This window comes from Mangifera indica, chromosome 7 (assembly GCF_011075055.1).
Source record: "Mangifera indica cultivar Alphonso chromosome 7, CATAS_Mindica_2.1, whole genome shotgun sequence".
In the NCBI taxonomy this organism is placed as follows: Eukaryota; Viridiplantae; Streptophyta; class Magnoliopsida; order Sapindales; family Anacardiaceae; genus Mangifera; species Mangifera indica.
In genome coordinates, this window is record NC_058143.1 from 15,756,606 (window position 1) to 15,869,320 (window position 112,715).

Below are 112,715 nucleotides of genomic sequence, written 5' to 3' on the forward strand. Positions count from 1 at the left end.
ATGCTAAAGAGTAACAGGTTAAAGGTCGAATCTAGAATAGGTAATAGTGTCTGTTCATATTTGGTCAACTTATTTGAACGGTTTAGAAACCGCCAGCAAATAATTTGTAAAAAGCGTATCACAACCAGAATGTTATATCATCTACGAAATGATGATTTCTAGAAAATAAAAGGTAAAATTCATATAAAACTAACAACTTTCAAAAAGTGTAGCCAGAAAAAGCGCTTTTCCTGCATTGGTAATAGATACAAAGATAAGAAGCAACTTGGCATCGAGGGGCATCTGAAATGAAGTATGAACTTAATATTTGAGTTAGCCACCTTGTATGACACCGTTCCAATTTTCTTTCTACATTTTTTTTATGCAAGGACCTTTTATAAACTCTGCATGTTGCTCATTTCGGCGATTAAGTATACCAAAAAGTGAGAATTTTGGGGCCCAGATTAGTATGATAAGTGATTAGCATGTCACGGAATGTAAATATCTAGATTAAGGCCAGGTATGGAGGCAGAAAGGTGTCAACGGACCAATAATAAGTTGAAGTTCTTCAATTATTAACAGGTAAGATGTATAGGTTTCAGATGAGGGTAAATATGTAACAGATGTGAAGTCTTGCTTCAAGTTTTCAGTGAAAGGTAATTCATCTTAACCACTACAGCGACCGAAAAAAAGTATGCTTTATGGTGAACAACATACGACTAGATCACATAAGACCACGTTTTGAGCAAACAAGCATGCTAGCAATCAGGCAATCTCTCCCAAACTTGCTTAATTCAAATATTGTAATAAAAAACAACTCATAACTTAGCTAAATGACAACAAATAGAAAGCCTAAAAGTGATTTCACTGTTTCAACAACAATTATTACAGGCACCACTAAAATAATAGCAAGAGCAAATAACAAACTTACGGTAATTGCGAGGTTGGTGCCTGCCCAGACAGGTATACTACGCCACCTGCATATTGGACAGAAAGATTAAAAAAAATGCCTTTTGTTAAGGATGTTTCATGTCTATGCAGGTGCTCATATCCAATAAAATGCTTTAAACTACCATCAAACAAGCAGATCACAAACAGCAGTTGTCCCGTACATAGTAAAAATAAATTTCAGTAGCAAGTGTCAAATAACAATTACCCTGTGACGCTGCAGGGATAAAAGGAGTCACCGGATCTTGAGGAAACAACAATTGAGTTGCACCACCAAGGAAGGTGGATGGCAGTTGTGAATTCGGAAGTGCAGCTTGCAAGGAGCTCATGTCAAAGAACTGAAAGATGATGCATTGCAAGACAAAATTAGTGGTTCATCATCTGAGTATTCAACAGTGATTGTCAATAGGGAAAATGAGATTGTTGTGGAGGAGGAGATGTCACCTCTTGTTGATAGGATGGGGTTGGGGGAGCCAACAAGGAGGGATGGCTTGGAGGATGGCATGGAAGTGAGTAGAGGTCTCAAACTTGGTCTTGGAGACTTTGTTTTTTACAGTGTTCTTGTGGGGAGGGCTGCTATGTATGATTTGATGACAGTATATGCTTGATACCTGGAAATATTATCTGGACTTGGGTGTACTCTGATTTTGCTGTCTGTGTGCCGTCAAGCTCTTCCTGCCCTTCCTATATCTATTACATTGGGTATACTATTTTACTTCTTGACTCGGTTGTTGATGGAACCTTTTGTTGTTGGTACAGCAACAAACTTGATGATGTTTTGATTCTTAATTTTTTGAAAATGATTGCAGTGTATAAAGAAATGAAATTTTTATTGACATGAGTTTTCCATATGTAGTGGAAATTGTTCACTCATGATCAATCTTTCTTTAGTGCTTATGTAAGCTTTCCCTAATTTGTGTTGTGACCAGATAGTACAGCATACTGAAGACAATCTGGTAAGTAGCTTTTTTGGCCATATATAAAATTTAGAACTGATGATTAAGCTTTGACTTGACTGCAGATGTTGAAATTTAGTATACCTATCTTTTGTTTGTATTTACATAGGAGACACATTTGAAGATACATATTTTATGATGTACACTCAATACAGGAGTGAATTTACCTTCATTTACTGATTTCTATACTTCTATTAATGGCTCGGACTATATGCTCATGCTTACCCGTCTTGTTTACTATTCTTGAAGCTGCTCATTTGTTTATGTGCGCTATTTAACAATATAGATCTTGCATATGGCATAAATTGTTCACAGCTTTTATTCTAAAAGATATAAATCTTATATGTGAATTCATTTTTTCTTTGAGTTGCTTGGTTCTGAAACGTGGGAGTTTTAGACTGGAGAAGCATAGATAAACCTATGGAGTAAAGTGTGAAAGTTCTAGATTAGCCTAGTCCAGCTGACCAGATGGTTTGCTTCACATGAGGCAGCACTTCTAGGACAACACTCTAGCAATTTCCTTTTATAATTCTGTAGATATTGAATGAGAATGAAGAGTTAAGTTCCCCTAATGTCATCACTGTGTTTAGTCTAATTATATCTAGTCTAGCCATATGATGAAGAAAGGGGTGGAAATCTTCAGTGGTGACTTTCCTTGTTGTTGCAGTAATGATATTCTGGGTTGTTGTGATTTTGTATGCACAACTATGGGGTTATATATCAAACCAGGTTGAAAATGTAAACTATTAATGTCAACTAGAGGTTGTGAATTAGCAATTTCTTATTTACTGTGCACTGTGTTCTATTCTTGGCGTGGGTTTGGTGAGTTTACTATGTGAGTTTGGTGATTTTGCTATTTTTTGCCTTTTAAGGATTGGCATTTCCATCCACTGAGAACTTTAAAGGTGGGTTTAATACTGCTTTTGTGGAGAAAAACTTTTATTAGCATATCTAAAATGATTTTCTGAGAAAAATGAGGCTCAAGCTTGCTCATGGAGTTGATACTTCAGCTAAATTGATAATGGGGTTTAGTTGCCATAGTGAGTGGCATTCTTGTTGACATGCAACATGGCAGGAGCCAGGGGTGGGACCAAAAAATAACTTTTTTGAGAGTTATGTCTTATGCATATAAAATTTTTAAAAAAAAAAATCACTGATTTTATAAACTTGAAAACATTCAATAATACACAACCGCTTTAATGAGTTTTATCGTTTTAAATAATTTTTATTTTCAAAATTGAGATGAATTAAAAAAATTCATATTATAAATTGCATTGTTTTCATATAATTATAGAAAATGGCATTAAAAAAAAGTTGTGAAAACAAAAGAAAAGAAGGTAAAAATAGATTTTAAAAAATTAGAGAAACATTTATTACTTAAGATCAAATTTTATATATACAGTTATCAAAAATTGAAATTAAGCCCCTAACATTAAGTCCTTAATAATTGTAATATTTGTTAAGGATACAGTTTTATACTTTCAAGATGTGTCCTCAACACGTCAACAAACTAAGAGTTAAAACTATGTGTATAAATAATATAGGAAGTTTTATGGATAAACATTGATATGTGAAGATTAGACATACATTCAATTATGGACAAATTAGAATCACTCATACTGAATAAGATAAACTCTGAATCTAGTAATTGACTTAAATAAGTCAAAAGCCAGAAGATGATTGAATTTATATTCTTTTATACTTGGAGTCTCTTCTTTTACATTTGAAATAGCTTAAAATATAAAAAGAATAAATAACAGATATATAACAGCATGAATTCTAACTCTCATAATAAAATGGAAATATGACATAAATTAACAATGTCCTACACATTCTTGCAAAGAGATAAAACTTTTACATTACCTACCTCCACTGCATGAATATATCTAGTCTTGTAAATTAATAATCAAAATCGATCCTTCCATACCCAAAAAAAAAAAAAAAAAAATCCTGATAATAGAATTATTTCCACATTATCCATTTTTTTAGCAATTAAGTTGTCTTAATCTTGTCTTCTCTTCATTGCTAACATATTAACCAATCTATCAAATGGGCATGCATTAGCTGATCATAATAATTTTAATTTACTTTTCATTAACTACACCTTAAAGAAGTAGAAAGTTGTATTTAATTCTACATGCCCACCAAAATTTGAAGGCATTGATTAAGAACTTGAAGCTAGTAATCAAATATAAAAATTAGAACTTCCTTTACAACCACCCATGGCAGGTTGGCCTTTGTTTCATTTTCCCTGGTACAAAAGCTATATAAATTTATTTCCCTTCCACCCACATCTCACAGCTCTCTTTCATCAAAATTTAGGACACAAAAGAGAGTAGCTATTTGTGGGTTTTAATTCATTTAAACGTCATTTCAATGCCTACTTCAACATCAAATTTTATTATTTCTTGTTTGATTTTGTTGTCTTTGACTATTGTTCCTTTAGCTGAGGCCGGAGCTTTCTTTATCTTTGGAGATTCGCTTGTCGATAGTGGCAACAACAACTTCTTAGTCACCACTGCTCGCGCTGATGCTCCTCCTTATGGTATTGATTATCCTACTCGGCGTCCCACCGGCCGTTTTTCCAATGGACTCAACATTCCTGATATCATAAGTCAGTTTTTAAATTTATCCTTATTAATATCGTTACATTTAATGATAAAATTACATGCAATCTCATAATGACATGTCATTTGTAATATTTAATGTATATATTTTTAGGTCAGCAAATTGGGCAACCAGAAGCTCCATTGCCATACTTAAGCCCGGAGCTTCAAGGCAATAAGCTTCTTATCGGAGCCAACTTTGCATCTGCTGGTATCGGAATTCTCAATGATACGGGCTCTCAATTTGTAAGTCTGAGAATCAACAATCATGCTTTTTAAACACAATTTTTTTTAAATAAAATCTCAGATAATGCTACATTTGCATGCAGATTAACATTATCAGAATGTTTAGACAACTGGATTATTTTGAAGAATACCAGCGTCGACTGGCTGCTCTCGTCGGAGACGCAGCAGCCCGCACCCTTGTAAACCAAGCGCTCGTACTTATCACCGTTGGTGGAAATGATTTTGTGAATAACTACTACTTGGTTCCCTTCTCTGCAAGATCTCGCCAATTCGCTTTGCCGGATTATGTTACGTATCTCATTTCGGAGTACAAAAAATTGCTCCAGGTATTGCACAAGACTTATTTTACATGAACAATCATAAAATCGCGCAATACTAATTCCACGACATCTACGGATGGCATACTGAATTAAATTTTAAGGTTTATAAAAATACCGAAACACCATATAATCTGGACTAGTTTTTTGCTCCTGAAATCTACATTACTTTTGAAGAGAAGACTTAATCAATATATAATAGGTTAATATATTTTATTAAAGGTAAGGTACAGTAAACTTTAACCCACACTAATGTTGTTTATTCAGATGAAGTATATTAAACTTATTTTTATTGATCACTCAAACTTATATAAAAAATTTTATTGGTTTATTCAATTAGTTGATTCTATTAAACCTAAATCATAATTAATGTTACCCCGTTTACGTAAATTTTCTAACATTCCATGCATCAGCTCACCTCTTCTCTATTAATGCTTATGAAAAATCTCTGAATATTATGAAATAATCATTGTGAATGCAGAGGCTGTACTGTCTGGGAGCACGTAGGGTTGTGGTGACAGGGACGGGGCCGATGGGGTGTGTTCCGGCGGAACTGGCGATGAGGGGTAACAATGGAGGATGCTCGCAAGAACTGCAAAGAGCTGCAGCATTGTACACCCCACTACTGGATCAAATGCTTCAGCAACTTAACAGTGAAAGTGGTGGAACCGTTTTTATTGCTGCAAACACTCAACAAATGAACGTTGATTTCATCACCAATCCTCAAGCTTTTGGTATTCATGCATGCTTCCCGATTCTTTGGAACTGTTTCAAACATTTTCTAGCTGTTATACACATGTATCCACTTGGTTGTATTTATTGGTATTCATGTAGGAAGCACACAAAAGCACGTGCATTTCTAAAACATTTATGTTTTCAAAATGTTCTGAAACTGGTATAAAACGTTAGTTTCAAAATATAAAAAAATTTGAAATGCAATTCTTTTCCTTATTTTTTAATTGATTAAAAATCGATTTCATGGTTCTCTCTCTTTTATAATTTTAAAAACTCTGATTTTGTCTCCTCTCCTTTTCAGCATCTAAAATTTTTCTTTTCTCTGACATATTAAAACTTATCTCTTCACTATCTTTGATATCTCCAATTGTTAATAAATGTTTGAAAAATCAGTATTATTTATTTATTTAGTTATCAGTTGATAGACAAATTAATTAAATACATAAATTATTGTTACCAAAAAGTTATTATTAAACTTTTAAAGAAATACAAGTTTTTTTATTTTTTATAAAAGTGGTATTTAAAAAAAAACTCGTATTTTTTATATTTGTAAGTTTCCCACGTTTCTGTTTTTCTGTTTTTTATTTTTTTTATATGACTCATTTTAATATTTCCATTTCCAAGTTTTGATTTCCGTGCCGCATAGGTATTTATACATGGATGTTAATTATGTGTTTAATTAATTAATACGCAGGCTTCGCAACATCAAAAATAGCATGCTGTGGACAAGGACCACACAATGGGATAGGTTTATGCACAGTATGGTCAAGTTTGTGTCCTGATCGTAGCCTCTATGCATTCTGGGATCCATTTCATCCCACCGAAAAGGCTAACAGAATCATCGTTCAACAGATGATGACTGGTACCAACAAGTACATGAACCCTATGAACCTCAGCACCATTTTGGCTTTGGATTCCAGGGCTTAGACATCAGTCAAACCCAGGAGACCATCCGCCATTTACTTTTAATTAATTTCTTCATTTGGGTAGTTTTGTTGTGTTTGTGGTGACTGTTAACGGAGTTTCCAAGTGTGGTTGTTTAATTTAATAATTTATTTGTCATCAATGTTTAATCAGTATTCATCCTAAACAATATTATAAGTATATATTTTTACAATAAAATTGTGTATACTTATTTTAAGTATACAAATAAATACACATTTATATATGTCATTATGTAAGTGGGTAAATTAATAATAATATAACATTTAATCACATAATAACAAATATAAATATACACCTATTTATGTATTCAAAATAAATATATATAATATTACTCATATTTTTACGTATATAATTAATAAGACAATTTTTTATCTTTAATTAAAAATTATTTGAATAATAAAATATTATAATTTATTTATTTCAATAGATCCTCTTCACTATGGCTATTCTTAATCATATTGTCAGCGATAACCGAAGGTAATTGATCATGGATTAATTACCCATTACATGCTGATCAGCTATTATAAATTGATAGTGTGAATTTTATTATTTTGAAAAGGGAAATTTTATAAAATGGCCAAAATACCCTCCAATTAAGAAAAAATGCCCAAAATCACTATTTTCAAGCAAAAATGCCCAAATTCACTATTCTTAAGCAAAAAATACCAAAATTACCTTTCTCCTCATTTATTTAACTCTCACTCATTATGGGGGTTAAATAAAATTTTAGATAAATATGGGGGGTTTTGGATATTTGATATTGTAACAAGTATGCTATTATATGACAAATTTCTGAAAAACCCGCTATGTTCTAAGAAATCTCCGTTGGCTCTTCAATATTTTAAAAAATATATTTTACCCCCCTAACCCACGGTCAATGTCTGCTGACCGTGGGAGAAATCGTTTGACCGTGGAAAACACTGTTCCCACGGTCGAACTGTCGATTATTTGCAGCCATTTTCTGCCAAAATTTGGTTGTTTCGGCCTCCGATTTTCACATAAATCAAATCTACACGTTGTATAACACAAAACCCCTCAATCAATTTAACAAAAACAACTAAGAATTAAAACATTTTAAGCATTGTTCAAATCGAAACCCTAAAATTTCAAACCTAAAAATCTCAATCAAATCTCAATAATATGAGCAATAACTTGATTTAAATAAGATTACGGGAGATATACTAATCTTATTTGTCATTTGGAGTTACCGAAAAAACAAGAAAATCGACAGAAATCTGATTGGGAAGTTTCGAACCGTGGGATGAGCGTGGGAGAATGGAAAACCCACGGTCATGCAGTAAATTTCAGAAAAACCTGTCATGGGCTAAGGACTTTCCCCGACACCCCAATATTTTAAAAAAGCTATTTTACCCCCTAACCCACGGTCAATGTCTACTGACCGTGGGAGAAATCGTTTGACCGTGGGAAACACTGTTCCCACGGTCGGACTACCGATCCTTTGACAGCCATTTTCGGCCAAAATTTGGTTGTTTCGGTCTCCGATTTCCATATAAATCAAATTTACACGTTGTATAACAAAAAACCCCTCAATCAATTCAACGAAAACAACCAAGAATCAAAACATTTTAAGCATTGTTCAAATCGAAACCCTAAAATTTCAAAACTCAAAATCTCAATCAAATCTTAATAATATGAGCAATAACTTGAATCAAACAAGATTACGGGAGATATACTAACCTTCTTTGTCATTTGCCGTTGTCGAAAAACAAAAAAATCGGCGAAAATTTGGTCGACCGTGGGATGACCGTGGGAAAGTGGGAAATTTTGAATTTTCTTTGAATTTGCATAGTAAAATGGCCGTGGGAAGTAAGGAAATTTGCTGTGTTTATATATGGGGGCAGTTTTGTCATTTCACAAAACCTGGGCATTTTTGCTTAAACCTGAATATTTTGGGCAATTTTCTTAGACCCCCTAAATTTTGGCTAATTTTTAAAATTTCCGTTTTGAAAAATAACAATCAAATCACCTTAGGATACAAAATTATTTAAAAAAATAGTATAATATTGACATTACCATCCGTTACGTAATTATAACTCTGATGCTAAATTATATAAATTTTAAGAGAATCACACTTTAAAAAATAGTTACCGAGATTACAAATCCTGAAATTATATAAATCTTCATGAAAATTTAATAAAATTCAAGTTTTATAGCTTACCTTTGGGATTCCAAGAGTCCTTGGATAATTTTGATACGCGTATGGATGGGTTATTAAATAATTGTTTTTTCTTTCTGCTGGGTGGTGAAAGAAATATTGGAGAACTACAAGTCATGAAAAGTAATGAAAATGCAGCTAGCCATCTATTTCATTCATTTAAAGTGTCACCAATTTTCACTCTTCCAGCGCACTTCTTAAAGTTGCCACACTTCCACCAATTTTTTTGTTCAATCATCACGAGATTTCAATTTACTCCTACAAAACATTCAATTAAGCCAAACCCCCACTTTAGCTTACATCCAAAATACATAAATCCAATAATCCGGTTTTAATTTTACACCCCCAATAAAGAATTTGAGTGATAAAAGAGAAAGTTTTATATATAAAAAAGTATAAATTCAAGTATTTTTTAACGACATATCAAAATCAAATTTTTGACTTATTTTTATAAGATCGATCATTAGACCTAAAATTTATCCTAATCAGTGTGATTGATTCGATTCCAAAAATGATAATTCAATTCAGATAAGATTTCTCGTTATCGAACAAAATAAAAAAAAAAGTTGAAAATTTACCCACTATAAATAGTCGAATATCTTGTTGGGTTAAAGGGTCTTTTTCCCCTTAGGCTTTCCATCAACAAAATATTAAGAATATATGTATCTTCTCTGAGCAGTTGACGAAACATTTGAGTGACTCAAAACTCTCCACTCTTCTCTTTTAGTTTCATCCTTGATGGAAGAATGCATATTAAGAATTCATGCTAGGTCCTCGAGTGAACAAATTTTTTGGACACACACCTTTTTTTTTATAGTGATTCAGATTTTTTAGGTGCCCCTGCATTCAAAGGACAGAAAACTGCTATTCTGCTACAAATTCAACACTAATCTACGGTGGGAGGCTAGTTTTTATTTTCCACAATTTTTTTTTTTTTTTCATTTAGATTCTATTATGTACATTTCAATCGTACATAGTAGAGCATTTCATTGTGTCTAAAACTACGCACTTCTTAGTTGGGGCATTGGGTTAAAGAAACGGAGAAAGAGAGAAGTAAGAAGTAGGAAATGAGGATTAGACAATGAGGATGTTATAAATTAACTTTTTTATTATCTTCCCTATAATTGCTTGCCCAAAAATTAAGCTTCAAAAACTATAAAATGTGTAAATGATTATTATCCTTCATGTAATCAGTGAAGTCAACTTGCACTTGACATGATATTCAACTCATATGAGTAACACTTGAATAAAGATAACCTCAACTTAAGATTAACTAGTCAAAAAATAATCAATAAACGATCTTTTTTTTTCTTTCTTGATGATGTTTCTTCCTCTTCATATCAAATAACACTTCATCTTCTTCTCTTTCTTGATGATGATTCTTCTCCCTCATGGAAACTTGCAGGGTGAAATGAACGCCGAAAATTTATGCAGCTAAAAATTTTACATGCTTAGTTGCGACAAGTTTCCATTAAAGCAAATCACAACATACAAAGATTGAAAATAAAATAGTTGACATTAAATTTGCAATGGAGGATCGTAATAATAAAAAACAGAGATGGGTTCACATCTTTGGTCCAATGTAAAGAACCCTACAAATCCAATTCTTGGAGCTACACTAAAAAAAACAGGAGACCTGAAAAAGATGCAATAAACTTAGCTGGCAAGTTATTCACACCAAGGTTTTATCTTCACAACAAATACACTTATGAATGATAATAAATAATTTTAGACTATTGCATAATGGATAACATGCTACAATTAGTCACTGGAAAATTCACTACCAACTCAGAATAGTTTTGCTGGAGGAAATCTACGCACGTGGATTTCCTCCTACAGAAGCAACATGTCCTTGAGCTGGGACATTCCTGAAATGAAAGAGAGACCAAGTTAGTTATATAAAATGCTAAAGAGTAACAGGTTAAAGGTCGAATCTAGAATAGGTAATAGTGTCTGTTCATATTTGGTCAACTTATTTGAACGGTTTAGAAACCGCCAGCAAATAATTTGTAAAAAGCGTATCACAACCAGAATGTTATATCATCTACGAAATGATGATTTCTAGAAAATAAAAGGTAAAATTCATATAAAACTAACAACTTTCAAAAAGTGTAGCCAGAAAAAGCGCTTTTCCTGCATTGGTAATAGATACAAAGATAAGAAGCAACTTGGCATCGAGGGGCATCTGAAATGAAGTATGAACTTAATATTTGAGTTAGCCACCTTGTATGACACCGTTCCAATTTTCTTTCTACATTTTTTTTATGCAAGGACCTTTTATAAACTCTGCATGTTGCTCATTTCGGTGATTAAGTATACCAAAAAGTGAGAATTTTGGGGCCCAGATTAGTATGATAAGTGATTAGCATGTCACGGAATGTAAATATCTAGATTAAGGCCAGGTATGGAGGCAGAAAGGTGTCAACGGACCAATAATAAGTTGAAGTTCTTCAATTATTAACAGGTAAGATGTATAGGTTTCAGATGAGGGTAAATATGTAACAGATGTGAAGTCTTGCTTCAAGTTTTCAGTGAAAGGTAATTCATCTTAACCACTACAGCGACCGAAAAAAAGTATGCTTTATGGTGAACAACATACGACTAGATCACATAAGACCACGTTTTGAGCAAACAAGCATGCTAGCAATCAGGCAATCTCTCCCAAACTTGCTTAATTCAAATATTGTAATAAAAAACAACTCATAACTTAGCTAAATGACAACAAATAGAAAGCCTAAAAGTGATTTCACTGTTTCAACAACAATTATTACAGGCACCACTAAAATAATAGCAAGAGCAAATAACAAACTTACGGTAATTGCGAGGTTGGTGCCTGCCCAGACAGGTATACTACGCCACCTGCATATTGGACAGAAAGATTAAAAAAAATTCCTTTTGTTAAGGATGTTTCATGTCTATGCAGGTGCTCATATCCAATAAAATGCTTTAAACTACCATCAAACAAGCAGATCACAAACAGCAGTTGTCCCGTACATAGTAAAAATAAATTTCAGTAGCAAGTGTCAAATAACAATTACCCTGTGACGCTGCAGGGATAAAAGGAGTCACCGGATCTTGAGGAAACAACAATTGAGTTGCACCACCAAGGAAGGTGGATGGCAGTTGTGAATTCGGAAGTGCAGCTTGCAAGGAGCTCATGTCAAAGAACTGAAAGATGATGCATTGCAAGACAAAATTAGTGGTTCATCATCTGAGTATTCAACAGTGATTGTCAATAGGGAAAATGAGATTGTTGTGGAGGAGGAGATGTCACCTCTTGTTGATAGGATGGGGTTGGGGGAGCCAACAAGGAGGGATGGCTTGGAGGATGGCATGGAAGTGAGTAGAGGTCTCAAACTTGGTCTTGGAGACTTTGTTTTTTACAGTGTTCTTGTGGGGAGGGCTGCTATGTATGATTTGATGACAGTATATGCTTGATACCTGGAAATATTATCTGGACTTGGGTGTACTCTGATTTTGCTGTCTGTGTGCCGTCAAGCTCTTCCTGCCCTTCCTATATCTATTACATTGGGTATACTATTTTACTTCTTGACTCGGTTGTTGATGGAACCTTTTGTTGTTGGTACAGCAACAAACTTGATGATGTTTTGATTCTTAATTTTTTGAAAATGATTGCAGTGTATAAAGAAATGAAATTTTTATTGACATGAGTTTTCCATATGTAGTGGAAATTGTTCACTCATGATCAATCTTTCTTTAGTGCTTATGTAAGCTTTCCTAATTTGTGTTGTGACCAGATAGTACAGCATACTGAAGACAATCTGGTAAGTAGCTTTTTTGGCCATATATAAAATTTAGAACTGATGATTAAGCTTTGACTTGACTGCAGATGTTGAAATTTAGTATACCTATCTTTTGTTTGTATTTACATAGGAGACACATTTGAAGATACATATTTTATGATGTACACTCAATACAGGTTAATTTACCTTCATTTACTGATTTCTATACTTCTATTAATGGCTCGGACTATATGCTCATGCTTACCCGTCTTGTTTACTATTCTTGAAGCTGCTCATTTGTTTATGTGCGCTATTTAACAATATAGATCTTGCATATGGCATAAATTGTTCACAGCTTTTATTCTAAAAGATATAAATCTTATATGTGAATTCATTTTTTCTTTGAGTTGCTTGGTTCTGAAACGTGGGAGTTTTAGACTGGAGAAGCATAGATAAACCTATGGAGTAAAGTGTGAAAGTTCTAGATTAGCCTAGTCCAGCTGACCAGATGGTTTGCTTCACATGAGGCAGCACTTCTAGGACAACACTCTAGCAATTTCCTTTTATAATTCTGTAGATATTGAATGAGAATGAAGAGTTAAGTTCCCCTAATGTCATCACTGTGTTTAGTCTAATTATATCTAGTCTAGCCATATGATGAAGAAAGGGGTGGAAATCTTCAGTGGTGACTTTCCTTGTTGTTGCAGTAATGATATTCTGGTTGTTGTGATTTTGTATGCACAACTATGGGGTTATATATCAAACCAGGTTGAAAATGTAAACTATTAATGTCAACTAGAGGTTGTGAATTAGCAATTTCTTATTTACTGTGCACTGTGTTCTATTCTACGCGTGGGTTTTGGTGAGTTTACTATGTGAGTTTGGTGATTTTGCTATTTTTTGCCTTTTAAGGATTGGCATTTCCATCCACTGAGAACTTTAAATTGTGTCTAAAACTGCTTTTGTGGGGATTGGGTTTAAAGAGAAGAAAAGAAAAGAGAAGTAAGAGAGGAAATGAGGATTCAAGATTTATAAATTAACTTTTTTATACTTCCCTAAATTGAAAATAAGCTTCAAAAACTATAGTGAATGATTATTCTTCATTAACATGCAACTTGCACTTGACAGATATTCAACCAATGAGTAACTTGAATAAAGATAATCAACTTAAGATTAACTAGTCAAAAAAAAATAAACACTTTTTTTTTCTTTCTTGATGATGTTTCTTGATGATCTTCTTCCAAATAAATCATCTTCTTCTCTTTCTTGATGATGATTCTTCTCCCTCATGGAAACTTGCAGGGTGAAATTAACGCCGAAAATTTATGCAGCTAAAAATTTTACATGCTTAGTTGCGACAAGTTTCCATTAAAGCAAATCACAACATACAAAGATTGAAAATAAAATAGTTGACATTAAATTTGCAATGGAGGATCGTAATAATAAAAAACAGAGATGGGTTCACATCTTTGGTCCAATGTAAAGAACCCTACAAATCCAATTCTTGGAGCTACACTAAAAAAAACAGGAGACCTGAAAAAGATGCAATAAATTTAGCTGGCAAGTTATTCACACCAAGGTTTTATCTTCACAACAAATACACTTATGAATGATAATAAATAATTTTAGACTATTGCATAATGGATAACATGCTACAATTAGTCACTGGAAAATTCACTACCAACTCAGAATAGTTTTGCTGGAGGAAATCTACGCACGTGGATTTCCTCCTACAGAAGCAACATGTCCTTGAGCTGGGACATTCCTGAAATGAAAGAGAGACCAAGTTAGTTATATAAAATGCTAAAGAGTAACAGGTTAAAGGTCGAATCTAGAATAGGTAATAGTGTCTGTTCATATTTGGTCAACTTATTTGAACGGTTTAGAAACCGCCAGCAAATAATTTGTAAAAAGCGTATCACAACCAGAATGTTATATCATCTACGAAATGATGATTTCTAGAAAATAAAAGGTAAAATTCATATAAAACTAACAACTTTCAAAAAGTGTAGCCAGAAAAAGCGCTTTTCCTGCATTGGTAATAGATACAAAGATAAGAAGCAACTTGGCATCGAGGGGCATCTGAAATGAAGTATGAACTTAATATTTGAGTTAGCCACCTTGTATGACACCGTTCCAATTTTCTTTCTACATTTTTTTTATGCAAGGACCTTTTATAAACTCTGCATGTTGCTCATTTCGGTGATTAAGTATACCAAAAAGTGAGAATTTTGGGGCCCAGATTAGTATGATAAGTGATTAGCATGTCACGGAATGTAAATATCTAGATTAAGGCCAGGTATGGAGGCAGAAAGGTGTCAACGGACCAATAATAAGTTGAAGTTCTTCAATTATTAACAGGTAAGATGTATAGGTTTCAGATGAGGGTAAATATGTAACAGATGTGAAGTCTTGCTTCAAGTTTTCAGTGAAAGGTAATTCATCTTAACCACTACAGCGACCGAAAAAAAGTATGCTTTATGGTGAACAACATACGACTAGATCACATAAGACCACGTTTTGAGCAAACAAGCATGCTAGCAATCAGGCAATCTCTCCCAAACTTGCTTAATTCAAATATTGTAATAAAAAACAACTCATAACTTAGCTAAATGACAACAAATAGAAAGCCTAAAAGTGATTTCACTGTTTCAACAACAATTATTACAGGCACCACTAAAATAATAGCAAGAGCAAATAACAAACTTACGGTAATTGCGAGGTTGGTGCCTGCCCAGACAGGTATACTACGCCACCTGCATATTGGACAGAAAGATTAAAAAAAATTCCTTTTGTTAAGGATGTTTCATGTCTATGCAGGTGCTCATATCCAATAAAATGCTTTAAACTACCATCAAACAAGCAGATCACAAACAGCAGTTGTCCCGTACATAGTAAAAATAAATTTCAGTAGCAAGTGTCAAATAACAATTACCCTGTGACGCTGCAGGGATAAAAGGAGTCACCGGATCTTGAGGAAACAACAATTGAGTTGCACCACCAAGGAAGGTGGATGGCAGTTGTGAATTCGGAAGTGCAGCTTGCAAGGAGCTCATGTCAAAGAACTGAAAGATGATGCATTGCAAGACAAAATTAGTGGTTCATCATCTGAGTATTCAACAGTGATTGTCAATAGGGAAAATGAGATTGTTGTGGAGGAGGAGATGTCACCTCTTGTTGATAGGATGGGGTTGGGGGAGCCAACAAGGAGGGATGGCTTGGAGGATGGCATGGAAGTGAGTAGAGGTCTCAAACTTGGTCTTGGAGACTTTGTTTTTTACAGTGTTCTTGTGGGGAGGGCTGCTATGTATGATTTGATGACAGTATATGCTTGATACCTGGAAATATTATCTGGACTTGGGTGTACTCTGATTTTGCTGTCTGTGTGCCGTCAAGCTCTTCCTGCCCTTCCTATATCTATTACATTGGGTATACTATTTTACTTCTTGACTCGGTTGTTGATGGAACCTTTTGTTGTTGGTACAGCAACAAACTTGATGATGTTTTGATTCTTAATTTTTTGAAAATGATTGCAGTGTATAAAGAAATGAAATTTTTATTGACATGAGTTTTCCATATGTAGTGGAAATTGTTCACTCATGATCAATCTTTCTTTAGTGCTTATGTAAGCTTTCCCTAATTTGTGTTGTGACCAGATAGTACAGCATACTGAAGACAATCTGGTAAGTAGCTTTTTTGGCCATATATAAAATTTAGAACTGATGATTAAGCTTTGACTTGACTGCAGATGTTGAAATTTAGTATACCTATCTTTTGTTTGTATTTACATAGGAGACACATTTGAAGATACATATTTTATGATGTACACTCAATACAGGAGTGAATTTACCTTCATTTACTGATTTCTATACTTCTATTAATGGCTCGGACTATATGCTCATGCTTACCCGTCTTGTTTACTATTCTTGAAGCTGCTCATTTGTTTATGTGCGCTATTTAACAATATAGATCTTGCATATGGCATAAATTGTTCACAGCTTTTATTCTAAAAGATATAAATCTTATATGTGAATTCATTTTTTCTTTGAGTTGCTTGGTTCTGAAACGTGGGAGTTTTAGACTGGAGAAGCATAGATAAACCTATGGAGTAAAGTGTGAAAGTTCTAGATTAGCCTAGTCCAGCTGACCAGATGGTTTGCTTCACATGAGGCAGCACTTCTAGGACAACACTCTAGCAATTTCCTTTTATAATTCTGTAGATATTGAATGAGAATGAAGAGTTAAGTTCCCCTAATGTCATCACTGTGTTTAGTCTAATTATATCTAGTCTAGCCATATGATGAAGAAGGGGTGGAAATCTTCAGTGGTGACTTTCCTTGTTGTTGCAGTAATGATATTCTGGGTTGTTGTGATTTTGTATGCACAACTATGGGGTTATATATCAAACCAGGTTGAAAATGTAAACTATTAATGTCAACTAGAGGTTGTGAATTAGCAATTTCTTATTTACTGTGCACTGTGTTCTATTCTTGGCGTGGGTTTGGTGAGTTTACTATGTGAGTTTGGTGATTTTGCTATTTTTTGCCTTTTAAGGATTGGCATTTCCATCCACTGAGAACTTTAAAGGTGGGTTTAATACTGCTTTTGTGGAGAAAAACTTTTATTAGCATATCTAAAATGATTTTCTGAGAAAAATGAGGCTCAAGCTTGCTCATGGAGTTGATACTTCAGCTAAATTGATAATGGGGTTTAGTTGCCATAGTGAGTGGCATTCTTGTTGACATGCAACATGGCAGGAGCCAGGGGTGGGACCAAAAAATAACTTTTTTGAGAGTTATGTCTTATGCATATAAAATTTTTAAAAAAAAAAATCACTGATTTTATAAACTTGAAAACATTCAATAATACACAACCGCTTTAATGAGTTTTATCGTTTTAAATAATTTTTATTTTCAAAATTGAGATGAATTAAAAAAATTCATATTATAAATTGCATTGTTTTCATATAATTATAGAAAATGGCATTAAAAAAAAGTTGTGAAAACAAAAGAAAAGAAGGTAAAAAAAGATTTTAAAAAATTAGAGAAACATTTATTACTTAAGATCAAATTTTATATATACAGTTATCAAAAATTGAAATTAAGCCCCTAACATTAAGTCCTTAATAATTGTAATATTTGTTAAGGATACAGTTTTATACTTTCAAGATGTGTCCTCAACACGTCAACAAACTAAGAGTTAAAACTATGTGTATAAATAATATAGGAAGTTTTATGGATAAACATTGATATGTGAAGATTAGACATACATTCAATTATGGACAAATTAGAATCACTCATACTGAATAAGATAAACTCTGAATCTAGTAATTGACTTAAATAAGTCAAAAGCCAGAAGATGATTGAATTTATATTCTTTTATACTTGGAGTCTCTTCTTTTACATTTGAAATAGCTTAAAATATAAAAAGAATAAATAACAGATATATAACAGCATGAATTCTAACTCTCATAATAAAATGGAAATATGACATAAATTAACAATGTCCTACACATTCTTGCAAAGAGATAAAACTTTTACATTACCTACCTCCACTGCATGAATATATCTAGTCTTGTAAATTAATAATCAAAATCGATCCTTCCATACCCAAAAAAAAAAAAAAAATCCTGATAATAGAATTATTTCCACATTATCCATTTTTTTAGCAATTAAGTTGTCTTAATCTTGTCTTCTCTTCATTGCTAACATATTAACCAATCTATCAAATGGGCATGCATTAGCTGATCATAATAATTTTAATTTACTTTTCATTAACTACACCTTAAAGAAGTAGAAAGTTGTATTTAATTCTACATGCCCACCAAAATTTGAAGGCATTGATTAAGAACTTGAAGCTAGTAATCAAATATAAAAATTAGAACTTCCTTTACAACCACCCATGGCAGGTTGGCCTTTGTTTCATTTTCCCTGGTACAAAAGCTATATAAATTTATTTCCCTTCCACCCACATCTCACAGCTCTCTTTCATCAAAATTTAGGACACAAAAGAGAGTAGCTATTTGTGGGTTTTAATTCATTTAAACGTCATTTCAATGCCTACTTCAACATCAAATTTTATTATTTCTTGTTTGATTTTGTTGTCTTTGACTATTGTTCCTTTAGCTGAGGCCGGAGCTTTCTTTATCTTTGGAGATTCGCTTGTCGATAGTGGCAACAACAACTTCTTAGTCACCACTGCTCGCGCTGATGCTCCTCCTTATGGTATTGATTATCCTACTCGGCGTCCCACCGGCCGTTTTTCCAATGGACTCAACATTCCTGATATCATAAGTCAGTTTTTAAATTTATCCTTATTAATATCGTTACATTTAATGATAAAATTACATGCAATCTCATAATGACATGTCATTTGTAATATTTAATGTATATATTTTTAGGTCAGCAAATTGGGCAACCAGAAGCTCCATTGCCATACTTAAGCCCGGAGCTTCAAGGCAATAAGCTTCTTATCGGAGCCAACTTTGCATCTGCTGGTATCGGAATTCTCAATGATACGGGCTCTCAATTTGTAAGTCTGAGAATCAACAATCATGCTTTTTAAACACAATTTTTTTTAAATAAAATCTCAGATGATGCTACATTTGCATGCAGATTAACATTATCAGAATGTTTAGACAACTGGATTATTTTGAAGAATACCAGCGTCGACTGGCTGCTCTCGTCGGAGACGCAGCAGCCCGCACCCTTGTAAACCAAGCGCTCGTACTTATCACCGTTGGTGGAAATGATTTTGTGAATAACTACTACTTGGTTCCCTTCTCTGCAAGATCTCGCCAATTCGCTTTGCCGGATTATGTTACGTATCTCATTTCGGAGTACAAAAAATTGCTCCAGGTATTGCACAAGACTTATTTTACATGAACAATCATAAAATCGCGCAATACTAATTCCACGACATCTACGGATGGCATACTGAATTAAATTTTAAGGTTTATAAAAATACCGAAACACCATATAATCTGGACTAGTTTTTTGCTCCTGAAATCTACATTACTTTTGAAGAGAAGACTTAATCAATATATAATAGGTTAATATATTTTATTAAAGGTAAGGTACAGTAAACTTTAACCCACACTAATGTTGTTTATTCAGATGAAGTATATTAAACTTATTTTTATTGATCACTCAAACTTATATAAAAAATTTTATTGGTTTATTCAATTAGTTGATTCTATTAAACCTAAATCATAATTAATGTTACCCCGTTTACGTAAATTTTCTAACATTCCATGCATCAGCTCACCTCTTCTCTATTAATGCTTATGAAAAATCTCTGAATATTATGAAATAATCATTGTGAATGCAGAGGCTGTACTGTCTGGGAGCACGTAGGGTTGTGGTGACAGGGACGGGGCCGATGGGGTGTGTTCCGGCGGAACTGGCGATGAGGGGTAACAATGGAGGATGCTCGCAAGAACTGCAAAGAGCTGCAGCATTGTACACCCCACTACTGGATCAAATGCTTCAGCAACTTAACAGTGAAAGTGGTGGAACCGTTTTTATTGCTGCAAACACTCAACAAATGAACGTTGATTTCATCACCAATCCTCAAGCTTTTGGTATTCATGCATGCTTCCCGATTCTTTGGAACTGTTTCAAACATTTTCTAGCTGTTATACACATGTATCCACTTGGTTGTATTTATTGGTATTCATGTAGGAAGCACACAAAAGCACGTGCATTTCTAAAACATTTATGTTTTCAAAATGTTCTGAAACTGGTATAAAACGTTAGTTTCAAAATATAAAAAAATTTGAAATGCAATTCTTTTCCTTATTTTTTAATTGATTAAAAATCGATTTCATGGTTCTCTCTCTTTTATAATTTTAAAAACTCTGATTTTGTCTCCTCTCCTTTTCAGCATCTAAAATTTTTCTTTTCTCTGACATATTAAAACTTATCTCTTCACTATCTTTGATATCTCCAATTGTTAATAAATGTTTGAAAAATCAGTATTATTTATTTATTTAGTTATCAGTTGATAGACAAATTAATTAAATACATAAATTATTGTTACCAAAAAGTTATTATTAAACTTTTAAAGAAATACAAGTTTTTTTATTTTTTATAAAAGTGGTATTTAAAAAAAAACTCGTATTTTTTATATTTGTAAGTTTCCCACGTTTCTGTTTTTCTGTTTTTTATTTTTTTTATATGACTCATTTTAATATTTCCATTTCCAAGTTTTGATTTCCGTGCCGCATAGGTATTTATACATGGATGTTAATTATGTGTTTAATTAATTAATACGCAGGCTTCGCAACATCAAAAATAGCATGCTGTGGACAAGGACCACACAATGGGATAGGTTTATGCACAGTATGGTCAAGTTTGTGTCCTGATCGTAGCCTCTATGCATTCTGGGATCCATTTCATCCCACCGAAAAGGCTAACAGAATCATCGTTCAACAGATGATGACTGGTACCAACAAGTACATGAACCCTATGAACCTCAGCACCATTTTGGCTTTGGATTCCAGGGCTTAGACATCAGTCAAACCCAGGAGACCATCCGCCATTTACTTTTAATTAATTTCTTCATTTGGGTAGTTTTGTTGTGTTTGTGGTGACTGTTAACGGAGTTTCCAAGTGTGGTTGTTTAATTTAATAATTTATTTGTCATCAATGTTTAATCGGTATTCATCGTAAACAATATTATAAGTATATATTTTTACAATAAAATTGTGTATACTTATTTTAAGTATATAAATAAATACATATTTATATATGTCATTATGTAAATAGGTAAATTAATAATAATATAACATTTAATCACATAATGACAAATATAAATATATATCTATTTATGTATTCAAAATAAATATATATAATATTACTTATATTTTTACGTATATAATTAATAAGACAATTTTTTATCTTTAATTAAAAATTATTTGAATAATAAAATATTATAATTTATTTATTTCAATAGATCCTCCTCATTATGGCTATTCTTAATCATATTGTCAGCGATAGCCGTAGGTAATTGATCATGGATTAATTACCCATTATATGCTGATCAGCTATTATAAATTGATAGTATGAATTTTATTATTTTGAAAAATAACAATCAAATCACCTTAGGATACAAAATTATTTAAAAAACTAGTATAATATTGACATTACCATCCGTTACGTAATTATAACTCTGATGCTAAATTATATAAATTTTAAGAGAATCACACTTTAAAAAATAGTTACCGAGATTACAAATCCTGAAATTATATAAATCTTACATTAAAATTTAATAAAATTCAAGTTTTATAGCTTAACTTTGGGATTCCAAGAGTCCTTGGATAATTTTGATACGCGTATGGATAGGTTATTAAATAATTGTTTTTCTTTCTGCTGGGTGGTGAAAGAAATATTGGAGAACTACAAGTCATGAAGAGTAATGAAAATGCAGCTAGCCATCTATTTCATTCATTTAAAGTGTCACCAATTTTCACTCTTCCAGCGCACTTCTTAAAGTTGCCACACTTCCACCAATTTTTTTGTTCAATCATCACGAGATTTCAATTTACTCCTACAAAACATTCAATTAAGCCAAACCCCCACTTTAGCTTACATCCAAAATACATAAATCCAATAATCCGGTTTTAATTTTACACCCCCAATAAAGAATTTGAGTGATAAAAGAGAAAATTTTATATATAAAAAAGTATGAATTCAAGTATTTTTTAACGACATATCAAAATCAAATTTTTGACTTATTTTTATAAGATCGATCATTAGACCTAAAATTCATCCTAATCAGTGTGATTGATTCGATTCCAAAAATGATAATCCAATTCAGATAAGATTTCTCGTTATCGAACAAAATAAAAAAAAAAGTTGAAAATTTACCCACTATAAATAGTCGAATATCTTGTTGGGTTAAAGGGTCTTTTTCCCCTTAGGCTTTCCATCAACAAAATATTAAAAATATATGTATCTTCTCTGAGCAGTTGACGAAACATTTGAGTGACTCAAAACTCTCCACTCTTCTCTTTTAGTTTCATCCTTGATGGAAGAATGCATATTAAGAATTCATGCTAGGTCCTCGAGTGAACAAATTTTTTGGACACACACCTTTTTTTTTTATAGTGATTCAGATTTTTTAGGTGCCCCTGCATTCAAAGGACAGAAAACTGCTATTCTGCTACAAATTCAACACTAATCTACGGTGGGAGGCTAGTTTTTATTTTCCACAATTTTTTTTTTTTTTCATTTAGATTCTATTATGTACATTTCAATCGTACATAGTAGAGCATTTCATTGTGTCTAAAACTACGCACTTCTTAGTTGGGGCATTGGGTTAAAGAAACGGAGAAAGAGGGAAGTAAGAAGTAGGAAATGAGGATTAGACAATGAGGATGTTATAAATTAACTTTTTTATTATCTTCCCTATAATTGCTTGCCCAAAAATTAAGCTTCAAAAACTATAAAATGTGTAAATGATTATTATCCTTCATGTAATCAGTGAAGTCAACTTGCACTTGACATGATATTCAACTCATATGAGTAACACTTGAATAAAGATAACCTCAACTTAAGATTAACTAGTCAAAAAATAATCAATAAACGATCTTTTTTTTCTTTCTTGATGATGTTTCTTCCTCTTCATATCAAATAACACTTCATCTTCTTCTCTTTCTTAATGATGATTCTTCTCCCTCATGGAAACTTGCAGGGTGAAATGAACACCGAAAATTTATGCAGCTAAAAATTTTACATGCTTAGTTGCGACAAGTTTCCATTAAAGCAAATCACAACATACAAAGATTGAAAATAAAATAGTTGACATTAAATTTGCAATGGAGGATCGTAATAATAAAAAACAGAGATGGGTTCACATCTTTGGTCCAATGTAAAGAACCCTACAAATCCAATTCTTGGAGCTACACTGAAAAAAACAGGAGACCTGAAAAAGATGCAATAAATTTAGCTGGCAAGTTATTCACACCAAGGTTTTATCTTCACAACAAATACACTTATGAATGATAATAAATAATTTTAGACTATCGCATAATGGATAACATGCTACAATTAGTCACTGGAAAATTCACTACCAACTCAGAATAGTTTTGCCGGAGGAAATCTACGCAAATGGATTTCCTCCTACAGAAGCAACATGTCCTTGAGCTGGGACATTCCTGAAATGAAAGAGAGACCAAGTTAGTTATATAAAATGCTAAAGAGTAACAGGTTAAAGGTCGAATCTAGAATAGGTAATAGTGTCTGTTCATATTTGGTCAACTTATTTGAACGGTTTAGAAACCGCCAGCAAATAATTTGTAAAAAGCGTATCACAACCAGAATGTTATATCATCTACGAAATGATGATTTCTAGAAAATAAAAGGTAAAATTCATATAAAACTAACAACTTTCAAAAAGTGTAGCCAGAAAAAGCGCTTTTCCTGCATTGGTAATAGATACAAAGATAAGAAGCAACTTGGCATCGAGGGGCATCTGAAATGAAGTATGAACTTAATAATTGAGTTAGCCACCTTGTATGACACCGTTCCAATTTTCTTTCTACATTTTTTTTATGCAAGGACCTTTTATAAACTCTGCATGTTGCTCATTTCGGTGATTAAGTATACCAAAAAGTGAGAATTTTGGGGCCCAGATTAGTATGATAAGTGATTAGCATGTCACGGAATGTAAATATCTAGATTAAGGCCAGGTATGGAGGCAGAAAGGTGTCAACGGACCAATAATAAGTTGAAGTTCTTCAATTATTAACAGGTAAGATGTTTAGGTTTCAGATGAGGGTAAATATGTAACAGATGTGAAGTCTTGCTTCAAGTTTTCAGTGAAAGGTAATTCATCTTAACCACTACAGCGACCGAAAAAAAGTATGCTTTATGGTGAACAACATACGACTAGATCACATAAGACCACGTTTTGAGCAAACAAGCATGCTAGCAATCAGGCAATCTCTCCCAAACTTGCTTAATTCAAATATTGTAAAAAAAAACAACTCATAACTTAGCTAAATGACAACAAATAGAAAGCCTAAAAGTGATTTCACTGTTTCAACAACAATTATTACAGGCACCACTAAAATAATGGCAAGAGCAAATAACAAACTTACGGTAATTGCGAGGTTGGTGCCTGCCCAGACAGGTATACTACGCCACCTGCATATTGGACAGAAAGATTAAAAAAAATGCCTTTTGTTAAGGATGTTTCATGTCTATGCAGGTGCTCATATCCAATAAAATGCTTTAAACTACCATCAAACAAGCAGATCACAAACAGCAGTTGTCCCGTACATAGTAAAAATAAATTTCAGTAGCAAGTGCCAAATAACAATTACCCTGTGACGCTGCAGGGATAAAAGGAGTCACCGGATCTTGAGGAAACAACAATTGAGTTGCACCACCAAGGAAGGTGGATGGCAGTTGTGAATTCGGAAGTGCAGCTTGCAAGGAGCTCATGTCAAAGAACTGAAAGATGATGCATTGCAAGACAAAATTAGTGGTTCATCATCTGAGTATTCAACAGTGATTTTCAATAGGGAAAATGAGATTGTTGTGGAGGAGGAGATGTCACCTCTTGTTGACAGGATGGGGTTGGGGGAGCCAACAAGGAGGGATGGCTTGGAGGATGGCATGGAAGTGAGTAGAGGTATCAAACTTGGTCTTGGAGACTTTGTTTTTTACAGTGTTCTTGTGGGGTGGGCTGCTATGTATGATTTGATGACAGTACATGCTTGATACCTGGCAATTATATCTGGACTTGGGTGTACTCTGATTTTGCTGTCTGTGTGCCGTCAAGCTCTTCCTGCCCTTCCTATATCTATTACATTGGGTATACTATTTTACTTCTTGACTCGGTTGTTGATGGAACCTTTTGTTGTTGGTACAGCAACAAACTTGATGATGTTTTGATTCTTAATTTTTTGAAAATGATTGCAGTGTATAAAGAAATGAAATTTTTATTGACATGAGTTTTCCATATGTAGTGGAAATTGTTCACCCATGATCAATCTTTCTTTAGTGCTTATGTAAGCTTCCCCTAATTTGTGTTGTGACCAGATAGTACAGCATACTGAAGACAATCTGGTAAGTAGCTTTTTTGGCCATATATAAAAGTTAGAACTGATGATTAAGCTTTGACTTGACCGCAGATGTTGAAATTTAGTATACCTATCTTTTGTTTGTATTTACATAGGAGGCACATTTGAAGATACATATTTTATGATGTACACTCAATACAGGAGTGAATTTACCTTCATTTACTGATTTCTATACTTCTATTAATGGCTCGGACTATATGCTCATGCTTACCCGTCTTGTTTACTATTCTTGAAGCTGCTCATTTGTTTATGTGCGCTATTTAATAATATAGATCTTGCATATGGCATAAATTGTTCACAGCTTTTATTCTAAAAGATATAAATCTTATATGTGAATTCATTTTTTCTTTGAGTTGCTTGGTTCTGAAATGTGGGAGTTTTAGACTGGAGAAGCATAGATAAACCTATGGAGTAAAGTGTGAATGTTCTAGATTAGCCTAGTCCAGCTGACCAGATGGTTTGCTTCACATGAGGCAGCACTTCTAGGACAACACTCTAGCAATTTCCTTTTATAATTCTGTAGATATTGAATGAGAATGAAGAGTTAAGTTCCCCTAATGTCATCACTGTGTTTAGTCTAATAATATCTAGTCTAGCCATATGATGAAGAAAGGGGTGGAAATCTTCAGTGGTGACTTTCCTCGTTGTTGCGGTAATGATATTCTGGGTTCTTGTGATTTTTATGCACAACTACGGGGTTATTATCAAACCACGTTGAAAATGTAAACTATTAATGTCAACTAGAGGTTGTGAATTAGCAATTTCTTATTTACTGTGCACTGTGTTCTATTCTTGGCGTGGGTTTGGTGAGTTTACTATGTGAGTTTGGTGATTTTGCTATTTTTTGCCTTTTAAGGATTGGCATTTCCATCCACTGAGAACTTTAAAGGTGGGTTTAATACTGCTTTTGTGGAGAAAAACTTTTATTAACATATCTAAAATGATTTTCTGAGAAAAATGAGGCTCAAGCTTGCTCATGGAGTTGATACTTCAGCTAAATTGATAATGGGGTTTAGTTGCCATAGTGAGTGGCATTCTTGTTGACATGCAACATGGGAGGAGCCAGGGGTGGGACCAAATAATAACTTTTTTGAGAGTTATGTCTTATGCATATAAAATTTAAAAAAAAAAATCACTGATTTTATAAACTTGAAAACATTCAATAATACACAGCCACTTTAATGAGTTTTATCGTTTTAAATAATTTTTATTTTCAAAATTGAGATGAATTAAAAAAATTCATATTATAAATTGCATTGTTTTCATATAATTATAGAAAATGGAATTAAAAAAAAAGTTGTGAAAACAAAAGAAAAGAAGGTAAAAATGGATTTTAAAAAATTAGAGAAACATTTATTACTTAAGATCAAATTTTATATATACAGTTATCAAAAATTGAAATTAAGCCCCTAACATTAAGTCCTTAATAATTGTAATATTTGTTAAGAATACAGTTTTATACTTTCAAGATGTGTCCTCAACATGTCAACAAACTAAGAGTTAAAACTATGTGTATAAATAATATACGAAGCTTTATGGATAAACATTGATATGTGAAGATTATACATACATTCAATTATGGACAAATTGGAATCACTTATACTGAACAAGATAAACTCTAAATCTAGTAATTGACTTAGATAAGTCAAAAGCCAGAAGAGGTTTGAATTCATATTCTTTTATACTTGGAGTCTCTTCTTTTACATTTGAAATAACTTAAAATATAAAAGGAATAAATAATAGATATATAACAGCATGGGTTCTAACTCTCATAACAAAATGGAAATATAACATAAATTAACAATGCCCTACACATTCTTGCAAAGAGATAAAACTTTTACAATACCTACCTCCACTGCATGAATATATCTAGTCTTGTAAATTAATAATCAAAGTCGATCCTTGCATACCCAAAAAAAAAAAAAAAAAATTCCTGATAATAGAATTATTTCCACATTATCCATTTTTTTAGCAATTAAGTTGTCTTAATCTTGTCTTCTCTTCATTGCTAACATATTAACCAATCTATCAAATGGACATGCATTAGCTGATCATAATAATTTTAATTTTGCTTTTCATTAACAACACCTTAAAGAAGTAGAAAGTTGTATTTAATTCTACATGCCCACCAAAATTTGAAGGCATTGATTAAGAACTTGAAGCTAGTAATCAAATATAAAAATATCGAACTTCCTTTACAACCACCCATGGCCGGTTGGCCTTTGTTTCATTTTCCCTGGTACAAAAGCTATATAAATTTATTTCCCTTCCACCCACATCTCACAGCTCTCTTTCATCAAAATTTAGGACACAAAAGAGAGTAGCTATTTGTGGGTTTTAATTCATTTAAACGTCATTTCAATGCCTACTTCAACATCAAATTTTATTATTTCTTGTTTGATTTTATTGTCTTTGACTATTGTTCCTCTAGTTGAGGCCGGAGCTTTCTTTATCTTTGGAGATTCGCTTGTCGATAGTGGCAACAACAACTTCTTAGTCACCACTGCTCGCGCTGATCTTCCTCCTTATGGTATTGATTATCCTTCTCGGCGTCCCACTGGCCGTTTTTCCAATGGACTCAACATTCCCGATATCATAAGTCAGTTCTTAAATTTATCATTATTGATATCGTTACATTTAAAGATAAAATTACATACAATCTCATAATGATATGTCATTTGTAATATTTAATGTATATATTTTTAGGTCAGCAAATTGGGCAACCAGAAGCTCCATTGCCATACTTAAGCCCGGAGCTTCAAGGCAATAAGCTTCTTATCGGAGCCAACTTTGCATCTGCTGGTATCGGAATTCTCAATGATACGGGCTCTCAATTTGTAAGTCTGAGAATCAACAATCATGCTTTTTAAACACAATTTTTTTTAAATAAAATCTCAGATAATGCTACATTTGCATGCAGATTAACATTATCAGAATGTTTAGACAACTGGATTATTTTGAAGAATACCAGCGTCGACTGGCTGCTCTCGTCGGAGACGCAGCAGCCCGCACCCTTGTAAACCAAGCGCTCGTACTTATCACCGTTGGTGGAAATGATTTTGTGAATAACTACTACTTGGTTCCCTTCTCTGCAAGATCTCGCCAATTCGCTTTGCCGGATTATGTTACGTATCTCATTTCGGAGTACAAAAAATTGCTCCAGGTATTGCACAAGACTTATTTTACATGAACAATCATAAAATCGCGTAATACTAATTCCACGACATCTACGGATGGCATACTGAATTAAATTTTAAAGCTTATAAAAATATCGAAACACCATATAATCTGGACTAGTTTTTTGCTCCTGAAAGCTATATTAGTTTTGAAGAGAAGACTTAATATGTAATAGGTTAATATATTTTATTAATAGTAAGGTACAGTAAACTTTAACCCCACACTAATGTTGTTTATTCTGATCAAGTATATTAAACTTATATTTATTGATCACCCAAGCTTATATAAAAATTTCTATTGGTTTATTCAATTAGTTGGTTCTATTAAACCTAAATTTTCTAACATTCCATGTATCACCTCACCTCTTCTCTATTAATGCTTATGAAAAATCTCTGAATATTATGAAATAATCATTGTGAATGCAGAGGCTGTACAGTCTGGGAGCACGTAGGGTTGTGGTGACAGGGACGGGGCCGATGGGGTGTGTTCCGGCGGAACTGGCAATGAGGGGTAACAATGGAGGATGCTCGCAAGAACTGCAAAGAGCTGCAGCATTGTACACCCCACTACTGGATCAAATGCTTCAGCAACTTAACAGTGAAAGTGGTGGAACCGTTTTTATTGCTGCAAACACTCAACAAATGAACACTGATTTCATCACCAATCCTCAAGCTTTTGGTATTCATGCATGCTTCCCGATTCTTTGGAACTGTTTCAAACATTTTCTAGCTGTTATACACATGTATCCACTTGGTTGTATTTATTGGTATTCATGTAGGAAGCACACAAAAGCACTTGCATTTCTAAAACATTTATGTTTTCAAAATGTCTTGAAATTGGTATGAAACGTTTTAGAATAGTTTCAAAATATAAAAAAATGTGAAATGCAATTCTTTTCCTTATTTTTTGATTGATTAAAAATCAATTTCATGTTTCTCTCTTTTTTATAATTATGAAAACTCCGATTTTATCTCCTCTCCTTTTTCAACATCTAAAGTTTTTCTTTTTCTTGACATATTAAAATTAATCTCTTTCTCTATCTTTGGGATCTCCAATTGTTAGCAAATATTTGAAAAATCAGTTTTATTTATTTATTTAGTTATCAGTTAATAATCAAGTTATTATTGTTAATTAAATGCATAAATTATTGTTACCAAAAAGTTATTATATATATTTTTAAAGAAATACAAGTTTTTTTATTTTTTATAAAATTGGTATTTATAAAAAAACTCATATTTTTTATATTTGTAAGTTTCTCACGCTTCCTTTTCTCTTTTTTTTTTTTTTTGAGATGACTCATTTTAATATTTCCATTTCCAAGTTGTCATTTCCGTGCCGCATAGGTATTTATACATGGATGTTAATTATGTGTTTAATTAATTAACACGCAGGCTTCGCAACATCAAAAATAGCATGCTGTGGACAAGGACCATACAATGGGATAGGTGTATGCACAGTATGGTCAAGTTTGTGTCCTGATCGTAGCCTCTATGCATTCTGGGATCCATTTCATCCTACCGAAAAGGCTAACAGAATCATCGTTCAACAGATGATGACTGGTACCAAAAAGTACATGAACCCTATGAATCTCAGCACCATTTTGGCTTTGGACTCCAGGGCTTAGACATCAGTCAAACCCAGGAGACCATCCGCCATTTACTTTTAATTAAATTCTTCATTTGGGAAGTTTTGTTGTGTTTGTGGTGACTGTTAATGGAGTTTCCAAGTGTGGTTGTTTAATTTAATAATTTATTTGTCATCAATGTATAATCAATATTCATCCTAAACAATATTATAAGTATGTATTTTTATAATAAAATTATGCATATTTATTTTAACTATACAAATAAAAATATATTTATATGTGTTATTATATAAGTGGGTAAATTAAGAATAATATAATATTCAATCACGTAATGACAAATATAAGTATACACCTATTTATGTATTAAATATATATATATATATATATATATATATATATATATATATATATATATATATATATATATTCAAAATAGATATACATAATATTACTCATATTTTCACGTACATAATTAATAAAATAATTTTTTATTTTTAATTAAAAATTATTTAAATAATAAAATATTATAATTTATTTATTTCAATAGATCCTCTTCATTATGGCTATTATTAATTATATTGTCAGCGATAACTGTAGGTAATTGATCATGGATTAATTACCCATTATATGCTGATCAGCTATTATAAATTGATAGTGTGAATTTTATTATTTTGAAAAATAACAATCAATCACCTTAGGATACAAAGTTATTTAAAAAAAAGGATAATACTGATATTATCATTCGTTACGTAATTATAATTCTGATACTAAATTATATAAATTTCAAGAGAATTACACTTTAAAAAATAATTAATGGGATTACAGGTCTTAAGAGTTACATAAATCTTATACTAAAATTTAATAAAATTTAAGTTTCATACCTTATATTTGAGAATCAAAAAGTCCTTGGATGACTTTGATCACATATGGATAGGTTATTAAATAATTGTTTTTCTTTCTGCTGGGTGGTGAAAATGCAGCTAGCCATCTATTTCATTCATTTAAAGTGTCACCAATTTTCACTCTTCCAGCGCACTTCTTAAAGTTGCCACACTTCCACCAATTTTTTTGTTCAATCATCACGAGATTTCAATTTACTCGTCCAAAACATTCAATTATGCCAAACCCCCACTTTAGCTTACATCCAAAATACATAAATCCAATAATCTAGTTTTAATTTTACACTCCCAATAAAGAATTTGAGTGACAAAAGAAAAAGTTTTATATATAAAAGAATATGAATTTAAGTATTTTCTAACAACATATCAAAATTAAACTTTTGACTTACTTTTATAAGGTCGATCATTAGACCTGAAATTTATCTTAATCAGTATGATTTATTCGATTCCAAAAATGATAATCTAATTCAGATAAAATTTCTCATTATCGAAAAAAAAAAAAGATTGAAGATTTACCCACTATAAATAGTTGAATATCTTGTCGGGTTAAAGGGTTTTTTTCCCATAAGGCTTTTCATCAACAAAATATTAAGAATATATGAATCTTCTCTGAGCAGTTGACGAAACATTTGAGTGACTCAGAACTCCCCACTCTTCTCTTTTAGTTTCATCCTTGATGGAAGAATGCATATTAAGAATTCAAAGGACAGAAAACTGCTATTCTGCTACAAATTCAACACTAATCTATGGTGGGAGGCTAATTTTTATATTCCACAATTTTATTTTTTTTCATTTAGATTCTATTACGTACATTTCAATCGTACATAGTAGAGTATTTCATTGTGTCTAAAACTACGCACTTCTTAGTTGGGGCATTGGGTTAAAGAAACGGAGAAAGAGGGAAGTAAGAAAGAAGTAGGGAATGAGGATTAGACAATCAGGATGTTATAAATTAACTTTTTTATTATCTTCCCTATAATTGCTTGCCCAAAAATTAAGCTTCAAAATCGATAAAATGTGTAAATGATTACTATTCTATCATGTAATCAGGTAAGTCAACTTGTACTTGACGTGATATTCAACTCAAACGAGTAAAACTTGAACAAGGATAACCCCAACTTAAGATTAACTAGTTAAAAAATTATCAATGAACGACCTTTTTTTTTTTTTGATGATGATTCTTCTTCTTCGTATCAAATAACACTTCATCTTCTTCTCTTTCTTGATGATGATTCTTCTCCTTCATGGAAACTTGCAGGGTGAAATCAAGGCCGAAAATTTATGCAGCTAAAAATTTTACATGTTTAGTTGCGACAAGTTTCCATTAAAGCAAATCACAAGATACAAAGATTGAAAATACAAATAGTTGACATTAAATTTACAATGGAGGATCATAATAATAAAAAACAGAGATGGGTTCACATCTTTGGTCCAATGTAAAGAACCCTACAAATCCAATTCTTGGAGCTACACTAGAAAAAAACAGGAGACCTGAAAAAGATGCAATAAATTTAGCTGGCAAGTTATTCACACTAAGGTTTTATCTTCACAACAAATACACTTATGAATGATAATAAATAATTTTAGACTATTGCATAATGGATAACATGCTACAATTAGTCACTGGAAAATTCACTACCAACTCAGAATAGTTTGGCTGGAGGAAATCTACGCAAATGGATTTCCTCCTACAGAAGCAACATGTCCTTGAGCTGGGACATTCCTGAAATGAAAGAGGGACCAAGTTAGTTATATAAAATGCTAAAGGGTAACAGCTTAAAGGTCAAATCTAGAATAGGTAATAGTGTCTGTTCATATTTGGTCAACTTATTTGAACGGTTTAGAAACCGCCAGCAAATAATTTGTGAAAAGGGTATCACAACCAGAATGTTATATCATCTACGAAATGACGATTTCTAGAAAATAAAAGGTAAAATTCATATAAAACTAACAACTTTCAAAAAGTGTAGCCAGAAAAAGCGCTTTTCCTGCATTGGTAAAAGATACAAAAATAAGAAGCAACTTGGCATTGAGGGGCATCTGAAATGAAGTATGAACTTAATAATTGAGTTAGCCACCTTGTATGACACCGTCCCAATTTTCTTTCGACATTTTTGTTATGCAAGGACTTTTTATAAACTTTGCATGTTGCTCATTTCGGTGATTTAAGTATACCAAAAAGTGAGAATTTTGGGGCTCAGATTAGTATGATAAGTGATTAGCATGTCACGGAATGTAAATATCTAGATTAAGTCCAGGTATGGAGGCAGAGAGGCGTCAACAGACCAATAATAAGTTGAAGTTCTTCAATTATTAACTGGTAAGATGTTTAGGTTTCAGATGAGGGTAAATATGTAACAGATGTGAAGTTTTGCTTCAAGTTTTCAGTAAAAGGTAATTCATCTTAACCACTACAGCAACCGAAAAAAAGTATGCTTTATGGTGAACAACATGCGACTAGATCACATAAGACCACGTTTTGAGCAAACAAGCATGCTAGCAATCAGGCAATCTCTCCCAAACTTGCTTAATTCAAATATTGTAATAAAAAACAACTCATAACTTAGCTAAATGACAACAAAAAGAAAGCCTAAAAGTGATTTCACTATTTCAACAACAATTATTACAGGCACCACTAAAATAATAGCAAGAGCAAATAACAAACTTACGGTAATTGCGAGGTTGGTGCCTGCCCAGACAGGTATACTACGCCACCTGCATATTGGACAGAAAGATTTAAAAAAATGCCTTTTGTCAAGGATGTTTCATGTCTATGCAGGTGCTCATATCCAATAAAATGCTTTAAACTACCATCAAACAAGCAGATCACAAACAGCAGTTGTCCCGTACATAGTAAAAATAAATTTCAGTAGCAAGTGTCAAATAACAATTACCCTGTGACACTGCAGGGATAAAAGGAGTCACCGGATCTTGAGGAAACAACAATTGAGTTGCACCACCAAGGAAGGTGGATGGCAGTTGTGAATTCGGAAGTGCAGCTTGCAAGGAGCTCATGTCAAAGAACTGAAAGATGATATATTGCAAGACAAAATTATGTATAACAAATAAACATTGAAAATTCTCCCGCGAGAAACTTAGACAAACTACAACAGCCTGGCATCTATTAGCTTCTCCTTATCAGGACTTTTAATGAAAATGAATCTGCTAAAATAACATTAAAAAGTCCACTAAAAAGACATAAACAGTATCCTATAAGTATCAAAAGCTACAATAAAGAAAGCAAAATCATAAAGGTCGTTAATTTAAGGCAAGCTGGAAAATTTATCATCATCCATGGCAAATAGAAAAGAAATCGGAAAAAAGAATTGAAACAACATCATTATCATCAAGACCTGAATATATACCAAAATGATGGTCAGACTTCCTAAACATGAATGCTTTGTATGGCCCTAAAAAGTGAATAACTATCATACCAACCTACCTTAATATACACCGGAATGTCATACAAATATGACAATATACTGCTCTGTTTCTACAAAAAAATTTGACAGATTTAACTTAAATAACAATTATTTGTATATTTAATTTAATATTGAGGTATAATTGTCTTTTCTATTTTATATCATTCATGTAAAACAGAAAACAGATTAAGTTATTTTCTTCAATTTCACAACTATCAGTTATGAAGCCAAAGTATGTCAATTTTGTGTTATGGAAATGGCACACAGATATGATAACAAAGTCTTCAGTTTCTACAAGAAATAAAACAAAAAAATGTGGAAAAAGTGGGTTTGAGTTCATAATTCAATTTCAGTTCTCCATATTCATTTTTAGTTCATTCTTTGAAAACAAGAACACAGAAAATGTTAGCAAATGCTCGTTTAAAAACTCTACCAGATCTGCAGAACTTTCAGCAAAGTTTATTGAATCAGTGCGTATAGCAAAGTTTTTGAGACAAGCTTGCTATGGAGGATCATAAGAGTAGAACTCACTCATAAAAGCAAGACTTTATAATAAATAAAAGAGATCAGGACTGATTCCTGATGTCAAAGGAATATAGTTTAAATGCTTGCAATAGGCCTATCAAGATAAACATGAGTAAGAGGCTAAAACTACACATGGCAGCAAACCATTGATGGAAGCTGTAACCATTTGTGGAGTGAAGCATGAAAAAGGTAATGAGGTGTGTGGGCAACAGGGAGTTAAAGGAAAGGAAAACAAGAGAGAGAGAGGATAAAACGAGAGAAGGCTGGATATAACTTATGGCTTAAGTATACTGGTCAATTGGCATGCGGGGATAAAGCTAGGTCCTGAAGATTGTCAGGTTATTCAATTTTCATGGGAATCCTATTTGATTGTGTAATTGGTAGTTCAGTGGTGATAAGAGGTGTAATTGTTGTCAGCATATAAACATAAAACTTCATTCCATTTCTCTGATAAATTTTGCATTCTTCTGTACTGTTTGGTTGTGTTTCTGTTAAACTGTTGCAGGTGGATTGCATCAGAGATTGTCTGTGGTGTGTTGCAGTGTTCTCCCTAAGTCGTAGCAGGAGATTTGTATTATCTTGATTGAAGCATTTGGACTAAACTTGGACCAGATCTGGAAGACTTCAAAGGTTAAGCATGACCTGCTTCAACAGATTTTGACACCAAGAACATAAAAAGGCCAACAATCTTCCTTGGCTTCCTCTTATCTCCGATAATGAAGATTCAATCGTTTGCACCTTACTCTATCAATCTAGTGGTCTTCACATCAAATTTAGAAACTGGCACAGCACTGGTCAGTAAGGCAAATTACCTAGGAAACATTGTATGTTATTAAACCGACCTTCAGAAATATACATAACTACAACTGAACCGGCAACAAGTAGAGAATTCAATAAGCATCAAGATTAATTTCCCTAATACTGATAGACTTCTTGTTGTCCATTAATAAGACCTGGGGATTAAGCCACCGGCTTCTAATATATATATATTTCTTCTCTGACCATGCTACCTGCCTTTGACACCAAATTCTTACTTGTACCTTGACTGTCTCTCAAGCTCTTAACTAACAAGGGTAAATAAAGAGAGTAATTGGATTTAAACATAAAGGGAAAAGTACAAAAGAAAATCTATGGCATACCATATTATTCTGCTCCAAATCAGAGTCATAAGGAAAATCAAATGGGTTTATTGATTTAAGATCAGTGGCATGTGCTTGTGTCTCTCCCTACATAAACAAATATAAGTTCATAAACATACAGATAAATCAGCAAAATATAATGGCTAAAATCACACAGAAAAACAGTAATACAAACCACTAGAGGAAGCACCGATGGTGTATATACTGGCCCCATGTCAGCATGTGACAGTACAGTCATCAGCTGCAGTCCCTGTTGAGAGATAGCTCTCTGATTTCCACCATCATTAGAGTCCTGCAAATAAAAATCTGTAAGACGAAGCTGAAAAGCAGGGCTTTTACAAAATTCTGAGGTAGAGACAGCAACTTCTGAAGTTATTACACTGAAATTCTGATCCGTAGTTGATGAAGACTGATTAGCTGCTAATTGCAGTTCAAAATTTTGCTGAACTCCCTCCAAAGAAAGATTGCCGGCGCAATCATCAAAAGCATTCCATGACTGCTAAAAAATAATAGATAAAATTGATAACAACCATCTCAGCGGTCTTCATACCAACTCATAAATTTCAAAAGATGATGGCACTAAGTGGCAAAATTGGAGCTAGCGGATGTCAAAGACTTAACACACAAAGAGTCTTCCTAAAGCATTTTAAGAAGGCATTTTGGAAAATTAAAGGTTGCTTACCTGAGTGCTAGCAGCCATAGTGGGAGCTTGAACATTGTTTAAACCGTCAAGCCACAGATCAGATGATGGAGTGGGTGAATGAGCACCAGAATTTAGGTTTGCTGGCCGCTGAGAAGTTGTATTGAAAGATGAAAGTAGGTCAAATATGACTGAAGGAACACCCTTAACAGGAACTGTAGGAGGGGAAAGACTTTCTTTTCCTCGAATAGACGCTGTAGGTGGTGTATCAAATGTTGCCCATCCTTCGTTTTTAGGATCAGACAACTCCTGAGATTTTATATCTAAGGTTGAAGTGGAAGACTGATCAGAAATATCAAAGAAATCTAAAGATTTTGGAGCAGTTTGGGGAGGCTGATGAAATTTCACAGATGGAGCAGATGATGTTTGCAATACGTGGAAGACATTCGCAGGACTTGATGTTACTGGCAGCTGAAACAAATCAATTGGAGCAGCAGAGGATGCTGATTCTTCTACAACTGGTGCCTGAAAAAGGTCCAAGCCACCATAATATGCTGGACCAGAGGGTTGTGCAACAGTAGATAATTTATCGTGGCAGGCTGCTCCAGCAGCTTGTTCAGGTTCTGAGACAACATCTAAAAAGCTACCTGAATTATATGACTTCAAAGACACAGAGTTGCTGTCAAATGATCCAACGCTTCCCAAGGATGTTGTTCTCTGAATAGAACAATAAACAAATGCCAGCTTTTTAGATACGGAAGAACAGGAAAAGGAAAGAGGATGAAACAATTGCAGAAAGAAAAAAGCTGCATAACTATATGCACCTAAAATCAACTTAATAAAAGTCTCAACCATACGCCAACATTACAGCGTAATCATATTTCAGCCACTTGACAACTCAATAAAAGTTCCTCGGTTTAAGTGTTATCATGGTGTTAGTTCTTCATTTTTTACAATTTAATTATATTCTAGGGTCAATATTACCCTAATATTAACATTAAAAATTCACTAATGCAATCACTAAGCAAGGGTTGTGAGGATTAGGAAACGTGATACGTGATACGTGTATCAAATATGGCATTGATGCTTCACTTTCACATTTAGAACATGTGGACAGAATTCTATCTCCATCTTTCAAGCAAAGAGCACACATATTTAATAAACAGAAGAAGATAGTGCAAGTATGTGCAAATCAAACAGAATTAATATTACAGTAAACTTTAATTCAAAGATTCACACAATTAATATGTTCAGCAGCCGACAATCACTTTAGACAGAACATTCACCAGAAAACAAACTACAGTAAGTATTAAAAGTAATACATGCACATGTCAGTGCATTGTTTAATATAGGATACTTCTATATGGGAAAAAGTGAAAACCCTTGGAAAACTGCATCTCACTATTAATAGAGGCAACTGTACCTGTGGACGTGGAATGCCATCTACATCTCTCCTGAAATTTGCCATGGAGGATGAAATATCCCTCGAAGGCTGAAGAGGTGGGCTGTTAAATCCCATATTCTTCTCAAAGTTAGGAGACTCTGTACCAGACCTGAAAATATCACCTCCACTGGACACAGAGAAGTCAGAAACCCTAGAACCAGAGCCCTCATTAGCAAACCTGTCCTCAAACACTTGATCACTCATCCGTCCAGGGCTGTAGACAAAATTAGAGATCTTCCCAACATAGTGGCCTCTATCTGAACCAGGTTTCCTGGTAAGTGCAGCATTTTGCTTTCCATAACGTCGATCTTCATATTGATAATCATAAGGTGGACTTTGGGAATAGGAATGATAAGAACTGGCACGCCTGGTCTCATCTTCATGACTTCCTAGGCCCTGTAAAATTAATCTATGAATGCTAAATGCAACAGTAACACCCTAGGCTACAGTAAGATCATTTGAAATAGAAAAAAAGGACAATAGCATAGATGATTTAGTGCACTTTGTTTCCATTCTGAAAGTACCCTTTCTTTTAGGAACTCTCAAAGCATCTTTTAAACTAATAATAAAGATAAACCAAAAAAAAAAAAAAAAACACTCAGCATATTTCTTCCCTTGATGAAAAAATGGACTTCAGAAGGCCTTCCATAAAGGAAAAAATATAAAACAAGTTCAAAGGATCTTTTCTATTTTTCACTTCATGATAAGAAAAATCAATTCAGAAAGCAAGATATATGCTCTAAAGTTTCAACAAAACTTTTTTCTATAAAAAGGAAAATATTTAATCAATATAGATGTGTGTTTAAGATCATATTGCCTGTGTATCATTTGGAGGTTTCTCAGTCTTTCCTCCAGCATATCTTCTATCAACATACACAATCTTTATAAAATCTCGGACCTTCTCAACTTTGCTGCAAGAAGAAAAAAAGATTAGAACATTTACATGTTTTCCATTTACATGCCTCCTTCAGCAATAAATTATTCATCCTGCACCTGCTATCAGGTAATCTTTGCCCTTGTGGATCCCAGTTCTTCAGATATATTTCCCTTGCACGCTGAAAAGAGCAAACATCTTATCAAATTAACAAGGATCACATTTTCACTAAGAAAGAATATTTTTTTGTTGCTTGTACCTGATTACCCCCATTTTGAAGAGCTTCAACTTCTTGGGAGCTAAACTTAGACATTGATACAGACTTCACGCGATGAGTGAACTCACGACTGTATCTCACCGAAAAAAAAAAAAGATAAGAAAAGAAAAATTAAGAGAGAGACCATTAAAATTCAAAAGGATTGATAAAACTCTTGGTGACAATTTCCTACACCAAAAGAAACAACGAGCAAGCCACCCATCAACATGCTAGAACTAAATCAAAACAAAAAACAAAGTTTCATTCTGGAGACCTTTTTTTTTTTTTTTTTCAGAGAAGGCCAAATACCCCACCTTTTCCATGTGTAGAACCTGTTCATATTAGTCAATGCCCCTCCTCTAAACCTAGCCAACTTTCATTTCTAGGTAGGCTAAAAGAAAATTTATAACAAATGGACCCAACTTTGTCACTTATCTAAAAATTTCAAATATAATTGTTTATTATTCATTAGAATAAGAATAATGAATAAGATTAGTTAATTTAACTGGAAGTACCAGACTACTCACATTTCAACACATGAGAATACATATCTTAAAACACCAGTACCTGTGCAATGAAACAACAAAAAACTTGAATAACAAACAACAAATTAAGAAACAATCTCAAAAGCACTTACTGTATCCCACTGCACGTCGTGCAAACAAAAGTCCAAAAGTTGGTACAAACATATTGCGGACCCTGCACAGATGATATTACACAGTAAATCAACAAATGTCCATTATAATTCAATTGTTTCCAAAATTACAAATGTCCATTTATTAACTATTTCCAGATCTTCCATGGACACCTCATAAAGCAACCAAACAGACAAATCAAATTGACTAAGCCTCAATCCTGTATTTGATAGGTTGGTATCAGAATTAGATTCTGTATAGAAAGCTTAAAATTCAAATTTTCTCTAATGTGATTGTTTGTCTATTACTTCACTTTTAAGTCCCTACAACTTCAATCAAGTCACTATAACACAAGCACATCCATTATATTACTCATGACAAAACCAACTCAATCAACTCTTTCCACAACTTATGCCAAGTACCATCTCTTCCTTCTAACAAAATTTTTAAAAAAAGCATTAATTCTTGCCTCATTTTTTTTACGTTAGTACATATCAGTTCTAACAACCGCATTTCAGCAATACTCATATTTATTCCCAACATTCTTTAGTCTTCAAGTTAACATAATACTTGTTCTTTTTCCAATTTGGCAGATATTCACACAATCATATAGCATCCATCCAGCTCTAATTTTGTGGGTAGCATCCTCAATCTCAGAGATACCAGAATCAGTTACTTTTGCCTGCTTTCTGCAAATTAATTTTTTCATAGGTTTCTCCCCTACAACCATAGTGTCACAGAATGTGTACGCAATATGCTATGTTCAAGTACTCCATAAACTTAAGCCACTGGGCTCCAAAAGTTTTCCTTAACAATTAAGTTCTGATAAATCCCTCACATAGTTTCATCATTCATACTAAATTACACCAAAAGTAAAATTCAACCAAGTTATTTCATCCTAAACATGCCTAACAGCTGGAAAAACCAGAAAAAAAAAAAAAAAAAACTTACAAAAAAGATTATTTTTCCGAATATTTGATATCACAAGTCAGAGGAAAACTCACAAGCTCTTTCTCTCACTTCAAAACAACCAAAAATCAAAAACTTATTTTATTAAACCCTTTTTAAGAAAATTTAACATCAGGTAATCACGACCTCTCTCTTCATAATACCCCAAATCCCTACCTCTTTGCACCTTTTCTCAGCATTTCAACAGACCTTCAGCGACAGCACTTCAGCTTTCGCTTCAAATTTTTGAAGAAGTACAAAAGTAAAGACAAAAAAGAAAAAGCAATAAATAAAAAAAAAAAAAGACGAATACCAAGCTGTTGCAGTTAATACAACGTCGATTAGGAGGCAGCTTCATGAGACCTCTTATAATCTTCTCGTTCCTTTCTTCTTCTTTTCCACTTCCCATGTCTGAAACAACCTAGACCTCTCAATCAAGCTCAAATTTTTATGTATTCGTCGGGGATTTCGACCCAAAAGAACAGAACCCAGTTGAGAAATTTCACAGATTTTGATTAAAGAGAAGGGTTTTTTGGGTTTTTGAATTTCGTTGAGGAACAGACTGGGGCTCTGAGAAGTTCAACAGCTGAATTGGGGTCAAAAACACGGTGTACCTTTCGTTTTTTTGAATGTAAAGTTGTTTTTCTTTTTCTTTTTGAATTTCCTTTAACGGGATTAATGTCATTTCAAATTCTTGGTTGACATAGAATTTCACCCCAGTTTTCAGTTCAAATTTTGCTACAATTGACTTACTGTAATCTGTCTCCCACTCCATTCTCATAAATTAATTAGTTATTTTTTAATAGGCCAAAGGACAGTTTCCCACCCAGGGTTTAATGAAAACTTTCGAAAACTCGAATATCCACCTATTTACTATTATAAATAAGGGTAAAATTGTTATTTTATAAAAATAAAAAATAATGTATTTTTCCCTAAGTTTATAAATCTGTTTCCTCCTATGAAGGTTTGAAAAATCATCTTTTTCCCCTAGAGTTTTGAAACTATCACTAGAGACAGTAGAGTTTGTCGTCTCTGATTGCACTCTCTCATCCTTCCAATTTATCTCTTTCTCTTAATCTAAAACCCTAAATCTCGGTAAGAGATCATTGACGTTAGATGTTGCTTCTAGACAATCCATTGCGTGACAGATCTTCGACGACGTCGCTTCCAATTGTCATCTTCATAGCCTTTTCATGACCGCGTCTTCATCATGGAGGTTAGAGGGAGCGCTGATAAACAGAAGGTTAGTAAGAGAATATCATCGGAGAAAGAATGAAACCCTAGGGGGGAATGATAATTTTTCAAATCTTGAGTGAGAGAAAAATGTGATAGTATTTTATTTTTTAAATATTTTTAGTTAAATGAAAATTTTATCCCTATTTATAACAGTAAATAGGTAGGTATTTAGGTTTTTAAAAGTTAATAGATGAAAATTGTCCTTTCATTAAACCTTGGGTGGGAAATTGTCCTTTGGCCCTTTTTAATATCATGGTTAATTTTTTTTTTTTTTAAAGATCTATTTATACATAACTATAAGGGCATTATCACTCAAAATCCCCATAAAATCATATTGAATCGTTTACAAAGAGATTTAAATTTGTACTTTTTTATATATAAAATCTCTTCTTTTGTCATTTAAATTATTTTTTTGAAATTGATAATGTTTAGTTTGTTTATAACATTAGTTTGGTTTATAAGAAGAATAAGAGTAATTATTGTTAAAACGAATGAATGTATTATATATGATTTAGGTTTAATGTCAAATACTTTAATATAATATAATAAACTATTATAATTAAGGCCAAAAAACTTATTCTCACCCAAGGTCTAGTAAAAACTAAAAATCTTATGTCAATTTTTAAAAATTCAAACTTATACTTATCACCAAATTTTTATTAGAATTTTTTGTCAGGGTAAAATTTTTATTTTACCAAAAAGGTTAAAAAATTATAATTTTATTCATTTCCCCTTCTAAGTTTTGAAAAATCATAATTTTACTCCAACTTAAAACTTTTCCAGTTTTAAAAAATGATTTTTTCTTCCTAAATCTTTAGGGTTTCAATCTTCCATCTCTAGCCACCATATCCAACGACGAGAATAGTCAAACATGAGAGGAAGAGACAACAACCATCTCTCAACAAAGGAGATTTGTCTTCTCTTTCTCTTATGTTTGATTGTTTCTATCATTGGATGTGGTGGCGAGAGATGAAAGATCATAACTCTAGGGATTCAGGGGGGAAAAAGACATTTTTTAAATTATAAAAATTTTCGGTTAAAATGAAATTATTACTTTTTAAAAGTTAAGAAAGGGGAAAAATAAGAAAAAGTTACAAGTTTTTAACCTGTTTGGTGAAATAATATTTTTACTATCGTTTCTAATAAAAAATTCTAATAGAAATTAATATAATAAGTAGAAGTTTAAATTTTTAAAAGTTAACAAATAAGAGTTGCAGTTTCCTTAAATCTTGGGTGGGAAGAGTGAAGAATGAGTGGCTATACTCCATAGAAAAAGGGGGTGTATATAAAAGTTTGATAGACAAAGATGAAATTGAACAAGAAAATTGCATCGTTGCTAATTAAAATACAATTTTAGAATGTGATCATATATTTGCATAGGAATTATGGTATAAATAAAATTATATTTATAAATGAATAAATTTATTTATACAAAATAAAATGATAATTTGTAATTAAATATTTTTTTATTTTAAAATATTATAATCATATATTATTATCTTAATTTTTATATATACATATATATTTATATAATTTATATATACGTGTAATATTCCTCTGTAAATCATAGAGTAAATGTATGTCTTTTCTAATTCATGCACAACAGTAAACTGATTTCCATGGACATTGCATTACTGGCGTACACAGGTTAATTGTACAGGCTACAGTCATCTAATCAATACGGGTAAGATTGTTAAAAAAAAAAAAAAAGGTGGGTGGGTTTCATATCCATCAAAGTTTCAATTTTTGTGTTTAGATGAAATTAAATTAAATTAAATTTGGATTAACAGGCCTGTATTAATCTAAATTTAAAATAAATTAAAGAGTTCCGAATAAATTTAAATATAGAGATGTTTGCTTTTTTTTTTTTTATGTTTTTTCTTTGGAAAATGAAATAAAATTTTACAAACAACATGTACTAAATATTTTCTACTACTTTCTTTTTACCGTCAGATTTAAGTACCAAACCTCATCCAACGGCCAAAATCAAACAATACCAACTCTTGAACTGCTTTTCCCCTTGCTAGAACTCGCCGCTTCACCAAATTTGCCACCCTTATCTCTCTATTTCTGCTGCACTAAATCAATGGCAACCATCATTAAAACGCCGCCGTTTCACGCTCCTCCGACACTTTTACCTTCCCCTTCCGCAAAATCCACAAAAGCGTTTTGCCTTTCCTTCAGACAACAACATAGAAGCACCACTGCTACCACTAGAGTCTTTTCTCGGACTGCTCATCTCTGTTTCTCTGCTATTCCCTCTCTCCGATTAGTAAAGTTCGCCCCCTTAGCTTCAAGTGGTGAAACCGAAACCACCCAGACCGAGGAGGAGATTGAAGAGCCTGAAGTCGTGGTATTTTTTTTTTTTAGTACTGATTTTTATTTTTCGTTTAGTATTTAAAATTAAAAGCTTTATCTATAGAGCATTTCTAATTATTTTTCATTTTTGTTTAGGGAATATTGAAATATTTAACTGAGAAACTACATTAAAAAAATTACAACATTAAAGCAACAAAAATACTAGAAGTTGACAAATAATCTAAACTAAAAGAAGGGGAGCGGAGGATATAGAATTTTGCATCGTTGGACTGTCATCCATTATTATGTGAATTGATATATTTTTTTGAACATATGAAAAATGAACCCCACCTTACTAAAAAAAATTTAAATGTTTTATTTATTATATTGTTTATTGAATTAGCTTTTTTTTTTTTTTTTTTTTTTTAAGGTTTTGCTTATGCAGTTGAATAAATTATGGAAATATTGTTTAGCCTGTCCTAGAATGATTACTAGCTATGCCCCTGGTTGTAATTTATGAGAATGGCAAGATAGACTTAAGGGGTGTATGTCTGTAGCTTTGTGTACAAACTCTAACTGCATAAAGAGGTGGGAGGAAAAGTAAATGTAAAAATTAATATGTAGCTTTTGATGCTTTTGAGGAGTTACTCTGGATGTAATTTGGGGAGTAGTTGATTTGAAGACGGTTTTGGTTTGGGAAGAATTTCTCATCAGATAATATGAAGTAAGAGATTAATGAGTAAGAATGGATTGAGAATCTACAGGTTTAGTCAAGTTAGAATTAAACTTGTATTAAGGCTCCTTAAGTAAAGCTATACGTTCTAATTGCAAAAGTTGGTATCTCAAAGGAGAGTGGCCATGAGTTTAAACAAGAGAGGTAATCCTGTTGTCTGAAATGGAAATATTTGGCAAAACATTTGATGAGAGGCATTTGGAAGTATAAATTGATTGGGATGGGGTTAGGCTTGGTCACATCCATCCTTGGTGAAAAATCTTTAGGTAGGCATTCTGGTGAAGATATGGTGACCAGCTTTTGCAACTCTAGAGTTTGGGATATTGAAACTCTTAAGGTTGGATGAAGTTACCATTGTTCTTTGCCATCAATGTTTTAGATGCTGTAAAATTACTTTGTTATCCTTGTGGTGGTGCTTGTTATGAATATAATGTAAGTTAGTAGTTGAGTGGATGACTAATTAGGCCTCTATGAAACTCAAAATGAAGCTGAAATTCTACAAATGTAGTACTTGTGCTAGATTTAGTTAATTTTAGCAAAGAAAAGACAGGAAATGTCATTAATAGCACAGGGATTATACTTAGGAGTATGGGGCAAAAGCATCAGTCATTATCAATTTCAGTAGCATTCTTCCATCTAGAGCTTGATATGGAAACTGTATGAAATTTCGGTAGTTTTTGGAAATTTAATTTACTTGAATTGAACCCATACACAATCCATAGCATACTCCCAGCCCATACAATATAATGTATCAAGCCTTGCCTAATTTTAGTATCAGGTTGTAATTGATGCACCTGACTTGGGCATGTTACAAATCATAAGCATATAAAGCCCATCCCAGAAGAAAACTTTAAATTATTAGCTTAATACTAGTTTTAAGTTTCATATAAGTCCTGTCTAGAGTAATATTATTGGGTTGAGGTGTTTAAACATGGCCATACATTGGCTAGGTTTGGCGAATTTATAGAATATCTGTCATTATGATATTGAATTGGTCATCCCATTTGTTAGAAAGTGCAAATCATCCTATCCACACAAATATTCTGGACCATGGTTAAATGATTAATTTTCAAACTGGGGAGGTTTATCAAATTATACTTAATATCATATTGGGAGTGGAATTTTCATATAATGGATTCCTGTCATAATTATGTTATTTGGTTGGTTCTCCCACTTATACAATGTGCTAATATTTCTATCCAGGCAAAAACGAGAAAAAAGGTGCTCAATATAGCTAGCTCATTATATACTCACTTTAATTTCTAGTGATACACACTGCATAAGCATAACCATGATGTACTAGATTTCATAAGTTCTACATGTATCAAGTGTATGTATTCTATACCATGATTACATGATTGATTGTCAAACTAGAGATTTCTCAATTTTTACATTATAACACAGATGGAGACTTGAATTTTCTATTATTTTAAATTACATTGCTTTATATAGATTTTACTGCATATGTGAATTTCCTGTTATTTCTTAAATACTTTTTACTTTATGTAGGTTTTTTCTGCATAATTTAAGAATATTAAAATTTAAATTGAATCATAAACTGTAAAGGAAATTTTCAAGATCCCATTGGTGGCCTAAATATACTGGTTAACTGTTGAATTCTGCTTGAGGTTTTTTGAATTTTGCATCTTGTGTAGTATTCAAGTATTTTGTTTTACACACCATATTTTCTGGGAAATGCATATTTGCATTTTTCTATTAAACATAACAAGGAGAAATTTTCTACTCTTGAGCACTGGTTTAATCTGAGGGATTGGTAAGCTTTGAGAAAATTTCCACTTTCAGTAGAAGTTGCGCATGTGCACACACACACATATATATTTTCTGTGGAAGAAAGGATTTACTGAAATGGTCAAGAAAAAAATTATTTTTATATTTCACTACCCTCTTGTGATGTGGAGAGAAATCTAACAATGAAGAAAGATGAGCAACTATTTATTTTCACCGAAGCAGGAGCTATTGAGCTGAAAAAATGTGGATAACCATAGAATGGGATAAGAGAATGCTCTTATGTCTGTTCATTTCAAATCTTAAGCGCATTCCTTGTAAATTAAATGTAGTCACTTGGGTTAAAAGGAGTTTACTGTTTGAAATCATGTTTTGCTATCAGCTGGCTAACTAAGTGACTGTGAATCATGAATTTAAGATCCAGATAAATTTTGCTGGGTATTACTTATTTCACAATAAGAGTTTAGCATCGTGGATTTTTTTTTCCCCCTAAATAGAGCAAATAATAATCATAATAGAGTGGATGCATAACATGTTCTAAAAGGGTAAAGATTGCTTTATTTATCAATTGTTGGGTTGAGGGGTGAAGAGGGGCTTTTGGAGACAGTATATGTTGGGATGTTTTGAAGTTGATCTCGATTGTGCATTGTTTTGATACTGATGGATGCCTGCTAAATATGTGGCTTAAATATGACACTTGAAAGCATTGGCAGATCATCCTGCACCTGTAAATATTCTGTTTTGTAATGCCTGGCTTGGCTAATCCATTTTAACACTTGATCTGTTTCTAGTTACAAATAATTATTTATGCCTTTACCCAAAATATTTCTCTGTTAATTTTTTGAACTTTAATTTGATACATTTTATATAGATTTATTTGTAAAATTTCTCTATTCCAAGATTCTAATAGATTTATGTAACAGGATTCTTCAGATGGTTCTGTTGGTGTTGAAGATGCTACTGGTGTTGATGACACTACTGTTGCAGAGGAAACACATACATCAGTCATTAATGAGTTGCTCCAATCATATAAAGAAGCACTGACCAATAATGATGATTCTAGAGTTGCTGAGATAGAAGATTACTTAAAATCCATTGATGGTGAGAAAGTCAATCTTGAGAGCAAAGTGGCTCAGTTGTCTGAAGAATTGTCTGTAGAGAAGGATCGTATTCTTAGGATAAGTGCAGACTTTGACAATTTTCGGAAGAGGACAGAGAGGGAACGCTCATCCCTCGTATCAAATGCTCAAGGGGAAGTTGTTGAGAGATTGTTACTAGTTTTGGATAATTTTGAGAGGGCTAAAACCCAAATTAAAGTGGAAACGGAGGGAGAGGAAAAGATAAACAACAGCTATCAGAGCATATACAAGCAGCTGGTTGAAATTCTTGGCTCATTTGGTGTTGCTCCTGTGGAGACAATTGGAAAGCCCTTTGATCCATTGGTGAGTCACCTTTCTCTATTATATTATTCAAGCATAATAGGCTTACTTTCTTGCTCAAACAGGAATTAAAATTGCTTTGTGTTATCTCATTTAGAATTTTCTTTGGTGTGTTTCGAAGAGAAAAAAGAATATAAAATAGATTTAGACTAAGAATGCTACTCTTTTCTTTGCTCCCCTTTGATGTGTAAGTCATTTCTGTACATTCTATTCACTAGCATTAGTTATAGAAGAAGCAGATAGGCAAGTTTTTTTTTGGTTTTACCGAGGGTATAGCACATGCTCTAATCTCCCCACAATTGACCATAAATTATTGGAAACTACAGATCTAGAATCTGTCTGAGTCTTATGGTATATACTGATGCACTTAGTGTGACTTGTTGATCAATGAGCCTGATGAAATAGGCCCATCATTACAACAAATTACTAGAAGGATTGCTTTACAACTTAAACAACAAGTTGGCTCGAAATTCAGTCGAGTACTTGAAGTTTTTCATACGCTTTTAAGCCAAGCCTAGTCTTGATTGATATGAGCCAACTCGGTGAGTTTACTGTAAGTAATGATGTAAATTATCCAAACTTCATTCTGTGATTGTGAAGTGAATTTTTTAAAAATGAAATATTTAAAGTGGTGGTCCGGGTATGACCTAGCAAATCTTAATGAAAGATTCATTCTTTGTCATATGTTGCCTTGAGTATGTGATTATTAAAGTGCCTACTAAGTCATCTCTAAATTCTTGGATATTCAAAAGATGTAAATGATTTTCTAATAATTTTCATTGTTAAAGCTGCATGAAGCAATCATGCGTGAAGATTCCTCAGAATTTGAAGAAGGTATAATTATTGGAGAATTCCGCAAGGGTTTCAAACTTGGTGACAGGCTTTTACGTCCATCAATGGTGAAAGTATCTGCTGGTCCAGGCCCTGCAAAGCTAGATGTAGAACCACCCGGAGGGGAGGATTCGAGTGAAATCACGGAAAACAACACAGCAGAAGTTGAAGCAGAGTCATCTTAAAGGAGAAATACACAAACCAATGTTCAGTTTTGTAAAAGCAGCTGTGGTTCAGTGTTTTCAGTTCAGTTTGTAGCATAAATTTCTTGGGGGATTTTAAGACATTCTTGCTTCTATGGTTTCTTTCTTCCATAGAGGAATCCCAAAAATGGCTTTAGAATATTAATGTAGGCATTTATTGGAAGATATTTTTATTTATCATAAAGTGTTTTTTTTAATAATTTCGTAAGGGTGGATTTTTTTAAGGATAAAAATATTATTTTAATAATTTATTATTTATATTATTTTATTATTATTATTGATGATATAACATATAATATAAAAGTAATTTATTATAAATATATTTTTATTTAATAATTTTTAAGATGAAAATAATATTATTTTTAATTAATGTAATAGATGATATATAAAATATTTTAAAATGATTTTAAATATGGATATTTAAAAAAATATATTTTAATATTTTTTTAAGTTTTAATTAAGTATAATAGTTATTAAATTTTATTATATATAATAATAATTTGTATTTATTAATTTTTTAAATAATTTATTTATTAGTTGACTTTGACCCTCCACATACATATATATATATATATATTTCTCTTTTGTATTTGTGATATAAACTCTATTGAAATATCTTCTTCAGAGATCAATAACATTAACGTGGATATAAGGATTTCGATCAACCAGTCAAACTATGTTATTTTCCCGTTTTCATTCCACATACATTCTCAAGCATTCTCATTATAATGGAAGCCAAAGTTATATAATTAATTCTCCTATCAAAACAGATGTTTCATTAAGACAACCATTATCAATTAAAAGATGATCATTTATTCTTTTAATTAATTTGTAAATTATGGAATTGACATTACTCTCTTACAAACGATCATTTCACCCTCTAATTCAATATTTATCGTGCATATATATGACAAATTACCAAAATATCCTTGAATGTATATATGGGTGATGCACTTTTGTTAACATGAATCACATGATTAGTACACAATACGAGCATATGTCACATTAAATACAACAAATAAATATTATTATTACAATATCTCACTACCTATGAGTCTTTACATGTCACCTATGTAAAAAGGTAAAGAGTTTTCAAAATCCTTCACGCACTTACAAAATTGGAGATAATTATTATACGAAAAAACTCTTAATTGAACTCACAAGGCTTACCCTTAGAATGTGATAATTCAATGACAAGTTACGTAAGCAACAACTAGACATATAACCTATCCTCTAATGATATAAGAACACAAATAGAAATCTTATCATTAAGAGACAATGGTAAAAACTCTACATAGAATAATATCACCATAACATCTATGCAATTGTTTTCTTATTCCGTGTCATGTCTATAAGAGAAAATAATTGTTTCCTATCAAATTAAGTTTATATTATATATCAATGTAATTATCATATTATTAGCACGATTAGAATATGAATAAATCTCTAAAACCATATTTTAATTAGAAATGTTTGCACACAATATATGCTTGTAACTCTATCTGCTCGTCTTGTAAACATGAGAGGTCTATCTAAAAGTAGAAGATCTGGCTTGAAAATAAAATATCAACAAATTAAGTTGTTTAAATTCAGTCGAACCCTTTATTAGAGATACATACAATATTCCTCTTTTGTATTTGCAATACAAACTCTACTTTAATACCTACCTCAAAGATCAATAATATAATTGTAGACATAATTTTTAATTAACAGGTTAAACCACGTTAAAAAATTTCCTGTTTTTAATCTCCATACATTCGTTCAACTATTTTTATTATAGTTAATAACAAAGTTACATAGTTAATTATAACTGTAATTGTCATAAGCTCTCTTGCATGTTCAAGACTTAAAATTGTGTATATCAATTAGTAAAAAAAATCACATCAACAAATACTAGAATGCACTAAAATTAGAAAATGCGTTTATTTCTCATCCATTTTTATTTTTTAGGCATTGTCTAGTTGGAATCTAGGGATTAAAGTGCTACTTTTAGATCTTTGATGTACTAAAGGGATTTTTTGTGGTTCTTATGCAAAACTTAAAGGGTTAATCTGTAGTTTTGTGAAACAGCAGTTGAAACTCTTTGGTTGGTCCTGGTTCAGGATTCATGTCGAGTTACTTTACATGGACAAAATATTCCATGGGCAGATATCTTTAAAATTAAGGGCCAATGGAACATTTTTCACCTAACTTTTAACTTAATCTCAAAATCTACCTATACTAGTTTAAAAATCTAGATTCTTACTCATGAGCTGTTAATATGGATAATATCTATTAAGATAAGATTAAAATAACGAATTTATCCTTACTAAATAAAATGACAAAAATTCCCTTTAACATATATAATTAAAATGAAATGACAAAAATTGCATCCAAGATTTGATATGCCCCATTTTCTCTAGGGTTTTAATTTTTTTGGCAACCTCTCCCTCTCTGACAACCGACAATCTCCAGTTGTCTCTCTCCCTTATTTCAGTCTCATCCTTATTGGAAAAAACAAAATTTCATCTAGACAAATTTGTGAATATGAAAAGTCTATATAAAAGTAAAAGATATAGTTTAAAAACAAAACATCAACGAATTAGGTTGTTTAATTAAATCAAACCCTCCATTAGAGATAACTATAATATTCCTCTTTTGTAGTTGCAATATACCTTCCTTAAAGATAAATAACATAATCATTAATATAGGTTTGAACTATATTAAAAATTTTCTGTTTTAATCACATGCATACTTTCAACTATTTTTATTATAGTTAATAAAAGTTATTTAGCTAATTCTAATAGTTATTGTCATAAACTTTCTTATTCAAGACTTAAAATTGCGTACATTAATTAGTGACAAAAATCACATTTACAGATACTATAACGCACTAGGATTAGAAAATGTGCTTATTTCTCATTCATTTTTATTTTGTAGGCATGGTCTAGTTGGAATCTAGGGATTAAAGTGCTACTTTTACATTTTGATGTACTAAAGGGACTTTTTCTGGCTCCTATACAAAACTTAAAGGATTAATATGTAATTTTGTGAAACAGGCTGTTTCAAACAGCAATTGAAGGCACTTCGGTTGGTTCAGCTCCAGGATTCATGTCAAGTTACTTTACATCGACACAATATTCCATGCAGCAGATATATTTAAAATTAATTAATCGTTAGTGCACTGATTAAAAAAAATAAAAGTAACGCATGAGCAACGATGTGAGGGCACCATTTCTCCATCTTTTTATATAGATGGAGGACGTTTTACTTCTGCACTACGAATTAGAAAGTTTGTTCTCTGCTGCCAAGGAGTTCTTGTGAGTGTTCTTCCACCCTCTCTTTTTTCTTATGAATAGCTATACATTAAATTACTTTCTTTTCTTTGGTCATATCTATTCATGAGTTGCCTGTATATATTTCTTTATTATTATTGTTTTTAAGAGATGGGCTTGAATTTCTCTTTTTAAGGTTCTTTTTTCTCGGCAAGAGGATTTATTAAATTGGGCATGAACTTATAACTTGGTATACTCCACATTGCTGATTTTCAGTACTCTAATTTTCTTAACTATAATATTTTGGTTTCATGTGGGAGTTCTAAATATCTCCTAAAGTCTATTTCCATTTAGGTTCTCTCAAGAATGAGTTTTGAAAACAGTAAATAAATAATATTTGTAATGTAAATTGTCTTCTTGAAAGAATCGCATCATTTTCTAAACTATATATTTTTGGAAGAACTTGCTTGCATAAGCTTTATTTTATTGAGAGCAATATAGACTTTGTGGCACAAGGGTCTTATTGAGCCATCCATTGAAAGGACTGCATATGTACCAATAATATGAACTTTGTAAGATTACCAACATCATTCTTTCTTCTATTATATATTGATTTCTCTCATATAAAATATTAATTTCATTGGTCTATCTTGTTCATCTGGAATATTGGTTGTTGTTGATTTTGGAAGTTGACAGGTGTTTGTGCTTGTATATGTTATTTTAAGCTTTCATGGAGATCTTGTTGAGATATATGCTTTTCAGGATTGTGGGAATCATAAACTTTACTTTAACTTTTATTCAACACCACACCACGTCTAATCATAAAATCTTTCCTTTTGCACATACATTCTGCCAATGCAACAATTATAATAGAAAGATCCCATGAAAATGACCTTTCTGAAGCAAAGTAATTGGCAATTGGATGTTGTCTTACTATCTACTCCTATGTAGTACGGAAATGGAAACAGAGAAACATGGAAACGCATTTTTAAAAAATATAGGAAACGAAGATGTGGGGAAACTTATAAATATGAAAAATATAAGAGTTTTTTTATAAATACCAAATTTTTTATAACAAAAATACATAAAGTTGTATAATATAAAAATAAATAATAAAAAAAACATGAAGAGAAAGAATACTATAAAATAAAATTATAGAATCTATTGTAAATTGTTCTTGAACATGCACATATAGATATTTAAGAAAAAAAGTAACAATACACACCTATATATATCAGGGAGGAAATGAATAGTACATCAAAGAGTTGAGAGGAGATGAATTCAATATGAAATTTAAAAACATTTCAAGTTTGTTTCAAAATTTTTCAAAAATTTCAAAATAATCCGAAATGTTTTGTACAAGTTTCAGGGAGTTTCGGAAACAGAAATGTTTCCAAAACGTGGAAACACACCCCCATTGTGAGTTTCTGTGCTACTTTGATCAACTCTGCTTAGTTTTGCATTTTTTGTTGACAAGGTGTAGTTTATAATTTTTTTTTTTTTTTTAATTTGTTCTTATGTTTGTAGTGATTGCTGAAGAAGGTCTCAATTCTGGCTGTGGAGATGGATGGACAGATCCAGGAGAGGCTTCTGAGACATGTAGATGGTACTGATGTTGATGAGGAAGTAAATCTCAAGGACAAGGTGTGGATTGAGACCAAAAAGATTTGGGTTGTAGCTGGTCCTGCCATTTTCACAAGATTTTCTACTTATGGAATAAACTTAATCAGCCAAGGGTTTGTTGGGCATATTGGACCAACAGAGCTTGCTGCTTATTCACTTGTGTTTCCTGTGCTGTTGAGGTTTGCAAATGGCATACTGGTATGTCCTTGCCATTAGTTTCATTCTTGTGTTGCCATTAGTGTAGGTTTGGGGTTGATTTAGAACTGTTTGGTTTTGGTAATTTTGTTTGTACTTTAAAAGAATATCACAATGGGAGATGTATCATAACTCGTGTTTATGGACAATAATGAAGATTAAATACATAATACCAAAAGATTAGCTTTATGGGACTGCAATAGAAAAATTTATAATCCCACTTTGCAGAACAGAGTAATGGTCAACCAGCCAAACCAACCAATTTAATATGATTTTGAGTAAAGGTAATCCTTACCCCAGATACATGGCCAGTTGATTTTGAATTCTCCTAAGCAATCTTTGCATGCTTGATTGGGAATCATGCATAATTCAATGAATTTTGATGATTTCTAACTTACTAGCCTTCGAAGAAGAAGAACATTCAATTAAAAGAATGGAGTCATTAGTGAGTGGATTTTTCAGTTAATTATCTTACATGGTGTGATCTAGTTGCTTTTAACTTCCATATTCTATAATGCTCATGTTTTTAGGGTTCAATGTGCAGTTGGGCATGGCAAGTGCATTGGAAACTTTGTGTGGGCAATCATATGGTGCAAAAGAATATCCCATGATGGGAGTACATCTTCAAAGATCATGGATAGTTATGTTCATTTCCTCAATCTTTCTTCTACCCTTGTTCATCTTCACTACTCCACTTTTGAAGGCTTTGGGCCAGGAAGAGCATATTGCAGAAGTGGCAGGAATAATTTCTCTTTGGATAATTCCTGTGATGTTTGCCTTTATTGTAGCATATAGCTGCCAAATGTTCCTACAAGCACAAAGCAAGAACATGATTATCTCGTACTTGGCAGCAACTTCAGTTTCAATCCATCTTCTTCTTTCTTGGCTTTTGACTGTGAAATATAAATTTGGGCTCACAGGAGCAATGGTATCAGCCATAATGGCATACTGGATTCCAGATCTGGGTCAACTATTGTTCGTTATATGTGGTGGTTGCAATGAAACATGGAAAGGTTTCTCAATTTTGGCTCTCAAAGATCTTTGGCCTGTATTTAAGCTTTCTCTGTCATCTGGTGTCATGATTTGGTAAGCTTTTCCGTCTTACTGTCACTTGTATGAAGTTTTTAACAGTGAAAAAGTCTGGCCTTCAACAACTAGAATTATCTAAATCTCATACCAGCAAAACACAAGAAAGATAGTAAACATATATGTGTATCCCACATCATCTGAAAATGCTAAGATGTGATTGGTGGAGAGATGTTGGACATGTATGTGCATTCCACATCATTTGAAAATACTAAGATGTGACTAGTGAGATAAATCTCAATAAGGACGTTGAATCTGGTAAAGGAGGTGATTGTGATACCCTTAGCACAAGAGAGTTGGGAATGCTAAGATGTGAGTTAAGTTTTTAGGATGAGTTTTGAGTTGTAAAATTATCAAAACTATGATGGATTGTGCCTAAGTAGATAATATTTTAACAATGGATCGGTGATTGGACCAGATGTTAAACTTTAAGCTAAAACCATTTTATTTTTCAAAGATAAGTTTATTTATTGTCGTTGTTGATTATTATATTGAGTTTTGGTTTTCCTTAATTTGTATATCTGACAAGTTGAATTAGCATTATCTTGTCCTTGACAGTGTTGAGTTATGGTACAACACAATCTTGATTCTTCTAACAGGAAACATGAAAAATGCTGAGGTTTCCATTGATGCTTTCGCTATCTGGTAATTGATTTATCACCTCTCCCTTCTGGATTTTACTTTGCACTTTCGTTTTCAATATGAAATGTCCATTGTGGCACATTCTTGTTAACAGCATTAATATCAGTGGTCTGGAAATGATGATATCCCTCGGTTTCTTGGCTGCAGCGAGGTATCATCTTCGTTATTCTATTACTTCAATTAATTTCACTTTTTTATCTTTTGAAAGCACATGTAAACTAGTTCCTTCTGGATGTAAAATCTTCAGTGTTAGGGTCTCGAACGAACTTGGGAGAGGAAGCTCGAAAGCTGCAAAGTTCTCCATCACTGTCATAGTACTCATGTCATTAATCATTGGACTAGTGCTATTTGTGTTTTTCCTACTCCTTAGGGGACGCATTGCATACATTTTTACCAACAGCCATGAGGTTGCTAGCGTTGTTGCCGATCTGTCACCGCTGTTGGCTTTCTCCATACTTATGAACAGTGTTCAACCTGTGCTCTCTGGTACTTTTTACCTTCTTAGTTATGGCTATATTCTAGTGTTGATTTTCTGGAGGAGGGATTACAAATTAATGAGACCATCAGACACTTTTGTTCTGCCATCAATATCTAAAAATACATATATATAACAGAATGTATTATTCTGAGCAGGAGTTGCTGTTGGTGCTGGATGGCAAGGCATTGTAGCATATGTCAATGTATCATGCTACTACCTGGTGGGGATTCCTGTTGGGGTTTTGCTTGGTTATGTTGCTCATCTCGGAGTCAAAGTGAGTTTTATTGTTTCAATAAAACTATGTATACTCATTTTGAATACAAAAATAGGAATACATTTAATGTGTATCATGGTGTGATTGAGTAATTTTAAATTAAAGATAAAATAACACCCAATCATGTGATGAGATACATAATTGTATATCCATTTATATACTTAAAATAGATATGCATAGTATTGCTCTTATCATTTTTTATCATTTAGATTTGGATTTTGTTATCCTTAAAAATGGCTTCAGCTGGTTAAGTTAATGAAGAAAGGAAAATTAACACTGTTTGATTCATTAGAGTGTGCTACTCCAGTAGACCGAGAGGAATGAACATTGTATAAGTAAACGTTTTACTGCTTGGTTCAGCTCATGAATTTGTTTTGCAGGGAGTCTGGATGGGAATGTTGTTAGGGACATTTGTTCAAATGATAGTACTTATTATTATCACCTGCAGAACAGACTGGGATAAACAGGTATTATTATTTTTCCATTTATCTTTCTGTAGTTGATCTACATATTGGTGCTAAAATTACAAGCATAAATTGTTTTCTTCAGCATAATTTAATTTATAAACAATTAATATGCATTTCTCAGGTGACTATAGCTCATAATCGTGTTAATAAGTGGTCCATGGGAGAAGCAAAAGAATCAATGCCAAAGAGTGAAGAAGCATAAGATTTAGCTTCTTTACTAGCCACTGTTTTAGAACTGAGGATCTAGGGAGTTCAGTCCCTGGAATTTGCTTCTGTTTTCAACTTTACAAGTAGTAAAAGATTCTATGGTTTCATCAAATTGTAATAATCTTTTGAAGGATACTCTTCCAGGCTGAAACTTTGAGTGATGAAGGACAAAACTCTGTTATGATGCCATTATCCTTTCGAAACCCCGAAATTTAAATGGGTTTTTATTTATTTAGAATTAAAGGGTATATTTTGTATTGGTGCAAGACAAAACTCTAAATATAGTATGAAATTGAAATACTTAACACTCCACAATATGTGTTAAAATTAATTGTTGATTTTGACATATGGGTGAAAAATTAATTTTTTTAAACTTAATTGGTAGGAATCTGTCATTTCTTCAAACCTTGGTTGGGCCATAGTCATTTGAACCTTTTTGTTTCCTATGCTGAATAGGTCCTTAATTTGATTCTTGATCAGGGGCTTTTAAGAGCCACCTATTGAGACGTTCAGATGCCCTGGTCACCTGTAAATTGAGGGAAAGAAATTCTAGTTGCAATAAATAAAATTTGTTCAACCTGAATCAAAATCTTCAAGAACAAGAGAATAAGAAATAAACGGTGCTACGTTCTGTGAATTACCTGCTTCTCCCAATCTGTTCTCCATGTCATTAAAAGAAGAGTAAGTGCTTGTGTTGCCACTCCACATATCATCCCAATCCATATACCCTGTAATATTAAACAACAAAATATTAAAAGTTCATAAACACACTGCATTATTTGTTAGATTTGAATCTCAATTAATTGTAATATTATAAACACACTGCACATAGTTTACCTTGACTTCCAGATGCGCAACATATCCGAGCAAAGCTCCAATGGGCACCCCAACCACATAATAGCAACCGATATTTACATATGCAACCACACTTTGCAAACCGGCACCTATGGCAACTCCTGTTAATGTACAATAATTTCCCAAGTAAATGCATTAATCTTTACTATCAGATTTACCATAAATTTATCATTGATTGATGAATTTGACTTGCCTGAGAGGATGGGCTGGATACTATTTAGCAAGACTGAGAAGGCAAGAGGAATAGAGAGGCTTGACACAGATTTTGCCACTTCTTCACTGCTAGTAAACACGTAGGCTATTTGATAACTACACAATAAACATACCACTGAAAATACCACTCCAAGGCACGTTCCAGTGCATAAAATGACTTTGATAGAAAATTTTGCAGCCTTGGTGTTTCCTCTGCCCAGTTCATTGGAAATCCTCACGCTGAACCATCAATGGCCGAACATCAGTTTCACTAAAACATGCTATTATTATTATTAAGGATTACACTATTAAAAATTGAGTGTCACCTTGCTGTGACTAGGAAGCCGAGGCCAATCATCAATTCCCACGTTGTAATGTTCAGGCTGAGTCATTATGATGAGCATGTTAGGATACTAAGTGTAAAACATGAAACTTATAATTTATATTAGAAAACATATACTTCTAATGTGAAATTTATATGAATCTGAATTCTCCAATTTTAATATATGTGAATTTTCTAAGGTTCATATTATTTGATACTAACTTTGTAGAGTGTAATCCTACGTTACAAAGTATAAGCTTTTAAAGTGAGATTTATATGATTTGGGTTCCCCAATTTTGTTAATTAATTTGATGGAAATGAAAGAGTAATTACCAGATTGAGAAGGTAGCTATGGCTATCACTGCACTCTTCATATATCCGGCTAATAAGACCAGAACTGAGTTGTACCATAATTCCAAGCTATTAATTACATACATACAGGAAAAAATCGTGTATTTAGTGTAACTAGATAAAACAAATATAGATTCTATATATAATTTATAAACCGTGGAAATCTAGACATACCAAATCATGACACCAGAAGAAATTGAGAGCTTGATGACAGGAAAAATATCAGAGAATGCAGCTTTGGTGAATCCTCTCCATGTATCAGGGCACCAACCTCCAAATATATACACGAACTCCCCAATTACCAACAACAAAAAGGAAATGTTCATTGCGATCATGGCACCCGGAATGCCATAGTTCAATAAGTAAACTAAGATCCAAGACAGAAGCACATGAATGGCGAATGAAGCAACAGTGAGCCATATAATAACAAAGTTCTTGAGTTGAGCCTGTAAATACATTTGCATTGTGGAGCTAAAGAGAGTGGTGTAGAGAACGGGAATGAACCACAGTGATATTGTTCCTGCTTCTTCTGCTATCTCGTCTACTTGGCCGAGCAGTTTGAAGATTTGAGCAGCGAAGATGAATGCAGGGAGCAGAATTGTTGTAACAGAAGAACTAACAATCCATGAGCGTTGCAGATAGATGCCCATCATGTGGTATTGCCCCGCTCCAAATGCCTGCCCACATAATGTTTCTGTAGCACTTGACATTCCGAGCTGTTAAAGGCAATTTTCAATTCACATAAAATAGAAGTTAATTTCATGGATATGTTTTAATGATAAGAAGACTACTCAATTCACAAGATTAATGTAAGAATAATATATTTTACCGCAAACCAAAGCAAGACCATAGTTATTATTATCTTATAATATATGATACATATCATATGATATGACATAATATATACTGAAAATAATACATATTATAAGATGTATAAATTTAATACAATATAATTGACGTATCTTACGTTACAATACGTATCATATGATATGATATATATTATCAATATAGATTAATACACTTTATTTTGTTTGTTTTTGAACTTAATCGTTGGTTTGGTTAAAATGTTATTTAACATTATATATGAGCATTAATAATTAGAAGGGTAATTAGAAATCATACATAATATTGAGGGTGTGCATAGAAATGACAAATTCTTTAAAAAACAGACAAAACTAATGGTATACGCAAATTAAATAAAGTTATTTATACCTATTGAGATAATAGTTTGGGATTAAATAATATAATTATTTATTATTTTTATTATATTAAAATTATTTAATTAAATATTATCCCTTAATTATTTTAATTTATATATGGAAGTTTGCATAGATATAATGTGTATTTAGTTTAGATAATATTTGATAAAATTTAATAAAATTTGACGAATATAAATAATTACTATACTTAATTAAAGTTAATAAAAAAATATTGATAATTTTATTTACATATTTTTAGGTATATTTATTTTAAAATATTTTTATCTTATTTATTATGTTAATTAAAAATAAAATTATTTTATCTTAAAAATTAATAAATAATAATATAATTAATATTAATTTAATAATATTTTAATACATAAAATAAAAATATTTTTTATTATATTACACATAATATTATCATCATTAAAAAACGGATAATAATAATTTTTTATTATTTATAAATTAAATAAAATAATATAAATAATAAAAAATATATTCTCGTGATAATTCTTTATCTTCCCCCAGTCAAACATCCGGGTAGAATTATCAGAAGATAAGGCACCCATGGCTCAAGTTGACTACGCTACTGGCTGCTAAATAGGACAAACAAGGCCTGGAGATTTGTAAATAGGTCAAACGACTATATCCCACCAAGTTTTAATATAAATATATAAGTACATTAAAATGTTTAAAAAATTTATACGTGTACCCATATTTGGATTAAATATTAAATTATTATTTTATTAATAATATTAAAAATATATATAATTTTATTTTATTTTTTTAATTTTAAAAATTTTATTTTATCTTCAAACCTTATTTTAATTTTAAAAATTAATATTTTTTTAAAAATCTATGATATTAATTATTATTATCTTTACGTTTAGCCTGATTATTTCCATTTTCTCTTAAAGATATTAAAAAAATAAAAAAATTTATTTTTATCAATGAAAGACAAAATAAAGTTTTATTCTACCACTTCATCGATAGAGACTAGGGCTAGATTCGAGTCGAGTCAGTTTGAGTTCGAGCTCGGCTCGGCTCGGTTCGAACCCGAAACGAGCCGGACTCTGTTCGGTTCGATCGAGCTCGAATCGAATCCGAACTGGCTTGGATTGGCTCGGTATATTTTTTTAAAATTTTTTTATACAAAACGATATCATTTTGATCCCCATATATACAAAAAACGATACCGTTTTGATATGAAAAACGAGCCAAGCCGAGCCGTTATCGAGCAGAACCGAAAACGAGCCGAACTCGAATCGAACCGAATATGGCTCGAGTCGAGCTCGAGCCGAACTCGAGCCAGCCATTAAAAAACCGAGCCGAGCCCGAGCTGGCTGCAAGCCGAGCTCGGCTCGGCTCGGCTCGAATCCAGCCCTAATAGAGACAGAAAACAACGTTAATAACAGCTAAACACAACAGTCAAGGCCTAGAGTTGTGGAAATTGAAGCCTTCAGAATTAAAATTTAAATAGTAACTTAAAATTGACATGCACCACCACGACGTTTTTGTCGACGCCGTGAACAGTCACTGATCTTGATTTTCAACTAAATGACAAATCAAAGTTTTAAAAAGAAAGATCATATTTTGTTGGCATTTGACTGTAAGGTACACATCAGGCCTCAATCAAACAAGTAAATTAAAAATAAATAAATAAAGAAATATACATTCTTATAATACAACAATGATTAAGCAACTTAAAATATTATGATTCGTCTTATATTATTTATTGAATGTCCACTTTATTACTAAGATTATTATATTTTTATTTTTTAAATGAAAAATTGTATTTAAATTAGATTATTTTTTTAGAATTAAATAAATTAATATTTTTAAAATCAAATCAGACTAGTTGGTTTAATCGATTGAATCGGAAAATTGGCCTCAAGTTTGGTCTGATTAACATAATTTGATCAAACCTAATCAAATAAGATGAATCGATCAAAATCGACATAACTAAGTTTGAATAAAATTTAAGATATTTTTTAAAAATTTAATTATTTTTTATTAGATTAAATGAATTTCTAAAGGTTTGTAAGGAAAAATAATTTCAAAAATAAAATAAAAAAAAGTATTTCATATTTATAGAAATGTTTTCTATAGACAATAACTTACAATATTATATGTATTTTTTTTTGGTACCATAAGATTAAGACTTTTTTATTTTAATTATTTTATTGAATCAAATGAATAATTGTTACTCCTTAATAATGATATATTCTAATCTCCATAGATATGAGTATTTGATTGATTTTATTTTTTATAAATTTTTAAGTAAAATCTATTTATTATAATCTAATAATAAATTAAACTGATTAATTCTTAATCAAATCGATTGAATCATGAACCAGTGAGATAATTAATCCAATTTTAAAAACATTAGAATAAATCATATTAAATAAGTTAAACTTTGTTTAGTTTGATGATTGAACCTACAATCTTTTGCTAGTGGAGGAGACATACTTAAACTCTCTTTCTTGGAAGTCCACCCATTTACCACCCAAGTCATCATTTGGGGGTAAGATTACTATGTTTGATTATTAAATAGAAGTAATATAGGAACACGAGAGCTTACAGTGATGCCACAGGCAAATCTAACGAGAATTGTTTGAACAACTGCAAATGCTGAAAGCTCCAAGGCTCCAATGTGTCCAACAAATGCTTGAGTTACCATCACTACTCCAAACAAAGCCACTCTTGCTAATATTGCTGGAAATGCAATTCTCCATATCTTCTTTGATTCCATCCAAACTCTCCCTGACAAACTTCCATCTTCTGTTTCTAATTTTGTAATGAGCCTCTCTTCAATGATACTCATTTAGACTGATCTGGGTAATGATTAATTTACAAAAAATCAGCAAACTAATAAACATAAATCTAGAAAGCACAGAAAACGAAAATAAATAAATAAGTAAACAAAAATAAAAACGAAAGAGAAGAAGAAGAGAAAGAAGGATATGATTTAGCTAGCCTTTAGCATGAAAAACAAATAAGACATGCTTTAGCCTTGATTACACTCAAGCTCATCTTGTAAAAAACATGCTGTAGCCTGTAAAAATTCAACTTACATAGCCTGGCTGAAGGGAAGCACTCTTGGGTTCTTTATAAAATTGGGAGATGTATTTCAGAGGGCTAAGAGAAGTGGAAAGAGAGGAATTCAGGGAAAGTCATAAGACTACTCCTACTGGTTTCATACAATGTCGTTCCTATCAATGCAATATTATATATATACTTAATAATAAAATTATGTATATATATTTTTGGTACATAATTTATATACATAGATTATATATCATCATATAATTAAATAATTTTAAATTAAATATTAAATAATACCAAATCATAAAATAATATATTCTTTATTTAGTTAAATTATATAATAAAAATATATACATGCTTTATAATTAAAGGCAATGCTGTGCTATTCTGCCTAAGTTATCTCCTATTTATATAATTAAGTACAATTGAATGATAATTTCATAAATTTAATTTCTTAATTAATTTCATTTGGGTTTGGAATTCAACACGTGCACCAAGTGGGTATGTTTACTTGTCACTTGTATATAATCGTCAGAACTAGAAGCAATAGCCAATAAATTTTATATGATAAAATAAGGAACTGTCACTTTGAAGGACTTAATAAGTAAGAAAATAGCCATATGTATTGTCTTGGCCGGGCTTTAGGTATAACTTCCGTGAAAGAAAAGTACTCCATTGGCCACATCGGTCATGTTGATTTGTTCTGGTTTTCAAAGGGCTGGTGTGACGAAAGACGTATCTTCAGATACAGACAATAGTTTTTACTATTTGAATTTAAATATGATGACTAAGGGACAAAAGATTTCGTGTATTCTTAAATAATTTAATGTTTACTATTTCATTTTACCAATATCAATTAGAATTTTTTTTTATGTTGAACAATAATTTAAAATAGGAAAAACAATGGAGAAATTCGGTTAACATTTAAAAAAAATGAAATAAATAATCAAAATATTACATCTTAATTTATTAAATAACTTATTAGTAAAATATATTAATATAAAAAATCAAATTGGTTAAGTTTAAACTTGAACACAATCCGTGATAAAAGAGTTATTAATATGCTGACCCCTTAATGTCTCATTCTAATTGAACCTAACGTAGACCTACTTTTAATAAATGCAAGGCCAGCAAAATTGGACATCACCCAATAACTTCAAAAAATATTACTGGAGTGTAAATGATATGAAATTGACTTTGAGAGCTTTGAAGATTCAACACAAACAAATAAAATAAAAATAATAATAATCTACAGCAGAAAAATAAAGGAAGCTTGGCATTTTAACATGGATAACACAACCTACATCCATAGAACCTTGTTCAAATAACTCAATCATAATAAAGTTTGTTAAGAAATGGAGAAACGAAAAGCTCACACAGAGCTTGTTCAAATCATTTCCTCACGTACACTCGGACTAATGTTTACTGTAAGATATGAAACGCTCAAACCAAGTTCGCCTTGGTTTCTGAGCTTCCCACTTAGATACGTTTAAGCTGCCCTTGAATTGTTTGCTGACAGGAATCCTTCTTGTCTATGGCCTCGAAATCCCTTAAAGGACTAGTAATCTGCAATGATTTGAAAGAAATTATTCTAAGATTAAAGTCGCAAAACCAACATCTGAGGATAAGAAATATTAAAAACAAAATCTCCAAGTTGAACCCATTGAGGAAGAAGGTGTGAGTTAAATATCCGGTACATATGAAAAGAGAGATGGTAGGTGTCCAATAAAAAATGGTGCTTGCAAAAAGTTGTTACACCTACAAAAATATAGAAGATATTGTCAAGTGTAAATCAAAGGAACTCATTTGAATAATATGAACACAAGATGCACCAAATATTCACACAATATTCATAGTTTGCGGATTCGTAGATCCTACAATCTCCCCCTATGGAAAATGACTTTTATCGGCATAAAAGATTGATTTCACAGCAATCTACAATGTCCAAGGGTCAACAATTATGTCATAACACTTCACAATTCGTTTCATAGACAAATTAATCAGCAAACTCAAGGTTTCAAAGTTCTAAGTTCAAAGCTTTAATTTTTTTCTAATAAACAAATGTTCATCTTAGGACATAAACACATAATCAATTAGTTCACGTAGTTCATCAGTAGTTCCCATTCCAGAGCATAGACAAGTTCACTGGAATTAACAAAAACAAACAAATTTACCACCTAAGCATTAATTAAAACAAATAGTCCACTCTAGAATCAACATTGTTTTCTGTGGAGTCCCGGTATAAAAGGATTCGTGGTATCTATTTTTAGACTTTCAGTCTCCATTTCATATCCTCAATGTGAGGATTCTCTTTTGAAGGACCTTATCATCAACCACTCCTTGGAAAAAAAAGCTATTCTAATCCTTTCTTAACCGTAATTGTTTCAATCCTCTTCACTCTTGCTTCCATAGTTGAAACAACATAAAATAAATCTTCTAGGCCCTTAAATACCAAGGTCATGATCAATCGAAGGTTTTGTTTGTGAAGGAGGGGATTTGAACATTTAATCACATACTTGAAATCTCACTCCTTTGTTACTCAACCCTTGAGACTTTTTTTATAAAATTTGTTAGGGTGAGTTTTTCATCAACTTGAGCTTGGAATTTGTTTCCATGTTACCACATAAAGTTTAAACTCTCTAGTTAGAAGGCCAAAGGACTATTTCCCACCTAAGTTTTAATGATCAAAGGCAAATATACACCCGCGAGGTTTTAAAAATCCAAATATCCACCCATGAGTCAATTTTTGTTAAAATTTTCTATTATAATTAAGGATAAAATTATTATTTTAGCAATAATATTAAAAAATATATAATTTTATCTCATTTTCCCCTAAGATTTTAGAAACTAATAATTTCACTCATGTCTAAATATTTTCAGTTTTGAAAAGTGTCTATTTCCCCCCACCCCTGGTTTTTTTCTCCCCTCTTCGACCACCACCTATCTTCGGCTACTCCTCCTTTTTCCTTCATTCAGTCGACGGTCTCTCTTCGATGAAATGGTTGGCCAACAACAAAAAGACATGGGCAAAGACCGCCAAATCTCTTCATTCGATAAAGAGATGAAGAGATTGTCCCTTAGTCATGCGAAGAATCTCCACCCATCCCTCGGACATCATGTCGTGTTGTTGTCAAAGGTAGCTCGACTGTCGGAGAGAAGCAAAGGTCGACGTTAGCTCGGTTAATGGAGGGAGAGGTCACTAAAGTAATCTAAAATTGAAAAGGGGTTAAACTGAAGTTTTCAAAAGTTTGGGGGTTGTTGAAATGGGCTAGGTTGGGGGTAGGGAGAATGTGACTTCTTAAAATTAGAAAACCTTTGATAGAGGTAAAATTGTTAGTTTTTAAAATTTAGAAAGGAAAATATAATGAATTATATAATTTTTTAATAATATTATTAAAATAACAGTTTTATCCTTTACTCTAACTAAAAATTTTAATGAAAATTGACTTATAGGTGAGTTTTTAGGTTTTTAAAACTCCGTAAAGATGTATTTATCTTTATATTAAAACTTAGATGGGAAATAATTCTTTACCCAATTAGAAAAGTATTAATGGGTTGTCCGGTGTGACCTAGAAGTCAATAGAAAACTTTATAGGTATTTGTTTTAATTAATATATTTATATACATGTTCGGTATTAATTAATAAATAAAGTAATCTCAATAGATTTGAGATTTTAGTGTGAAGTCTATAATAATATTATGGTGGTATACAAGTCAATATAAATATGTACATAATTCGATTTAAATTATAAAATCAAATAAAATTGTTTAAAAATTACGATTTATTTTGATTTGATTTGTAAAATGATTTGATTTGGATTAAAAAATTTTCAAATCATTTTTTTCAGTTTAGATTATAATTTGGATTATTTTCAAACCAAACGAAACCGTACACCATTTTTTTTGAAATATATATATATAAAAAACTATATTTGACAAAAATTTTCAATAAACAATTAGGTGTACAACTTGTTTTTTAAATTTTATTTTATTATTTTCTTTATATGTATATTATATATATTTCATATTTATTTTACATGTTTATATTATATTTTAGAAAACAATAATTCAAAAAAAATTATTAAATAATACAAATTTAGAAGTAAGTCATTTTAATAGGTTCAAACCATAATTCAAACAGAATCAAATAGTATTTTTTCAATTTGATTTAGTTTCAAAATTTTTCAAATTATTTTTTTAATTTTGATTTAAAAAAATTTTAAACCACACTAAATGAAACCATGCACACTCTTGAGTCAATGTGAAAATCATGTAAGCATTATATTTAATAGCTATCAATAATATATAATGTAAGACAAATAAAAGAAACAGTTTTTGAGATGGTAGAAATTTAATGGTCGATGATAAAGACGACGCCAAACGGACACAGTATTCCAATTTTTTTCTTAAATTTAGGTTTGACATGCAAGTGTTGAGTGGCAGATGTGGGCATGTTGACCATTAGTTAAAAAGAGAAATATAAGCAAACAAGAAGAAAATGGTGGGAGAGTAAGACAAAATATATGGATGACAAACCCTAAAATCACCATCGAACTGACTGCGGGGCATCCATAATTCAGTTGAAATTGCTCATGAAAATAACATTAGTATTGTCGTCTTGGCCTGGTTTTGGGTATATCTTTTGCATGTGGGAGGGAGTCCATTGGTAAGAGAATCGAGCGATATGCATGGTAGGTTTGATTATGTGTTCTGTTAATTTAGTAGCTGAGGTTTCCAAGAGATTGAACGAGTGAGTGATGCAACACAAATAAACTTTAATACAAGCAAATACATTATCTTCAAATTATCTTTCATTAACAGTTTTTTTTTTTTTTCTTTTTTTGGCTCAGTTACAAATTCAAGTGAGTTAACTTTTTTTCTTAAATAATTAAACTATTTTATTTATTGTGAGTCATATAATTTTGGATACAGCAATTCATAGACATTACTCTCCATAATGAGACATGTTAAGAATCTCAACATGATTTACAATTTAAAGAAGTCAGAGTAATTTATTTTATTTGAGAAATAAAATAACTGTTTTCTACCTCTCTATTTGAAATTTTGTAATACACGTTAGAATATTGAATAAAATTTAATTAAATAAAAGGTTAAAGAGTTGAAAGGTGAAATGTTTAGATTTACGGTATAATTATTATAAAACTTATATCTTATTTTGGAATAGTATTAAAAAGGAGGGTTCCTCGTCTCATTTTTACACATAAAAATTTTAAATTCTCAAATTCCCTCGAATCTCTAATAGTTTATCTCTTAATTCCTAAAAGTTTTTTTTTTTTTTTTTTTTTTATAGAGTTTAAGTTTGATTCAATTTGTCAGAATAGAACTGTAGTCTTAGAAAATTAATGTTGTTTTCCTTTAGTTATTGTATTTTAGAAAATTAATGTTGTTCAAATTTTGGTGAGTCTGAGTGAAGGAAACGAATCTATTTTAAAGAACTGTATTATACAAGTCACGATTTCCAACCTAATCTATTATAAATTTTCATTATTGGTTTTTCACTTATTGTATTTGAAGGAAACTTTTGGTTGATCTCATGTTTGTTCATTTAGAAAAAGAAACTCTGTTAATTTGAATATGGGAAGCTAAGGTTTTGTTAACTGAGAAAGAGGGGGTAAGTGGGATGGAGACGTTGAAAGTAAAAGAAGACTTAACAGTGGTGGAGATGATGACTTGGAAAAGATACTAACTAGTGGTGGAGTGTTGACTGGAAAAATGAGACCGAGGCCACGGTGGAGAGAAATGGAGATGGCGGTGTGACTGCTGAGAAAGATGGAAGCTTGTTGAGAAAGAAATCCTGACCACCAATCTATGGGATATTCCAATTGTTGAGGAAGAAAAAGATACATTTGGATAATATTTTATTATCAAAATAGGAATATTATCTTGAAAATATATTACTTTGAAGATTGTTGGATATAAATGATTATTATGTTTGATAAAATTTGGTAGATATAAATAATTATTGTGTTTGGTTAAAAGTAATAAAAGAGTACTAGTAAATTATTTTACTTAAATATTATTAAATATAATCATTTTTAAATATTTTTAAATAATTTATTATATTAATTAAAAATAAATTTATTTTTGTCATAAAAATTTAATAAATAATAATATAATTATAGTAAAATCAATATTACCTTAGTAATCTTTTAATACCTAAAGTGAAGGTGGTTTAGTTTTCAAATTTTGATACCATAATCGATGCTTCTTCGATAGCATTTCATTTTTCTTCCTCTAATGGTTGCTCTCTCAATATATTTTTCCTTCGACTAACAATCATAAACCCAACAAGAGACAATGTTTTGTCAAGGAAGACAAAACATCGTCTCCCCAACGAAAACAAGAGATCTCTTCATCGTCATCTTTCCTGATGAAGACAAGATCTCTCATTTTCGTCAGATCTCGTCTTCATGTTTCAAATAAAGTTGAGAGTTAATTTTGACATTCATCGATGTCGTCCAAGCTTCCAAACAAGAAAAGTTTGGTCACCAGAGGGAGAGGAGACATTGGGAGATATTTGTCACCAGCGATGACGTTAGAGATTTGGAAACTAAACTCTAAGAGGAAAATATTATTTTTTAAAATTTGGGTTAAGAGGAAATTTTTAATTTTTAAGATTTAAGAGAAAAAATGAGATTAAATTTTAATTTATTTTTAATATTATTGATAAAATAATGATTTTATCTATAAAACAATTAATTTTAACCACCTATAGTAATATTTGAGATTTTTAAAATTAAGAAATAAAAACTTAAGATAAGATGATACTTTTAGAGAAAATAAGTCCTTTGGCTAAATTGTTCATGAAAACTTTACTAATACAGAGGTTAATTAAATCCCGTTAAAATGAAAACTTACAATAGCAATAGTAACAACACAAAGTAAAAATAAAAGTTCAACATTCGGTCAAGGTATTCAATCAAATGAGTTTGAAGCCGATGTAAAATTAATGATACCAATCAACAAGATTTGTAACATCCATCCACCATAAAAACTAGCCCCACCTTCCCTTGATAAAAACGTAGGTCTACCACTCCTAATGGTGACAAAATTATTGACCTAACATTCATAAGAACTAATAAATGGTCTTCTGTTTTGTTCTAGAACTTGTAGTCCTATTATTATTTGTTTTTGAAACATGCCAACAAATTAAGGATGTGTATGTTCTAGTTTTAAAAAATCTTTAAACCAAACAGAAAAAAAAAAGGTTTGACAAAATTTTGAACTAAATTAAATTATTTTGTGTTTAAAATTAGGTCAAATTAACCTTAAAAATGCATTTTAGTCTAATTTGATTTACAGTTTGAGCCCATAAATATAAATAATAGTGTTTTATATATATATATATATAAATAATGGGCCCCCTGACATAGCCCGGTACACTGATATAGTAATGTGTGTTGAAAGTTCTAATAGGCTTGTGAATGTTTCACACTATCAACTAGATGGTCTCTCCCTCCACCTACAAATTCACCTTCCAATCACATGCACCTTCCCACCGCACGCACCTTCCCACCGCATGCATCACTGATATTTATTCTTTCTCCCTACAAATTTCATAACCAACCAGAGAAGCCACGTACTTCAACGGATAACTTCGGCTCATTCTAAGGCAAAAGTGAGTTCACCTTCTTCTTTCTCTTCATTTGGTTCTTCTTTCTCTTTCATTTGGTCTGTTTACACACAAAGTAGGTTGAATACCATAATATTACTGAAAGTTTTCTTCGAAATTTATTTGACTCAGTCCATTTAGAACTGCATGCGTAACTGATATCTGTCTAAGTGAAGTACGTACAGCATTCCATTGAACATATAAGTAGAAAGAACACAGAAGTTTTGCTGGGCACAAAAAATGCGCAGGTCTCAACAAGTTTAAGCATGCACTCTCTGGATGTTGTTGTTTACTGTATTTACTTGAAACTGAATAAATTCTTGAAGACTACTAGAGTCCACGGAATTTTTATCACTACCTACCAGTCAAAAGTAAAGTGGTCATAGAAAGTTAGTTTGCATCCTCATTTCATCTGTCTGTTTCCTTTCAAAGTAGTTGAATTCCTACCACAACCTAGGATTAATTAATTTGTTGAGGTCCCAATGAGTTTAAATCTGTCGGCAATGAAGTTAATTTTTTTTTTTTAAACCAAACTGATCTGGATTAGTTAACCAGATAAATTTTAAGACATAATAATTAAATTTATAATCATAAAATTAAATAAACCCAAACTTTCTCCCACAAATTAACAAATTAAGTGTTTTATCAGTTTTACTAAAAACAGCAGCAAAAAGTTCCATTCCAATTAAAAAAGAAATTATTATTTATAGCCTTTGTGAGAACCTTTTGAATTATTACACTACTTTCAAAAAGGTTCTTGACAGCTTCCTTAAGTTTCGTTTCTATGTTTCCGTTTCTATATTCGCGATATCCTATGCTTTGTATTCATCTGCTTAACAAAGTAGTTCATTTATCAATGCTGGAGATTGACTTTTCTTCTATGCATCTAATTGTTCTTCATCACTTCATCAAGTTCAATAATTTCAAAACTGACTGTTGGGTAGGCGCAGAGAAAGCCGAACAGGGCCATGGCACATCTCTGTTTCTGAAATTAACACTTTGGCTTCATTTAATGTAGCCTTGTTGGTATTTATCTAACTCCTGATTCATCCAACGTTATCCATGCAAGTAATTTCAATACCCATTTTCAATACACAAATAATATTACCATAGAAGTTCAAATTTTGAAAATTAAGATTAAATATTAAAAGTAAAATTAAGCGAGAAAAAAACACATTTAAACGTGGGGTAATACATAATCTAATTCTGTGTGCCACTCATTATTTATCTTTGTGCCAGTGAGGTATTTATTTTGTTCTTTCTTTTAAGCAGATATGCATCGATCTAATAGTAAAAGATCTTAAACATAAGTGTAACAGAGTTTGCATAAAGGCTAAACATACGTTGTTGTTTTTTATAATTCAACTGATTGTTGTAATTTTGATGTTTTAGAATCATGGGTAATAATGGAGTGGAAGAGAGGCTTCTGGCATTGGAAGAAAATAATAGTAGTGGTCTAAAAAGCAGGATTTGGAGGGAATCGAAGCTGGTATGGCGGACTGCATTTCCCACGATACTTGCAAGAGTCACAGGATATGGACTTATTGTGGTGACGCAAAGTTTTCTTGGACATGTTAATGACGTAGATCTCGCTGCATATGCACTTGTTCAAAGCATTTTTCTGCGTTTTGTCAACGGAATTCTGGTAATCACTTATTTTATATATAAGAAATTTCTCTGATGTGAATGACTTTGTTTTTCAATTTTCAATCAAAAAATTGACTGTCAAAGACAAGTCAATTGGGCTGGGCTTGGAAGCCCGTAATTTAAGCTCGGTTTAATATATAACATCATGGGCTTAGCCTATGGGCCCTCTAGGCCGGACGGTAGGTTTTAATGTTAAATCTATGAGTTAAACCAATTCGATACTGTTTACAAACTAAAAAAAAAAAAGGCAAAAGCAAGATTTAATTTTTTTATTTTTTATTTTTTTTTATAAACCAATCTAAATCTTTTTTATTTCTAATTTTATTTACAAATCTCTAAATCACAATTCTTTTATTATATTCTCAATTTCATTTTCTCTTATCAACTCTCTTTTAGAAACTGTTTGAATTTGTAAATAATAATTCTTTATATTTATAATTTCATTTTTATTTCAATTTTATCATTACAAAATATTATAAATAAATTTAATGTCAAATGAATTTAAAATTTTGGATGTTGAGGATAAGTAGATAAATGGTATAATATATATATATATATATATATATATTATTTATGTTTATAATTTATAGTATATAAATTAATTTATTTATACTATATTATAAATTTATAATATTTTTTATCATATAATCTTGGTATTTCTCTGTCACAAGTGAGAAATTATAAATAAAACGTTTGGGGTACTGTCTTTGGTTTTAATAACTAAAAAATAATTTGTATTTAAAAGTTTTAATTAAAATTTTAAAAAAATTATTTAAATAGGCTAGCCCAATTAAGACCCAACCCTATATATAGCGTCGGGTCTTGGGCCTTAAAAAATCTATGGGCCAACCAGGCTCGAAGGCCTATTATTGTGTGGACTCAGGGCTTGACCCAGCTTATGAGCCTAATGCACCAAGCCAGAACCAACCCATTGACATGTTTATTTAATTGCTAGCTTTTAATCACAAAGTTGTTGAAGTAAGCATTTGGGTTTGTGAAATAAGCATCCAGAAGCATACTTTTGACTTGTAAATTAAAATTTCAACATGGTTGTATTGAAATGCATTAAATAAAAAAATGGCATTAGCAAAAGTCAAATAACAAGTAGATAAATATATGGGTATTGTAAGTATTATAATGACTAATTATTTAAACTTTCATTAAACTTAAAAATTCATGACTTTAATAAGTGGAAAATGGTGGTTAAAATTTATTTATTATCGTTAAAATGTTTTAACGATAAAAAAAATCTCATTATGCTTGTCATTATAATTTTCACTATTAAAAATATTAATAATAGTAATATTTCGAATGAGGAAACAACAACGATATATGACGACGAAATTTTTCTCATTATTAAACTTTTTAAAGGTGAAAAATAATTTTTTAATAATTATTTTCCTTTTTTTTAAATCATAAAAATAATATTTATAACCATGGATAAATTATTTTCCTCTCACCAGTATTTTTTTTTTTTAAGTGATGACTATATATATAAATACATTTGACGATAAATTGACATGTTTTTCTCTTAATTTTGGAAGCTGGGAATGTCAAGCGCAACAGAAACATTATGTGGGCAAGCATTTGGAGCTGGGCATAACCACATGATGGGAATTTACTTGCAAAGATCATGGATAGTCGATGGTGTAACAGCTACAATATTGGTGCCCATCTTTGTTTTCGCAACACCAATATTAAAACTAATCGGGCAGGATGAAGAAATAGCAGAAGCCAGTGAACTTATATCTCTATGGTGGATTCCCTATGTCTATAGCTTTGTCTTTGGTTTGACCATCCAAATGTTTCTACAATCACAGCTCAAAAATATGATAATTGGGTGGCTATCTGCTATTTCTCTTGTTCTTCATCTGTTTTTATCGTGGCTGTTTGTGATCAAACTTGGGTTAGGGGTTGATGGTGCAATGGGCTCACTCAATATATCAGCTTGGTTCATGGTAATAGGAGAGTTTGTGTATATTTTCGGTGGTTGGTGTCAAGATTCCTGGAAAGGGTTCAGTAAAGCTGCCTTTGCTGATATTCTTCCAGTTGTAAAGCTCTCTTTATCCTCTGGTGTAATGCTTTGGTAAGATGAAGTACTTCTTATCATGTTAATTATATGATGTCAAATTATCAAGAGCCAACTAAATGTGATAATTTATTGGTACAGCTTGGAGCTTTGGTACAATTCAATCCTAGTGTTATTAGCAGGTTACTTGAAAGATGCTACTGTAGCCATATCTGCTTTCTCTATTTGGTAAGAACGATTTTATTTACATTTTTACGTTGTTCTCATCGTAGACATAAATAACTTGTCTAAAGCATTTCTATAATGTAAGTCATTTTTCAGAAGTAGGTTGATTTATTGCAAAAACATTTGATGGATTGTCAATCAGTAAAACGGTCACCAAAAAAAAAACGCAATATTTTGAAATAGGATATATATTGCTCTATCTGTTTTGGAAGGGGCCTTAACCCTTTTTATAATGAGTTTATTGGGTCTTCTTATTCAAAGTTTAATAAAATAGAACAGTTCATATTTGAAATGTAATGGATTTTTAATTTTTAATTACTAATGTAAAGATGCTTTGTTATTTCGTTTGGCAGCCTCAATGTCAGCGCACTTCAATTTATGGTCTGCCTCGGCTTCCTAGCAGCTTCATGGTATGTGCAGTTGGTTCAATAGAAGCCATTTCCAAGTGTTATATCCATTCCATTCTATTGTCTTTACAAGCACCTTCTGTGCTATTTTTCTCTGCAGTGTGAGGGTCTCAAATGAACTGGGCAGGGGAAATGCCGAAGCAGTAAAATTTTCGATTAAAGTTATAACGGCAACTTCAACAATTTTAGGAGTGATCTTTTTTGTTCTTTGCCTGGCCTTTGGTCGTCAACTTTCATATTTGTTTACTAGTAGTGAGGAAGTTGCAGAATCGGTATCAAATCTATCTGTCTTTCTTGCTTTCTCCCTTTTACTTAACAGTATTCAGACAGTGCTCACAGGTAATTAATTATTTATTATTTTCGATCTTATTTAGTAAATTTCATGTTTGAAAATACATTTCAGACTTTGAGTTTTTCTTGTGTTCAGGTGTGACCATCGGAGCTGGATTTCAAGGTGTGGTTGCTTATATTAACTTGGGAAGCTATTATGTGATCGGAATTCCAGTGGGATGCTTGCTTGGATATGTCGCCGATCTTGGAATTAAGGTAAGAATTAAATTACTAAATCAAATTCTTCAACTGCTGTTCGTGGTGACCAGCAATGTTTTAAATTACGAAATGCCAAAGCAATTATTCCCAATAAAGCCAAAAAGAATTTATTATATATATGTATATATGAAACAGTGTAATTACATATCCGTCACAGCACCAATTTTATTATTCAGCTTTTCAGTGTTTGAATAATCATTAATATATTGATTGAACTTGAACCAACTGCTCTGTATAAACTTGAACTGATTATTTCAATGACAGGGTTTGTGGATTGGATTATTGTCGGGCGTAGTAATACAGACACTTATTCTTGCCTACTTTGTTTGGAGAACAGATTGGGATGAGCAGGTAATTTTATATTACATGCTTGCTAATCAGAAGAATACCATTTTACCATTTATTTGATTTTACTCTATATATATTCTGATTCATGATACCAAAACTTGTAGCTTTTTTTTCCTTTTCATATGTCCCTTGATACTTACTTTCATCCAAAATGCCCTGGTGGTTATACAAAAAAAAAAAAAAAAAATCAATTTACTGCCTTTTTAAGGGCTTTTTTTTGAAATTTTAGAGAGTTTTATGATGCTTTGAAATTTTTTTTTTTGGTTGGTAATTTTAGGGGAGGATTTAATTATTTAAGCCATCTCTCATGAGGGTTTCTATTTAGAATTGCTTTTGAAAAACTAGATTTTTTTTTTTTTCAAAAGTGTGAAAATATTGCTGGGAATAACAAGCATACTTCTGAGAGCTAGGAAGGAACAATTTTGTAGAAGTAGCAAAAATGTAAAATGTGTTTTGCACTAGATTTCTTAATTTTTGAGATGAATTTTGTGTTTATAGTTTTTGTTTGTCCCTTGCAGGTAGACAAGGCATCCAAACGAATGAAACAATGGCTTCTAAAACCAGCAGAAGATTCTGAAAATGGAGATTAACCAATAAAACTGCCTCTTTCTTGATTAGGTGTGAACTAGAATTGAAATAATTTTGATCCCATGCTTGTAATTTTGAGAGGAGACTGAAATCATCCTTGTTATCAATGATAAGAGGATGAATTTTGCTTTATGTATCGTGTTTTTCTTGGTTTCAGTTTTAGGAATAAAAATTATCAGACTCAGAAAACCGAGAATTTGTTCAAATTTTTTTAACTGGTAGACACTTTACTAAATATCTCTCTAAAGTTTGACACACAAAAATTGAAAGTCGTGGTTGTAGAATTAAAACCCTAAACTCTAAACCACATATCTGTCATGTGTGTGGCTTGAATATTTTAATTAGGCAACTTGGGTAAGTCTAAGGAATAAACTATGTGATGCTTACTTGAACACACACAGCCACTAACGGTGAAGCAATTGGGGCTGGCACGGTCCCGATTATTGACAATTTCGGCACATTGTAATAGACAGATCATACAAAAAGTCCTTATAAATTTGTGGAAAAAAATGATGGGGCCATAATTGTGGTTAATGATGACGTGACAATAATCTCCACGTTAAACACAATCAAATATTATAATTATTTTATGTATTAATTTAATTAAATATAATATTAATTTAAATTTATTGATCTTTAAAGTAATATATTCTTTTAATAAAAAATTATTTAAACTAATCAAAGTGATAACGATGGCATCCCATCCCCGGATAATTATTAATTAACTTTATTTTAGATTTGGCATTTTGTGGGTGAAAGTTAGTGAACTTATAAATCTTATTTTTAAGGGCTAGTTGGATTTGTTAGAATAAAGAGTTATTTTAATTTTTAATTTTTTATTATTAATGTTATTTAATTTAATTTATTAATAATATTTTTTATTATTAATAATGATGTAATAAATAATATAAAAAGTAATATGATTATTATATTTATATTATTAAAATAATTTTGATTTTTTTATAATTATATATATTATTTATAATTTTTTAATGATAAAAATATTTTTATTTTAATTAATATAATAAATAATCAAAAAATATTTTAAAATAATTATATTTAATGATATTTAAATAAAATAATATTTTATCATTATTTTACTATTTTTAATTAAATATAATAATTATTTATATATATTAAATTTTATTTCATATAATAATAATAATTTATATTTAATATTTTTTAAATAAATCATTCCAAAACATAATAAGGTTTGTCGGACAAAGACAAGATTAGGTAGTCCGGCTGAGATTGTCTAGTCAATAATAATCGGCACAGACTTCAAGCTGTTTATTCAATTTTATATATTATATATAATAAAATAATTTTAATTTATATTTAAAATAACATATAATTATATAATATTATATTATTATTTACACATATTATTTAGATATTAATATTTTTATATATATTATTTATATATATAATTTTATTAAAAAATTAATAATAAATAATGTTATGTATATATACAAATAAATATATATTTATATATCATTATATGATTAAATATTTTTTTATTTTTTATTTAAAATCATTCAATTATTAATCACGATTTCATGTTATTCTTTCCAATGTTTTTGCATTCACAAAATTAATGTTTGTGGGACAAAAACTTTTATCAACCTAAGATATTTAAGATAAATTTAAAAAATAAATAAATAATTTTTATTATTGAAAGCATTAATCTGACTTTATCGTTAATATTTTTAGATATTATGAAATTATAAAATAAATACATAGATTATATGTGGAGGAGTAACGGACACGACTCATTCTGAAATTACTGAAGCTTAATTGAAATTGCTTGTGGATTCCTTTTGTTTTATCTTTTCTAAAGGGTGGAAATTGGAATAAATAAAGGGTGTTTGACTCTTTATAGTCCATTCTTAATTGCTCACTAAATCATATCCCAAATATAATTGACAATTGGAAATATTCAATATCATGGCTAGATGTTTCCACAATTTTGTGTTATTTACTTTCCTGTGCCCGATTTCATTTAGTCGATCTTTTTCATTTTCATTTAATTATGTTAAAACATACGTGATTATTATAAAAAAAATTAATATGAAGTTTAGAGATTTATTATTGTTTTTTGTTTTATACGATATCAGGGTCTGAGACCTAAAAAACTAATACGGAAATAAATATATTAATCTAAGTTTGAAGTTTTAATGTTTTATCTTAAAAGAATCTCTTACAACTTTATTAATGAATCTTAATAGAATATCAACTTATTAAATGAATATAAAACAAATTCAAACATCCAATTAGTAGGCTTATTTGTTTCTCGAAATATATATACAAACCTTACTTGCCAATTAAGATGATGCATGTTATTGATGTCGTTAAAGAGTTTAGCGAGAGAACTTCTACTCTGATGTGTAGAATATACCAATTGGATTGTCACTTTAGAGTTAGCTTCAATTTAAATATTTAAAATTTCATACTCTTTGGCTACGTCAAGCCTTAATTTAGTAGCCCATAATTCAAATTTTATTTCTTGGTAAATTTTCTAAGATAACTAAAGCCTACAGTTTTGATAATTCCTCCAATTCCTACAGTATCCATCACTCCCGACACAACAGCATCAACATTTAACTTCTAAATCTTATTTGTTAGAGACAACCAATCAACATTCGGATAGAATATAAAATATTTATGTTCTAAGGTAATAATACTGAGCAATGGCGGAGCTAAAAATGATATTTTAGGGGATCAATATTACAGTAACATAAATATATTTTAAATTAAAATAAACACAATTATTTATATTAATATATATAGTGTGACTTACAAATATTAAGATAAATATTTATTTTGGAAGAGGTTGATAATGTTATGGAGAAAGGGGTAAGCAAGTAAGAAACAAAAATGACTCTCTCTCACATGCTCTGTCTCCATTACTTATTTATAGTGTTAGATTCGAGTCAAATTAAATTTGAGTTCAACTTAATTTGAAGGAAACTTATCAAATTCTCATTAAAGTTGTTTAAATTCAGCTTACTTAAAAGGAAAAAAGCTCAAGTTAAACCAAATCAAGTTTTAAGTTCAATTCGATATTGTAATGAAGCAAAAAAGGACTAAAATTATGTTGTCTTGACTCATACTGGTTAAAACGATTTTCTTTTTAATTTATTTATATAAATTCTTTCTAGCTTGTGAGCTTAGTCAGTTGAACATTCCTTAAGCTTGAGTTCGAGTTTAAACTAAAAAAATTTTAATTTTCAAACTTAAACCTGAGTTCGAGCTTGAATTTATTTAAATCGAGATTGTTTTAGATTTGTTTGAATCAAATTCATTTTCAAATTTAAACAAATGCATATAATATAAAATATTAAAATAATACATATATATATATATAAAATTGATTTTTCTAATAAGCCAAACGGTGATGTTTGACCCGTACCCGATACAGAGAATTTGTATTGATAGCAAACATCACCGCATCCTGTACGTAAGCACTGAGATTTAACCTATTATTATAATTATTATTTTTCATATATAAATTATTCTGACATGCTATACTCGTCATCTTCCCCGTTATTAATACCGTCTCATTAATCACACCAAACCCCCTTCCCCCACAACATTTTGCATCGACAGTGCTCTCCTCCTTCTTCCCCCACAACATTATTCATCGACAGTGCCCATTTGATTCTCTCTGTCTCTCTTTTTTTTTTTTTTTCCTCCATATATAGAGATATGAGTATTATGGCAAAATATTCTCAACTCTGAACCATCAACACAGTCCTAGAAGCGATTCTGTTAAAATCAACTTCAAATCCAAGGCCAAGTAAGTTCCCAACTCATAATCTTTCTTTATATATAGTTGCTCTTTCTGCATGAACTCTCCCGATCTTCTTCATCTTCTTCGCCACTTATTTCTTTTTACTTTTTATTTTAACTTGTGTTCTCATGTATATATTGTGGTATTTGGTCAACGATTTTCAAGCAGAGTAAGCTGTCCAACCATCAGTCCAATGCATGTGGTTTATTCCCAACACACGTCTTTCGTAAGAGAGATATTTGTATAGCTCGATAGAAGGAAATAATTAATTCATTAAGAAATGTCTGCCCTTTAATTAATTAATCTTTATTTTATTTTCTACTTTTCAGCAGATCGCTCAGTAATTGAGTTAAATATTTCATCCTCGCTTTTCCCACCTACGTTCGAATAAATTAAGATAAACTTACTAGACTGTTAGATAAAAAAATGTTTGTTAAATTTATTATAATTTAAGATACATCGAAAACCAATGCTTTCGAAACTCGGTAAGATATGGATAAGATACCGATTGTATGGTTTAATTCATTCGATAACATTTAAAATAATTTTATATAATCAATTATTCAATATATAATATAAAAATAAATTTTGTTTTATATATTTAATTATAGTTTTTTTTTTATAAGAATTGATTTTTTTGGCTGATCGTATTAAACCCTAAACTATAAAAGGTAGCAATGCAATTAATAAAGTTAAAGTAAAATTATTTGTAATTACAATATATATATTAATTTATGTACTTTATTTTTAATTTTAATTTATTAAATTACATGTACCACATCTCTTTTTTTTTTTTTTTTTGCCTTCTAAAGTTATTAAATTTTGTTAAAAAAATTAGTAGGTTGAGATGGAAGAGAGGCTTCTGGGATCCGAAGCAAAATATGAGAGCAATTTAAAGGGGAGGATCTGGACAGAATCTAAAAAACTATGGAGGATTGCTCTTCCTGCAATGTTGGCAAGAGTAAGTCAATATGGCATGTTTGTGGTTACTCAAGGATTTATTGGACATATTGGGGATGTTCAGCTTGCTGCTTATGCTCTCATCCAGATCATTGCTGTGAGATTTGCAAATGGGATTTTGGTAACCTTCTTTCTATTCTTCATCGCTTTTTTAAGATAAAAGAGCATTTATTCTGCATAGCTTTTGCCCTATCTTTACGTTGCTTCATCCTGCTACAGAGGCTTTCTGATACTCCACACACTTTTTCGAAGTCGAATTAATCACATCGGACACATAAAATCTCAAATTTAATGATTAAACTGTAATTATTATATCAAATAAATTAAAAATTTTATCGTAAAATATTTTGTGACAAAAATTTTAAACTTATATTTTTTTATATATAAAATCTCGTTATTCCAATCTCTCTTAGTGGCAAACATAAATGGCCCATCCGTCGTCTCCAACAAGACCAGACCACTCTTCCTCACACTGGAATTTTAGCCATTCCTTTCTGTATTCCACTATCTTTTTAAACCTGAAAAAACATAAGGACGATTAAAATCATAATTTTCACAGTCTCTCTTACAATTATTATATGGTCAACCAACATAATCCAGTCATACTATGATTTGGATAAACAAATGTATTTAAATTCTTTGGCTGCAAATTTAGCAATGGCACTACAAGTAAATGTGGTTTAGATTATTAAAACAACTGGTCTTTTTCAATCAGAAGTTATCTAATTTGTCTGTTTTTTTTTTTTTTCTAAGTTGATAATATATTATCCTTGTGCATATTATTGAAATTAACAGTTAAGTGTGTTAACAGTAAGGATTAAAGTAAGACTTAAAAAGTTTTGTTGATGTTTTAACTTAGCATATATAAAATCCTTTTTATTATATTTTAAAGAATAAAAAGGTTAAACAAATTGATAAAGAAGGATTAGGTTAATGTTTCAACCAATCTCATGGTGGCAAAGATAGTTTCATTATCAAAAAGCTTCAAAAATCTAAATATACAATAATATGCAGTATTCCTAGATAGTTTAGTATCCATCCAATACTTTTATTTTTTGGATAACGAGAAAACTTTATATAACTTAAACTGTTATATTATAAGTAAAAAATTTATACTTTAAATATTTTTGACAGAGATTTAAACTTTTTACTCTTTTATTTACCATTTAAACTATCCTTCAAAGGCATTTATCCATCCCACGCATTTGCGCCCAAACTAAGAATTGTAGCTATCCAGTCAGCAAGAACCCAGCCAATTATATTAGCTTTTTTCCAAAGGAATCATTACAGATTGATGAAACTTTTTTCAGAGTTATAAAAGGAATCCACCACAACCATCTCACCCACATCTTTATTTTCCAAATTGGTGGGCAAAAATGACATTACTTCGATAAATACTCATCAATATCTTGACTATCTAGTAGAGGCCGACCTATCATGACCCTAAAGTCAGAATTTACTTTAGAGGTATAATTGAAGTTTTGCATGTTTTTATTGAAGTTTGTGTTAATGGAGTTGTGACCCCATGTATAATAATTAGCTTACCTCAGAGTTTTCATTGGTAGCTTGGGTTTCCTTAATGACTCAAAGGCAAAGATTTTTTTCTTGTTAAACTGATTGGGTTCCAAACTGAGTGGAAAAGGTTTAAGCTGGGATATTCAAATTTTTACACTTATTTTAATCTGTATATATATATATACACTATTTATTTTAAACTCTAAATAAATATATTACAACAGTATTTTTTTTTTAAATACACCCTTAATGCTACCCATGCAAAAAAATTATCTCTTTTTCTTTATAATTTTGGAAAACATCCTATATTAATGGAAAATAATTGAAACATTAAGAAACTTTGAAAAATAATTGAAGCACTTGAGATTGATGCAATCCATGACATTTTAAAAAAATTAAATTAAGAGAAAGAGGGTTGGCATTGGCTTTTAAAAATTACGCCAACCCTTGCTTTTAAAAATTTATTTCGAGAAAGAGGGTTGGTGTTGACATCAACCCTTGCATCGGGTTTTGGTGGGTTGTTTTTTAATTTTATATCTTTACTTTTAAGAATTTTTAATCTGAAATTCATTTCACTTTTCAGTTTTTTTCCTCTTTCTTTTGTTTTTGAAGCACTGGTTCCATTCTGTAGCACTATTTTTATTTTTTATAGTACAGTTATAAAGTTGCAGAAAAAATATTTAAAAAAAAAGAGAGAGAATCTCTCTACGTGGGTCTCATTAAATGAATTACTGTTATGATATATTTGTTTAAAATTTGAGATAAATAATATATATGTATACATTGATTAAAATAAGGATAAAATTTTGAATATCCCTTTAAACTTCCATTATTGCTTCTATGAAATGAGCATTGTATAGCTTGGATGGACTGTTCGGATGCTGATGCCACATGGGCTTCCCTATATGTGAGGACTAACTCTTTTGGTTTCTTTCTAGCAAGGTTTTTTTTTTAAAAAGAAAAATAATAATTAAGAAATTTTACTCAAATAAACTTCATGAGTTATCAAAATTGATAGATTATTAAAACTTTTAAGATGAAGACTTAGATTCAAATCTTTGTTATACTTATAAAACTTTAACTTATCTAATACAATAATTGTAGGTTTGATCACCATATCTCAAGTATGATTATTGATTACTCTCTGACAAGGATGTCATCTTCATTGATGACAAAGATGTCGGAGAAGGGTAGGACAATCAACGAAAGGACATAAGATTACTAATGGGAGAAAGGGTCGGAGAAAAATCGTTGAAAAACATAAAACTTAAAATGTGATATTTTAAAATTTAATTTTGGAAGAAAAATTATTAGTTTTCTAAACTTAGGAAAAAAATGGATAATGTTTTATTATTTGTAATATATTACTAGTTAAATAACAATTTTAGCCCTTAAGTTAACTATTTTTATTACTTTTAACCTTTTATGGATGAGAGTTTAGATTTTCGATAATTAACGAGTGAGAGATTAGATTTGTATCAAACCTTGCGTGGGAATATATCTTTTGTCCTTAAAAATAAAATAGTATCAATTACATAATGATACATTAATTGTATACGTAATTTTATATTCAAATGAGTAATATTATATGCACAAATAATAACATATAAAATGTACACCTAGTTTTATTGGAATAAAAGACAACCAGCAACTTTAGGATTATATCTATATAGACATAAAATTTAGGTTTAGAAAAGGACAATATTGGAATTTAATTTTGTTAATTAGCTACGTAAGTATATCCCATTGGATTGTTGTTTTTTTTTTTTCTCTATCCTTACAAAAGTGACTAACTAATATCTCTCTAAGACCTTTGTTTTATAATTCAAAGATCAGCGTAGTAGTGTTTGCCTTCACTTAATAGCTTAATTTTTCTGATAAAAAATGAATAAGTATTATGTAAATAATAAAAGAATTTCATTATAACATTATTTTAAAAAATATCACAAACATTTTGAAAATTTAAAATTTTTCATATATACCTATATTATATTATACTTTTTTTTTAAAAAAAATATCAATCTATATCAGTATCATGTATTAATCATATAATAGGTTAATTATATCGTATTAATTTAATACAGTTTATGATATATATTGTATTATATTTGTATATTGTAGGATACCATACTATGATTGGGTATATGATCTCTTTAGCTTACACAATGGAGCAATTAACAAACACGGTTTTGACTATAATCAAATTTGCAGCTGGGCATGTCAAGTGCAACTGAGACTCTATGTGGGCAAGCATTTGGAGCAAAACAATACCACATGATGGGCATATATTTGCAGCGATCATTGCTAATAAACATCGCCACCGGAACTGTACTGCTTCCCGTATTCATATTCGCCGGCGACATTTTCAAACTGCTTGGCGAAGACTCCGACATTGCAGCTAAAGCCGGCTACATCTCCCTATGGTTCATCCCCATTCTCTACTTCTTCGTCTTCTGTTTGACCATCCAAAAGTACCTTCAAGCCCAATTGAAAAACATTATCGTTGGCTGGCTTTCTGCTGTCGCATTTGTCATGCATGTCATCTTGTCATGGATCTTTGTTAACTTATTAAACTTGGGCATCCCTGGTGCCATGGGTGCTATGATAATAGCTAGCTGGTTTATAGTGATCGGAGAGTTTGTTTATCTCTTCGGCGGTTGGTGCCCCAACACTTGGAATGGCTTCTGTTTGGCTGCTTTTGTTGATTTGCTTCCTGTTTTGAAGCTCTCAGTTTCCTCAGGTGTAATGCTTTGGTAAGTGCATTAATTTCTCTAGATTTTCTTTCTTGCAATTCCATTATCATTTAAAATAACCTTTGATTTTTTTTCTGTTTTATCATCCACTATATGCAGCTTAGAGCTATGGTACAACGCCATTCTGGTTCTACTGTCAGGATATATGAAAAATGCCACAACTGAGATTTCAGCCTTTTCTATTTGGTAAGTTCAAAGTTATTCCTGAATCTAAAACCCTGGCACATTGTCAATGTATTATGCTACCAATTTACACGGTAGGCCCAAGATATATTGAATGACAAGGATGTGAAATACTGGAGAGAGGGCTGGGGTTTGAGACTCTTGGCGTCATACTAAGATTAGTTTTTGACTTTAATTGGTGCACTAATTATAGAACTAATTACTGGACACGTAATTTATTTTTTCAATGTGATTGATTTGTCTTCAAAGGGGCAATCTAGCTCAGATGAGTTTAAAAAAAAAAACTCATGGTAGGGTTTAGATTTGTCTCTTACCCAATTCAAATAGTTAAGGCAGAAAAACCGAAGCTCCACCATAAAAGTGGGGAGGATGATATTTTTGTCAATGGGTTACACTTATTCTAGTTTTTTCTTGTTAGTTTATGATTCCAAAACATATGATAACTAATTAATTAGTTGAATTCACAATGTAGCTTGAACATCATATCTTGGGAATTTATGCTGTGCTTTGGCTTTCTGGCTGCCTCTAGGTATGACTTTGATAAATATTCAAATTATCTTAGGCCATTCTGAATGAGGGTGATATATAGTTGCTCTTACATGAATGTAAAAATTTTTTACAGCGTGCGAATTTCAAATGAATTGGGGAAAGGAGATGCCAAAACCGCAAGTTTTTCTGTGAAAGTTGCAATTATCACAGCAACCATTATTGGAACTTTCTTCTTCATAATCTGTCTGCTGTTCAGCCATGGCATTACAAAGATTTTCACGAGCAGTGAGGAAGTAATTTCTTCTGTTTCAAGCCTGTCTGTTCTACTAGCTCTCTCAGTTTTTCTCAACGGCCTCCAGGCGGTACTCTCAGGGGTGGCTGTCGGTGCAGGCCGGCAGACGTTGGTTGCATATGTTAACTTATGTTGCTATTACATAATTGGCATCCCTGTTGGTGTTCTTCTCGCATATGTGGCTGATATGAAAGTTAAGGTGAATTTTTCACTTAATAATAGTATATATATAAATAAATTTTACAAACTTATTTATTTTTATTTAATAATATTAAATTAAAAGAGAAAGTAACCAATTACGTTATTCAAATGCCACCCGTGTTTGAATGATGTGACAGGGCATATGGATTGGGATGATGGTTGGAGTGGCAACACAAGTACTCACACTGGGCTTTATAACCTATAAGACCGATTGGGATCAACAGGTAAATTATAAATATAACATTTTAGATAGAAGAATACTATGCATACTTATTTTTAAGTAAATAAATGAGTGTATATAGAATATATTATCATATGATTAAATATTTTTTTTTTAAATTCAAAATCTCCTAATCACTTGATGACATATATCAAATATATATTTATTTATGTATTTAAAATAAATATATATAATTATATTAAGTTAGAAATAAAAAAATTTCAATATTATAATAATCACTTGCATTTATGATGATACTCCTAAATGACTCTTTTAGGTGGATGAAGCAACAGCACGGCTAGATAGGTGGCTCTTGAAGCCTTCAGATGAATCTACTGGTAATTAATTCTGCAGTTTTATAAGTGTGATGTCATTCATATGCCAGAGGCCTTAAGTATGGTATTATATATTATTTTATTTTTAATTTTAAAATCATTTAATTATTTAAAAACATGCATCATACATGTATTTATATGTGCATTTAAATTGGATTAGCGTGATTTTATTTATTGTTGTTCAAAAATCTTATTATTTTGCCATGAGATGGTCATACACTCGTTTTCATGATAGTCAAATCGCGTATTATATTATATACCAAAATTTTAATTTTTTGTATTATATATTGAATATCGTATTTTATTGTATAATGTGACTTTCAAAAAATAAAATTAATAAATAAAAAATCTAATTGACATATTCTCATTTTAAAAAATATTACTCTTAAAAATTTAAAATTTTTTATATATATCTTTATTATATTATTATTATTTTTTAAAAATATATTGATTTGTATCATATCGTATAATACATCAATTATATCGTATTAATATAATATATATATATATATATATATATCATAACATATGAATTATGTATAACTATGCTCGTCCCCACACAAAAATTAGGGCTACTAAAAAAACCCGAAAACTGGCAAATCAAATTCAAAAAATTGTACCAAAAAAAGGGGAAATGTAATTTGCTAGTCTTTTCAACTAGAGACAATTCAGTAAAAACTATCCCCACCATCGTTGAGTATTAATGCAATTTCTCACATCATAAAGATTTACAAATTTTTTGATATATTTAGTACATCCAATAAGATTGACAAGGTTTGCATAACTATCATCCTTAGATTTACATTTACGCTAACAGTTTCATCAGACAAACTACCTAGCTTAGCAGTCACTACCAAAGCCAGAAATGTCACCCCTCAAGTAATTTTTTTTTTTGTTTATAACCAAAGATCCCGTCCGTATTTATTGAATGAATAACCTTTAAGTATAAACTTAAAGCATAATAACTGGATTCATAATTATTGTATCAGATAAGTCAAAGTTTTACAAGTATGATAGAGACTCGAGTTTAGTCTTTCAACTTAAAAGTTATAATATTCCACTAGTTTTGTCATCCATCGTGATTTTAATGACAAGTATATACCTTATTTACATGAAATTATACATGTTTTGCTCACCTGTTCAACAGAGTGTATGCTGGTAAATCTTTCACACAAGACACATCATCCAGTGCCAGCTCCCGTTCTAACTGTGTTCTTGTAGACTTCAAAATTTCCTGAAAAAGGTTACAATAACAAGATAAATCATGCAAATAATGTAGGGTACGTTATTCCTAATTAATAGATAAGTTGTAAAGTGAATTAATAATAAATTTGGGGATGAGGGATGTTTGAACAATTTACGTTAAATTCCATATACGAAGCCCGCTTGGCAAGCCATTGAGCATCCATCATTTGGAAGGCGACACAGTAAAGGTTGTCAAATGCCATTTCATCTTCCTTCAGAAGTTTTAAGAAACGGATTCCAGCCAAAGAAGATGGCTTCCCTGCATGCAAAACATAGTCAGAAAAATTCTCCGTCAATTTAATTACTAAAAAATCACGACAAATGGCAGAAGAGCTAAACAAAGTGTGTTGACAAAATTTAGCTTTAGAATCATTTGTTTGGACGTTTTTCAGCCTGCATCAGATTAACAAGTAAACCATAATAGTTACAGCATTAAATCGCCCTTGCCTGATTGAAGATCCAACATTTGTATCAACATAAATGAAATGTTGATGCCAGCTACCGCAAAAGGGTACTCCCACTCAGCTCTAGCTCCATCTTTTTTATGCAACAATCTCTGAAATGAGTCCTGTTGAATGAAGACCAAATCACTAAATATTAGTTATAATCAGCTTTACCTTGAATATTTGGGCAATAAAAACCCCATCAAAACCAAAAGGAAAGAGAACAAAACAATTACAACCTACAATAAGATCCTACACATATTGAACACAAGCAGAACTTAGCAATAATTACAAAAGAAACAATATAAACATCTCCGACAATCAAGTAAAATCTGAGCAAATAAAAGTATTTCATGATGAACTATAGCATTTATAAACCTGTGAATAGGTTCCTTACCCAAGTAACAACCAGAATATGTTATCCATTTATTTACAGCCACCAAGAGTCAAAACTAGATTTCAATATGTTACTACATATAAACTACAAAGATAAATGTAAATCCAAAACCATAAAATGTCAGCAGGCAAACATCTCCATACTTAAAAACAAGCAAGCAAAACAAATATTCCTCAAAAAAAGAAAAAAAAGGCCCGATATGCAATAAACATACATCCAAAAAAACTATGACTCCCTTCTCAGTTCAGAGCATGATAGTAGATTTTTGTGTTAACTTTATCATACAAAATCAGTTGCCAACTCGTCACTTTTACTTTCATCTCTAAACCAAAATGTCTTGCCAAAACAAAAATGCTTGAAGCAATAACCAACTTTTTAAAGGGCAAAGCTAATAAGGTAAACTAGTTTCAATTGAGGAAACACCAGAAGAGCTATTCACTTAACAAACTCCCAAGTGCTTATTAAGCAACCACTAGTTTCCAAAACCATAGCTTCTCTACTACAAAATGTATCCATGAAAAAGAGAGAAGGCCTTTTTATATTTTTTATTTTTCCTCCTCTAACATGTTTTCTTTCTATTCAATATTCTTCTGTGAAATTAGAGATGACATATAACCTTTCTCTGCTGCATGTCAGTAAGCAAGTCTTTATTCAGAAATCCAGATATATATACTTTTTCTACAACTCTCAGCATTATCTTATTATAAAAAAAATGCATTCTTGTTAAGCACAAATTGCCACAGCAACTTGAAAGATAACTACTATTCCAGGCCTCCATTTTGACAAGGTATTTTAATTTTTCTGCTGCCTGAACAAAGTTTTGTGGTTTCCCCAAAGACAGGCCACGAAAGGCATAAAAAATTCCCAATTGTTTCAGATGAAGATAAAAATTAATAAAATCTCAACAATTTTGAAAAAAGAAAGCAATAATTAAAATTAAAAATTTGTAAAAAGAAAAATAAATTTATATCATTTTAAACCAAGGAACCAACCGGATAATTCTTGGCAAAGAAAATGAGATTTTCCAATGATATAAATCCTCCACCCCTTCACATAACATTGAAAAAAATTGCATCAGAATCTTTTTGAGGTAACAATAATGTAACTCATCAGAAATTTAATGTAATTTCCATTTCATACCGAAAATCTGTTGAAGGGTCTGTGCCTTGCCAACCCATTTCTTTCCAAAGCTCTGATTTCAAAGCAGGCAAATCCCTACCAGGATAAGCTAACCTCCATAATTGTTTAAGTTCATCCTGCAAGGCAAAAGTTCAATTTTATAAAAGTTATAAATTATGCTCTAAAACATAAGCAAACAAGTCTGTCTTCCCTTTCCTTTATCAGAAGGGAAATCAAAATTAGAGACCTTCCCCGCTACAAGTTTAAAGTTTGTAGAAGAAATAATAATAGGCTAATTTATAAACCTCAACCATTAATTTGGAGTAATTATGATGGGTTGATTAAGCCACGTAATAATAATCCTCACCCAGGTTGACACATACTTAGATACAATAAGTAAATCATGAGCACTTAATTTGAGCATTTAACATGTAGCTTCATCCATAAATTTTATTGCATTTTTCATATATGTAAATAGAAATCCTTTAAGGCATCTAAACTTTGAATTAGCAAGAGGGATAACTCTTCAGTATAAATAGATTTTCAAGCTTTCATTGATAACAAAAATGAAAAGGAATTAACCCAGATCCCTTATTATCACCAGCTCAAAAACAATGGGGCCAAACATTAGTAGTGCAATAAAATTAAATGGAGAAAAACCTACCTGATGTTCCACACATGATCCATCAAAAGGGACTTCAAGCCTTTGTTGTAGATGTCTAAGCCTTTCTTCCTGAATTGACACCATAATAGCATTACATTCATATACCTTTTTTTTTTTGGGGGGGGGGGGGGGGGTGTGTGTGCAGCAAGGTGTGGGGGTTGAAAGGGAAGAGCGGAAATGCACATCAATGCAATATAATACCTGTAGTGGACTAATTGAAGACGGAAAAAGCTTCCAAGTTGGTCCATTTTGAGTGGCAGAAGAAAGAGGCAATAGTAGTGCAATAACTGGTCCAGATGCAAAAACGATATTTGCTACAAATTTCAAATGACCAGAACTTAGTAAAAAGGACACCTGAGACATTTTCACTATCAACAATGTTGTTAAAGATAAGCAAGCACTTAAACACCTAACAAGTACACCATCCTAATTAATAAACTAGGCAGGCTTCCAAATTCGTAGAGCCAAAACCCCTCATGCAAATTTCAAGAAAATCATGATGATACAAAAACAAAATTGCATTCCTATTAATTAAGCAAGTTACCGTAGCAGGAGATGTCAACAGTCAACTAGCAGTTTGAAGTACAAAATATATCCAATCAGCCAACAAAATCATCACAGATCATAAGCCATGCCTAAACAAACTCATCTAGCAACAAACTCATCTAGCCTCTCTTTGCCAGCAAATTACACCACAAGCAAGATACTGCAAATTATCATGACTAAAAGGATCACCAATAACAATTTAGCACATCACGCTCAAAAACTGGGCTCATTCTGCAACTTAACCAAGTCAACAGAAACGACCACAAGTTTCCTATCTAACATGATTACAAGGTTTACTACTTCAGCACTAGTCCAACACATGCCAACTGGTTTTTCAATAACCAAAAAGAAATCTACCATACAGAACTATAAAATGTCAAATTCTTGTAGACAATAACAATAAAATAACCATTGTACCAATTGTACCAATTCCCCGACAATAACAATAAAGTAATCAAGTAACCATTCCCCGACAATAACAATAAAGTAACAATAAATTTATTGTAGACAATAACAATAAATTCTTGTAGACAATAACAATAAAGTAACCATTCCCCGACAACAACAATAAAGTAACCGTCAACAAAATGAGTCCACTAAGAAGATAATCAACAACAAAATGACACACCTAACCATTGTACCAATTGCACAATTAACTGAGCGAAGAAAGAAATCCAATGCAAGCGTTCCATTCTCCTCTGATCATCCTGAATACCATCTACTCCACGGACCTAATATACTCTAACAATATTAAATTTTTTAAATTAAAAAAAAGAGGAGACTTCCTTCTTATTCATAATAAACCAACCATTAATGCTAATACATTGAAAGAAAGATACCTGAGAGACAGAATTATGATCATCATAGTGAGCTAACAAAGGTTCAGTTAAGCTATCGAAACCAGAAGTGCCCAAATGCTCATGATTTCTCCCATCAACATCTCTGTGATGGAGTCGCCGCCTCAAAGTTATCGAAGTCATCAATTCAATTCAACCTGCAATTTAACAAAATACCCAAATCGATATAAACCCTAAACTGAAATCACGAATCGATTCTCCCAAGTAAGGATTAATCAGTTTAATGTGATAAACAAAAAGAAGAAAAGAATTCAAAAAAAAAAAAGGGAACGGACTCACCCAAATAAAATTCGATGAAGAAAATGAAGTTCTGCGTATGAAGATCTCGTAAACTTTGTTTCTAAGCAAAGTATGACATTTTAGGAACTGTACAGGAAAGGAAAAAGTCTGTTTTTCTTGTTAATTTTTATATTTATTGTAGGCAAAAATAATTTTTTAAAATTAGTAAAGGTTACCAGATGATCGATAAAGATAGTGCCTCGAATAACCATTTACAGACAGCTAACAAAAAGGTAGGAGACATATAATCTTCCATCTTGCTAACTCAATCCCTCTCTACCATCAAACCGTCAAAAATTCATCTTCCAAAGCTTCATGTTCCTCATCATCACCATTGTCTTCAATCATTTTATTTAACTTGTTCTGGTTTTTTTTTTTTTTTTTGATTTGGTTGGGTATTAACTTGTTCTTATTGATAATAACTTACAGGTGCATTGACCTCACGGTCAGCTTTATCGGTGAAATGAGAAGACTCTTCCTGAAGGTCAAGATTTAAGTAGCATGATCTCTCATTCCAACTTCTCCAAGTTAATGATGTGGTGGAATATCAGTTTACGTTAATCTTCTTCTTTCTCTGATTTTCCACCAAAGCTTTAAACTTTGTGAAACAAGAAAAGGATTTGGATTTCCTGTTGTGCATAAACACCCTATAAAAATCATCAATAAATGGGATATAATACTTTACACCTCCGGAGATGCAACAAGAGCCTCCCATCAAGATGTGTATAATTCAAAACACCCTTTCTTCTAGTAGTGGATGAAAGTAAACTAGGCGAGACAATATTCATAAAAATATAAATTAACATATTTTAAGTCAAGTATCTAAAAATACTTAAATATCAATGTTAGATTAACGAGAAACTCATATATTATCAACAATAGTATTTATTAAAATTTTTAAGAAAAAAAATTTGAGTTTAAATTTCTATCATATTTATAAAACTTTGATTTATTTAACAGTTACCCACTTAATTAAAAAAGAAAAACACCCACTAACTATTAGAGATGACAATTTGAACCCGATTTTAGGGGTTTCGACCCTCCCCGACCCTAATGGGGAGGGGATTCCCCGATAAAAACGGAGAAAGGGGTGGGGATGGGGATGAAAAAAATCCCCGTAGTCGGGGACGGGGATACATATTTCCCCGCCCCGCCCCGTCCCTCCCCTCCCCGCCTCGGCCCATCCCTCCCCTCCCCTCCCCTCCCCGCCCCGGCCCATCCCCTCCCCACCCCACCCCACCCCACCCCACCCCACCCCACCCTTTAAATCTAATATATTAATATAATACTTTCTAAACTATTAAGTTCTATAAATTTTTATATTATGATTTATTAAAACTATAACTTTAATTTTACTAATTTTTGAATTATCAATTATCAGCTTTTACTAATTTCTGAACTATTAATCTAATATATTAAAAAGACTTCAGAATCTCATTATCATAAAATGCAAATGCACCAAATTAATTTTATTTCAACTTCAAAACTTAGTTAGTCAATCCACCAGGTTTTATACAAAAAAAAACAAATTATAAACTTGATAAAATCAATTGAAGTGAATGAAAAGTGTTAAATTTAATGTTATTATAAAATTACCCTAAATCACATACATGAAGAGCTACTAATGAAGAGATTGATTATTGCATATTGTTAGATTTTATGAAAACTTTGTATTTGAACTAAAATAATAATGAATATTTTGTAGCTCTTGTAGCAAGTGATATTTTGAGAGAATATGATTTATTTTATTTATTGAAATACATAAAGGAATTAAAATTTATATTTACGGGTATTGGGAGGGGATTTTTCCCCGCAGGGACGGGGCGGGGATGGGGAGGGGATTTTTCCCCACAGGGACGGGGCGGGGATGGGAAGGGAATTTTTCCCCGTAGGGACGAGGAGGGGATGGGGAGAGAATTTTCCTTCGCGGGGAGGGGACGGGGATTATTTTTTATCCCCGTAACGGGGACGGGGCGGGGACGGGGATTGATATCCCCTCCCCGCCCCTCCCCATTGCCATCCCTACTAACTATCCCTTTGTAATTAGTAGTGCTCCTTTGACAATCTTCAATTTGAAACTAATCTCTAGATGGTGTTATATGAAACAAAGCAATCAAATCTAAAACCCATTGATATTTCATACCATCTTGTGAATTTAATATTACTAGAACAAAAAATTTTGAATATTATATTTTTAGTTTATGTCAGGGTCTTATTTAAAAGAAAAAAGAAAAAATAATAATTTTAGGCCAAATCTGCAACTTTCAGTGGAAAAATAATGACAAAAAGTTGCACCAAAATTGCATTCACATATATTCAAAAGTCACAAGTCTACATCCAAAATTTACAACATTTAAGGACCCAAAACATCCCTGTACAAAAGATAAACCATGCTCACTCTCAGTTTCTATAAGCAAGGCAAGTGAAAACTATAAGAAAACTTCACACTCCAAGAAATCAATACCAAAAACTCATTCTTGAAGATATCAACCAAAGAAAAAAACAAAGTCAAACCAAATGCATCTCCTACCAAACACTCTGATAGATAACATAACTCAACCAAGCCCATCACTGAGGAACAAACCATCAATGTATTTCTTCCTCAAATTGTTTTTGGATTCTCATTGTCACTCTGAATCACCAGAGCTTGCGCTACAACAGATGCCAGAATTTCATTTCCACTTACATGATTTTCCTTCTCACTGTTGGATATACTCACATTTAAATGTTCAGATTTTTCCTCAGTCACCTGCCGTCACACTGTTTTCCAGCTTAACAGATTCAACAAAACTTGATTCAATTTGCTTTGCAGAAACCACATCAATTTCTTCTAGCTCTGCTGATCATTTCTCTGACTCCAAAGGTTTCGATAACTCAACCTGATTACTTTGTGAAACTTGCTTCAAACCAGTGTGAATATCCTCCAGAGATCTTGCTTCGAGAACAGGTAAGTCTAAGTTGGTGCCTGCTGAATCTACTTTTTCACCAACAACTGCCTGATCCTCAAGCATGCTGTGTAGGATGACTTCCTCCACATCTACACCTTCTTCAATTTGCTGAAATGCCAAGACAATATCTTTAATTGATTTTGCTTCAAGAGTTGGTAGCTCTGCATTGGTTGCTGCTGGTATGGAATCATTGGGCAATGACTCTGTATTTGAGATATTGGTCTCCTTCGATGTTGGTTCAATATGACCTGACTCACCAACTTCTTTGACACTAAAGTCACCAACACTATCCAGTTCAGACAGAAACCCTTCATCAATTTCCCTTAATTCATCTGGATTTCCATTGAAGTTTTCCTCATCAATGCAAGGACCATATGATTCTACTGGATTATTTAAGTGTTCCTCAACCTGATCACGGTCCCCATATACAACTCTATCAAGGACTCCATCTTTCACAAATAAGGTTGAACCAGAGTTAGATGTTAAGGATGAAGAAGTTTTCAAAGTTTTGTCCTCATGATCATGAACTTCGGGGACATTTGCAATGGTGAGAATGCTTACTTTCTCCCCATCTGGAAATCTACTTCCAGGACTCTTGAATGTGGTTGAAGAGGCATTGTAAGTCATTGATGATGAATTTTTCAAAATTTTCACCTCATGATCATGATCATGATCAGGAACTTCAGATACATTTGCATTGTTGACAGTGTTTACTTCTTCTGTAGACCCTGTCTGAAGGATAGTAGCTTCCTGCATGATGTCAAAGCAATCAGTATTAGTCCTATTAGAGCTATTATGCATCACTGCTCTCTAGAACTCACAGGGCTACCCATAAAATCATAAAGTCACTTGATCAGAAAAGCATAACAATTTGTTTGACAAATATAAATAAAAAAGACATCAAGAAAAGACTATGTAATGTAGATTTCTTAGCAATGACAATGCACCATAAGGTAATAAGCACAACTAGCAAACAAATTATTATCAACGTAACGTGACATCAAAAAATTTTGGAAGGACAATGTACTTGATAAATAAAGCAAAAACAGTAACATTACGCACCTGGGTTTCATCATCATCATCATAAGATGGTGATTTATCCGAACAAGATAGTTGCTTCCCCAATTCAGATGTAGATATTTCTTCAGAACTAACATCTTCATAACTATACTTGGTGGAAATCACCTTTGCGTCCATATCCTGGTGGAGACCAGAATCAATCTTTGACTCAGAAGATGATTGGGATTGATCCTTTTCAAGCTGATGAGTTTCTCCCTTATCTAATAAATGCTCCTGTACACAATCAGTCTCTGGAGAATGATGAACTGTTGGAACTTGCTCGGTCAACAGGGTAGACTGCCATTCCACTGGTGTAGACAATGTTAAGTTATTGAAATCTGTATGCTGGGAACTCAAAGGCACAATATCCAAATCCTCAGAAAGATCTTGGTGGCCATCAATATGGCCAACTTCATCAACACTTAATGGGTACACTTGACTTGGTTCCTGCAGAAAATGTCTATCCTTTTCTGTCATGCCTTCCTCTACCAACTTCATGTCTAATGAACTTGACAAATGGACTTCATCCAGTTTAGGTTGCATAGTTTCTTCCTTATCATTTGTTTTTCCCTCTACAGGCTCAGACTCACTAGTATGCATAATAACATGTTCAAACACCATGGAAGGTTGTTGCCCCTCTGGAGTAGACAAACTTGAATAGGGATCAGAAACCTGATCACCAGGAGCTGCAGAAGCTGACTTCTGAACCACCTCTTGATGATTCTCAGAATCATGTCTTGATGAGACAACTTGATCCTTTTCATGGAGAAATTGCTCTCCCCTATACACTGTATACTCCTCTACAGGACTAATGTCTGAAGAGAACAATCTCACAGTGGCTCCCTTTTGATTATCGGTGTTTGGACTAATACCTGAATAACCAACCGTGTTCAGATCATGCTCACTTGTCTGTGTGAATGCAACTTCCCTTAATGTTGATTCATCTTCATCTGCTGCATGACCTTCTGAGGAGGCTGTATCCACCTCTTCAAAATCATCAGTAGTATCCTTCTTGCCGTCCTCAATGTGTAGTTCAGATTTATTTGCATACCCAAGCATTCTAGTCATTTCCAGTTGTGTATCAGATGAAATGAAAGCAAATGAGTGGAATTTCTCCATTTTTTGGGGGACTGGATCAAATACAGGGTCCCTCTGTTCCAGAACCCCTTTCATTAATTGAAATTCCGGCTCCTCGAGAGAAGTACCAGTTGAAACACCCGATTCTTCAACATGGTTGGCTCTGGGCTCCAACCTCATCAATTCTCCCTCTCTCATTTCAGAAATTTTATCATATACTTCTGACAATGATGAGAAGCTTGACCCACCGCTGTAATCCTCTTCACCTGGTTCTGTTTTCAGATGAATCTCATTTGCACCAAGTTCCTTAGGAGTAGACATTTCTTCTGTTCCAGACAAACTCTCATTTGTATTAGATTCCTCAGGAGTAATCATCCCTTCAGCTCCAGAAACACTGCATTCCTTTACATGGTGATTCTCCATACCCCCTAAAGTAATTTCAACTTTATTGCGGTAAACATCCCTATTTGTAGCTTGTTCAATATCTACAGCATCAACATCTTCAGAGGATTGGCTTCCAAATTCAACATGATCAGTGGCACGGTCCATGTTAGAAAAAGATTTTGTCTCCCAAGAAACATTTTGTTTGTTCATCTTTGTGTCCCCATCCACCACCGAACTTACTGACTCAGTATCAGGAACTGAACTTACTTTTGAATCACTAAATATGGTATAGCTCATTCCTTCTGAAGTAAACTGTTCTGGTACTTGTTCATGGAACTGCCTGTCTTCTTCATCAATAGCTGAACTCAATGATTCAGTAGCCAGAACAGAACTAATCTTTGACTCACTAACTTCCCTTAATTGACTCTGGAATGTAAAATAGCTTGTTCCTTCCTCTGAAGACAACCGTTCCGGTACAAAATATGGTCTCCATCTGAAGGCTTGCCTCTCCTGCTTGGATCCCCCCAAAACAGATGCTCCTATGCTGAAGGTTTCATTCCTTCTGTAAACTCGTTCCTTTGGTTGAACAGCTGTGAACTCTTGTCGAAAAATGTCTCCTCTGAGGTCAGGTTTTTCTTCATTTGGGTCATAAGGCAGATTAAACGGAATTTGTCTTGGCAATAAAATGGAAGGTGCAGAACCAGGAATGTTCATATTGTCATAGAGATCGCAAGGGAGTTCAAATGGATTTCGCCTTGTTGTTGCAATAGCTGGAACATTAAAAGGAAGATTATTACTTTCCAAGTTCATCAGATTCTTCTCAGCCATCAATCTCGAGTTTTTATGAGCTCTTCTCCTTGCAATAAGATTCTCTAGACGTTGGTTCCTTTCAAGCTCTGAAGTCCCCAAGTCCACGAGATTCTTCTGCTCAAACTCTGTCCACTTAATTGCAGATTTGCTTTCATCCTCAATTTCCTCCTTTGCTGCTTCTCCTTCTTCATCCTCCTCGTTCTCCTCATCATCATCCTCCTCACATTCTCTTCTGTCATTATCACTTTCCTTAGACTCAACACTTTCAATATCACTCTTATGGGACATCAGTGAACCAGTATCTGATTCATTGTTAGAGATATGGACAGGTTGAGGAGCTTCTGAATATAGAAGTGGGTGGAGCTCATCAAGCATTGGGAGAATGTCAGCCATTGAAGCATCTGATGAGGAACTTTCTGTACCATTAGACCCTGAATCCAGAGACTCTTCACCATCATCATCATTGCCGTCACTGTATTCTTCTCCCAACTGTTTCCAGTAAATGCCTGCAGCAGAACCCGGCTGATCTTCCTTGAATGAATCAATCAACTCTGCAGATTTATCATCTTTGACCTCAAAATTATTACCTAAATCCCCATAATACATACTATCTAGCACCTCCCCACCAACATCATTCAATTTTCCTTCATTCCGTGGTTTCTCCTCGTGATCTTCCCTCTTTTTCTGAGACTCCACTGCATTGAATTCTCTTTCGACATGCTCAATTACTTGCTTCTCACACTGAATTTCCCTCAAATTCTCATCAATCAATGGCATACAATCAACCAAACCACCATCTTCCTGAACCTCACCTACTTTATCCTCCACCAAAATTGCCTCATCAAGAGAATTTTCAGCCACAGTCCTTCCCTTTCCTATATATTTCTCCACCATTGAAATACTTCCGTTCACATCTCCCAGAACAACAGTACTCTCTTCTACAACCCCAGTTTTAAAAGAAGCAACCTCATCGGTGCTAACTTTCTCTTCCTTCTCTTCCTTCTCAATTTCTGGTATGTTCGGTTTTCCAAAACTCAAAAGGGTACCAAGCAACATCGCAGTACAAATCAAAACAGGAGATGCAGAAACCAAAAGGGAAAAGATAAAAGGAGATGATCTATACAAAAGTATCAAAAAACACACAAAACCCACAAGGAATGGATGGTTACAAACTGATCTATACCAACGTATTGAAAAAGCCATAATTTTCCTGATTTGAACCCTAATTCTCATTGCATCAACTCCCATTTCACTCTCCATATCATCAGAACAGCAAAAATACAGTCTCTGTTTCAATAAAATAAATACAATCCATCAAAAACAAATCTTCATCCAGTAGATCCATTGACAGCCAAATTCAAAGAAAAATATTAATAAATTAATCATAAAACTTAACAATAAACCCACCTAAAAAAATGCAATCAAATGAAATTCCAAGCAATCAGAGGACGATCAACTCAACAGCTGAAACGAAAAAAATGAAAAGTTTGACATTGGTTGGCCTTCAAGTGGGAATTTTTCCAGTGAGAGAGAATAAAAAATATTCAAGAAATGAATTAGAAAAGAAAAATGGATATGAGCCGATTAGTTTAAAGGCAGCAATGAGTGAACAGTAGAAAGGTTTTGTTAGGAAAAGAAAAGACGAGATTGAAAAGAGACAAAAGTGAAAGGAATCTTGTTTCCTTTATGGTAAGCTTTATGGGGTTGAGCAAGAAAAGTATCGCTATGGAGAGCTGTGTTTTGAATAATCTGTGTATGGGGCGCACATCGGACAGGAGATAGATTAACGAAGAACAAAAGTTCATGGTTTGTTTGGCTTCTCACTCATCATGCACCATGCAATAATAGATTTATTTGAAATTATTTAAAACCTGACCGTTTCCTAGTTGAAATTGAGAGTCAGTTTATAATCCAAATTATTTAATATATAAATATTGATTTATTTGATATTTGCTCAAATTCAATAAACTTGTTAAATAAAAAAAACTATTTAAAACTAATATATTCGAAATTATATTTTATACATTTTATATGTTTTATGTTTAACACACAAAAACAATAGATATTAATTAAAATAAGAATAAATTTTTTTGTTTAAATTTTTTTAGACAAACTTACGGTAATTTTATTTTTTTAAACAAAATTTATTTTATTTTCAATAATGCCCTTCTTACTAATTATGTTACTCTCTTAGTTAATTACATCAAAATATTTTTTTTCCGATAATCTATAAGCATTCTATGTTTATTAGGTTATAATTTAAATATTCAAAAACTTATTCGAAATGATCAATTTTTGTTGTAATACAGATCGAAATGAAAAGATTAATATAAGTGTTAAGAAGTATATAAATACGATAAATTTATATAAATTTTATATTTTTATACCAAATTTTGATTATTATTATTCTAATATTAAGTATTTGCTAAATTGATTTTAAAAATTTTTCCACTAAGTTTGATTGAATATTAATTAGGAAATAGAAACAGCTCAATATAATAATCTAACTATATTAAAATTAATATGATATTAATTAAAATTATAACAATGGGACTTTAAATTTGTCATGTCATTGCAAATTTATTTTTTGAATAATATAAAATAAATAATATTATACGAATTCATTTTAAATATATAAGTACGTATACACTTATATGTGTCATCATATAAGTAAATATTATTTTGTTATTGATTCAAAGTCAATCAATCATATAAGGACATACATAAAATATAAACGTATTTATATATTCAAAATAAATATACATAATTTTATTAACATAGAATTAGATGAAACGATTACTTTTGCTGAATGAAGGGAAGTCGATTTTATTTCTCTAGTTTTCTTTCTTCACTAGTTGGCATTTGTACAAACAACCTATCACATTATTTTGTTGTTTTTAAAAATTCAAAATCTCATTTATATGTTGATAATTTTAATAAAATCTCTTAATTTTAAAAATAAAATTATCATTTAATTAATAATTTTAAAAATAAAAAAATTACTTATTTTGTTCATGTTAGAATAAAAAATAATTTAATTTAAATTTAACTTAAATTTATTAAATTAAAATCTAAAATGGTATGCTATATATATATATCAAAACCAAAACCAAATACAATTTGTTGAGCGTTGAAGATATAATTCTTCTAAAACTTTTAATAATATATGTACTTACTAGAAAAAGAGAGCGATAATTAAATGCATACCAAACCAAACCACTCTCCACTTCGGTGTGAGCATGCATTTGATCCCACAATCTATGGTTAGCACCAAACTAAATTGGCTAGTACCCACACTTAATAATTACCTCCTATCTGCATGAGAAATAAATAAACGAAAAACGTTCTAAAAATAACATATGCAAGAAAGAAGTCTGAGTGAGACATGGCTATTCTTCTTTTTTATCTTTTGCCAGTTGATAGATCTCTAACAATCGGCTGCAGAAGACCATCTTCTGTGCAACTGAGACCTTGTGCAAGGACGCATGTCTCTTGCATCATTACAGAATTAGTTGATCTTTCTAGGAAGAACTAATTGTATAAGATGCAAGAAAGCATGATCAAAATTTGGAAGAAGAATCATATAAGCCATACGCCATGCTTATATTTCAGGCAAACTCAGTCAATACACTTCCTTTGTCTCTGCTGCTTCGATCTTTGGAACATCCTCACAGCTTAGTGTTGGTGCTGGTGAATTCATATCATTGTCCATCTTTCCTGCTGTTTCAACAACAGATGATAACTCACATTCATCAGAAGCTTCAGAACATGGGTCTGAAGCCAATGAATCTGACTGTTGTTCTAAAGCAAATGAATCTGGTTCATGTGATTGAGATGCAACTGATGATTGAATAATTGGTAGAAAACTTCCAGATTTCATTACTTCAGACTTTTTAGCATCATCCTCCCTCATACGTTTTGCATATGCTTCATAGTTGAACCCAGTTGTGTTTTTCCCTCCAAAAACAGTTTCCAACTTATCCATATCAAAGAGGGCTTCCATTATCCTCTGGCTCTGAATGTCATCAGAGTAGGCAAACCTCACTTTTTTGTACGTCTTTGGCTCAAGGAAAGGTTTCACCATCTGTAACAAAAAAAATGGTTCACCATAAAAGTCATAAAATAGATTATATCAAACTTCATAGCAAGTTTACTTGGAGCAGAGCATTGCATTGACAGAGCAGGAGACACCAAGTTTTCATCTCTCAGCAATTCTATGATGGAAAAAGCTAGCAATATTTTCTATAGTACTGTTCTACTTATTCTTCAGATTCATTATTCATATAAAAAATTGAAAAAAAAAAAAGGAAAATGGGATGAAATTCGCTTCATGAAATTCCTAAAGTGTTCTAAAACAATGATCTCATGTAAAAGTAAACTACTCATAGTTATCAGCAGGACAAAGCCAATGGAAAATCAATTAAACAAAATAATCACATTAAAACAACTTACCTCGGAACTGATATTTAAAAGAGACTGCATCTTACATTTTGGATATAGATTGATGGAAGAGGTCCTTATATCACTATCCAAATATTTTAGAAAGGACAAAGTAACACACACATGTATATTGGTTGGTCTTCACTTATGCAGAAACTCACTTTTTTGAAGTTCACTCTAATCAAGAATGCATGAGTTGATTCCAGAAACCATGACTTAATTAGGAGATCAAAAATTTTCTTATACAAATTCACTTTAAAAAAGAAGATAAAATTCCTCAAAACTTCAATCAACTTGTAATGCTGAAAGTTAATTTATGGATCCAGAAGTTGAAGAGTGAATTTAAGTCAAAATTCAAATTTGCAGATGACACCTTAACTTTTGCACAAATAGTTACACAATTATAATTTTAAAAGAGCAATGCTTTGTGTACACAATTAGATATATAATTATTTACTCATATGATGTATCATCATGTGATTGAGTGATACCTTATTATTAATTTAAAATCACTTAATCGCATGATGACACATTATTTAGGTACACAATTGTGTACCTAAAAGTGTGTACGTATAATTTTATTGATTACAAAAAGTGTTTGATATAATTTTGCACTGGCTTGATCTGATGGTTCACAAATTATTGTTATTTGTCAGAGAAAAGGGGAATAAGAAATTTGTGGCGTTAAGTATTTTTTTAATCACAAAGCCTACATAAGTAGACGGGCATCTTCACAGAACACTTAATGGAAGTGGAGGGTAAGCATATTCTGTGATTACTAAGATTTACAGTGTACTGGCAACACCACAGATCAGAAAGCAAAGCCTATATCACGATGGAGATGTAATTACGTACCGCCCAAAAAGATTCAAATACTTTAGGAGGATTATAGAGGATTGCCAGGCCCAATCTCTCAGGGAAATGATTCTGCAAGACATTAGCTGTTTCTCGAGTTACCTTGATTGATATGCTTGACATTGTCCACCTTTGAAAATCAATCAGCCAAACCATTTGCTCATTCTCAGGGTTCAAATTCATAATAGCATTTTCCATACAATATACCAAGTACTTGATCTGTGATTCTGTTGATTTTGTATTCTGACAGAGGGAAATTATTAAAATCATCACTCATTATTTACAATAATTAAACTCAAAATTGTAAAAACAATACAATAAAAGGAGATAAAGAACTAAATAAAAATTCTGATGCAACTACCTGGAAACCTGGCCTCAAAATAAGAACTGCCCTTCCAAACTTGTCATAGTAATCCGCTCTATAAATTTTTCCAGTCTCAGCTTCTTGTGCAATGTCTTCCTAGAGCAAGGACAAAAGGCTTGTTTCATGGAGAGAACAATAGTTACAAAACGAAACTATCCAAAATCAACAAGCAAGCAACATACTGCAAAGACTGCGAAACACCAAGCAGCATCAATCACACTTTTTAGATAAAATCAAAATCTAAGAGAACACCTCAAATCCAATAATAACAATAAATTCATTTGCAATTTTAGGCCCCTTTGTGAAACAATCAATACTTTTCCAGTATATTGCCTTAATCGTATTGCTTTGTCCTGAAATGGATGTAAACCATCTATAAATAAAGGAACACAGTTATTGTGGAAAATATCAAAACGACTTGAAAAACACTGGTCGCATAGATAAGACCCATTCAAAGAAACAATCCACCAAATAGCTTGGTTAGATTAAACTTCATTGCAAATGCTATCTTTCCATCTAACTTTCTTCCTTCAAGAACCAAATTAATAATGCAAAAAACAAACACTGCAAATAATTAAACTCATACCCATCTGATATTCTCTGGCTTATATTGCAGCCTCCACTTCAAGCTTTGTTCCAACATTTTGGTTGCCTTCTTTGTATTCCAATTCCGAGCTATAAGATACCTTATTATTGAGGCATCTGAACAAAGGGCTGGAAGTTTATCAGCCTTTGCACCCAACATTTTCCTAACATCATGGATCTGAATAAAACAACCTGTAAGGACTTCTTTCGTTCAAAATTTTATTGAACTACAATAAAAACCTCTCTAACAACAAGAATCCACTACAAACTTTGTGCATACAACGAAAAACCATTAACAAAAAGAATATTCAAATATTTAAAATAAGTATAACAATTAGCGAAAAATTACCCAAGAAAATTTGAATTTAAACTATATAATTGTAACAACACACTCATTCATCAAATTTATACCTTGCCTCGTTGTTCCTCAGGTGACAAAGATTTCTCTGCTACATATGGTGGTCTTGACTTTCGACAAGACATCGTTTCAAATTTTTAACAAACTGGAAAAAATAAAAAAGTACTAGAACATTAATCACGTAAAATTAAAAAAATAAATAAGTGTCAGTAACAGTCAGTTGTTCATAAATATTAAAAAAGTCGAACAAAATATTCTTCATTTTTTCTGCAAAATTTAATTAAAGAAACAAAATTCTTATTAGATTCTTCCCGTACATTTTCAATAATACAAAATCTACTGATAAGAACAAAAATAAAATGGAATTATAGAGAATAATTCACCTTTTTTTCTCAACGAGACGGGCTTATTTTCTCTGGAACCAATCCAGAACTTCACATATAAATAAAATAAAAAAATAGAAGAAATGGTGTTCGATATTGTATCATTTGACAGAAAATTTTATGGAAATGAAAAAATTATAGAAGTCAGTTGGTTTTCCGAATATTGAGTCAACGTGATCCGCTGAATACGTGGCAGTCTAGAAACGATTTTCACTGGTTGATGGCAGTGCTAACAAACAAACGCCACTGATTCACTGTTATTTTACGTATTTTTGTTTGTGTTCGCTTCTATATGCACGATCGTCTCTCTGTTATGTGCGACGTGTCGTTGATAGTTAACTTTAAGGGAAAAGGACTAGTTCCCACCCAACTTTTACCCTAATTTTAAACTCACATCCACAGGAGATGAAAAACTCAAACTCCCACCCATAACCAAACGGCCATCCAAATTTTTAGTTAGGGACAGAGGTAAAATCGTTATTTTACCTATAAACTTTAAAACTTTAAAATTTTATCATTTCCTCCTTTCAAGTTTTAAAAACTAACATCTTAACACATCCTCAATGTTTGAAAATTTTAAATTTTACCCCTAATGTTTGCTTCCTTCTCCGGCCACCATTGACGGTCGACACATTCCACCGATCTCTCATCTCCAACTACAAAGGACGACGAAGGATAACCCCTCATCACTTAGATCTGGACGACGAAGAACAGATGAAAGATGACGTTTCGTCGTCGTGTCTAGATGACATGACTAGCGACGAAGAACAATGAAGTGTTGTTCTTTGTAATCTGGGTGGAGTGACAAAGAGATCTCTATCTCTTCGTTGCATCATGCGACGAAGAGATTTTTGTCGCACTATACAACGAAGAGATCTTTGTCTTTTCGTTGCACCGTGCGACGAGGAGATGAAGATCTCTTCATCACACCATCGTTATAGTACCAGGAGAAGGAGGAGGCTAGAGACGACGTTGGCAAATGAAGTTGAATAATGGGGGTGAAACTGTTATTTTTGAAAGATATAAGGGGCGACTGAGTTTTAAAAATTGTGGAAACCCTAGGTTTGGGGGTGAAAATGTTACTTTTTAAAATTTTAAAACTTTAAGTAAAGGTAAAATATTAGTTTCTAAAACTTGGGGCCGGAAAGTAATAAATTTTAAAACTTTTTAATATAAATAGTAAAATAACTATTTTATCTCTCTTTTTAATAGAAAAAATTAACAGAAATTTGTCTATAGGTGGGAATAGGAGTTTTTCATCTTTTATAAATGTAGGTTTGAAAATGACCTAAAAATTGAGTGAAAAATAGTTTTTTTCCCGTTAAAACAAATTAATTTTTTCTTCCAGGCCCAAAAAAAAAAAAAAAACTTCGCCATATTTTTTATCTTGACAAGCTTTATATCAACAATGGCCCGCAATAGAAAACACAAAAAAAAAAACCCTTAGACAATCAGTCATTAGCCAATTTAAAAAATATAATTAACTTATGTTTAGGGTTGATACATCACAATTCGAAAAAAAAAAAAAAAGACTCTAAAGTCTAAATCAGTTACAAATAATATTTCTATCCCATCATTGTTAAACAGGTACATAATTTCATCCCAATAACACACACCCTATTGGAAAACATTTTTCCAAAACGAAAATAGTTGAATAAGTTTGTGCACCTATAAAAGACTACTAGCTCTATATGTTGACGAGAACCGAAGGTCATATTCAAAGGATCTCAAATTATCATCAGCACACCTTGCTCCAAGAGCCAACATAAACAGTAGGCAACACAGGAAGCTCTTTTAGGACGACATTCTAAACTAACATTTGTCATTTATAAAATTTATAAATTTAGTAGTGTTTTAACCTCAATTATCGATAAGATAAACCAATGTTATCTAATCTCTAGACTACCAACACACAACTACTCGAATGCCCTTATAGATCTTCTAGAAGAAGGTGATTGAGTATGCACGTGATATACAACATTCTTAAATTCTTACCTTGGTAGTAAAGCTTTTTTCGTTAATTTACGATAAAAATCTCATTTACATTTTCCTAACTAAACTACAAACAAAATTTTCATAAAAGCTATATATTCAGTTCCGAACAGATCCTCAGTTCCTTAAATGGCTGTTATAATGATAACTAGTTTTTGCGGTAGTTGGTTCTTATTATGATGCTTGTTCATTGATTATGCCACTGATTTGATTCCTTTTATAAGCTTTATTTATTCTTTTATTTTTTTATTTATATACAGTAGTTGATTGTACATAAGAGGGTTGGGCCCAGCCTCCCTTTTTCCCCCAGCCCGTGGGTACTGTCACTCTGTAGCAGTTATTTCGTACCTGTGGACCGTGTCCTGGGCCATGAAGTATGGCCTGTGGGCCTATCCGATCTAACATGACAGTATTCATAATTTTTTTAAATTATTAATTATTTATTATTATATGAAAAATCTAAATAATTAATTTGGAAATCAAAAGTATTTATTAATGTTATAGAGAATTAAAAAAGAATAAAAAATTATTATTAATATTATGAAAAAATAAAAAAATTAATATAGTAAATTTAAATTTATTAATTATTTGTTAATAATATTAGAGGGAAAAACAAAATATTAGTTTGGAAATTTTGAAAAATATAATAAAAATTAATATATATACAAAATTAATAGGTTGGCCCATTGGGGGTTTAGCATGACACAACTCACTATAATACAGATCATATCGCAAGTTTTAATATTTATGTAAGCCAATCCAATACAATCCATTACCACTTTTTATATGTCTTTTCTCTTTACATGTTTCGTGTTAAAACTTGACTATCCCAAAATTAATCACACGAAAGAGATAAAAGTTCAAATGGTCTATATTAAAATTTTTCTATCCTAAAACTAATTATACTGAATAAATAAAATTTTAAATTTAATAATCAATTTTACAGTTATTATATTAAATTAGTTAAAAATATAATTATTATTTAAATAAATTAAAATTTTAATTTTTAAATTACATTAAAAAAAAATTAAACTCAGTTTATGGAAGAATTTTTTTCATTGTTATCCAAACTATTCTTAAGGCCAATCCGTGCCCAAACTTTGTAGTCATCCACTGCTTGTCCTGACCCGAAACATTTCTGAGTCACTTTCACGCCATCTGTGGGAATTCATTAGTTCAGGTACTTCAGGTGCTGACATCATTTCTGAACTACATAATCTCCATATTCCTCCCAAATTAGTTTCTCTTCAGCAATAGTGGAGGAGTGTCGAAATAGAATAAATGCTTCAATTTCTGAAGGCGCCGTTAACGGTGGGCAGCACAGAGTTTTGAAATTGGCTCAGAACAAAGTAACTTTTTTCCCAAAAAGTTGAATCACAGGTTCTCTGTTTCTAAATGGCGTTGGGCCTAACCTAATCCTTATCTTCATTTCACCGTCAAATCATTATTTATTTTCTTTTCTGGATGCCTCTGATCAGATTTTTTTTTTTTTTTAATGGAAATAGAGATATCTTATCAAAAGGAACAAATGCTTTTACATATGTTGCTTTTGCCAACCTACTCTGCACTCAATTATATTTGTTCTTGTATTTAATCACACACACACACACACACACACACATATATATATATATATATATATATATATATATATATATATATATATATTTTGGTCATAGCCTGGATCTGTCTTCTAAAATTTATAATTTGGGATAGATTTTTATTCCTCTGCTAAGTATTTATATATTTGAAAAAAAATTAAATATATTAAAATAGTAAAAATAAAAAAATAATATTAATAAGTAAATCACAGATTAATCTATATCTGTAAGGCCAAATATGGGTTTTAAAAAACACTATCCATATAAATTATCCGGTTTTAACCCGTATTTATTTTATCCACATCTGGTCCACATGCCCGGTTGTTAGCTATAGATGCCCTGCTGCTGAACAAATGGCAGGTTTTCTTGTTTGCAAAGTGGGGCAGTAATGAAGTGTACTACAAGCTATGGCTCTGTTAGCAGTTGGTGGCCTGGATTTAGATTTAAACTTAGCATCTGCTGAAACCCTCATTTTCATGGGGCATGAAGGGAATCAAATGCGGGACCATTAGGTTATTGACATTTTGCCTTATATTTGTTGTTTTCTCAGTTGTCAATGTTTTATTTATTATCAAAGGCAAACTCTTTTGTGGTTTTCTTTGTACTAACTAGCGCATGACCCGGAAGACTTGACAGTCAGCCTGGGTCCACTTTTTCAAAATTGATAAAGAACAAAAAAGAGGAGAAGCCCCTACCCTCATTTTTTCTTGAATTATTTTTTAGTCCAAACATTTTTGAAAATCCTTATTCCTTCTAATACTAATTTCACGTCTCCCCTCCAAATTGAAATTCTTCCTTTTTAAAACCCATTTTCAAAACTCATGTTGCTTTATTATTTTATTTCACAAATATTATTTTCATTATAAAATTTGTGCAACAGATTCTTAAATTAGTGAGTGATTTATGTTTTTTAAATATTTTTATTTGTTTCTTCTTCGATTGAATATTATACATGTATGTGTATACTGATTGTGAAATTTATGCAAGTCATTTATAGTTGTGTTTTATAGTTAATTATTCTCTTTATCCCTTCCAATTTCTCAAGTTATATGCAAAATAAAACCTTTCAAATTATATTCAAAATAAAAATAAAAATTTGGATATATATTTATATAAAAAAGATATATGGGTTTTTGGCGAAATATCCAAATTATATTCAAAATAAGAAATAAGATTTTGGATGCACTTAATTACCCAAGTCTCCGTACAATTTACAATGAAAATATAATTAAATGTTTTCAAAATATATCAAAGCAAAAAATTATGTTATATTGAAAAACTTTAGGTATATCGTTATAATTTACTTTCATTTTTAAATAATCGATATTCAGACATTCAGATATTCATGTATTATATTTTAACTTGATTTTTTAATTTGTAAATAAAGGACATGTTAATCTTTAATACAGATAATTGAGTTTTGATTTTTATTACTAGATTTATAGCTATATAACCTAAAGTTTGACTATTTCTTTGGTAATGCAACTTTAAACATTTTTTGTGGATTGTGATTATTGTAAAACATTTTTTATTATATTAAATTTAAGTGAATTTTCTTTTTTTCTCTCTTCACATAAAGAGATTTTTCATGTAAAAATTTAATTGTATTATTATATTTTTTCTTTTTAATTTCTTCATACAGTATTATTATTTTTTACTTACGATTTAATAGTTTTTCTAAAAAGATTTTATTAATTAATTGATAAATAATAACAAGGCCGAGAACCCCTCTCAATTAAAATCTTGGGTCTATCATTTATTAATTTAAGTGATTAAGAAAAAAAATCTTCTCCTAAAATATCAGGATCCAATTAGGACGATCTTCCTTACGTATAAAAAACGTAGAGTAATTAACTCGCTTGACTCTAAAACAAGTGGCAATGAGTGTTTGTTCCATCACCAACATTTTCTTGGCAGAATGAAGTTTTCCTAAAACTAAAGAAAATTTAATAGACAAATATTTTATAAAATGAAAAATTCAGAAAAATATTGAAAAATTATTTTACCTCCCGTCAAAAAAATTACATTTTAACGACTGCATTTGATGTCAAATATCCATTTGCCCCCATAGATGTCAAGCAAATATTTTAATCACTACTTTTGATGAATGGCAACTGGAGGTTATCTACCTCACCCAATCACGGGCAAATCTTCTCATTTTTTATTAAATTTATTGTTCCA

The 112,715-nt window shown here is 31.7% G+C and overlaps 12 protein-coding genes and 4 long non-coding RNA genes across 28 annotated transcripts in view; 7 read left to right on the plus strand and 9 right to left on the minus strand.

Annotated features, from left to right (window-relative positions):
• The window catches only part of LOC123221359, a 1,375-nt gene extending 84 nt beyond the window's left edge, over positions 1–1,291 (minus strand). Inside the window, exons 1-2 of the long non-coding RNA XR_006503259.1 lie at positions 1,136–1,291; positions 911–956 (exon numbers count right to left, since the gene is read on the minus strand). This is a non-coding gene — a long non-coding RNA (uncharacterized LOC123221359). The remainder of the gene's footprint in view (positions 1–910; positions 957–1,135) is intronic.
• Positions 1,292–4,116: 2,825 nt separating this feature from the next.
• LOC123220649 (GDSL esterase/lipase At5g18430-like) lies at positions 4,117–6,864 on the plus strand. Its single transcript, XM_044643212.1, has 5 exons — positions 4,117–4,497; positions 4,605–4,735; positions 4,819–5,061; positions 5,534–5,786; positions 6,482–6,864. The coding sequence occupies exons 1-5, from the start codon at positions 4,260–4,262 to the stop codon at positions 6,712–6,714; spliced, it is 1,098 nt and encodes a 365-aa protein (XP_044499147.1). The 5' UTR covers positions 4,117–4,259; the 3' UTR covers positions 6,715–6,864.
• A 3,863-nt stretch (positions 6,865–10,727) lies between these two features.
• LOC123221790 lies at positions 10,728–12,107 on the minus strand. Its single transcript, XR_006503291.1, has 3 exons — positions 11,947–12,107; positions 11,722–11,767; positions 10,728–10,776 (listed from the first exon to the last, which is right to left on the minus strand). It is a non-coding gene; the product is annotated as an uncharacterized LOC123221790 (long non-coding RNA).
• A 2,260-nt stretch (positions 12,108–14,367) lies between these two features.
• Positions 14,368–15,747, minus strand: LOC123221757. Its single transcript, XR_006503282.1, has 3 exons — positions 15,587–15,747; positions 15,362–15,407; positions 14,368–14,416 (listed from the first exon to the last, which is right to left on the minus strand). It is a non-coding gene; the product is annotated as an uncharacterized LOC123221757 (long non-coding RNA).
• Positions 15,748–18,563: 2,816 nt separating this feature from the next.
• LOC123220667 (GDSL esterase/lipase At5g18430-like) lies at positions 18,564–21,324 on the plus strand. Its single transcript, XM_044643236.1, has 5 exons — positions 18,564–18,944; positions 19,052–19,182; positions 19,266–19,508; positions 19,981–20,233; positions 20,929–21,324. The coding sequence occupies exons 1-5, from the start codon at positions 18,707–18,709 to the stop codon at positions 21,159–21,161; spliced, it is 1,098 nt and encodes a 365-aa protein (XP_044499171.1). The 5' UTR covers positions 18,564–18,706; the 3' UTR covers positions 21,162–21,324.
• A 2,129-nt stretch (positions 21,325–23,453) lies between these two features.
• Positions 23,454–25,109, minus strand: LOC123220920. The gene is made up of 3 exons (XR_006503164.1): positions 24,980–25,109; positions 24,755–24,800; positions 23,454–23,809 (listed from the first exon to the last, which is right to left on the minus strand). It is a non-coding gene; the product is annotated as an uncharacterized LOC123220920 (long non-coding RNA).
• A 2,833-nt stretch (positions 25,110–27,942) lies between these two features.
• On the plus strand, positions 27,943–30,717 carry LOC123220919 (GDSL esterase/lipase At5g18430-like). Its single transcript, XM_044643526.1, has 5 exons — positions 27,943–28,340; positions 28,448–28,578; positions 28,662–28,904; positions 29,344–29,596; positions 30,310–30,717. Exons 1-5 carry the CDS (start codon positions 28,103–28,105, stop codon positions 30,540–30,542), a joined length of 1,098 nt encoding a protein of 365 aa, XP_044499461.1. The 5' UTR covers positions 27,943–28,102; the 3' UTR covers positions 30,543–30,717.
• Positions 30,718–32,752: 2,035 nt separating this feature from the next.
• LOC123220918 (probable ADP-ribosylation factor GTPase-activating protein AGD14) lies at positions 32,753–42,046 on the minus strand. Of its 5 annotated transcripts, XM_044643522.1 has the most exons (14): positions 41,599–42,044; positions 40,340–40,401; positions 39,706–39,793; positions 39,566–39,627; positions 39,390–39,483; positions 38,552–38,968; positions 37,171–37,845; positions 36,868–36,987; positions 36,664–36,780; positions 36,489–36,575; positions 34,297–34,426; positions 34,072–34,117; positions 33,042–33,125; positions 32,753–32,893 (listed from the first exon to the last, which is right to left on the minus strand). In XM_044643522.1, exons 1-13 carry the CDS (start codon positions 41,692–41,694, stop codon positions 33,071–33,073), a joined length of 2,049 nt encoding a protein of 682 aa, XP_044499457.1. In that variant the 5' UTR covers positions 41,695–42,044; the 3' UTR covers positions 32,753–32,893; positions 33,042–33,070. The 5 variants fall into 5 exon arrangements, with proteins under 5 accessions (XP_044499457.1, XP_044499456.1, XP_044499458.1 ...); XM_044643521.1 differs by having other exon boundaries at positions 32,753–33,125; XM_044643523.1 differs by having other exon boundaries at positions 32,753–33,125; positions 36,868–36,984; positions 41,599–42,042.
• Positions 42,047–44,513: 2,467 nt separating this feature from the next.
• Positions 44,514–49,966, plus strand: LOC123221959 (protein GrpE-like). The gene is made up of 3 exons (XM_044644948.1): positions 44,514–44,874; positions 48,222–48,740; positions 49,526–49,966. Exons 1-3 carry the CDS (start codon positions 44,608–44,610, stop codon positions 49,751–49,753), a joined length of 1,014 nt encoding a protein of 337 aa, XP_044500883.1. The 5' UTR covers positions 44,514–44,607; the 3' UTR covers positions 49,754–49,966.
• A 3,066-nt stretch (positions 49,967–53,032) lies between these two features.
• On the plus strand, positions 53,033–58,309 carry LOC123220187 (protein DETOXIFICATION 21-like). Of its 2 annotated transcripts, XM_044642232.1 has the most exons (9): positions 53,033–53,070; positions 54,553–54,846; positions 55,388–55,929; positions 56,488–56,574; positions 56,666–56,722; positions 56,819–57,057; positions 57,205–57,323; positions 57,704–57,790; positions 57,912–58,309. In XM_044642232.1, exons 2-9 carry the CDS (start codon positions 54,589–54,591, stop codon positions 57,990–57,992), a joined length of 1,470 nt encoding a protein of 489 aa, XP_044498167.1. In that variant the 5' UTR covers positions 53,033–53,070; positions 54,553–54,588; the 3' UTR covers positions 57,993–58,309. The 2 variants fall into 2 exon arrangements, with proteins under 2 accessions (XP_044498167.1, XP_044498168.1); XM_044642233.1 differs by lacking the exons at positions 53,033–53,070; positions 54,553–54,846 and adding an exon at positions 55,091–55,288.
• On the minus strand, positions 58,259–64,147 carry LOC123220188 (protein DETOXIFICATION 24-like). 2 transcript variants are annotated; one of them, XM_044642234.1, is made up of 9 exons: positions 63,991–64,147; positions 63,498–63,750; positions 59,892–60,433; positions 59,700–59,786; positions 59,371–59,427; positions 59,046–59,284; positions 58,835–58,953; positions 58,639–58,725; positions 58,259–58,523 (listed from the first exon to the last, which is right to left on the minus strand). In XM_044642234.1, exons 2-9 carry the CDS (start codon positions 63,738–63,740, stop codon positions 58,458–58,460), a joined length of 1,440 nt encoding a protein of 479 aa, XP_044498169.1. In that variant the 5' UTR covers positions 63,741–63,750; positions 63,991–64,147; the 3' UTR covers positions 58,259–58,457. The 2 variants fall into 2 exon arrangements, with proteins under 2 accessions (XP_044498169.1, XP_044498170.1); XM_044642235.1 differs by having other exon boundaries at positions 63,894–64,001.
• Positions 64,148–71,403: 7,256 nt separating this feature from the next.
• On the plus strand, positions 71,404–77,576 carry LOC123219955 (protein DETOXIFICATION 24-like). Its single transcript, XM_044641930.1, has 9 exons — positions 71,404–71,600; positions 72,987–73,239; positions 74,786–75,327; positions 75,412–75,498; positions 75,849–75,905; positions 76,003–76,241; positions 76,330–76,448; positions 76,716–76,802; positions 77,318–77,576. The coding sequence occupies exons 2-9, from the start codon at positions 72,991–72,993 to the stop codon at positions 77,387–77,389; spliced, it is 1,452 nt and encodes a 483-aa protein (XP_044497865.1). The 5' UTR covers positions 71,404–71,600; positions 72,987–72,990; the 3' UTR covers positions 77,390–77,576.
• A 3,360-nt stretch (positions 77,577–80,936) lies between these two features.
• On the plus strand, positions 80,937–88,303 carry LOC123220474 (protein DETOXIFICATION 24-like). Of its 3 annotated transcripts, none has more exons than XM_044642702.1 (8): positions 80,939–81,186; positions 82,019–82,261; positions 85,867–86,408; positions 86,508–86,594; positions 87,064–87,120; positions 87,214–87,571; positions 87,711–87,797; positions 88,071–88,303. In XM_044642702.1, exons 2-8 carry the CDS (start codon positions 82,028–82,030, stop codon positions 88,137–88,139), a joined length of 1,434 nt encoding a protein of 477 aa, XP_044498637.1. In that variant the 5' UTR covers positions 80,939–81,186; positions 82,019–82,027; the 3' UTR covers positions 88,140–88,303. The 3 variants fall into 3 exon arrangements, with proteins under 3 accessions (XP_044498639.1, XP_044498637.1, XP_044498638.1); XM_044642703.1 differs by having other exon boundaries at positions 82,022–82,261; XM_044642704.1 differs by lacking the exon at positions 87,064–87,120 and having other exon boundaries at positions 80,937–81,186.
• Positions 88,304–89,074: 771 nt separating this feature from the next.
• On the minus strand, positions 89,075–94,406 carry LOC123220069 (ELMO domain-containing protein A-like). Of its 4 annotated transcripts, none has more exons than XM_044642069.1 (11): positions 93,855–94,406; positions 93,679–93,739; positions 93,382–93,536; positions 93,171–93,273; positions 92,198–92,310; positions 91,997–92,065; positions 91,354–91,469; positions 91,206–91,260; positions 89,821–89,941; positions 89,490–89,632; positions 89,075–89,362 (listed from the first exon to the last, which is right to left on the minus strand). In XM_044642069.1, the coding sequence occupies exons 3-11, from the start codon at positions 93,520–93,522 to the stop codon at positions 89,261–89,263; spliced, it is 963 nt and encodes a 320-aa protein (XP_044498004.1). In that variant the 5' UTR covers positions 93,523–93,536; positions 93,679–93,739; positions 93,855–94,406; the 3' UTR covers positions 89,075–89,260. The 4 variants fall into 4 exon arrangements, with proteins under 4 accessions (XP_044498004.1, XP_044498003.1, XP_044498002.1 ...); XM_044642068.1 differs by having other exon boundaries at positions 93,679–93,765; XM_044642067.1 differs by having other exon boundaries at positions 93,679–93,786.
• Positions 94,407–95,967: 1,561 nt separating this feature from the next.
• LOC123221056 lies at positions 95,968–101,820 on the minus strand. The gene is made up of 3 exons (XM_044643728.1): positions 101,364–101,820; positions 97,689–101,243; positions 95,968–97,376 (listed from the first exon to the last, which is right to left on the minus strand). The coding sequence occupies exons 2-3, from the start codon at positions 101,214–101,216 to the stop codon at positions 96,522–96,524; spliced, it is 4,383 nt and encodes a 1,460-aa protein (XP_044499663.1). The 5' UTR covers positions 101,217–101,243; positions 101,364–101,820; the 3' UTR covers positions 95,968–96,521.
• Positions 101,821–103,101: 1,281 nt separating this feature from the next.
• LOC123221058 (phosphatidylinositol transfer protein 3-like) lies at positions 103,102–107,172 on the minus strand. 2 transcript variants are annotated; one of them, XM_044643731.1, is made up of 6 exons: positions 106,942–107,172; positions 106,612–106,703; positions 106,202–106,378; positions 105,613–105,711; positions 105,252–105,494; positions 103,102–104,040 (listed from the first exon to the last, which is right to left on the minus strand). In XM_044643731.1, exons 2-6 carry the CDS (start codon positions 106,681–106,683, stop codon positions 103,579–103,581), a joined length of 1,053 nt encoding a protein of 350 aa, XP_044499666.1. In that variant the 5' UTR covers positions 106,684–106,703; positions 106,942–107,172; the 3' UTR covers positions 103,102–103,578. The 2 variants fall into 2 exon arrangements, with proteins under 2 accessions (XP_044499666.1, XP_044499667.1); XM_044643732.1 differs by having other exon boundaries at positions 106,202–106,392.
• Positions 107,173–112,715: the final 5,543 nt, after the last annotated feature.

What these genes read in the sequence shown, in the direction of transcription:
- LOC123220649 (XM_044643212.1), top strand. Translation starts at nt 4,260, where the DNA reads ATGCCTACTTCAACATCAAATTTTATTATTTCTTGTTTGATTTTGTTG. An exon ending in AGTACAAAAAATTGCTCCAG is followed by an intron (nt 5,062 to 5,533) that starts GTATTGCACAAG and finishes TTGTGAATGCAG; the next exon opens with AGGCTGTACTGTCTGGGAGC. An exon ending in CACCAATCCTCAAGCTTTTG is followed by an intron (nt 5,787 to 6,481) that starts GTATTCATGCAT and finishes ATTAATACGCAG; the next exon opens with GCTTCGCAACATCAAAAATA.
- LOC123220667 (XM_044643236.1), top strand. Translation starts at nt 18,707, where the DNA reads ATGCCTACTTCAACATCAAATTTTATTATTTCTTGTTTGATTTTGTTG. An exon ending in CAACATTCCTGATATCATAA is followed by an intron (nt 18,945 to 19,051) that starts GTCAGTTTTTAA and finishes ATATATTTTTAG; the next exon opens with GTCAGCAAATTGGGCAACCA. An exon ending in AGTACAAAAAATTGCTCCAG is followed by an intron (nt 19,509 to 19,980) that starts GTATTGCACAAG and finishes TTGTGAATGCAG; the next exon opens with AGGCTGTACTGTCTGGGAGC.
- LOC123220919 (XM_044643526.1), top strand. Translation starts at nt 28,103, where the DNA reads ATGCCTACTTCAACATCAAATTTTATTATTTCTTGTTTGATTTTATTG. An exon ending in CAACATTCCCGATATCATAA is followed by an intron (nt 28,341 to 28,447) that starts GTCAGTTCTTAA and finishes ATATATTTTTAG; the next exon opens with GTCAGCAAATTGGGCAACCA. An exon ending in CACCAATCCTCAAGCTTTTG is followed by an intron (nt 29,597 to 30,309) that starts GTATTCATGCAT and finishes ATTAACACGCAG; the next exon opens with GCTTCGCAACATCAAAAATA.
- LOC123220918 (XM_044643522.1), bottom strand. Translation starts at nt 41,694, where the DNA reads ATGGGAAGTGGAAAAGAAGAAGAAAGGAACGAGAAGATTATAAGAGGT. An exon ending in CATCGGTGCTTCCTCTAGTG is followed by an intron (nt 36,576 to 36,663) that starts GTTTGTATTACT and finishes TTGTTTATGTAG; the next exon opens with GGAGAGACACAAGCACATGC. An exon ending in TATCCCTGCAGTGTCACAGG is followed by an intron (nt 34,118 to 34,296) that starts GTAATTGTTATT and finishes TCCAATATGCAG; the next exon opens with GTGGCGTAGTATACCTGTCT.
- LOC123221959 (XM_044644948.1), top strand. Translation starts at nt 44,608, where the DNA reads ATGGCAACCATCATTAAAACGCCGCCGTTTCACGCTCCTCCGACACTT. An exon ending in TTGAAGAGCCTGAAGTCGTG is followed by an intron (nt 44,875 to 48,221) that starts GTATTTTTTTTT and finishes TTTATGTAACAG; the next exon opens with GATTCTTCAGATGGTTCTGT. An exon ending in GAAAGCCCTTTGATCCATTG is followed by an intron (nt 48,741 to 49,525) that starts GTGAGTCACCTT and finishes TCATTGTTAAAG; the next exon opens with CTGCATGAAGCAATCATGCG.
- LOC123220187 (XM_044642232.1), top strand. Translation starts at nt 54,589, where the DNA reads ATGGATGGACAGATCCAGGAGAGGCTTCTGAGACATGTAGATGGTACT. An exon ending in GGTTTGCAAATGGCATACTG is followed by an intron (nt 54,847 to 55,387) that starts GTATGTCCTTGC and finishes TTCAATGTGCAG; the next exon opens with TTGGGCATGGCAAGTGCATT. An exon ending in GAACAGACTGGGATAAACAG is followed by an intron (nt 57,791 to 57,911) that starts GTATTATTATTT and finishes TGCATTTCTCAG; the next exon opens with GTGACTATAGCTCATAATCG.
- LOC123220188 (XM_044642234.1), bottom strand. Translation starts at nt 63,740, where the DNA reads ATGAGTATCATTGAAGAGAGGCTCATTACAAAATTAGAAACAGAAGAT. An exon ending in GATTTGCCTGTGGCATCACT is followed by an intron (nt 60,434 to 63,497) that starts GTAAGCTCTCGT and finishes TGCCTTTAACAG; the next exon opens with CTCGGAATGTCAAGTGCTAC. An exon ending in ATAGCTACCTTCTCAATCTG is followed by an intron (nt 59,428 to 59,699) that starts GTAATTACTCTT and finishes ATAATGACTCAG; the next exon opens with CCTGAACATTACAACGTGGG.
- LOC123219955 (XM_044641930.1), top strand. Translation starts at nt 72,991, where the DNA reads ATGGGTAATAATGGAGTGGAAGAGAGGCTTCTGGCATTGGAAGAAAAT. An exon ending in GTTTTGTCAACGGAATTCTG is followed by an intron (nt 73,240 to 74,785) that starts GTAATCACTTAT and finishes TAATTTTGGAAG; the next exon opens with CTGGGAATGTCAAGCGCAAC. An exon ending in GAACAGATTGGGATGAGCAG is followed by an intron (nt 76,803 to 77,317) that starts GTAATTTTATAT and finishes TGTCCCTTGCAG; the next exon opens with GTAGACAAGGCATCCAAACG.
- LOC123220474 (XM_044642702.1), top strand. Translation starts at nt 82,028, where the DNA reads ATGGAAGAGAGGCTTCTGGGATCCGAAGCAAAATATGAGAGCAATTTA. An exon ending in GATTTGCAAATGGGATTTTG is followed by an intron (nt 82,262 to 85,866) that starts GTAACCTTCTTT and finishes TCAAATTTGCAG; the next exon opens with CTGGGCATGTCAAGTGCAAC. An exon ending in ATTTCAGCCTTTTCTATTTG is followed by an intron (nt 86,595 to 87,063) that starts GTAAGTTCAAAG and finishes TTCACAATGTAG; the next exon opens with CTTGAACATCATATCTTGGG.
- LOC123220069 (XM_044642069.1), bottom strand. Translation starts at nt 93,522, where the DNA reads ATGACTTCGATAACTTTGAGGCGGCGACTCCATCACAGAGATGTTGAT. An exon ending in GCAATTGGTACAATGGTTAG is followed by an intron (nt 92,311 to 93,170) that starts GTGTGTCATTTT and finishes TGAAATTTGTAG; the next exon opens with CAAATATCGTTTTTGCATCT. An exon ending in AATGTTGGATCTTCAATCAG is followed by an intron (nt 89,633 to 89,820) that starts GCAAGGGCGATT and finishes TTTTGCATGCAG; the next exon opens with GGAAGCCATCTTCTTTGGCT.
- LOC123221056 (XM_044643728.1), bottom strand. Translation starts at nt 101,216, where the DNA reads ATGGAGAGTGAAATGGGAGTTGATGCAATGAGAATTAGGGTTCAAATC. An exon ending in ATGATGATGATGAAACCCAG is followed by an intron (nt 97,377 to 97,688) that starts GTGCGTAATGTT and finishes GACATCATGCAG; the next exon opens with GAAGCTACTATCCTTCAGAC.
- LOC123221058 (XM_044643731.1), bottom strand. Translation starts at nt 106,683, where the DNA reads ATGTCTTGTCGAAAGTCAAGACCACCATATGTAGCAGAGAAATCTTTG. An exon ending in CTGAGGAACAACGAGGCAAG is followed by an intron (nt 106,379 to 106,611) that starts GTATAAATTTGA and finishes TGTTTTATTCAG; the next exon opens with ATCCATGATGTTAGGAAAAT. An exon ending in AGCCAGAGAATATCAGATGG is followed by an intron (nt 105,712 to 106,201) that starts GTATGAGTTTAA and finishes TCCTTGCTCTAG; the next exon opens with GAAGACATTGCACAAGAAGC.